At 45.8% G+C, this 144179-nt stretch overlaps 1 protein-coding gene across 2 annotated transcripts; it reads left to right on the top strand.

Annotated features, from left to right (window-relative positions):
• Positions 1-48455: 48455 nt before the first annotated feature.
• Positions 48456-137241, top strand: PODXL (podocalyxin like). 2 transcript variants are annotated; one of them, XM_030215983.1, is made up of 8 exons: positions 48456-48939; positions 103121-103705; positions 105788-106014; positions 111152-111223; positions 123397-123553; positions 128151-128212; positions 130305-130472; positions 133634-137241. In XM_030215983.1, exons 1-8 carry the CDS (start codon positions 48837-48839, stop codon positions 133823-133825), a joined length of 1566 nt encoding a protein of 521 aa, XP_030071843.1. In that variant the 5' UTR covers positions 48456-48836; the 3' UTR covers positions 133826-137241. The 2 variants fall into 2 exon arrangements, with proteins under 2 accessions (XP_030071843.1, XP_030071842.1); XM_030215982.1 differs by having other exon boundaries at positions 133631-137241.
• The last annotated feature ends 6938 nt before the right edge of the window (positions 137242-144179 follow it).

The raw sequence follows: 144179 nt of genomic DNA, 5'->3' as shown, positions 1-144179 counted from the left end.
GCAACATTCCATGTAGAATCTCCAATAGTATCTATTTTATTTTTGTTACATTTGTACCCTGTGCTTTCCCACTCATGGCAGGCTCAATGCGGCTTACATGGGGCAATGGAGGGTTAAGTGACTTGCCCAGAGTCACAAGGAGCTGCCTGTGCCTGAAGTGGGAATCAAACTCAGTTCCTCAGTTCCCCAGGACCAAAGTCCACCACTCTAACCACTAGGCCACTCCTCCACTGTTGCTACTATTTGAGGACGTCAGACTCACAGAAACAGAAGCCTGCGCAGCCTTCTACATGGAATGTTGCTAGTGGAATAGCAACATTCCATGTAGAATCTCCAATAGTACCTATTTTATTTTTGTTACATTTGTACCCTGCGCTTTCCCACTCATGGCAGGCTCATTGCAGCTTACATGGGGCAATGGAGGGTTAAGTGACTTGCCCAGAGTCACAAGGAGCTGCCTGTGCCTGAAGTGGGAATTGAACTCGGTTCCCCAGGACCAAAGTCCACCACCCTAACCACTAGGCCACTCCTCCACAAAACCCTGAATTAAACCCTGAATTAAAATGTAACCAGCCCTTTTTACATCATTAATGATAAGTCCATCCTCTTCAGCGTCAAACGTGAATTAATTCAAAATATATTTGATGGAAAAAGTATGTAGCCGGAGAGATCTGTAATTAAAAGTGTAAACTAAAGAGAAAGAGGGGGAGGGGAAAATATATGTAAAAAAAAATCATTCCTATTCTACTTATTCTTTTGCTTTTTTTCCCCGAGAAAGGTTTTAGATCAATAAATAGATAACTAAGCTTAGATATAATGAAGTATTCCAACATTCAGAATGTCAAGAATTTTGTTTGGTTCTTCTCAAACCATCTGGCTCCTCAATCCTTGTCTTAAAGTGCTGAGGCTTTCCCAGCATTTCAGCCTCCTGCTTATCTTTTGCTAAATTCCTGCTGGTTGACTCGCCGTCAAGTTTCCCTTATAGTGCTCAGCCTCGGTTCATCTGATCATAAATTTTGTTATCTAGAGTAGATGGGGTTTTATGTGGATCATTTCTCTTCAAAGCAATTTAAGAGCGCTTGGGGTCAAACATGCAGCGAGTGTTACCTGCTGAAGGCTACAGGAAAGAAGGAGTAGTTAAGAAATAGGGTCGGCGACCTAACACTGGATATTGTGTGCTGATGTTTACGGAATGGTCAACAGAACAAGAGATGTTGAAATCACTCAACATTCAGGACCTTTCAATGAACAGATGGTTCTCCTCTGGAGCTTGACCTCACTTTCAGTCTAACCTGATCCAGTAACCTCTAACTTTAATTAAAAGCACAATCCTATTGGGATGAGTAAAAACAACCTCCAACAGCCCTCCTGGGTAGGCTGAACGGACCATTTTAGTCTTTTTCTGCTGTCATTTACTATGGGGCCCCTTTACAAAGCAGCGGTAAGCCCGCATTGGGCTAAAATTACCGCCGGGCTACCGCAACAGCCCAGAGGTAGTTCCCTCCCCCAGCACGGGTCATATTGGGTGCTACAAAAATATTTTTATTCTTGTAGTGCCGGTGTGTACCCAGCGGTAATCGGACAGCGCCACCAGGTCAGCACGGGAGCCCTTACTGCTACCTCAATGGGTGGCGGTAAGTACTCTCCCCCAAAATGACCATGAGGGGCGTAATCGAACGGGGCGCCCAAGTTTTCATGAGGGCGTCCTCGCAGGACGGCCCTGTAAAGGGGCGGGGCAACCCGTATTATCAAAACAAGATGGGCATCCATCTTTCGTTTCGATCATACGGTCGGGGATGCCCAAATCATGAATTTTAGGTCGACCTTAGAGATGGTCGTCCTTAGGTCGTTTTTGAGATGGTCGTCCCCGGTTTCCGGCGATAATGGAAACCGAGAATGTCCATCTCAAAAACGACCAAATCCAAGCCATTTGGTCGTGGGAGGAGCCAGCATTCATAGTGCACTGGTCCCCCTGACATGCCAGGACACCAACCGGGCACCCTAGGGGGCACTGCGGGGACTTCAGAAAAAGGTCCCAGGTGCATAGCTCCCTTACCTTGGGTGCTGAGCCCCCCAAACCCCCCCAAACTCACAACTGTACACCACTACCATAGCCCTTAGGGATGAAGGGGGGCACCTACATGTGGGTACAGTGGGTTTCTGGTGGGTTTTAGAAGGCTCACATTTACCACCACAAGTGTAACAGGTAGGTGGGGGGGAATGGGCCTGGATCCGCCTGCCTGAAGTACACTGCACCCACTACAACTGCTCCAGGTACCTGCATAATGCTGCGATGGACCTGAGTATGGCATTTGAGGCTGGCATAGAGGCTGGCAAAAAGTATTTTTAAAGATTTTTTTGAGGGTGGGAGGGGGTTAGTGACCACTGAGGGAGTGAGGGGACATCATCCCTGATTCCCTCCAGTGGTCATCTGGTCAGTTCGGGCATCTTTTTGATGCTTGGTCGTGAAAAAAAATGGACCAAGTAAAGTCGGCCAAGTGTTCGTCAGGGACGCCCTTCTTTTTTCCATTATCGTCCAAGGACACCAATCTCCTAAGCACGCCCCAGTCCCGCCTTCGCTATATTGCCGACACGCCCCTGGGAACTTTGGCCATCCCCACAACGAAAAGCAGTTGAGGGTGCCCAAAATCGGCTTTCAATTATGCTGATTTGGGCGACCTTGTGAGAAGGACGCCTATCTCCTGATTTGTGTCGAAAGATGGGCGCCCTTCTCTTTCAAAAATTCACTTGCCACATGGCCATTTCCTGAAAAAAAGAAAGACCTGCCTTTTACCCACTGCGGTAAAAGGGGTCCTCAGTGCACATCAAATACACGTGTCGACACCAGCACAGACCCCCTTTTGCCACAGCTTTGTAAAAGGGGCTCTATGTTTTTTGTTTGTAAAACTGAAGTGTAGTTCTCTTATTTGGCCAGCAGCTGGTGTTTGCTGTAAAGCTGTTACAGGGAACTGAACATTCTTTTTCTTTAACACAAGCAGGAAGCAAGCAGTAATATACTTTTAAATCTTGTTGACTTGGCTCTGATTGGCCCAGGAGCTCATTTCCTTTAGAGTGTACTGATTTTACCTTCAGTTTCTGCCTTGGAGAAGAGAAACAGAGCTCTTTGCTGAAGCCCTGTAAAAAAAAAAAAAAACAGTTATACTTGATAACTAGTGAACAGCTATATATGACCTGGAATAAACTTCCTGAGCCCCTACGTCTTGCCCCATCCTTGGCCACCTTTAAATCTAGACTGAAAACCCACCTCTTTAACATTGCTTTTGACTCGTAACCACTTGTAACCACTCGCCTCCACCTACCCTCCTCTCTTCCTTCCCGTTCACATTAATTGATTTGATTTGCTTACTTTATTTATTTTTTGTCTATTAGATTGTAAGCTCTTTGAGCAGGGACTGTCTTTCTTCTATGTTTGTACAGCGCTGCGTATGCCTTGTAGCGCTATAAAAATGCTAAATAGTAGTAGTAGTAGTAGTAGTACTTTCTAGGAAGTATGCAGATGTTTAGTTAGTGTTATAATTGATCCATATTTCAGTTACCTGTTATTGTTTGCTAATTGCACTATTTTGGTCCACTGTTCAATTTTTAAAAGACAATAAGCAATATTTAGTTTATTGTCTCTCTGTCTGGACTATCATTCTTAAAAGGTTGCACTCATGGGGGTCTTCGGCCCCTACTATTCACATTCTTAATAAAGCAGAAAGCAGATCTGAAAAAGTAGTCTAATGGTTAGTGCAGTGGACTAGGAACCAAAGAACCCCCATTTCAGCATTTTGTTTTTAAATTGTGAGGCTTCTAGGGACAGAAAAATACTTGCTGTACCTGAATATATAAGACACCTGCAAGCTTAAGTGTACATTGAAGTGGTGTACATTCAGGTACAGTAGGTAGTTTTCTGTTCTTGGAGGACTCACAATTTAAAAATCGTAAAAAGTCCCAATCAGCTGAAGTGGGATCTGAACCTGGATCTGCTGATTCTCAACTCATTGCTCTAACCATCAGACTACCCCCCCCCCCCTCCTGTTCTGTATGGCCATTTGATAACATGGATGTTCTTCTGCTGCACACAGATGTTCATGTCTCCTGTTTTCCCCATTCATAATTTGAACGTTTCAGTTTGCAAAACAGATGTTCATGCTGGACATTTCCATCACATCCATCTGACAAGTATTTGAGAACAGGTTGTATCCTGTTCTAAAATATATGCGAGATGGATGTCCATTCGTGAAGTACTGCGAGATGGATTCCATGTGTGACGTACTGATGGATGTCCATTTGTGACGTACTGTGTGATGGATGTCCATGTGTGACGTACTGATGGATGTTCATGTGTGACGTACTGATGGATGTCCATTTGTGACGTACTGTGTGATGGATGTCCATGTGTGACGTACTGATGGATGTTCATGTGTGACGTACTGATGGATGTCCATTTGTGACGTACCAACTCCATTTGGACGTCCTTTCTAAAATGTCTCTCTAAATGTTATTCTATCATTACATGCTAAAGCAGTGTAGCGCATAATTATTAGGGGTGTGTTGACAGGAGAGGGACATGGGTGGGGCATAGACCATATTAAAGTAACCCAATCTTACCAAATCAGAGCTTGAACCACCATACACAAATTCCTCAGCGAAAGGTATTGTCACAATTGACATATCGTTCATAAGGACCTATGGTCTAACTGTTTTGCATGTCATATTCCATTGGCATTTATCTACAAACAAAAGAGCAGAAAATGGAAAGATGTCTAAAATAATACACAAGAGAGTCATTCATAATTAGATTTAACACTGCAACAAAAATGGCTGCTTTAATATTGTAGAGGCCATCAATCAATGTTACATTAACAACTATTTATAGGAAAGAAATTAAGAAAGCAACAGCTGCCTGAGATCACGCACTAATTAAAACCTCAGTAATTAGAAAATGGATGCTTCTGCCCTGCTTGCTGCTCTGTAAGTGTCCACGGTAGACACCCCATGACCCTGGGAGGACACATGTTAAGAATGAGCTAATACTGAGCCCTTTCTTTAAATCTGGTTTAATCTTAGCAAAAGAAAACAAATCTAGCAGCCAAGCTACGCCTGCAGGAAAACACAGAGAAGAAATACGGCTTTAGAATTGCATTTGAAATGGGGCAGTTTCCAGTTAGGTTCTGACTTGAGGACATCTAAATTCGAGATTATTTTGAAGTTGTATTAGCTTTAAGGTATCCTTGGTAGTCCCTAATATACATTTTTATAGAGGATTCAAAATATATAGCTCATATCACGAGGAATCACATAAGTACATAAGCATCGCCATGCTGGGACAGACCAAGGGTCCATCGAGCCCAGCACCCTGTCACCGACAGCGGCCAAAAGAACAAGCAATTTGTCCCGCCCATCCTAGAAATACTGTATTATTCCCTCATCAATTCAATAACATTCTATGGCTTTTTCCTCCAGGAAGCCGTCCAACCCTTTTTTGAAGTCCGCTAAGTTAACCACCTTAACCGCCTTTTCGGGCAGTGAATTCCAGAGTTCAACTACTCGTTGAGTGAAGAAACATTTCCTCCGATTCGTTTTAAATTTACCACACTGCAGCTTCATCGCATGCCCCCTTGTCCTAGTATTTTTGGAAAGCGTAAACAGACGGTCCACATCGACCCGTTCCATTCCACTCATTATCTTATAGGCCTCTATCATATCTCCCCTCAGCCGCCTTTTCCCCAGGCTGAAGAGCCCCAGCCTCTTCAGCCTATCCTGATAGGGAAGCTGTCCCATCCTCTGTATCATCTTTGTCGCCCTTCTCTGCGCCTTTTCCAATCACAGATAAACTAATGGCTGGAGACACAAAAGAATATACATATATACCTTGACCACTCTACCTCAATGAATAAAACACAGGATGAAAACACATTCAACAGGAAATAATCAGAAATAAACACACCCAGCAGAAGTACATCACATAACCAGCTTATCTCACAAAAAGCTCTTGTTCCAGGTGATCCAAAAAAAAACAGATCCAGAGCTTTGAAAGGTCAGCAAATAAATGCAGGGGAAACGCAAGAAGCAGGTCGCTCTAACTGGCAACAGACGCAAGCTCAAGATGGAGAAACAAATCTCTTTCTTACTTACTACTACTACTTGACATTTCTAGAGCGCTACTAGGGTTACGCAGCGCTGTACAGTTTAACAAAAAAGGACAGTCCCTGCTCAAAGGAGCTTACAATCTAAAGGACGAAATGTCAAGTTGGGGCAGTCAAGATTTCCTGAATAGAGGTGTAGTAGTTAGGTGCCGAAGGCGACATTGAAGAGGTGGGCTTTGAGTAGGGATTTGAAAATGGGCAGGGAGGGGGCCTGGCATATGGGCTCAGGGAGTTTATTCCAAGCATGGGGTGAGGCGAGGAAGAAAGGGCAGAGCCTGGAGTTGGCGGTGGTGGAGGAGAAGGGTACTGAGAGGAGGGATTTGTCTTGAGAGCGGAGGTTGCGGGTAGGAACGTAAGGAGCGATGAGGGTAGAGAGGTAAGGAGGGGCTGCAGATCGAGTGCATTTGTAGGTTAGTAGGAGAAGCTTGAACTGTATGCGGTACCTGATCGGAAGCCAGTGAAGTGATTTGAGGAGAGGGGTGATGTGAGTATATCGGTCCAGGCAGAAGATAAGACGTGCGGCAGAGTTCTGAACAGACTGAAGGGGGGATAGGTGGCAAAGTGGGAGGCCAATGAGGAGTAGGTTGCAGTAGTCAAGGCGAGAAGTAATCAGAGAGTGGATGAGAGTACAAGCATCCCGGAACAAAGTAATTCTTTCCATTTAAGATTCCGATCTTATCCAATTCCGCAACAAGTGAGACCAATAGGGTGGACCGAGTGGGCATTTCATCCATAGAAGGTTCAATGAAATTAGTCAAATCCAAACTAGAAACAGATGAGATTCTACTGTATCCAACCCTTCTTTGACCTCATCTTCTATACAACATTTGGGGACATATGAAACATTTTAAATATGGGAACTGAATCTGTATGAGAATATTAGAACTTGTTAAAATTTCTTTAAAAGAATTTCAGGAGAAAGTTAACGAGTCTTTGTAAAATTCAAAGAACGAAGATTCGTAGAACGTAATATATTTTCCAGTGTTTCAGATGGTGATGAGCCACCCCAGTAGCTTCTATAGCAGAAACTTGTGGGTCCAGTTTAGAAATTAGATCTTCCAAAGATCCCAACCTTTTTTCGTATTCAAAAAGTTTGGCAACTGTCTCTTTGGTACTTTATTAAAGAGTGTCCACAATACTCCGCAAGAAAATGTCAGTACAGGACACCACCCATCAAATATCTACAAGTGATGCACTCCCAGATGCTACAGGATCATATTGACAACTCAGATCCTAAACTCATTTTCAAATTAATTGTATTGGAAGAGGAGCCTAATTGGCAGTCAGATTAGAAGAAGTATCAAAGGACAATTCAACAATGGATCAGAGCAATGGTCCATCTAGACCAACAGTAGCCAATCCAGTTCACAAGTACCTGACAGAATCCCAAAGAGTAGCAAGATTCCATGCTACTGATCCCAGGAATAAGTAGTGGTTTTTCCCATGTCTATCTTAACAGCAGATTGTGGACTTTTCCTCCAGGAACTTGTCCAAACCTTTTTTTAAATCTAGATACGCTAACTGCTGTAACCACATCCTCCAGCAATGAGTTCCAGAGCTTAACTACTTGTTGAGTTAAAAAATGTTTTCTCCTACTCATTTTAAAAGTATTAATATATAACTTCATGGAGTGTCTCCTAGTCTTTGTACTTTTTGAAAGAGTAGACTGTTCATTCACATTTACCTGTTCTACTCCACTCAGAATTTTGTAGACCTCCATCATATCTCTCAGCCCTCTCTTTTTCAAGCTCAGGAGGATCAACGCCCCAAGACATGTTCAGTGTGGACGATGATCCAGAAGTGAAGGAGGTGGTACCTTTTCCTAAATTAAAGGATTTGCTGCAAGAAATAAGAACTGACCTTAATGCGGTCCGGTTCAAAGTTGCTACTTTGGGAGCAGACCTGCGAGGGGAGATTCGAGATCTTGGCAATCAGCTGGAGGAGATGGAAAGTCCATTGGACGAATAGTTGGAGGCGGTGGGCTCTCTGGACCACCAGGTCGATGATATCCACCTAGGCCAACAGCAGCTGGTTGATAAATTGGAAGAGTTAGGTTTGGACCATAGAGCAGGTTTTCATTATGAGATGCTTATCCTTGGGGCCACTCACCTCTACTTTTACTTCCAATGATCTAGTCAGGGTCCTGACTTCACCCTTACAGTAACAGCAACATAGAAGACAAAAAAAAACTAGGCCAACAGCTGCTGACAACCAATTTTTGGCGTTAATTGTCCTTAATTAAGATTTACACATGGATTGTATCGTATAATGATCCACTCGTAAGCCTCACGCATGTAAATTTTGGAGGGCATGGCCAGGGGCATTTCAGGGGCATTCTGGGGATGTTCCAACACTTTACTCGTGTAGATACAGAATTTGGCCAGACCGTGCCTAATTTGGGTACAGCATTAACACCTGCTTTTAGCGGGCGGAATTGTTGGCACCTAAAGTTAGGCGCAATTTATGCCCTATGCGCTATTCTATAAGGGACATGTATCCTTTATAGAATAGTGCTCAGCATGCAAAATTTTAGGGGCTGATTTTTAGACGCCAGTTATAGAACATACATAGTAACATAGTAGATGATGGCAGAAAAAGACCTGCACGGTCCATCCAGTCTGCCCAACAAGATAAACTCATATGTGCTACTTTTTGTGTATACCAATTTACCCCTTAGCATCTCCTAAACAGGAAATGGGAAGAACTACTGGTTATCTTCAGTGTAGGAAAAGCTCTTAAGATATTTAGGGGTCCTTTTACTAAGGTGCACTAAAAAAATGGCCTACAGTAGTGTAAACGCGTGTTTTGGGCACGCGCAGAATTATTTTTTAGTGCACCTCTAAAAAATGCCTTTTTTATTTTGCTGAAAATGGATGTGCGGCAAAATGAAAATTGCCACATGTCCATTTTGGGTCTGAGATCTTACCGCAAGCCATTGACCTAGTGGTAAGGTCTCACGTGGTAACCGGGCGGTAATGGTCTACGCGTGTCAAATTCCACTTGATGCGCATTAGCTGCTGTGGATCAGAAAATAAAAAATATTTTTCAGACGTGCATAGCGAATGAATGCCAAAATTGCCATGCAGTAACTGGGTGGTAACTCCAATTTTTGCGTGCATTGGGCGCACGTAGGCACCTACGCAGCTTAGTAAAAGGGCCCCTTATTTTTAAGAAATGTTACTAATTTGTGGTAATGGGGGGGGGGGGATTTGAAAATGATTGTATAATTTGGTTTAAAATATTGTAATTCCTGATGTTTGTTCAGCTTTTGTCTACCGTTAACCCGCAGTGAACTTTTGGTATTTTGCTGGTTATGACTGTAGTAATACAGTAATAATAATAATACTGTGATATTTTATTGCAGGTGCCAGACGCTAATGGAACTTTAATGCATGACCTGCAAAAAAAAAAAAGAAAAACCCCTATTTTAATGCCGCGTCAAATCTGGATGTAGCACTCAGGAAAGTCCCACATTAGGGAAAGGGAAATGGGACTTGATATACTGCCTTTCTGAGGTTTTTGCAACTACATTCAAAGCACTTTACATATATTCAGGTACTTATTTTGTACCAGGGGCAATGGAGGGTTAAGTGACTTGCTCAGAGTCACAAGGAGCTGCAGTGGGAATCGAACCCAGCTCCCCAGCATCAAAGTCCGCTGCACTAACCACTAGGCTACTCCTCCACTTAGAACGCCCTAAGCCCAGATTTCACCGCATCTTAGTAAAAGACCCCTTCATATGTATATATATATATTTTTTTTGTAGTGAAGTTTGAGGCCCCTTGTAACGTGAGACCTTAAGCTGCTGCTTATCTAGCTTATTTCTAAATCCGACCCTGGTCCTGGTTACAATCAGTACCTGTCCAGGATCGGCTCCATCCGTAGCTCCAAATATCCCTTTAGAATTTCTCCGTGCCTCCGAGGGGTTAACTGCTTGGTAAGGAAGCAGACTTCAGTTTCTCCTGATTTGTTTTCATTCCAGCTAAGAGCCAGGGCGATGTGCTCTTCACTTTAGGTCAGCCATGTGTTTTTCAAAGATTGACTCCTCTCTATTCCCTGCCTACCTGAGCATGGCAACACCTGCCAGCCTGCAATTAAACTGGCTATTTTCTACAATATTATCATTCAAAACACATTTTTTTAACAGCAGCAAGAAAGCAAAGCAAAAACCTGGCTCCATCATCATTTTTCATTTCGTCATTAAGGGGCCCTTTTACTAAGCCGCGTAGGCGTCAAAATGCGCCCGACACGTGTCGATTTTGAGTTACCGCCCGGCTACCACGTGGCCCTTGCGGTAATTTCATTTTTGGCGCAGGTCCGCTACGCATGCTGGAAAATCATTTTTATTTTCTGGTGCGGGGCAGAAACCGCCGGGCGGTAATCATCATTCTACGCGCGTAGACGAATACCGCACGGTTAACACGTGAGGCCTTACTTCTAAGTCGATGACTGACGGTAAGGTCTCCGACCCGAAACGGAAGCGCACCAATTTTTATTTTGCCACACGTCCATTTTCGGCAACAATTTTTAAAAGGCCTTTTCTACGGGCGTGCTAAAAAAATGGATCTGTGCACGCCCAAAACACGTGCATACATTAGCGCAGACCATTTTTCGGTGCACCTTAGTAAACAGGCCCCTAATTTAACACTTACTTGTGAGTTAGCAAACCCGAGGCTGATATTCAAAGGATTCAGCTCGCTAACTTCCCCTTTCCCTTTCAGGGTTTCTAGCTCCTTGTAGAAATTCCTTATCTTGTGACCTTATGCTTCTGCCTTTGTACGTATTTGCTAAATTTAATGTAAAGGAAACCCTCAGTGCTAGGCTGATAAAATATAGGTTGCAGGTGATTAAATCGATGAAGCTCTCTTGAGCAGGGACTGTCCTTCCCCATGTTTTAACTTGTACAGCGCTGCGTAACCCTTGTAGCGCTATAGAAATGCTAAGTAGTAGTAGTAGTGAAGCCCTCCATGCTACTTTTGACCACCTGCTTACCTTAAACTAGGCAGACAGGCGTCCAAGAAAACATGAAAGATTATGCTGTCTTTGAGGTAGCATTAAAATTGGCAAAGCTTTAAGGCATACAAGAAAAAGTCCCCCCCCCCCCCCCCCCCCCCAGGCACAATCATCAAACTGGACATAAAACAGATCAGGGGGAGAGCTTTAAGGCAGACAGATCCTGGAGCAGCTGGATAGACCAGCAACGGCCTGGTCATGGAGGCATCCCATGGGTTTTCTGACAGTCAACTGTCTGACTGTGCCACCTTTTTCTTATCCATATCGATGGGTGTAAAAATCACTTCTTTTCTTAATGTCAATGGTCACTTTCTTTGCTGGCAGCCTCCTGTGTAAGACCAAAGCACAGCCTCTGCCAGAGCTGTTATCAGGTGGAGAAGAATGCCAGACATGATGAAATGCAAAGCAAGCTCGTACCAGGAACCAGAGCTTTCAGGTTACATTCTTTTCATGCACAGAATAACCATCCTCTAAAAGATTTCAGATAATATTTCTAAATTTGAAATAAAGATTCTTGGGTCCAGCTAAAAGAACTGAGTATTTAGAGATACTGTGGGTCTCTGGGAGGGAGTTTTGCCTGAGAAATTGTTCTTTCCTGCTCCAGCTCTTTATTGGGTTTTACTGCAACACAAAAACCAGGAGCTCTTTTCTTCATTTTATCTCATCTTTCCAACACACTTAACCCAATCACTACAGTGCCAGACTCCTTTAAAAACCCTGTAACCAAGGTCCCTAATTCCAGCTGCAAGGTACTGCCTTTTCATGGTGACTTTGGGGGTAATTCTGTAATTTGGCACCTCCAGTTGGGGGCCAATGTTGTGCCCTAACCCTTACATTCTGTATAGGTTGCAATTTTGGGTGTGGACTGCAGATTCACATGTAATCTAATTGGCTAATTAGGTTATAACAATTACTGGCATTAACAGGTGCTAATTGGAAGTCATTAGTAGTTACACGTGAATCTGCCCTACGCCCCTATTTTATAACCTGCATACCTAAATGATCTCGCACGCAGCTCCAAAGAGAACGAGGTCCAGAGAGGGGTATGGATGGGTCTGGGGTCTTCTGAAGATTTAGGAGCACAGTTATAGAATACATGCTTTTCCGTGAAAAACAGACATTATAAGTACACTAGTAAAAGAGGCCCGTTTCAGAGCAAATGAAACGGGCGCTAGCAAGGTGTTCGTCGCCAACACCCCTCTCTCCCTGGCCAACCCCTTCGTTATTCTTCCATTGCTCCGCCCCCAACGTCATGACGTTTGACGCGAGGGCGGGGCCCGGAGCGATTCCCCCCCCCCCCCCCCGCCTCCCTGCCTCCCTCCCTGCCAACCCCTTCGTTGTTCTGCCATTGCTCTACCCTCGAGGGTGGGGCCCGGAGCGATTTCCCACCCCCCCACACCTCCCTGCCTCCCTCCCTGCCAACCCCTTCGTTGTTCTGCCATTGCTCCGCCCTCAAGGGCGGGGCCCGGAGCGATTTTGGTGGCTTCACCACCACGAACTTTCGAACCTTTTTGAAGGAAGTCAGGGCTTGGCTTCACTGACGTCAGTGTCCTCAGAACGTTGAGGGTGAGTTTTATTATAGTAGATAAGTATTGCCATACTGGGAAAGATCAAAGGTCCATCAAGCCCAGCATCCTGTTTCCAACCGTGGCCAATCCAGGCCACAAATACCTGGCAAGATCCCCAAAAAAAGTACAAAACGTTTTACACTGCTTATCCCAGAAATATTTTCCCCAAGTCCAATTTAATAATGGTCTATGGATTTTTCCTTTAGGAAGCCGTCCAAACCTTTTTAAAACTCCACTAAGCTAACCACCTTTACCACATTCTCTGGCAACGAATTCCAGAGTTTAATTGCACGTTGAGTGAAGAAACCCTTTCTGTGATTCGTTTTAAATTTACTACATTGTAGCTTCATCGCATGCCCACAATGTAGGAAAATTTAAAACATTAGTTGGGCACAAAAAATTTACATACCAGCCTTTGGCGCTCATGTTCAAAATTAGACGTGAAATTGCATGCTAAGCTAGTATTCTATAAAGCCAGTTCTGCACAGAAATGTCTTTATTCAATTCACGCATGACTGCATCCTATATATGGCGCTGAAAAAAATGGTGTGGGGGAAAAAAGTATTTAGCGCTATTCTATAACATTAGGTGCGGTTTTTAGAATATGCGTGGCGCCCGGACCCATGACTGAATTTAGGTACAGCCATTTACAGCAACTAAAAACTGGTACAGATGCAGGCACCTAATTTAGGCGCGGATTGGGCGTATTCTATAACATCGTGTGTAGTTTCTAGGAATGCCCATGACCCACGTTAGAATTTATGTGCACCACTTTAGAGAACACGCTTAGAAAGCTGCACCAGTACATTCTAATTAGTGCCAATTAGTGTCATTATTAGCCAACTATTGGCACTGACTGGCTTGTTAAACAATTATTTTACGCGTGCAGTTAGGCCGCAATGCCAAATTTGTGCACGAAACTTTGGTCGCCATGTATAGAATCTAGAGGTTCCAAAAAAAACAGAAGAAACCAGTCTTCGCAAAACACAACAGTAGATAAAACAGCAAAGATGACTAAAAAAAAAAAGAAAAAACGAAAAAATTAAAAAAAGAAGAATCAAGACGACACTAATAATATAAAAACTGAAAAATATTTATTAACCATAAAAACCATAATACAAAAATAGGGTGGTCAGGACTCGACACAGCCATGTTTCGGCCAGAAAGGCCTGCGTCAGGAATCTTCTCGCCATATACAGTCTCTTTCTCTATTTAATATCTGATGATTTTACATTGATATGTAGAAAATCTTATAGATAAACTATATCGAAGCGTCTGTATTACGACTTTCCGGTTATCTCTTCTGAGATCTTGTAGCGGTAAAATTATACTCAAAACAGCATAGACTGGAGAAGCTCTAATTAGTGTCCTTAGATGCGAGACGCTAATTACTGACAATTATACCTTGTCCTGATATCATTATATTATGTTGTTATCCACTTACCCACTTCTTAATCAACATAATTTTCATATGAACCTTAATAGCAATAATTCTGAAATTCCTCTCCGTTAATATGATTGCCATAATATTCCTATGCACCTTATCTGTTATATATACTCTGATTTTCTATTCCATCAATGTGATTGTAGTTGTATTATATTATAAGCCACACTGAGCCTGCAAATAGGTGGGAAAATGTGGGATATAAATGCAGCAAAATAAATAAATAAATAAATAATTAGAGCTTCTATCTCCAATCTATGCTGTTTTGTGTATAATTTTACCACTACAAGATCTCAGAAGAGATAACCGGAAAGTTGTAATACAGACGCTTCGATACAACTTGAACAAGTAAAATGCTTCAAGACATCATGATCCGACACCATTTAAAACTACATTACATTTACATATTAATTATAAATATAATTCAATGAAATAATGTCAAACCTCTGTTTTCAATGGTGTCGGATCATGATGTCTTGAAGCATTTTACTTGTTCAAGTTGTATGAATGTATTTTTTACTATTAGATCAGGATAAATATATATGTAGATATGTCGGTGTTTCATCAGTCTGACCTATGCCTTTCATTTATCAGTCATTTATTTGACAGTTATCACTTTCCATTGTTTGGTGTTTCTCTGTCCACAATATCTGCTCACATAATTATAATATATAAACATTTTTTTACATAATTTATCATTATACATTTACAAATGTGCAATACTATTATGAATGTCCGTATATGTTTGGCTACATATTTTATTAAGGCGGATATATTTTATTTGAAATCTCTTAATATTATGTTTTTAATTTGTCCTGTTTTTTTTGTAGAAAGTTGATTGTGACCCCTGAGGCAGGCGCTTTGGCGCTGAAACACGGACCGTGTCGGGTCCTTGATATTGATATGAATATTCTGAATAAACTGGCTTTTGATATTATCTCCCTATTGGTTTGCGCATTTGTCAGCCTCTACTTTTGCTGTTTTGCTTTGGCTTGTGTATTGTGCAGTACCTAAGGATTTATACAGAGGTTTGACAGATGAGCACGGTACAAATCATTCCACTGCTCACTGGTGAAATATTTAGGTCAAGAGAAAGCAACAGGTTTGTTTGCTGCGAGTTTTATATGTCTAATGCACAGGAGTTCCCCTCTCTCTCTCTCTCTTTCTCTATATCTCCCTCCCCCCTCCCCCACTGCAACCCTACATCTTTGCCCTACTGACACTACTTCACTTGCTAATTCTCTTCTCTGGGCTTCTCATGCTGAGTCTTAGTGGAGCCTGTTACAAGACGACCCTGCTGTTCCTGGGTGTTTTGTTGACTGCATTCCATAGAAAATGCAGCCCCCGGACACCTGGCAAGCATGAGTACATTGAAGGGTCTCCCACACGGCTGTCCTTGGCATCTCAAGGTTTTACTGCAAACATTTACCTTATAAAGTCATGTGGTTGCCGTGTTAGCCCGCTTGAATGCGCGGGAATAAAAGTAAACAAAAAACAGGAAAATATAAAGTGATACCTTTTGGATGGACTGACTTAATGCATGTCTTGACTGGAGTATAGCTACTACATAGGCATCAATAACTGGTGGCAAGTGCCACGCCAAAAAAAATGGTTTGCCACCCCCAATTCAAGCAATAAAGGAGAGTGAAGCTGCGGCGTGTTGCCAGATGGAAAAAATTTTCCCCGCCCAAAACCAGCCCCAAACCGGCCCAAAAATCGCTCAAAATCATTTGCATACGAATGACATCATTAATAAATATTAATGATGTCAATTTGCATATGAATGACATCATTAGTAAATATTAATGAGATCAGTTGCATACAAATGACGTCATTGAGCCTGCCTCCGTGGGGCTTCTATTGGCCGCGGCTGCGGGAAACAGCCAACCCGCGGCCGGCCAAAAAAAAAAAGCCCCCCAAAATCCCGCAACCCGCACGTGGCGTAAAAAAGCCGCAGCAGGTTGTGGAAAGGAGCCCAATTGGGCAGGAAACCCACAGCCCTGGCAACACTGCGTTCCGTCTCACATGCACTGCTGCACGTTCTTCCAGTTCTGGTCCCACCCCTCTAAACAGGAAGTGAGTTCGGTGGGGGAGGGGACATGTTTGTGCAGCGCTGCGTACGCCTTGTAGCGCTATAGAAATGCTAAATAGTAGTAGTAGTAGTAGTAGAGACGACAGAGTGTGCAGTAGCGTTCGTGAGACGGAAGGCCCCACTGCTTCTCTGTCCTTTGTTGCTGCTGCTGCGGCACAGCCAGAAAGCAGCCACAAGCAGAAAAGGCAGTGGAGAGAAGAGAGGTGCTATATGTTGGGAGGGGGGCAGGAGAGGAAAGTGGAGATGTTGAATCGGGGGAGGGAAGAAGCAGATATACTTTTCACGAGGAAAGGGTGGGGTAAACTGGACAAGACCAAGGCAGTAGAGTAAGACAAGGGAGATGATGGGGAAGGAAGATACTGGCTTAGGGAGGCAGAAAGAGAAATGATATGTTGGATGGAGGGGGTAGAAAGAGGGATGCTGGACTCTGTGGGGAGCAGAAAGTGAGATGATGGAGTGGGCAGTAGAAAGATAGACAAGATGCTGAACATGAGAAGGGGAAAGAGGGAGACCTAAACGCTGGACACAAGTTGGGAGGGGGAAAGAGAGAGGAGTTGCAAGATCAGGGAAGGATGGACAGAAAGAGAATATGTTTGCTCAAGGGGGAGAAGGCAAAATGGTAGACATGGAGAGAGTAAAGTGACAAGGGAGATACTGCATTGGGATGGGGATTAGAGGGGGGTACCGGAATAGGATGGGGGAAGATGCTGGCTTAGATGAGGGTAAGAGAGAGGAGATGCTGGATTGAGTAGGAGGAAAAAGAGACATGGGGGTATAAGAACATAAAAAGGAATGCTGGATATGAGATGAGTAGGAATACAGAAGGGAGACACTGGACATGGGGGAGCCAGAAGACGAAGGGGAGATGCTGGACATTGGAGGGGGGGAAAGGACCGGAAGCTGGACATTGAGGAAAATAAGGAGAAAGGGGAGAGCTTGACAGAGGGAGATTTTGAACATAGGTTGGCGGGCAAGAAATAGGGTGATGGAAAAATGTTAGATGGAGGTAGAAAGAGAGAGAAGCTGGATGGGGGGGGGAGGCAGGAGATGTAAGCAAAGGAGGAAAGAGAAAGGGGGTGCTATACAGAGGGGAAGGAGATACTGGATAGAGGGGAAGAGAGAGGGAGGGAGGGAAGTGTTAACAAAAAACTGGGGAATCATAGGATAAGGAATGGGAGGGCTGGGGTGAGGGAGATGGAAAGCTGTAGATAGATGCAGAAAAAGAGAAAGATTGAAGACTGGATAGTAAGAATGAATTAAATTTGAGCAGATTGAGAAAAAGAAAAATAAAAGGAAGAAAGTTGAAAAGAAAAGAACTGATTTGTAGAGCCTGAGCTCTTTCATTAAAACTTGGGGTCCTTGGGTCAATTTTAGCAGACAATGGAAAAGGTGCCGGTACTCAATACCCCCAAGTACCCCCTCAAAAAAAGCCCTGGGGGTTGGGGACCCATGCCATCAAAATCAGGGGCCCGTAGGAAATTTGGGGGGGGGGGGGGGCCCAGGCCACCATAGCTACGCCACTGGTTAGCACCTAAGCCAAAGCCAGCTTTCTTGTGGGTGTTCCAGGGGCAGAGTCAGCACTTAACTGGTTAAGTGCCAATAATCAATGTCAGTTCCCGGACATGGCCTGGCATTGGATATCTGGGCAGAAAGCCGAAGGCAGACAAAAAAAACACTGACTGCCATTGGCTGAATATCTACCCCTAAGTACACTTCCATCTAGTACTTTTCCCTGATCCAACTCTTGGAGAAACTAATCAGATTCGTCCGACAAGAGCTTCCTCTAAATGCTTTAGATCCTGTAATCAACTGAATTCCAGAAACTGAACCAACTTCTGTTTTTAGCAACAATTCCATGAATATACTCATCACCAGAACAGTAGCGTACTAAGGGTGGGTTGGTGGGGGGCGGTCTGCCCTGGGTGCAGGCAGCAAGGGGGTGCATGGAGCAGTCGCACAGCTGTCGGCTCTGCCGGTCCCCTGCCCTCCTCGACGTTACTTCCTGTTCCAAGGCAGAGGACGGCCAGAACTGACAGCCATGTGACTGCTCCATGCACCCCCTTGCTAGGAGGAAAGGTGGTGGGGGTGATGCACTTTGATGCACCTCAGGGGGGGTAATGCTCCTCGGGGGGGGTTGGAAGTGTGATGCAGTGGCGTACCAAGGGGGGGTGGTGGGGGGCGGTCTGCCCCGGGTGCACGCCGCTGGGGGGGTGCCGCGCGCCTGTCGGCTCTTCGTTTTCATGCTCCCTTTTCCCCGGAACAGGTTACTTCCTTCCGGGGCAGAGGGAGCATGAAAATGAAGAGCCGGCAGGCGCGCGGCACCCCCCCCCCCAGCGGCGTGCACCCGGGGGGGGTTCTTTCGCCGGGGGATCAGGGGTTCTTTCGCTGGGGGGGGCTTCACGCTGTTCCCGGGGGGGGGGGGAGTGCTGCACCAAGGGGGTGGGGCGCATCGGCGATCCACCCCATGTGTCAGCCCCCCTAGGAACGCCACTGGTTTGATGCACTTTGGGGGGTAGGGGGGTGATGCACCTCGGAGGGGGGGGTGCAGCAGCAACCTGCCCCAGGTGGCAAGCAAGCTAGGTATGCCACTGCACCAGGGTCAGACGGTTCCATCTTTCCAGATGAAACAGAGGCAGAAGAGGGTGGCATAATCGGTCCTTCTGAACCTCAGCCCCAGAACGCACCAGCACAGAGTTTCCTGGGTACTGAGTGGACTTCACTGCACACCAGCTACAGAAAACTTTGCAGCACTAGGGAAAAGGCCTCGAATGACCTGTGCCTCATTTTTCACTCTTTATTTTACAGGACTTGATGTTCTTTTTAATTTATGTTCCTCTGATTCACTGAAATCGTTCCACCACGTACCAGTTCCCTTGATAAGTTGAAATCAATTAGCGAGGTATCAGGTCCCTGGTATGCAGGTAGCTTTCATCCTCCCTGACACTGCATTCTTCCACTTGAAACAAAAGTCATAAATTTATGCTGAGAATTTGAATTTAGAAGCATCTTAACAGATAACTCTCACTACTTTCATTAGAATCTGTTAAAAAAAAAAACCATCTACAGCGTTCAGTGTCCATGTCGAAAGTGCTTTTAACTAGAGTTTATTCAGTATGATAGAGTTGAAACCAATGTGGTCATAAACCATTTGACTGAGTCCAGCACAGTAAGAAAGTCCTTATAGAATTTATTTATTTATTGCATTTGTATCCCACAATATCCCACCTCTTTGCAGGCTCAATGTGGCTTACAATGTATCGTTCTTGGTGGTAATAGATTAAAACGTAATCACTTATTGTTACATAGAGATGTGGAATAACATATTAGAAGTTTAAAGCAAGCAGATATTATAAAAATAGTTCTGAGTAAAGGCGAGGGAGATGTATACATTTCTATTTGTTATTCTGTGTGGTATGCCTTTTTAAAAAGATGGGTCTTCAGTGATGTTCGAAAGTTTGTTAGTTCGTAGATCCCTCTCAGGTTGTGCGGCAGTGCGTTCCGTAGCTTGGCACTCAAGTAGGTGAAGTTTGCTGCATGCGCAAGTTTGTATTTTAAACCTTTGCAGCTTGGGAGATGAAGATTGAGGAATGTGCGGGCTGATCTGTTGGCGTTCCTTGTCAGTAAGTCTATCAGGTCTGACATATAGGCTGGGGCATCTCCATGGATGATTTTATGATTCAAGATTCAGATAAATTGGCATGACAATTTTTAAATGTGTTGCCAAAATAACACATAGCTGCCCTTTCACCGAAGGGTGTTAAGAAAGGGATTGTAAGTAAGACCAAGAATATTCTAATGCCTCTGTATGGCTCCATGGTGCGACCTTATCTTGAATGTTGCATTCGATTCTGGACGGCGTATCTCAAAAAAGATACAGCGGAATTCAAAAATGCTCAAAGAACAGTTCCTTATGTGGAACTTCGCTTTCAAAAAAGTACAAAGACCAAGGGACTCTCAATTAAACTACATGGAAATACTTTGGAGGAAATATTTTATCAGTCAAAGAATAGTTAAGCTCTGGAACTCTTTGCCGGAGGATGTGGTAACGGCGGTTAGTGTTTCTCGGTTTAAACAAGGTTGGGACAAGTTCCTGGAGGAAATGTTCATAGTCTGTTATTGAGATGGGCATGGGAAGCAACTGCTTGCCCCGGGATTGGTAGCATGAAATGCTTTCCACTATTTGGGATTCCGGAATCTTGCTATTCTTTGGGATTCTGCATGGATTATTGGTACTAATTGGGATTCTGCCAGGTACTTGTGACCTGGATTGGCCACTGTTGGAAGCAGGATACTGGGCTAGATGGACCATTGCTAGTGTAGGCGCGTGTTTTGGACCCGCGCAGGTACATTTTCTGCGCGCCTGTAAAAAAGGCCTTTCTTGGCTGAAAATGGACGTGCAGCATTTTGGGTCTGAGACCTTACTGCCACCCATTGACTTAGAGGTAAGGTCTCACGTGTTAACTGGGCGGTAATCGTCGGCACACGTACACTGCCGATTACCGTCCGGTTAGCACCATGCGTTAGAAAATAAAAAATATTTTTTGATGGACATATCGGACGCGCGTAAAAAATGGAATTACCGCCTGAGCTACACGGTAGCCAGGCGGAAGTTCCAAATTGACACACTTTGGATGCGCGTAGGTGTCTAAGTGACTTAGTAAAAGGGTCCCCAAGCATTATAATAAAATTAATTGCCCCCACCCCTGTCAGTGGCATGATTGGCATCTCTTCCTCACCCGCTACCCTATAAATTGCTTAGACAGCAGTGGCGGTACAGCAATGTCTACCCACTGCCTGCTGCCTGCTCTAGAGGCTCCATCTGACCTACCCCGCCAGGGCCATATAAGGGCATTGTTCCCTTATATGGCAATCTGGCCCCACCCTGTGCATCCCAGGATGCACTGCGTGGGGCAGGGTGCTGCCATTCTAAAGATGACAGTGCCAGAGGCAGGGGCAAGTGGGCATTGCTCCTGCCTCATTTAGAGATATAGGGTCAGGGGGGACCTGAGGGAGGGGTCAGGTGGGTGGGTCCCCACTAGACACCAGGGACTATTGTTTTTTGGGAAGGCAGAGGGAGGGATGCCACTAGACACAAGGCAATATTTTTAAGTTGGGAGGGAGGAGGCCAGTTGGTCAGTACTTTTGGTGGGGGGAAGAGAAGGAGGGGGCCAGTCATTCCTGCCAGGCTGGTTCAGTCATGTCAGGAGGGGAGAGCATAAGACACCAGGGACATTTGTTTTTAGTAAGTCTGGGGGAGCCTTTATTGTCGGGGTGGGGGAGAGCGATGCTGAAACTATGCTTTTTGCTTGTATGTTTTAAATGTCAGTAAATACCAAGGTAGTTTCTTAAAGGAAAGAAGAGATCATATACAGTGGGGGAAATAAGTATTTGATCCCTTGCTGATTTTGTAAGTTTGCCCACTGACAAAGACATGAGCAGCCCATAATTGAAGGGTAGGTTATTGGTAACAGTGAGAGATAGCACATCACAAATTAAATCCGGAAAATCACATTGTGGAAAGTATATGAATTTATTTGCATTCTGCAGAGGGAAATAAGTATTTGATCCCTCTGGCAAACAAGACCTAATACTTGGTGGCAAAACCCTTGTTGGCAAGCACAGCGGTCAGACGTCTTCTGTAGTTGATGATGAGGTTTGCACACATGTCAGGAGGAATTTTGGTCCACTCCTCTTTGCAGATCATCTCTAAATCATTAAGAGTTCTGGGCTGTCGCTTGGCAACTCGCAGCTTCAGCTCCCTCCATAAGTTTTCAATGGGATTAAGGTCTGGTGACTGGCTAGGCCACTCCATGACCCTAATGTGCTTCTTCCTGAGCCACTCCTTTGTTGCCTTGGCTGTATGTTTTGGGTCATTGTCGTGCTGGAAGACCCAGCCACGACCCATTTTTAAGGCCCTGGCGGAGGGAAGGAGGTTGTCACTCAGAATTGTACGGTACATGGCCCCATCCATTCTCCCATTGATGCGGTGAAGTAGTCCTGTGCCCTTAGCAGAGAAACACCCCCAAAACATAACATTTCCACCTCCATGCTTGACAGTGGGGACGGTGTTCTTTGGGTCATAGGCAGCATTTCTCTTCCTCCAAACACAGCGAGTTGAGTTCATGCCAAAGAGCTCAATTTTTGTCTCATCTGACCACAGCACCTTCTCCCAATCACTCTCGGCATCATCCAGGTGTTCACTGGCAAACTTCAGACGGGCCGTCACATGTGCCTTCCGGAGCAGGGGGACCTTGCGGGCACTGCAGGATTGCAATCCGTTATGTCGTAATGTGTTACCAATGGTTTTCGTGGTGATAGTGGTCCCAGCTGCCTTGAGATCATTGACAAGTTCCCCCCTTGTAGTTGTAGGCTGATTTCTAACCTTCCTCATGATCAAGGATACCCCACGAGGTGAGATTTTGCGTGGAGCCCCAGATCTTTGTCGATTGACAGTCATTTTGTACTCCTTCCATTTTCTTACTATGGCACCAACAGTTGTCTCCTTCTCGCCCAGCGTCTTACTGATGGTTTTGTAGCCCATTCCAGCCTTGTGCAGGTGTATGATCTTGTCCCTGACATCCTTAGACAGCTCCTTGCTCTTGGCCATTTTGTAGAGGTTAGAGTCTGACTGATTCACTGAGTCTGTGAACAGGTGTCTTTCATACAGGTGACCATTGCCGACAGCTGTCTGTCATGCAGGTAACGAGTTGATTTGGAGCATCTACCTGGTCTGTAGGGGCCAGCTCTCTTACTGGTTGGTGGGGGATCAAATACTTATTTCCCTCTGCAGAATGCAAATAAATTCATATACTTTCCACAATGTGATTTTCCGGATTTAATTTGTGATGTGCTATCTCTCACTGTTACCAATAACCTACCCTTCAATTATGGGCTGCTCATGTCTTTGTCAGTGGGCAAACTTACAAAATCAGCAAGGGATCAAATACTTATTTCCCCCACTGTACATAAATCCAAAAACACTCATCTTTAAACTCGCAATCTGAGTATCGCTTGAAGGGTTTTCTTTTTATGCCCATGTTTTAACCACCCTTTAAATCCAGTTATCAAACAAGCAAAAGCAGGTTGGTTTCTGAGGCTTTTCCCCCTTCATGTTAATTGTACTACACTGCTTTATAAATGCTGTTTCTTAAGTGATACTAAAATTACTAGTTTAAAGAAGACTGTTTTTGGACTTACCCTACTTGTCAGTCCCTGAGCCGCCACCACTCACGTACTGACAGCTAGGATGACATTTTTCATTGAGCTGCGGTTTACTGCTGCGATTTTAACACGGCAGTAATTTGCATGCTCATTGAATACTGCATCCTGCTCAATCCCACCGCTTAACTTCCTAATGCTCGACGTTTACGGTGTGCATATCATTTGCATAATATGAGCGTGGAGCATTAGGGAGTTATTCTCGGGCGCTGGTTTGGCGGTATTTTCCAGCGCTGTTCCGAACAGTGCTGGAGTTTTTGATCATCTGTTCCTAAGGAAGAAAATTACCAATGTGGGTTACTATTTTAGCACAGGTAGCCCACATTCATAACTTTCCCCCCTAATTTGGTAAAAATCACTGCTGTTAAAAATGGTAATATACACAATGGAGTGACAGTAGCCCAAAAGAGCAAATCAATTTTTGATAAGGGGACGTCTAGCTAGCCCCTTAATTCGTGACAGTTTGTAATCATTGATAACCCCCAACCTCTGATAGTGCACACAACTTGCTTAACACTCATGTGTATATCACTTAAAATGTCTTCAGGTGTCTCAAGTGTACCACATATTTTTTTAAATTCTTTTTTCTTTGTTTTTTTCGTCCGTGCGCTATCGTTAAAAAGTCTCTAACATGAGCTTAACCCAGTGCAGGAAAAATTTCCAATTTATCAGAAAGACTTGACTTATCTGTATACTGCTTCCATCCTTCACATACAAAAAGATCCATCATTTACAGCCAAGCCACAAGATACCACCGTATCTGCTCTGACCCAGGGGACAGAGACAGACACCTTAAAACCCTGACTGAATCCTTCAAACAGAAGGGCTACAACCCCAAAATAATCTCCAAGAATATTGCCTCCTCCCTCAAAACACCCAGGGAGAATCTGCTACAGTACAAAAAGAAAAAATCCACAGACAGAATCCCGCTTGTAGTGACATACAATCCAGAGCTGGAAAAACTGAGGAAAATCATAAGAGATCTACAACCTATACTCCAGGAGGATGAATTACTGAAAGAGATATTCCCATCCCCACCAGTACTGGCCTTCCGACAGCCACCCAATTTAAAACACAAGCTAATCAGAAGTAAACTTCCATCACAGACTGAAAAGGAACAGAAGGGCACACTTCCCTGTAATTTATCCAGTTGCAAACTATGCCAAAATATTTCACAGGACCCCACAGTCATCCACAAAGGAAAGATATTCAACATAAAGGGATCTTTCACTTGCTCATCTTCCAATGTGGTATATATCATTCAGTGTAAAAAATGTAACGAAGGATGCTATATTGGAGAAACAGGCCAGATGCTTAAGACAAGATTCAATTTACATAGACATCACATGAACAATACAGCCAGTAGGGCCCCCACCTCGGTGGGACAGCACTTCACAGAACCAGGACACTGTACCAGTGATTTCACAGTGAGAATACTGAAAGGTAACTTTAAAATCATACAAGAACGTAAGACCTTTGAAGTCAGAATGATTGAATATTTTAACACCCAACAGAAAGGACTTAACAAGGATCTGGGGTTCCTAGCCCATTATAAACCATAAAGCTGTATGTCTCTGTTGATCACCCCACCCCTCACCTATCCACACCCATCCTGTTAGAATATCAATGATATGCTTTGATGTCCCCATGCATACTTCCTACCCACCCCCCTCCTCCCACCCTGTCAGACTGTCATAGTAATGCTTGAATGTTTTCACTTATATACACTGTCAGCTAGCACATTTGCTTATTTCCGATCTGACGAAGAAGGGCAACCTTCGAAAGCTAATCAAGAAATGTATTAAGTTATGTCCAATATAAAAGGTATCATCTTATTTTCTTTTCCATGTTTTATTTTGTTTGATTTCTATTGATAACCTGTATACTGCTGAAAGCCACCGATTTCTTAATTCTTGTCTGATCATACTATGGCAACAGGTATCACGCTCTTCATAGAGATCTCTTGCCCGTATCTGATCAATTCACTGGTATACGTCTAAGAGTAGAGTGGAGTGTTGCCATTGTTATTGTGGTTTTGATTGCTAAAAAGGGTAAAGCAGTTGTCTCCTAGAATAACCCAACAAAAATAAATAAAAGGGAAAAAGCAACCTAATGCTGGCATGGCTGGAATTCCCAAGTGAAAAGTCGCAGTGGTTGACTTTTTCTCATACAGGGCTGGGAACAGAAGAGAATATGGGATGCAACTACAGCAGTCAGGGTGGACAAGTGGCAATAACCAATGCTTTTTCTCTTGCACTGTACTCACTAATTATATATAAATGTAAGACACTAATTAGAATGCGGCAGGAGACCTGCAGGAGATTTCAATAGGGGAAGAATGAGAAATCTACAGCTGGGGAAAAGATAATAATCAAATCTTTTGTACCAGTGCAGTGAAGAAAGGGTTTGTTGGCCACCCCCTCCCCATTCCTAACCACAGACCCTTCCCCCCCCTATCTTTACAGGCTGGAGGCCAGCAGCACACGTCACTGTTCTGGTTGTGTTTTCTCAGTAGCAAAGTGAAGGGGAACTTCAGAAATTCTTGTGATACCCGGGGGGGGGGGCATGGGTGAGGAGGGGGGGTTGTGCCGTTGCTGGAATAGCCCCCAGAGGAGTGAATTCATGAAACCATGGGGGCAAAACAGACAGAAAGCCTCCTGGGCTAGTGAAGAGTAATATTTTAGCCAGCTGAGAAATGCTACAGAATTAGTCAAAATAATGATCCCTGATGTTGGTAGAGGGAGTGTATTTTGTTTAAAAAAAAAAAAAAAAAAGCCTCTCCAAGAATATTTCCTTGTTCAAGGAGCAGGATTTCTTTTACAGCTGAGAAACCAGAGAAACTGAGACTCCAGAATCGAGCCACTGGGTTCCAGTCCTGTCCTGCCACTCGCTCTCCTCAAGGAGTGGAGGAGTAGCCTAGTGGTTAGGGTGGTGGACTTTGGTCCTGGGGAACTGAGTTGGATTCCCACTTCAGGCACAGGCAGCTCCTTGTGACTCTGGGCAAGTCACTTAACCCTCCATTGCCTGCCGCATTGAGCCTGCCATGAGTGGGAAAGCGCAGGGTACAAATGTAACAAAAATAAAATAGATACTATTGGAGATTCTACATGGAATGTTGCTATTCCACTAGCAACATTCCATGTAGAAGGCTGCGCAGGCTTCTGTTTCTGTGAGTCTGACGCCCTGCACGTACGTGCAGGACGTCAGACTCACAGAAGCAGAAGCCTGCGCGGCCACATTGGTGATCTGCAAGGGCCGACTTCTACATGGAATGTTGCTAGTGGAATAGTGGCCTAGTGGTTGGGGTGGTGGACTCTGGTCCTGGGGAACTGAGGAACTGAGTTTGATTCCCACTTCAGGCACAGGCAGCTCCTTGTGACTCTGGGCAAGTCACTAAACCCTCCATTGCCCCATGTAAGCCGCATTGAGTCTGCCATGAGTGGGAAAGCGCAGGGTACAAATGTAACAACAACAAAAAAGACACTGGGAAAGTGACCCTACATCCTTTGGGGTCAATATTTAGCCTGGTTTAAGCAGGAAAGAGAAGCTTCCACCCACTTAAACTACACTGAGTGGACCAGCTGCTGATATTCAGTGGCCCTTAACTGGACGGTTCAGCTAAATATTGACTCAGACCCCACAATCAAAATCCGGCCAGTGCCAGGAGGACCTGCCACTTATGTAGCGTGACTCATATTTAATGCCTGAATAGCAGCTAAGCAGCCAGACAGGAAAAACTCAAAAAGCTGTCAGATCTTTTGCCACTTATCTGAGTGCATAACGTCTGGGTCATCAACCTGGGATCCTCTCCCTCCTTTCTGGTCATACTCTTCTTTTCTGATCCCCCCCCCCCCTCCCTTCACACTCTGTTCCCCAACCCCAGTTACAATGCCCTCTTCTAATCCTCCAGATCTATCCTCTGAGTCCCAACACCCCATCCGCTGGTTCCAATCCCTCTGGCTCTATGATCTGATCCCTCCTTTACTATCCCCTAATCCCCACTCTGTCCTCCAACCCTCTAACCTTCCCCATCCCTCTGGCTACCCCTGAAAATTACTTGGAGGTGATCCTTGGTGTCTGGAGGGCTAAAGCATTCCCCTTTCTGCTCCTGCTCTGTCAGCTCTGCATTTCAAAATGGTGACATTGACCCCTACTGATTGTCTCGTGGTACTAATCCAAAAGTACAAAGTCTTGGGGACACTCTAGAAAGTTACATGGAAATACTGTTAAAACAAATAGGAGAAATATTTTTTCACTCAACGAATAGTTAAGCTCTGGAACTCTTTTCCAGAGGACGTGGTAACAGTGGTTAGCGTATCTGGGTTAAAAAAAAGGTTTGGACAAATTACTGGAGGAAAAGTCCATAGTCTGCTATTGAGACAGACATGGGAAGCAACTGCTTGCCCTGGGATTTGTAGTATGGAATGTTGATACTCTGAGATTCTGCATGGAATCTTGTCACTCTTCAGGATTCCAGAATCTTGTTATTCTTTGAGGTTCTACATGGAATGTTGCTACTCTTTGAGATTCTGCATGGAATCTTGTCACTTTAGGATTCCAGAATCTTGCTATTCTTTTTTTTTTGTTACATTTGTACCCCGCGCTTTCCCACTCATGGCAGGCTCTATGCGGCAGGCAATGGAGGGTTAAGTGACTTGCCCAGAGTCACAAGGAGCTGCCTGTGCCGGGAATCAAACTCAGTTCCCCAGGACCAAAGTCCACCACCCTAACCACTAGGCCACTCCTCCACTTTGGGGTGCTACATGGAATGTTGTCATGATTTAGGTTTCTGCCAGGTACTTGTGACCTGGCTTGGCCACTATTTGGAAAACAGGATACTGGGCTAGATGGACCATTGGTCTGACCCAGTATGGCTACTCTTATGTTCCATATAAGGGCAACTAGGTAAATTGAAACTGTGGGTCTGTAGATGCAATGCATTGTTATAGGACTGACCAGTGCGCTTTTTCTAGCAAAATAGGTGCTGGTACTCAAATGCCTGGCCACCCTTCAGGGGTGGGGTAATCACTGAGGGACCTACCCCACAATAGCCAGGACCCCTGCAACCAGTCACAAAATGTATGACAAGGTAGAATTGGTGTGTAGAGGTTGATCTCTTTCATTAAAACTTGGGGTCCATGGGTCAATTTTAACAGGCAATGAAAAAGGTGCCGGTACTCAGTACCCCCGAGTACCCCCTCAAAAAAAAAAGCCCTGGGACTGACTGACATGAATCTTGTGCATTTTACTGCTCTCTAAATAACTAGTTTTCAAGACATAGTCTTTGGTAATCAACCTTGAAACATACAGATTTGGGAGGTAATTTTAGAAGCCTTATACACAATTTGAATGTATAAATAGTGACGTTTAAACATTTAAAATTCCCTATACTTGTAAGCAACAATTTTAGAAAAGCTTCTACTTATTCATGTACAACAACAACAACAACAAACATTTCTAAAGTGCTACTAGGGTTACGCAGCGCTGTACAATTCAAACATAGAAGGACAGTCCCTGCTCAAAGAGCTTACAATCTAAAAGACAAGAGAGCAATCTAAAGTCAAGTGAACAATCTAGAGGACGAGTGAACAGTTAATCTGATAAGTACATAAGTACATAAGTAATGCCATACTGGGAAAAGACCAAGGGTCCATCGAGCCCAGCATCCTGTCCACGACAGCGGCCAATCCAAGCCAAGGGCACCTGGAGAGCTTCCCAAACGTACAAACATTCTATACATGTTATTCCTGGAATTTTGGATTTTTCCAAGTTTGTTTAGTAGCGGTTTATGGACTTGCCCTTTAGGAAACCGTCCAACCCCTTTTTAAACTCTGCTAAGCTAACCGCCTTCACCACTTTCTCCGGCAACGAATTCCAGAGTTTAATTACACGTTGGGTGAAGAAAAATTTTCTCCGATTTGTTTTAAATTTACTACACTGTAGTTTCATCGCATGCCCCCTAGTCCTAGTTTTTTTGGAAAGCGTGAACAGACGCTTCACATCCACCTGTTCCACTCCACTCATTATTTTATATACCTCTATCATGTCTCCCCTCAGCCGTCTCTTCTCCAAGCTGTATAGCCCTAGCCTCCTTAGCCTTTCTTCATAGGGAAGTCGTCCCATCCCCGCTATCATTTTAGTCGCCCTTCGCTGCACCTTTTCCAATTCTACTATATCTTTCTTGAGATGCGGCGACCAGAATTGAACACAATACTCAAGGTGCGGTCGCACCATGGAGCGATACAACGGCATTATAACATCCTCACACCTGTTTTCCATACCTTTCCTAATAATACCCAACATTCTATTCGCTTTCTTAGCCACAGCAGCACACTGAGCAGAAGTTTTCAGTGTGTTATCGACGACGACACCCAGATCCCTTTCTTGGTCCGTAACTCCTAACGTGGAACCTTGCATGACGTAGCTATAATTCGGGTTCTTTTTTCCCACATGCATCACCTTGCATTTGCTCACATAGGGTGGATAGATTGGGGCATTCTATATATCTCGAGCGGTTAGGCGCCGAAGGCAGCATTGAAGAGGTGAGTTTTAAGCAGATTTGAAGATGGGTAAGGAGGGGGCATGGCGTATGGGTAAAGGAAGATTGTTCCAGGCATAGGGTGAGGCAAGGCAGAATGAGCGGAGCCTGGAGTTGGCAGTAGTGGAGAAGGGTACTGAGAGAAGGGCTTTGTCCTGTGAGCGGAGGTTGCGGGCGGGAACATAGGGGGAGATGAGGGTGGAGAGGTAGTGAGGAGCCGCAGACCGGGTGCATTTGTAGGTAAGGAGGAGGAGCTTGAATTGTATGCGATATCTGATCGGAAGCCAATGAAGTGATTTGAGGAGAGGGGTGATATGAGTATATCGGTTTTGGCGGAATATACATCATGTACATCCGCAGTACATTCAAGTCAGAAAAATATGTGGGGTATTTCTGATTTCCCACCAAAGCATGAAGACTTACTCTGGTTCTCATGCACATGTGCCAGATAACTGCTCATGTGGACTGAGGCTTTGAAAGCACAATTCAAGGGACGATTGTGCTTAACTCTCTAAAGAGATCTGAAAAATTCAAACCTTAGCATTCTGAAGCTCAGCTCCCTGATTGGCTCCCCTTGAACCAGGGGCGTAGCTACGTACAGATTAAGCCCTGGACCCCTCTACAATTGACCCCCCCCCCACAGCCGCAGACTCCCCCCCCCCCCACCGCCGCCCTCCCCCCACTCCGCCACCGCATCAGGTACATTGTTTGCTGGTGGGGATCCCCAACCCCCTCTAGCCGGAGTCTTCTTCAACGCAGGTCGACTCCAGCGCCTTCGTTGTGTGATAATCTGTTTCTGACGCCTTACGTCCTGCACGGGGCTACACACAGGACTTGCATGGTGCAGGATGTCAGGAGTTCATGCCAGAGTCGACCGGTGCTGAAGAAGACTCTTCAGCTGGCGGGGGTTGGGGACCCCAGCCCGCAAACAAGGAACCTGGCGGTGACAGGGGAGGGTTTTTGCGGCGGCGGGGAAGGTCCAAAGTGGCGGGGGGAGGCAGCTAAACAGTGCCCCCACCTCGGGCTCTGGCCCCCCTCCCGCCAAGGTCTGGCTACGCCCCTGCCTTGAACATTCACAGGGCCGGCTTATCCATTAGCCAACTAGGCGATCACCCAGGACAGCTGCTTCTAGAGGGTGGCAAAGAGCAGCTGTTGTATGAGCAAAATAATAGGTCTGGACAGTCACATTAACTGAAAGAACCTTCAGCAAGTACTTTCAGAACAGGGAAAGTGGGCATTTTTAAATAGCACATTTAACCTCTTGCCCTCATTATGGGCTGTTTATGTTTGTTTAGCAGGCAACTTTGTACTTTTGGCTCCCCTGTTACTGACACATCAAACTAAGGTTTACTTTGGCTGCTATACATTTAGGGTGCTAAGTAGCCCAGTATTTGCAACGCACAGGGACTCCTGAGGCAGGCCTTCGTGGCCGAAACACACTTCGCGTCGAGTCCATTATACTTTGAATAAAGCTTCTGATGTGAACTCTTTTGAGTCCATTGGGCGTTTTGTTTTTGCATCATCCTGGTTGTCACCTCCGCTGTGTTTGTTTGCTCTGGTTTTCCTTTGTTCTTCTATGTCTGTCGAGTCCTTTTAGTAAGCCACGGTAAAAAGTGGCCTGCAGTAGTGGGAGCGCATCCTTTGGGCGCATGCTGGCCAATTTTTTATACCGCATCTAGGAAAAAAAAGGCCTTTTTTTTTTTAAGGAGCTGGAAAACAGACATGCACGAAAGTTGAAACCAGCGCACGTCCATTTTCAGCCTGAGTCCTTATCACCACCCACTGACTTAGCAATAAGGTCTCACGCGCTACCCATGCAATAAGCATGCGGCGCACGCTAGCCGCTGTTTACAACTGGGTAAGGGGCCCGTGGTAGAAAATAGAACATTATTTTCTAGTGCGGGATTTGGCGCACTCCAAATTTAGAATTACTGCCCAGTTCATGTGCTAGCCGGGCAATAGTGCCGATTTGATGCATGCTGTATGCGCGTAGACCTTCCCGCGCCTTTGTAAAAGGGTCCCTATGTGTGTGTGTATGTACACTGCAGACCCGTATATCTTATATTCTATATAGCGTGACTGAAATATGCGTGCACAAATTCAGGCATATTCTGGATTTGTGTGCACAATTTAATCATTTAACAAATCGATTAGCGCCAATAATTGCCACTTAAGCAATTATTGACACTAACTGGCATTAATTAGAATTTATGCGCACAACTTGTTAAGCGTATTCTATAAAGTGGTACACGTAAATTCTGATGCACACTGCCAGAAGGGGGTCATGGCCAAGGGCGTGCAATGGGCGAGCCACGGGCATTCCAAAAATCTACACACAGGGTTATAGAATACATCCGTTCCGAGTCTAACTTAGAAATACTTACACGGTTCAAGGCTCACTCGCTGAGGTTTACGTGGTCAGGGCGTAAATACCGGCATCTATCACAATCCTGTCCTCTAAAATGTAGAAGGTTTGCAGAGCCACGTTTCATAGTTTGCACAACTGAAATGATGTGGCAGGCACATTAAGGAGAGAAGGGATTAATCGGAAGCCTTGTAAAATTCAGAAAAGAAGATTACAGGCGATGCATGGTGCCGCGGAAATGAATATTTTGTTCTGTTACAACAGCTTAACAAGAATTGTTTCACAGGAAATTAAACCTTGCAATTAGCCTCTAGACTTAACAATTTTATATGCCATGGCTTTACTTGGGTCAAAATGTCATGCCGCACTCAGATTTTCAAAGCCATTTCCACAGCTTAGAAATGGGCTTTAATAAAATTGCCTCTCTGACATGTGAGCGAACTTATGCGTATGCATTTTCCCCACTGCTATTCCACTAGCAACATTCCATGTAGAAGGCTGCGCAGGCTTCTGTTTCTGTGTGTCTGACGTCCTGCACGTACGTGCAGGACGTCAGACTCACAGAAGCAGAAGCAGAAGCCTGCGCGGCCACATTGGTGATCTGCAAGGGCCGACTTCTACATGGAATGTTACTAGTGGAATAGCAACATTCCATGTAGAATCTCAAATAGTAGCAACAGTGGAGGAGTGGCCTAGTGGTTAGGGTGGTGGACTTTGGTCCTGGGGAACTGAGTTTGATTCCCACTTCAGGCACAGGCAGCTCCTTGTGACTCTGGGCAAGTCACTTAACCCTCCATTGCCCCAGGTACAAATAAGTACCTGTATACAATATGTAAGCCACATTGAGCCTGCCATGAGTGGGAAAGCATGGGGTATGGATGTAACAAAAAAAACCACCTGAATTTTAGGTTTACCAGCATATTATCTGACACCAGGCATGAGTCCCTCAGAAACATTAATGCAGCATCTGGATTTTGAGCTCCATAAATGCAGACGTGACTGAAAATGAGGAGCTTCGAAGAATAAACAGGAATGAGATGTTGGAGACCTAAAACGGCAACCACTTGACCTTTCAAACCGCTACGTTGTGAGAACTATTAAGGGTTTTTTGTAGGTCTACGGCTTTATGTTGATTTCCTTAGTGTGTACCTAGAGGCAGAGCAATGTCGTAGATGCAAGGCCTTCTACCCCAAACACACAGAACAAAGAAAATGACGGCAAATAAAGACCACATGGCCTTCCCAGTCTGCCTATCCATATCATCTACTATCCTTTCTTCTCCCTTAGAGATCCTACGCACTTGTCCCATGCTTTCTTTTCAGGCGCAATCTTCATCTCCACCACCACTGGAAGGTCATTCCATGCATCCACCGCTCTATCCATAAAGAAGCATTTCCTTAGATTACTCCTGAGTCTATCACCTTCATCCTAGGCTCCCTCATTCCAGTGGCGTAGCCAGACTGCCAATTTGGGGTGGGCCTGAACCCAAAGTGGGTGGGCACAGAATTTTCTCTCTACCCCCCTCCCCCAGCAAAATTTAGTCACACTAATCAGGTGCATTTGTCACACAGGGGTCAAATGCTGCTTTTCAGTGCATCAGGTTTCAGAAAATTATTTATTTACTAGCCTAACACCCTTTTCAATGAGCTTTCAGAGGCCAAAACCTCCTGCCTCAGGTCAGTATAATGCTGTTATGGTATCCTCTCCTGACCTAAGGAAGGAAGTATTGGTCTCTGAAACTTCATTAACACAGGTACCATATTACTTTAACCTAAATTAAAAATAAAATTATTTTCTTTACCTTTCTTGTATGGCCATTTACTTTTTCTCATTGTGTTGCTCCCAGTCTCTAGATTCTGCTTTCCTTCGTTTTCGCTTAACTCTTCTGCCAGGGTTTCCTGGGCATTTGTCATTTTTCTCTCCTTTTTCTTTGCTTTCTTCAATATTTTTCTGCCTCTCTCTGTGTCCAGACTTAATTCATTCTTACTATCCATTCTTTAATTTCCTTCATCTACTTATGGCTTTTCATCTTTTTCTCACCCTTGTTCTCCACATGCCCCTTCCTCCAGTCTTTCTCTTCTCCGCTTTTCCATCCAGCAGCTCTCCTCTTCCTCTCCCCATCCTTCCAATGTCTCCCCTCTTTCTCTCCCCATCCTTCCAATGTCTCCCCTCTTTCTCCCTACCCTTCCATCCAGCGTCTTCCCTCTTTCTCTCCCCATCCTTCCAATGTCTCCCCTCTTTCTCCCTACCCTTCCATCCAGCGTCTTCCCTCTTTCTCTCCCCATCCTTCCACACATCTACCCTCTCTCCTGATCCTTCCATCTAATGTCTGTCTCCCCCTCCTTCTATCCAGTGTCTCTCTCTCACTCTCTACCATTTTCTGTTCAGTGTCCCTTCTCTCTCCACATCCTTCCAATCTCTCCCCTTTCTCTCTGCATCCATTCATCCATCTCTCCCTTTCTCTCCCCATCCTTCCATCGTGTCTTTCTCTCCTCATCCTTCCATCTGTTTTCCCTCTTTCTCTCCCCATCCTTCCATCCGTCTACCCCCCCTCTCCCGATTCTTCCATCCAGTGTCTCTCTCTCTATCCCCTTCTTTCCATCCAGGCCCACCCACCCAACACAGACCTGCCAAGTCTCCCATGAAGCACGTGGCGCCAGCTCCCATTTCCGGCCACTGCTGCTTCTCCTGTTGAGCAGCAGCGGCCGCTACAAAAACAAAAGAGGTAATTTAAACAAGCAAAAATGTTTTTAAAAAGCAAGCGCGGCACCGCAGGCAGCCATCAGGCATTGGCCGTCGGCTCTGCAGCCGCTCCTCTCGCCTCTCACATCACTGCCCCTGGAGTAAGACCCCGGAGGAGCGCAGCAACGTGAGAGGCGAGAGGAGCGGCTGCAGAGCCGACAGCCAATGTCTGATGGCTGCCTGCGGTGCCGCGCTTGCTTTTTAAAAAACATTTTTGCTTGTTTAAATTACCTCTTTTGTTTTTGCAGCGGCCGCTGCTGCTCAACAGGAGAAGCAGCAGTGGCCGGAAATGAGAGCTGGTGTCGCGTGTTTCGCAGGAGACTTGGCAGGTCTGGTGGGCGGGCCTGGAGGGAAAATGGCTGGGCCTGGGCCCGTGCACGCCCGCCTGTGGCCACGCCCCTGCCTCACTCCAAAGCTTCCTCTCAATTGGAAGAGACTCGCCTCCTGTGCATTTATGCCATGGAGGTATTTAGATTGTAAGCTCGTTGAGCAGGGACTGTCCTTCTATGTTAAATTGTACAGCGCTACGTAACCCTAGTAGCGCTTTAAAAATGTTAAGTAGTAGTAGTATTTAATCATCTTTATCATATCTCTCTTTTCTTGCCTTTCTTCCAAAGTATGCATTTTGAGATCTTAAAGTCTGTCCCCATATGCATTAAGACAAAGACCACTGACCATTTCAGTAGCCACCCTCTGGACCAACTCCAGGGCTGTCTCCATCCTGTTTATTTCTTTTTGTAGGTGTGGTCACCAGAGACTTACACTTCCCGCTGAAGAATAAACAAATAACCTTCTCGTGGAAGTGATGTGGGAACTGCGGTCTAAGCAGCGTTACACCAAGGGCTTACGTGGACACCATCCCAATAAACCTGCAAGGTGCAGACTTCAAATGACCAGCCCCATTCAACGGCTGAAAGCGTTTTGTGATGACAGCGAGATGTGGGAACTGGAGAGTGAAATCATGGAAGAATGTGCGGAAAGTTTGTAGCCCTCCATCCCTAAAACAAACTGCACATTCTTCTGGGCGGCTGCTGAAATGAAACAATGATCCATTTGGTCAGGAGTTTAGGCGCTGCCATGGCAACTTCAAGCTATCTCAGGCGAGTCCTGGCTGAAGGGGTGCAGAGCAGCTTCAGCAAAAAAGAGGGGGAGGGGGGGGCTTGCCTTGCCTTTGTTCTCATTCATTTTTTTATGAAGAGAAGACGGAGGGGTCCAAGGATGAGAAAGGAGTGCTTTTCAAACTCCTTTTAGGACCAGAGCTTTGTAGGAAATGGGCGTATGGTGTGTGGAGCGTTTTCCAGCTCGCGCTGAAGTATTTCCTCCGTGTGCTATTAATAAGGCCTGAGATAAGCTGAAAGCAAAGTCACAACTATACTTTGAAACCACTTTCAATCACATTTAAAGACACTGGAGAGAGATAAGAAGTTCCATGCAGGAGCAGAGCCTATTTCTGGGACATCTGTGCATAGGAATAAACAGGAATGAGATGCTGGAGACCTAAAACTGCAACCACTTGACCTTTCAAACTGCTACCTTGTGAGAACTATTAATGGTTTTTTTTGTAGAAATACATCCGAATCAACACGAACGTACCTAAATCTGCGCTACCCAAGCTGCAAAGGACTTAAATACAAAACAACTTACGCGTCTAGTTTTTCCTACATAAGCTCACAACTGTGGAACACATTACCAAAAGCCTAAACTTCCGGAAATCGCTAAAAACCAACCTGTTTAAAAAGGCATACCCTACCGATCCAACTTAAATGCCTGATCTCTGCAACACAACCAAACTAAAGCACGTAATGACCATAACACAACTCTTCCGTTCTCCGATTCCCTAATGTGGCTGTGCCAGATGAACTTGATCTTACCACAACATCACCCTGTATTTGTTCACACCAGAGCCTGCAAAGGCCTCTCCGGTACTATGTAAGCCACATTGACCCTACAAATAGGTGGGAAAATGTGGAATACAAATGTGTGTGGTCAGTGGAGGAGTAGCCTAGTGGTTACTGCAGCGGACTTTGATCCTGGGGAACTGGGTTCAATTCCCACTGCAGTTCCTTGTGACTGTGGACAAGTCACTTAACCCTCATATGTAAACCACTTTGAATGTAGTTGCAAAATACCACAGAAAGGCGGTATATCAAGTCCCATTTCCTTTTCCCTAACAAATAAATAAAATAATACATGGATCCCAAAAAACAACCATGCCCTTGGACTCCAGACATGTCCTAGAATTGTGGTGTGGTGTGGATAGGACTTTGCACATAGAAGACTTTTTATTCGGTATGGGGGATGGGGAGGGGGAGACACTGGCACAGAAACACGCAAGCATGATGCTCCCTACAAAAGGGACATGAGGCCTGTAATCCTTCAGCACAGCCAGCATCATTTATAGTCTCATTTTGCATAGGATGTTGGGGTAGGAAATGAGATGTCCTGGTCAGGATGTTCACAATTTTGCCAGTACTTTTAGGCACCGTTTATAGAAGAGCGCTTAGTGTCGGGATCCGCAACTACTTTTAGGCGCGAACATTTACAACAGATGAACCCAGGAATAAATCCTCATGCCTAAATTAGGTATGGATCACCCTAGTTCTATAACAACATGCATAAATTGCAGGAACGCCCCTGATTGGCCCATAACCCTGCCATGACCACACCCCCTTTCTGGATCCGTGCGTAAATGTACGCGTGTAGATTTTAATGCCAATTATCACTGATAATGGAATGTTAGGGCCCGATTATTGGCATTAATTAGCTTGTTAGTCAATTAAATTCAATATGCAAATTAGGCATATCTCCAAAGTTTTTTGCGTGCAACTTAAAGCATCGTCTATAGAATCTGAGGCATAAGGATTTTGTGTTGTGGGTGGGAGTAGGGTAGATTTATTTACAAAACAACAAAGTTTTCAATTGCTTCTTAATTAAAGTTAAAGAAGAAATATGTCGCATCACTGGAGGGAGAGCGTTCCACAAGCAAGGGCTAGCGTCATTAAGGGAGTCTTTTGCTAAGGCACACTGGCATTTTTAGCACGCTCTAAAAATAGGCCTGCGCTAAATGCTAGAGACGCCAATGTATTCCTATAAGTATCTTTAGTGTTTACCGCGTGTCTATATTTAGCGCACGTTAAAAATGCCAACGCCTAAGTAAAAGACCCCCTAAGTGCTAGAAGGATAAGCGCAAGCCCTGGCCAAAGGAAGCACTTTTCAGAGCCTTATGCACGCCTTGGAGGAGATGCAAAAGCTTTAAGCAGTACAGTGCCCCAGGGATCTGTACTGGTACCGGTTCTATTTAACATCTCTGTTAATGATCTGGAAATGGGAACGATGAATGAGGCGATTAAATGTGCACACGACGCAAAATTATTCAAAGTTGTTAAAACGCATGCAGTTTGTGGAAAATTTGCAGGAAGAACTTAGAAAGTTGGAAGGCCAGACATCCAAATGGCAGATGAAATTTTATGTGGACAAGTGCAAAGTGATGCACTTTGGGAAGAAAAATCCAAATCATAGTTATTTGATGCTAGGTTCCACCCTAGAGATCTTGGACAAGACACTTATCCCTCCATTGCCTCAGGTACAAACTTAGATTGTGAGCCCTCCTGGGAGGTCAGACTCACAGAAACAGAAGCCTGCGCGGCTGCATTGCTGATCTGCAAGGGCAGGCTTCTACATGGAATGTTGCTGGTGGAGGAGTAGCCTAGTGGTTAGTGCAGTGGACTTTGATCCTGGGGAACTGAGTTCGATTCCCACTGCAGCTCCTTGTGACTCTGGGCAAGTCACTTAACCCTCCATTGCTTCAGGTACAAACTTAGATTGTGAGCCTTCCTGGGACAGAGAAATATCCAGAGTACCTGAATGTAACTCACCTTGAGCTACTACTGAAAAAGGTGTGAGCAAACTCTAAATAAATAAAGATTCTAGAATTCTAAAGAATAACAAGATTCCATGCAGAATTTCAAAGTGTAGCAACATTCCATGTAGAACCCCAAAGAGTAACAAGATTCTTTGGGGTGGAGGAGTGGCCTAGTGGTTAGAGCACTGGTCTTGCAATCCAGAGGTGGCCATTCAAATCCCACTGCTGCTCCTTGTGATCTTGGGCAAGTCACTTAACCCTCCATTGCTTCAGGTACAAACTTAGATTGTGAGCCCTCCTGGGACAGAGAAATATCCAGACTACCTGAATGTAACTCACCTTGAGCTACTACTGAAAAAGGTGTGAGCAAAATCTAAATAAATATTTGACATTCAACATGGAATGCTGCTATTATTGGAGATTCAACATGGAATGTTGCTATTATTGGTGATTATACATGGAATGTTGTTACTATTTGAAATTCTGCTGCTACTATTGGAGATTCTAGATGAAATGTTAATGTTGCTATTCCACTAGTAACATTCCATGTAGAAGCCTGCCCTTGCAGATTAGCAACACAGCCGCACAGGCTTCTGTTTCTGTGAGTCTGTACGTGCAGGACGTCAGACTCACAGAAACAGAAGCCTGCGTGGCCACATTGGTGATCTGCAAGGGCTGACTTCTACATGGAATGTTGCTAGTGGAGGAGTGGCCTAGTGGTTAGAGCACCGGTCTTGCAATCCAGAGGTGGCCGGGTCAAATCCCACTGCTGCTCCTTTTGATCTTGGGCAAGTCACTTAACCCTCCATTGCCTCAGGTACAAACTTAGATTGTGAGCCCTCCTGGGACAAAGAAATATCCAGACTACCTGAATGTAACTCACCTTGAGCTACTACTGAAGAAGGTGTGAGCAAACTCTAAATAAATAAATAGGAGTCGGCACTCAAGAAAAAGACCTGGGTGTCATCGTGGACAATACGCTGAAATCTTCTGCCCAGTGTGTGGCGGCAGCCAAAGAAAGCAAACAGAATACTAGAAATTATTAGGAAAGGGATAGAAAACAAGACAAAGAATATTCTAATGCCTCTGTATCGCTCCGTGGTGCAACCTCACCTTGAGTATTGTGTGCAAGGTCGCGTGTCTTTAAAAAAAACATAGCAGAATTTTAAAAGGTTCAAAGAAGTGTGACCAAAATGATAAAGGGGATGGAACTCCTCCGATACGAGGAAAGGCTTAAGAGGTTAATACTCTTCAGCCTGGAAAAGAGACGGCTGAGGGGGGATATGATTGAGGTCTACAAAATACTGAGTGGTGTAGAATGGGTAAATGTAAATCGATTTTTTTTTCATCTTTCAAAAAGTACAAAGACTACAGGACACTCAAGGAAGTTACATGGTGCTACTTTTAAAATGAACAAGGAAATATTTTTTCAGTCAACGAATAGTTAAGCTCTGGAACTCGTTGCCAGAGGATGTGGTATCAACGGTTAGTATAGCTGAGTTTTATGTTTCAAATGATTTTTATTAAAGTTACAACAATAAACGTAGCTTGTACATTATCAAGAAACTCTCTATTCGCTGTTTACACACATTAGTTTCTACTGCTGCTCATCATCATCTTTCCGATTTTTCCCCTCCCCCCAAATTCCTAACTCTAACTCTTCAGAACATCTTCTCAAATTGTTACATTCGCAACCAGTAAATTACATGTTTAGCAGGTAGCTTCGTGCTACAGGGATTAAGGTGTTCCACATGGGCGTCCATCTCTGTGCAAATTTCCGTTTTTTTCGGTTGGGGCTGCCTGTTTGTCTCTAGACGTTCGTAGCGCATTATTTCGAGCATTCCTCCCCACCAGTACTGGGCCCTAGGACCTCCTGGAGACAACCATGCTGATAGAATGGCCTTGTTGGCCATTATGATGGTCCTCAATGCAAATTCCCTCATTCCCGGCGGTATTGGAGTTTGAATCCTTAACTGTCCAAACAGGAGCCCTGGTTCAGGTCTCCACCAAGCTCGCCATAGTCCTGATAACCACTTTAACAAGGTGCTCCGGAATTTCTGGGTCGTTGGACAGTTCCAAAGCATATGGCCCAGATCAGCTCCTTCTGCCCCGCACTTTGGGCAGGCTCCATCCGGTGACAATCCCATATGAAAGGCTCTTCTTGGTGATACATGTGTTCTAGACACCACTTTATATGGGAGTTCCCAATGCCCTGCAAAGGCGGTACATCTTTTCATACCCAAAATGTGATCTTTAATTGTCTCTGGGGTTATTTGAACTCCCAACTCTGAGCTCCAAGCCTCCGCTAGGCGGACAAAGTCTAATTCTGGGCATGTATCTCTGATGTATCTGTGATGGAATGCCAAGGGCACTTTCTTCTGCGCTCGAAAGGAGAATGCCTCAGCCATCTCTTCCTGCACATCCTCTGTCAAGGAGTCCCAAGGTAAGCTTTGGACATAGTGCTGTAACTGGTAATAGCGGAAAATATCTGATGAGACCAACTTGTATTGTTTTTTCAATTCTGCAAATGGTTTTATCCGCCCCTCCTCCGAGACCACTTGTACCAGAAGTTTTAGACCGTTTGCTTCCCATCTACGGAATGCCTTGTGCAGCAAGCCTGGTTGGAAATCTGAGTTACCCGGGAGAGGCGAGTATGGGGTTACCTTAGCGGTGAAACGGTGCAAGCGGCACAACCATCTCCACAGCGCCTGAGCTGAGCTGTAAATTCCCGTATCTGTCAAGTCTGTTGCCATCTCAGTTCGCGGTGTATGTAGTACATATCTGAGTTTTATGTGGACAAGTTCCTGGAGGAAAAGTCCATAGTCTGCAATTGAGATAGTCATGGGGAAAGCCACTACTTGTCCCTGGGATCAGTAGCGTGAAATGCATCTATTTCAATGCGAGATCAGTCTGCGACAAGGCACCTTTAACAGCAAACTATCTCAGATCCTCTCCAGGCATAATCTTCACAACAGAAACATGGATCTCTGACCAGAGTTCACCCCACATTCTGACTATTTGCCCACCGGGGTTCAAAGCTGTGAACTGCCCAAGACAAAATAAGAAAGGGGGGAGGGCTTTCCCTCTTATACAGGGAACTCATCCATTTCCTGGACTACTTCGGCGATGACAGCATAGAATTGTTGTCATATAAACTTCAGTCGTGGTCAACAACTGGCTTCCTGGGCCTATTGCTAATCTATAGACCACCCAAGTCTTGGCAAAAAGCACAAGAAACCCTATTCGAAAAGATCTCTCACCTAACCACGTGTAACACTGAAATCCTAATTCTAGGCGACCTTACTCTTCACCTGGAAGACCACTCAAAGCCAAACATACTACAATTTAAAGAATACCTGTCTATGACAGCGAAAAGGCTCTTTCACAGGATCTCACAGAAGTCATCCAGTCTGGACATCTGTCCCTCTTACCTGCTGTCAGGCATACCACAGGACACATTGATCTGGCTCTCCAAATGTATTAATACCAATCTCCAACAAGGCCTCATTAACAGACATCTCCATTACTCCACTGCCGAAATCTATAGCCACAAACCCAACTAAAGCCAAGAACTATCGCCCAGTACCTAGCAACCCCTGGATGGCAAAACTGCTGGAACTCACTGTTGAAGATCAACTCCACAAACACATTAAAACTTTCAACATCCTACACATGTCACAACACGGATTCAGGCCAAACCACAGTACAGAATCAATGCTCCTTGTACTCACCACCAAGATCAGGCTTTGGCTGAGTCAAGGAACACCATCGGTACTCCTTCAATTTGATATTTCGTCTGCCTTCGATACAGTGGACCACCCCACTCTAATATCCAAGCTCTCTGACATAGGAATTACCAGAGTAGTGTTGAGCTGGTTTAAAAAAATTCCTAAAAAAACAGATCCTATAGCGTCAAGAAGCAATCAGAAAGCTCACTGAGATAGAACCCAGGCTGTGGGGTGCCCCAGGGCTCACCACTCTCCCCAGCTTTATTCAATAGGTAATTTACCCCTGGAGTCCGATATCACCCTATTGTCATACGTGGATGACATTTTTCTACGCTACCCAGCGAAGGAAACCTTGGACACCCTCAAAAATAAAATCAAACACTGCATCACATATATTGGCAACTGGGCCTCCAGCCACTCCCTGAGCTTGAACAGGGAAAAGACAAGGTTAACCCGGTTCAGAGACAACATGCCTAACTGCCCCATAGCTCTTGCCACTGGTGAAATCTTACAAATCAACAGAGTCACAAAAGTCCTAGGGATCACCCTTGATTCTGCTCTCACCTTCAAAAACCAGATAGTGACCCTGAGCTAAACGTTTTTCCTAAAGCTCAGACAACTACGGGCAATCAGATCCTCCCTACGGAAAGAGAACGTCAGAGTTCTTGCACAATCGACATTCCTTCCTCAACTAGATTACTGCAACTCCCTATATGCCCAAATTAACAAGAAACTGATAACCTGCCTTCAGCTTCACCAGAACACCATCACCAGACTGATTCTCGGGCTTGGTCGCTACGACAGAATTTCCCCCTTGCTGAAGGAATTACACCGGCTACCAATTAGCCATCAAATCAGCTTCAAAACGCTTTGCCTGACCTACAACGCTCTCTTTTGATCAAACGCCAAAGGCCTGACGGATTTACTAGAAATCCCTTCCTCCTTGAGGAACCTTTGCTACTACTGAACACTATCATTGGCATGCCCTTCCACTAGAAAAGCAAAACTACAATCCATTTTTGAGAAACCATTCCCTTTTCATGGAGTACGCCAATGGAATGTGCTTCCACTCGCCGTGAAATCACAACCTTCCTACACAATTCAGGAAACAGCTCAAGACTTACTTATTTGATAGCTAATCTTCACCAGACCAATGCCTTAGCCCACCGCACCCTACCACACCCTCCTGTCAACCTCCCTGTAATCCCTACCCCGCACTCACAGTGATTCCATAATTACGTAATTTTCTAAACCGCTGTGAATCCTAACTGAACTACGATCAGTATATAAGAGCCAGATGAGATTAGATTAGCATAAATCTTACTACTATTTCGTACTCTGTCAAGTACTTGTGACCTGAATTGGCCACTGTTAGAAGCAGGATGCAGGGCTAGATGGACCATTGGTCTGACCCAGTATGGCCGTGCTTATGTTCTTAAGTAGATAACATAAAATAATGTAAAAAAAAAAAAAAAACAGACCAGCTTTCATCTATCAAACATATAAACGGCAAGTGGCCATACTCACTTGCAAATGTGCAGTACAGACTTCCCTCTCTGTCCCGCCCTCGCGTCAAGATGTCATGACGTCAGAGGGCGGAACAGAGAGGGACATGGAGTCAAATTGTCGGCCGCTGCCGCCTGGAAAGGAACATTGCGCGAAACAACCTCCACCTCCCCCCCCCATCCCCGCCGCCGCTCCCTTCCCCCTTCGTATCGGGCCCCCTGCACTGACCTGACAGCGCCTCTCACCTCCGTGTGGAAGCGCTGCAGGCAGCAGCAGAGCGATCTACTGCTGCCTGTAGCGCTTTCACACGGAGGTGAGAGGCGCTGTCAGGTCAGTGCAGGGGGCCCAATACGGAGGGGGGCGGGAGCAGCGGCGATGAGGGTAGCTGGACATGGGGGGGGCAGGGGGAGAGGCCATGGTTGCTGGACTTGGGGTGAGAGCAGGGCATAGAGGAGGGTTGCTGGACATGGGGGGAGGGGGGAGGCCAAGGGAAAGAGGAGGGTCGCTGGACATGGGGGGGGAGGATCGTTGGATGGGGTGAGGCCAGGGGAGAGAGGAGGTCTGGAATACTCGCCCGTTTTTACGGGCTTAACGGCTAGTTGAAAAATAAATTATATATGCTGATAGAAAAAAACACATAAAAGTACCACTTCAAATAAATAATTAAATGATGGATTAATCTGTTTTTAAAAAATCTCTCATATATAATTTATTTTTCTATAGATGAGAGTTGGTCTGTTCTTTTTTTAGCATTATTTTTCTTATCTACTTATTATAATTAATTATTAACATATTTTCATGTTTAGTGACAGTTTTTATCATTGAGGCCCCTGACGCAGCCCCGAGTAGGGCTAAACTGGGCTATAAGTTATTTTTGTTACTTTTATGTGTGGTGAATAAATTGGACATTTTGGATTATATCTTTGTGATCTGCGCTTTTTCTGCTCTGTGATGGCTATTGCGTATCACCTGCCAGTTGGTTTCTTTAATGGCATAGCTGTGCATTTGTGTACACATATGCAGGTCCGGTGTATATGACAGTATTCTGTTCATTGGCACCTAAATGTTGTCACCCGTACTTTAGAATTACCTAATTATGCAATGTGAAAAGCTATAATTTGGAAGCGAAGCTAACGTACATAGAGTGAGTGAAGTTTATGGTAAAAACAGAAACCAACAAAGAGTGGAGAAACTGGATCCGTTACGTGGATTAAAAATAGAAGAACAGCAAAAAAAGTAGCGAGATCAACACGATACCGTGGGTACGAGCAATAAAATGTTTTATTAAATGAAAATTAAAAAAAAAACTCGACAGGGAACCGTGTTTCAGCGAAAAACGCCTGCTTCAGGAGTCTTGTTTCTTGAGTAAACCAATGAATGGAACAACGTAAATGAGGTAGTCAAATCAAGCCTTTAAAAAGCCTAATGACAGATGAATGCGCTTCCCTTTTGTAGCATAATTTCTTTGTTGTCCCTTATTGTTGTTATATATGGAAAACTAATAAAATATTTTGAAAAAAAAAACAATCATTCAAAACCAGTGGCGTAGCTATGTGGGGCCTGGGGGGCTGGGCCCCCGTAGATTTGGCCCTGGACCCCCCCTCCCACCATGCAGGGCGTCAGACTTCATTCTTGGCTTCTTTCTGTGAGTCTGACGTCCTGCACGTACAACGTGCAGGACGTCAGAAACAGAAGGAAGCCTTTTGCAAGAAGAAGAGGACCTCGGCTGGCAGGGGTTGGGGTCCCCCGCCAGCAAAGGTAGGCGACGGCGGGTTGGCGGCAGGAGTCAAGAGAGTCGCGGCGGGAGGGGGTCGAGAGGGTCGGCAGCGGGGGGGGCAAAGTCGGCAATGGCGGGGGGGGGGGTCGGTGGCACTGGGGGGCGCTAAAATGTGCCTCCTCACCTCGGGCTCTGGATCTCCTCTCCCGCCGAAGTCTGGCTACGCCCTTGTTCAAAACTGGAGCTGAAAACAGCCGCAGTGTCACTAATCTAGCAGGGTGTCGAGTCGTTTAAAATTTTCATTTAATAAAGCATTTTATCACTCGTACCCACGGTGTCTTGGGAATGCTGTGTTGATCTCGCTGCTTTTTTGCTGTTCTTAAAGTTTATGGTAACCATATCAACCTCTAATAACAGGAAAGTTTCCATTTCCTGTCGTAGGCATGTTGCAGGGTGGCCAGAGGGCTGTGGGTCACCAAGGACAGCCTAAATCCGGCCTTGGAGTTTTTTTTTTTAACCTCCATCAAAGACCTGCAAGTGGGATTTACCTAAGAATAGTATTATCACCTCATCACATATGTCCCGGGTGGGAAGCTTCATCTATCCCTGATGACCTGGGGGCCTTTTGGTAACTAGAGGGTCTTTTTACTAAGCTGCAACAAAAGGTGTCACGCGGCAGTGTGAGCGCATGTTTTGGCCGCGCACGCCGGGCCAGTTTTTACCGCGTCCTAGAAAAAAAGGCCTTTTTTAAGGGGCCGGAAAATGGACGCGCGGCAAAATAAAAACCAGCGTGCGCCCATTTCCTGCCTGAGATCTTACCACCACCCATTGACTTAGCAGTAAGGTCTCACATGCTACCCAGGCGGTAGGCGTGCAGCATGCATTCACTACTGTTTACCGCCGGATAAGCGCCGCCTGGTAGAAAATAGAAACTATTTTCTACTGTGTGTTTTCGATGCTTGCCAAATTCAGAATTACTGCCCAGGGAACAAGGTAGCCAGGTGCCATGTGCATTTGCGTGTCGTGTCACTTTATTGCACACTAGAAATATTAGTATGCACTACACAAAATAATAGTGTAGTAAATTTAAAACGAATCAGAGAAATGTTTTCTTCACTCAACATGTAATTAAACTCTGGAATTCGTTGCCAGAGAATGTAGTAAGCTTAGCGGGGTTTTAAAAAGGTTTGGATAATTTCCTAAAAGAAAAGGTCATAAGCTATTATTAAGATGGATTTGGGGAAAAGCCACTGCTTACTTCTAGGATAAGCAGCATAAAATGTATTGTACTGTTTTGGGATCTTACCAGGTACTTGTAACCTGGATTTGCCACTGTTGGAAACAGGATTCTGGGCTTGATAGGCATTCACTCTGTCCCAGTATTGCAATACTTATGTAAGTTAGGTGCGCAGCTGGCCTTATTCCATAACATACACGTGCAACTTTCCACGCTAGGTGCCAAGTTGGCCTTGCAAGTTTATAGGATCTGGGGGCTACTGCTTTACAGAGAATGTCCTGTAGAGGACTTACTGCCCTAACGACCAGGTCTGATAGAAACCTCGCAAAATTTCAGTTCAGAAAAAGATAAGCGTAGCAATTGTGATTAACCAGTTGAAGTAACGTTTAGATATGCATATAACAGAAAAGACAGATCAGAAAAGTTAGTGAGGAATTCTAGTTAATAAAAACGTTAAAGCCTGGGACACCAGGTTTGTGTGGTTTCTTTCTTTTTTTTTTAATTAATGATGAAGAAAGAGACCTACTCAGTCGGTGCTATTTTTTGTACATCCCTGTCAAGTGTGACCAAAGGAACCAAAAAAATGCACTAACTTTATGTAGTGGAATGGTCCAGTTCTCCAAACTGGGTTATAAAGTATCACATACCATGTAAAATGAGTTTATCTTGTTGGGCAGACTGGATGGACCCTACAGGTCTGGATCTGCCGTCATTTACTATGTTACTATGTTACTCTTTGGGGTTCTACATGGAATGTTGCTACTAATTGGGATTCCAGAATCTTGTAACTCTTTAGGATTCCAGAATCTTCAGAACTTTTAGTACAAGAACAGTGCTGGGCAGACTTCTACAGTCTGTTCCCTGAGAAAGGCAAGGACAAATCAAACTCAGGTATACATATGGTATGTGATACTTTATGTAAAATGAGTTTATTTTGTTGGGCAGACTGGATGGACCGTACAGGTCTTGATCTGCCGTCATTTACTATGTTGTTACTATGTTACTACATTCAAGCCAAGGCAATGCATTGCCCTCGGAATATCAGTTCAGTGCATGTGCAGAACTTGGCATTCGCTGAGAGCCGATTCTTTCCCAGGAACTCTCTCTCTCCCGGTCTGATATCCTGCGCTTGTCTTGAATAGCTCTGCAGAAGGAGGAGTTTCCTCTCGCATTGTGCGGGCAGAGCCCACCCAGGGCTCCCATTGGATTGGGTAAAACTCGCAGGAAGGCAGAATGGACAGCTATTGTCCACTGCCTTTACCCGGGGCGGCTGCTGGACCACAGAACCGAGTGAGGCAGCAACAGCAGCAGCCAGTGCACGAGAGCAGGCAGCAGCCCCGTCATCAGTGCACCGCAGCAGGCAGCAGCCATAGCTGGTGCACAGGAGCAGGCAGCAGCCAGTGCACGGGAGCAGGCAACACCATCACATGGGACCAGGCAGCGGCGTCACTCACTGCACGGCAGCAGCAAGGGAGCAGGCGGCACCTTCAGCATCAGCCACAGCAGGGGAGTAGGCAGCTGAGGCTGAGGCAGCGCAGGCTGCGGCACTGAGCAAAGGCAGGAAACAGCCTGAGAAAAGGCGAAGCACAAGGAGGAGCGACGATCACAGGTTTTAGTCCCCGAAGGGCCAGCCAGGGGCACAGTCTCCCCGCCTATGCCCCCGCTTTTCGGGATCTGCCCCAGGCACCGCAAGATGCGCTTTCCCTTCCACGTCTCCGTGTCCATCGGCGTCTACTTCTCCTTTCTCTGGTTTCTGGGTAAGTTACATCTCTTCTTACATCTGTTACTCCCCAAGGGGAGGGCTGGGGGCAGCTTCAGAAAATTCACTAAAAATAGTGCGGGGGGGGGGGGGAGTCAGTACTGACCTGGTAAAGACCCGATGGCACATGTGGAAGTAGCAGGGCTACTGATCCCCGGCTGGTGGCAAATTGTTAATCACCGAAACCAACTGGCAGGCTGCCATGGATTTGGGGGCTGCACGATAGGGCCAGTCCAGGGTTTGGCATTATCCTCCCCCCCCCCCCCCCCCCCCAGGATAATAGAAAGCCCCCTAGGCCTCTAAAAATGGTTATCATCAAGGGACTGAGGCACCTGTTAACCCAGCGCTTTAGAGAAAAGTGTTAGAAACTGCCACAGTCCCGTCGCTGAGAACCTACAAATTCATTTCTACTCGGGGGGGGGGGGGGGGTGATATTGCAGAATTTGCACTGTGGGTGTAGGGGGAGGGGCGCATCAGTTTGCTGCTTTGAAAGGGAGGTACTGTGGTGTAATAGTGGCAATCTGGTCTCAAAAATATAGAGCCCCCCCCCCCCTTCACCCCCGGGAACTTTCTCCCTATGCGTTTACAGTTAATCCGTTTACTCAACCTCTGAAGTAATTCCTGTGACTTGAGCCGGAGGAATCGCTTAACTACAAAAGCTGATACGGTTTGTTCTGTAAAACGGTTATCTTAACTTGGTGCAATTTTTGTTCCTTTGTGATGGGGGATGAGGCGGGGGGGGGGGGGGGGGGGGGAGGCGATTCCACTTTGCATTGGTATAGGCAGCTCCTCCCCATCCAGTTCAGACTTGGGCAACTGGGGGGGCAACTCCCTAGAGACTGATGCACCTTGATAACCCTCCAGAATATTAAGCTGCCAAATGACCCAGTTCCAAAAGGAGCCAGTCCTGGATTTCTAACCGCCCATCTTGATGCATTATGGGACCCACAGCCCTGATTTGAATGAGCTGAGTTGGGGAATTCAAATACCGCAATGGCCGAAAAGTCTCTATCCTGCAACTGAGTAACTTGGCAGGCTCTGTATTAGTATAGATTAAGCGTTGAAACCAGGTAATTTTGGTTATGGGGGGGGGGGGGAGGATGACAGATCCGTGGGGCTGACCTTAGTGATCAGATTCGCAAAGGATTGCTCTTGAATGTGTGTAGCACCCAGGGGCGTAGCCAGAAAACAGATTTTGGCTTGGCCTGGGACAAGGCCCCCCCACCCGAGGTCGCCCACCCGCCACCGGGCCCTCTCTCCACCCCGGGCCCTCTGCACTGACCTTAAGCACCTCACCTTCGAAAGCGCAGCAAGCAGCGGCAGATGACCACTCCTTCCTTCTGTGTCCCGCCCTCGCAGAAGTTACGTCACGCGAGGGCGGGACATGGAAGGAAGGAGTGGTCTGCCGCTGCATGCTGCGCTTTCGAAGGTGAGACGCTTAAATTCAATGCCAGGCAGCGATGGCAGGCAGGCCGGACTGCGGCGGCAGCGCCGGGCCCCCCCCCGGAGGCCCGGTGAATTTTGTCCCCCCTGTCCCCCCCTTTCGGTGGCCCTGGTCTGTTGTGCTCTTTGGTAGCAGCTGAGTGGCAGATGGGAAGGGGGGAGGAGATAAGAGCACTTCTTTTACTAAGCTGCGTATGCGTGCCATTTCTGAGTTACCGCCTGGCTACTGCATGGCACTGGGCGGTAATTTCATTTTTGCCATGCGTCAGAAAATATTTTTGTTTTCTGGCGAGCGTACGGTAATCGGCATTTGGGCGAGAGTAGACCATTACCGCCCGGTTAACGCGTGAGTCTTTACCGCTAAGTCAGTGGCTGGCGGTAAAGTCTCAGACCCAAAATGGACACCACGTGCCAATTTTCATTTTGCCGAACGTCCATTCTCAGCCCCCCAAAAAGGGCATTTTTTTACAGGTGCGCTGAAAAATGATTCTGCGCGCACCCAAAGCACACACCTAAACTACAGCAGCCCATTTTTCAGCGCGCCTTTGTAAAAGGACCCCTTAGGGCAGTTAAAGCACACAAACCCCGACATTGAAGGCTGCAAACAGGTCATAAGTACATAAGTATTGCCATACTGGGAAAGACCAAAGATCCATCGAGCCCAGCATCCTGTTTCCAACAGTGGTCAAGATCCCAAAAATGTACAAAACATTCTGTACTGCTTATCCCAGAAATAGTGGATTTCCCCCAAGTCCATTCAGTAACGGTCTATGGACTTTTCCTTTAGGAAGCCAGCCAAACTTTTTTTAAACTCCGCTAAGCTAACCGCCTTTACCACATTCTCTGGCAACGAATTCCAGAGTTTAATTACACGTTGATTGAAGAAAAATATTCTCCGATTCGTTTTAAATTTACTACATTGTAGCTTCATCGCATGCCCCCTAGTCCTGGTATTTTTGGAAAGCGTGAACAGACGCTTCACATCTACCCGTCAAGTTTGTTTTTTTTTTTTTTTAATCCCTAGATGACCAAGTTAAAGAAATAAGCCTGCTTCTCAGACCAATTGCCCACAAATAAAAATATGGCTGATGAATATTTATGCTGGGGAATGGGAGGGGGCAGGTCTACTTTTTTTGGAGCTACTTTTTGGGATGTGCCAGGTATTTCCTAGTGACCTGGACTGGCCACAGTAAAAAAAAAACAAAAAAAACAAGCTGCTGCATTGAGCCTGCCATGAGTGGGAAAGCGCAGGGTACAAATGTAACAAAAATAAAACAGATACTATTGGAGATTCTACATGGAATGTTGCTACTATTGGAGATTCTACACGGAATGTTGCTATTCCACTAGCAACATTCCATGTAGAAGGCTGCGCAGGCTTCTGTTTCTGTGAGTCAGACTCACAGAAGCAGAAGCCTGCGCGGCCACATTGGTGATCTGCAAGGGCCAACTTCTACATGGAATGTTGCTAGTGGAATAGCAACATTGCATGTAGAATCTCAAATAGTAGCAACAGTGGAGGAGTGGCTTAGTAGTTAGGGTGGTGGACTTTGGTCCTGGGGAACTGAGGAACTGAGTTCGATTCCCACTTCAGGCACAGGCAGCTCTTTGTGACTCTGGGCAAGTCACTAAACCCTCCATTGCCCCATGTAAGCCGCATTGAGCCTGCCATGAGTGGGAAAGCGCAGGGTACAAATGTAACAAAAATAAAACAGATACTATTGGAGATTCTACATGGAATGTTGCTACTATTGGAGATTCTACATGGAATGTTGCTATTCCACTCCATGTAGAAGGCTGCGCAGGCTTCTGTTTCTGTGAGTCAGACTCACAGAAGCAGAAGCCTGCGCGGCCACATTGGGGATCTGCAAGGGCCGACTTCTACATGGAATGTTGCTAGTGGAATAAGAACATTCCATGTAGAATCTCAAATAGTAACAACAGTGGAGGAGTGGCCTAGTGGTTAGGTTGGTAGACTTTGGTCCTGGGGAACTGCGTTCGATTCCCACTTCAGGCACAGGCAGCTCCTTGTGACTCTGGACAAGTCACTTAACCCTCCATTGCCCCATGTAAGCCGCATTGAGCCTGCCATGAGTGGGAAAGCGCAGGGTACAAATGTAACAAAAAAAAAAAAACTGAAGGAGCCAAACAAAATAGAAATGACCCCTCCATAGATACAATGAAGGCATTTGCTCAGTTTTGGGTGTACTCAGCCCCCACCCCCCCAGTGGCACCCACAGAGCTGGCTCTTAGGGGTTGCTGGACTTGCTTAATCCTGGTGTGACTCAGCCCGGCACTTCTTAAGTCTGTCACCTCAGCAAGGTGGCAGGATCAGTCTTTCCTGTGCCAGCACAAGACTGTATAGAATCACCCGAGTTGGATTATCCCTTTGAGCCTCGGAAGGGCAGAAACAAGTCACAGAAAAGGCAGGGGCTGCTAAATATCTTCCTCCGGATTCTATGTAGGACTCGCAAAATTGGGCGTGGAAATTTGGGCACAGATCCAAGATCTGCATGCAAACTAATTAGGCATTAAGAATTAGTAAGTGGAGTTAAATACTTGGGACTTCTTTTACAAAGCTACGCTACCGATTCTCGGTGCGGCAGATGAGAGGAAGCCCATTCAGTTCCTCTGGGCTTCCTCTCATTTGCCATACGGGAATCGCTAGCGTGGCTTTGTAAAAGAAGTCCTTAATTGGCAGAAATTAGGAGTTGCTTTGGATCTGCTTCGGGCCCAATTCTATGACAGCGTGACCAAATTGTATAGTGCGCAACCAGAAAAGGGGTGTCGGCATGGGTGGGTCAGGGACATTCCCAGGATGTAGCACGGAAAAAAAGAAGCCATAGATCTCAAAAAAAAAAAAAAAAACTCCAAGAGGTGCAAAGTGTACAAAATGTTCAATTTATTCACCACTAAAAAACTAAATACATAGATAATTAAAGATTTTAATTATCTATGTATTTATTTTTTTGTTATTTTTTATTTATGTGTGTGTTTTTATTATTATTTTATTAGTTTTATTATTTATTTATTTATTTATTTTTAGTGGTGAATAAATTGAACATTGTGTGCATCTTGGAGATTTTTTTTTTAGATCTACTGCTTTTTTTCCGTGCTGAATCTTGTAGATCGATTGCCAATTTGATTTTTGGGTTTTTTTTGGACATTCCCGGGATTTAGCTGTAATGTTATAAAATAAGGTCATGTATGTACCCAACTGCCATTAGTTGTTCACCAGGAGTTCCATTAGGTTTTTGCAGGCATATGGACAGCACCCAAAGTTAGGAGCAAGATCCGCACTAAGGGACTCTTTTACTAAGCTGCGGTAAAAGGAGCTCTGCACTGGCGGCAGTGGCCATTTTTACCACAGCGGGTAAAAAGGCCAAAAAAGAAATGGCCATGGGGTAAGATTGCGCTTACCACGTGGCCATGCGGGAGAGCAGTTACTGCCACCCATTGATGTGGCGGTTAGGGCTTCCGCGCTAATGCTGCGCTGCACAGTTTAACACTGGGTAACTGCGGTGGTAAAAAAAAATAGGGACTCATTTTCCCTAGTGCCAGAAATGGCATGTGCTGGGGGTGGAGCTACCGCTGGCCCCCGCGTTGGGCAGGCAGTAGGTCCAGATTGCTTTCGGTAATCATTTAGGGCCTTGTGTGTTCACCTAATCACTTAGTGCCCCTTTTACAAAGGTGCACTAGCATTTTTACTGTGCCCTAACCGTGTAGATGCCCATAGGAATATTATCAGGCTTATTTTCACAAGAGAAGGACGTCCATCTTTCGACACAAATCGGAAGATGGTCGCCCAAATCGGCATAATCGAAAGCTGATTTTGGGCGTCCCCAACTGCTTTCTGTCGCGGGGATGACCAAAGTTCCTTGGCGCGTGTCGGAGGCGAGGTGAAGGCGGGACTTGGTCGTGCCTAACACATGGGCGTCCTCGACCCATTATCGAAAAAAGAAGGGCGTCCATGACGAGCACTTGGACGACTTTACTTGGTCTTTTTTTTGTTATGACCAAGCCACAAAAAGGTGCCTGAACTGACCAGATGACCTCCGGAGGAAATCGGGGATGACCTCCCCTTACTCCCCGAGTGGTCACTAACCCCCTCCCACCCTCAAAAAAATTCTTTAAAAATATTTTTTTGCCAGCCTCGAATGTCATACTCAGGTCCATCGCAGCAGTATTCAGGTCCCTGGAGCAGTTTTAGTGGGTGCAATGCACTTCAGACAGGCAGACCCAGACCCACCCCCCCTACCTGTTACACTTATGGTGGTAAATGTAAGCCCTCCAAAACCCACCACAAACCCACTGTCAGTGGCGTACCAAGGGGAGGGCGGTGGGGGCGGTCCACCCCGGGTGCACGCCGCTGGGGGGGTGCCGTGGCGTGCGCCTGTCGCCGAGTTTGCAGGTGTTCACTGCTCCCTCTGCCCCAGAACAGGTTACTTCCTGTTCCAGGGCAGAGGGAGCAGTGAACAACACATGCGAACTCGGAGCCGACAGGGCGACAGGCGCGCGCCGTGGCACCCCCCCACGGCGTGCACCCAGGGGGGGCGCATCGGCGATCCGCCCTGGGTGTCAGCCAGCGTTGGAACGCCACTGCCCACTGTACCCACATCTAGATGCCCCCCTTCACCCATAAGGGCTATGGTAGTGGTGTACAGTTGGGGGTAGTGGGTTTTGGGGGGCTCAAATTTTGGGGTGCTTAAATTTTGTGTGCAGAGCATGTATTTTATAACGGCATTTAAGTGCATAATTGCTCTTAAACTATCATAAGTTGGCATTTACATGCCAACATTTAGACGCAACCACAGCATATAAATGGACCATTTTGGACTCTCTTACCTTTCCCCTTTTCCCCTCTTTCTTTCTATCCTCTCTGACTTCCACAATATATTGTAATTGTATAACTACTGAACTGGCGATAGCCTTTTCGGTTTATTGTAAGCCACATTGAGCCTGCAGACATGTGGGAAAATGTGGGGTATGAATGTGATAAATAAATAAATACCAGGAATGTCCAACCTTGGCCCTCGCCAGGTCGGGTTTTCAGGATTTCCAGAATGATTATGCTTGAGATCCATTTGCATACAATGGAGGCAGTGCCTGCAGCAGATGGATCTCATGCATATTCATTGGGGAAATCCTGTAAACCTGACTGGATTGTGGCCCTCGAGGACCGAGGTTGGGCACCCCTGATTTATACCATGTCTACCGCAGGAGTAAATGCGGCACCTTGCGCATGTTAACTGAGACTTATACGGTCTGTGCCAGAGCCGGTGGTGGGAGGCAGGGATAGTGCTGGGCAGACTTATACGGTCTGTGCCAGAGCTGGTGGTGGGAGGCGGGACTAGTGCTGGGCAGACTTATGCGGTCTGTGCCGGAGCTGGTGGTTGGGCGGCGGGGATAGTGCTGGGCAGACTTATACGGTCTGTGCCAGAGCCGGTGGTGGGAGGCAGGGATAGTGCTGGGCAGACATAGGGTCTGTGCCAGAGCTGGTGGTTGGGAGGCGGGGATAGGGCTGGCCAGACTTATACGGTCTGTGCACTGAAGAGGACAGTACAAATAAAAAAGTAGCACATATGAATTTATCTTCTTGGGCAGACTGGATGGACCGTGCAGTCTTTTTCTGCCGTCATCTACTATGTTTACTAACGTGTGCGCTAGAATAGTCAGAACACCCATGACCCACCCCGTTGCCCATCGCACACGAATGCCCCCCTGTGCAGTTGCATGCCAGACAATTTACGTCTCCACTCAACGCGTGTAACTGCCAATTATTGTCAGTCAATGCTAGTTAAGGCCAATTATTCATAGCTATTGCCAGTTAAGTAATGCATGTGAAACTATTTTTCATCGCTCACAATTCTATGCAGAACTATATGTGTGTCATTTATAGATTTATTTATTTCTTGGGATTTATTAACCGTCTTTATGAAGAGATTCACCCAAGTTAGAGGGTTTGTGTCGGGCAATCTTTACGTATTCAGGGGCGAGAGGAGTCTAACCTGATAGATCAGATGTATTAAGTGGACTCCAGTCACTTCTCAGTGAAAGGGATTCCAGGGACCTCCGAGCCGGGTGCGCTGACCTGTCAGGACCTGTTATCCCTTTATCTGACCCCTGTGCTCTGGAACGTGTTAGTAGAGGAGTTATCGGTGATCTGCTTTTATCCCAAGCTGCATGAAATAAACCAGGTAAAAGAACAAACGGGTTTACCTTGTGCATCCTGTCAACTCTGTCGGGCTATATATGGTCCCAGACATCTGCAGCGCATTGGTTCACTGAATAGTGAGTGGAGAATTACCAGTAACCATTTCTGCCATTAAGAAAACATAAGTACTGGTTTGGGCTGTTTCTCCAAACGGGTTAGTTTTGCACATACCGTGACAATAATGATCCTCGCTCACAAACCATTTTATACTGCTTATCCCAGAAACAGTAGTTTAATTCTACGTCCATTTAATTTCAATATATTCTATCTTCCCATGGCAGATTTGTCTCTTAAATTACTGCTAATGCTCGGCTGAGGGGAGACATGATAGAGGTATCTAATATAATAAAACTCACCCTCAACGTTCTGAGGACACTGACGTCACTTCCGTAATGAAGGGTTCGTGGTGGTGAAGCCGCCGAAAGCACCATGTCGCTGGGCCCCGCCCTCGCATCAAACGTGATGACGTTGAGGGCGGAGCAATGGCATCAGTGGCTTCACAACCAAGAAGCTGATGAAGTTGCGTTCATGAGGTGCGGACCTATGGCGTCAGTGGCTTTAGAACGATGAACCAGTGGGTAGGGAGGGGAGGGGGTGTTGGGGAGGAAAACCTTGCTAGCACCCATTTCATTTGATCCAGAAACGGGCCTTTTTTGCTAGTATAAAATAATGAGTGGAGTGGAACAGGTGGATGTGAAGCGTCTGTTCACGCTTTCCAAAAATACTAGGACTAGGGGGCATGCGATGAAACTACAGTGTAGTAAATTTAAAACAAATCGGAGAAAATCTTTCTTCACCCAACGCGTAATTAAACTCGGGAATTCGTTGCCGGAGAACGTGGTGAAGGCGGTTAGCTTAGCAGAGTTTAAAAAGGGGTTAGACGGTTTCCTAAAGGACAAGTCCATAAACCGCTACTAAATGGACTTGGGAAAAATCCACAATTCCAGGAATAACACATGTGTAGAATGTTTGTACGTTTGGGAAGCTCGTTGGCCGCTGTCGTAGACAGGATGCTGGGCTCGATGGACCCTTGGTCTTTTCCCAGTGTGACATTACTTATGTACTTATTGTACCAAAAAGCCGGAGTTCCCAAGATGCAAGATTCAGGTGGGTGTAGAAGGTCCTTTTATGCAAATCAGTGGTGCCCAATGCATGTGGCATTATTTCTGTAGCTTCCTGCCACTTTTTCTCGGGCTCTGATGTCACTGGGTACGTCAGGGTTTTCTCTTTCTCCGTGCGTTGCACAGGTTAGTCGCTTGGCACTAACATTTTCCACAATGAATTTTGTTCCATTCTTCAGTTTTTCTTCTTTACCCCTATCTCCAGTTTTCTTGCATCGAGCTTTTTGTTGATGAAATGTTCTTCATTCTCTGCAGTTCTGTCAGGGTCATGATCTCAGTGCTTTTTCTGATAGCATTATGCTGAGGGTTTTATGCAGTTTCTAGTAGATTAGCTGTGTTAGCTTATTGTGCCTTGATATCAGCATGTCGTCGCAGCCAGTGATGAGATGTGTAAGCATCAGGGCTGTCGTAAGAGCTGGGCAAGCAGGAAACTGCCTGCAATGTCAAACTAGGAGAGTATGGGCACAGGGGGGTTGCCCAGCGGTAATCAGGCAGCGCCACTGGCCACATGGTAAGAGCATTCTTGTTAATGCTATATTATCAAGTTCTTATAACCTGCCAATTCTCCTCAAAGGAATTCAAGGCGAGATAACAACAAGAGCAACAGAAACGTACATCAGGATGTTGACAAAAATTCAATAAAACAAAAAAATTAAACAACAAAACTAGTAAGAGAACAAATATGTTTTTTAACGTCTTCCTATTAGCAAATAAATTCCTTAAAGAATAAATCTGCACTGGTAGACTGTTCCAAAGATGAACAGTGTAAAACTGGAAAGAAGTGGAAAACATTGCTTTAAATCTAACCAATCCTGCTGACGGAAATACCAGCAATAGATTATTGCATGAACGAGATATAATATTTTTGGTGTAAAATCATAATTTGGTTTGTAAAATCCTAAAAATACATGAAAAATCAAGAGGTCAAACACCATATAAGGATTTAAAGACCAAACGTAGCACCTTAAAGTCAATTCTAGACTGGACCGGCAGCCAATGCAATTTCGCCAACCAAAGGAGATACCTTCTCATATTTAGAACTACAAAATAAAATCAGTCTGGCAGCAGAAATTTGAATGTAGGAGTGGCCTAGTGGTTAGGGTGGTGGACTTTGGTCCTGGGGAACTGAGTTCGATTCCCACTTCAGGCACAGGCAGCTCCTTGTGACTCTGGGCAAGTCACTTAACCCTCCATTGCCCCATGTAAGCCTGAGCCTGCCATGAGTGGGAAAGCGTGGGGTACAAATGTAATAAAAATTAGTTTGTTTAGGAATAAGTGTTAATACAATCTTTCCTATGTTACTAGAAACCCATCCATTAACCATAAGTGCATAAATAATGCCACACTGGGAAAAGACCGAGAGTCCATTGAGCACAGCATCCTGTCCACGACAGCGGCCAATCCAGGTCAAGGGCACCTGGCAAGCTTCCCAAACGTACAAACATTCTATACATGTTATTCCCGGAATTGTGGATTTTTCCCAAGTCCAGTTAGTAGCGGTTTATGGACTTGTCCTTTAGGAAACCGTCTAACCCCCTTTTAAACTCTGCCAAGCTAACCGCCTTCACCACGTTCTCCGGCAACAAATTCCAGAGTTTAATTACGCGTTGGGTGAAGAAAGATTTTCTCCGATTTGTTTTAAATTTACTACACTGTAGTTTCATCGCATGCCCCCTAGTCCTAATATTTTTGGAAAGCGTGAACAGACGCTTCACATCCACCTTTTCCATTCCACTCATTATTTTATATACCTCTATCATGTCTCCCCTCAGCCGTCTCTTCTCCAAGCTGAAAAGCCCTAGCCTCCTTAGTCTTTCTTATAGTATTTACAAAAAAAAGTTAACTGATTTACCAGTTCCTGAGATGGATCTTTCAACAGGAAAGCAGGTGATCAACTGTAAGATAATGAGTGGAATGGAACGGGTCGAAGTGGAGCGTCTGTTTACGCTTTCCAAAAATACTAGGACAAGGGGGCATGCGATGAAGCTGCAGTGTGGTCAATTTAAAACGAATCGGAGGAAATGTTTCTTCACTCAACACGTAGTTAAACTCTGGAATTCGCTGCCGGAAAAGGTGGTTAAGGCGGTTAACTTAGCGGACTTCAAAAAAGGGTTGGACGGCTTCCTGGAGGAAAAAGCCATAGAATGTTATTGAATGGACGAGGGAATAATACAGTATTTCTAGGATGGGCGGGACAAATTGCTTGTTCTTTTGGCCGCTGTCGGTGATAGGGTGCTGGGCTCCATGGACCCTTTGGTCTGTCCCAGCATGGCGATACTTATGTACTTAGGTAACATCAAAAGGGCAATTAGAGCAAAAATCCTATTGATTCAAGGAGTCAATTTAGAAGCAGGTACTAATTGAAAAGAGGCCTGTCATTTATCTACTGGTACAACATCTGTGGCAAAAAACGACCCCACCTGCTTCACAGGACCCTTTTTACCGCAGCTTAATAAAAGGACCCCGACATTGTCAAAGCCTCAACTGCTTAGGCTGACCCAAGTCACTGCAGGTCAAAGATGCCTTTCATATCCCAGGACTTCTATCCCTATATCAACCCTCTAAACTCAGGATACATGACAGACCTTATAGATCTACCAACAAGAAACAGAGTCGGATCATCAAGATCATACCTAAACTTGCACTACCCAACTTACGCATCCGGCTTCTCCTACATTTTTATTTATTTTATTTTTGTTACATTTGTACCCCACGCTTTCCCACTCATGGCAGGCTCAATGCAGCAGGTAATGGAGGGTTAAGTGACTTGCCCAGAGTCACAAGGAGCTGCCTGTGCTGGGAATTGAACTCAGTTCCTCAGGACCAAAGTCCACCACCCTAACCACTAGGCCACTCCTCCACATAAGCGCAGAACTATGGAATGGCCTCCCAAAAGCCCTGAAAACAATCCACGACCACCTGAACTTCAGGAAAACACTAAAAACCAACCTCTTCAAAAAGGCCTACCCAACGACCCCACGTAAACCTCTTCACCCAGCAATACAGCATGACTTTGACCGAATTGGACAACACGCAATCTTCATCCCTCCCGACCCTCCACATATACCTCATACGAACACTATACAACCTTGTATTTGTTATCAACCAACTGGGCAAACACCTTTACGGTACTATGTTAGCCACGTTGAGCCTGCAAATAGGTGGGAAGATGTGGGATACAAATGCAACAAATACATAAATAAATAAACGTGCAAATTGAGCAAACGTGAAAACTAGCCCAAAACTGAATTCAAACTTGTACATAGTTGAAAACAAACTCCCAATGGTATCATTTTAGGATGCCTAACCTGAAACATTTTTATTTATTTACGTATACAATTTATATTCTGCGCTATCTATGATTCTGTGGAGTACAAAATCATATCCTATATAATAAAACGCACCTCCAACATACTGAAGCTGACTGCATGGCTGAGGCATTCCTGCTCTCTGTATCCATCTCCTGAATTGACATCACGTACTTCCGGGTTCGTCACAAGCAGAAGTGACCAACCACACGAGGTTTCTCGGCTTCAGAATGTTGGAGGTGCATTCTATTAAATAGGATTGGTCAGTTCCTTGAAGCACAGCCAGAGCTCAGCGTCCTGCACAGTAACACTCAGACACCAGAGAGAGAGAGAAGGGGGGGCCCGACACCAGAGAAAGGGAGAGGGGGCCTGACACCAGAGAGGAGGGGGGAGGTATCTCTGTCACACACACATTCTCTCTCACACACACTATCTCTCACAGTCAATGTCTTTCTCTCTCTCACTCTCACACATTCTATGTCTCACACTGTATCACATTCACTCTCTATGTGTCACACAGTCACCCACACACTCTCTTGGTCTCATACACTCTGTCTCGCAGAGAGTCTGTGTCTCACACACACTCTCTCTCTCTCGCACTGTGTCTCACATACGCACTTGCACACACTCTCATTCTCACACACACACTCTCTCTCTCACAGACACACTCGCACCCAGACTCACTCTCTCTCACACACACACACTCACACATTCACTCTCTCTCACACACACAGTCACTCTCACATACACTCTCTCAAACATACACACTCCGAGGAAAACCTTGCTAGCGCCTGTTTCATTTGTGTCAGAAACAGGCCGTTTTTACTAGTACATAAATATAACTATAAAACACAATTGCACACAAATGTAATCCTGCTTTACAAATTCTTATCAAAACCAGCTTTAGGAGAAAAACTTTGCCTACAGAAGTAAACCCATTATGTATCAACACAATTATCCCCAAAGCCTGCTGAAACAGAGTTGTTTTTAGGCTTTTTTAAAACTTATTTCTCCTCTCCTGTGTCCATCTGGAAATGGAGAAAAATTAACTCTTTATCACTTTGATGACATATCGACCCCCACCCCCCTTCCTACTCGTACCACCGCTGTAATACAAGTCACTCATATGTTCAGATTATGTCCTAGTCTGCTCTGACCTGCTCATTTTGGCCTGATGGAGGCAGCGTAGCTCCTAAAGGCTGGTCAAGAAATGAATTAAGATAGTTCAAGAAAAAGGTATTGCCTTTTTTTTAATTGTTTGTTTATTAGTCTTTATTTCCGTGTATTGAATTGAAAAGAATAAGCAGCACAAATGTGCCCTGTTTCAGGGTCCACCCCTTTCTTCCTTTTCATCTCTCTCCACATAACATACTGACATTTATCAGTAATTTATCAACGAAACCACTGGACATAATCTGAGTTAAATCACTGAATACATTCAAAAGAAAATTGAATAAGGATTTAAGGAAAGGGATTGGCGAGCTTGATAAAGTTAAATTCCAAGGGAAAGTGCTGATGCAGGCTACCTCCCATGCGTAGGATTGAGAAATAAAGGCAATTCAATGTCCTCTGGATCTCTATAACACATACCAGAAGTGCATCATGCTGCACAGACATAGAAGCTGACTCTGTGGGTCCTTGAGCACCCCCAATATTGAGAAAATTCCTTGTATGTGTCCAGCAGTGGCGTAGCTAGGGGGAGCGGTCGCTCCCCTAAACAGATATTTTGAAAAAATGGCGCCTATGTGCCACATGCAAAATCTTTCTCTCCCCCCCCCCCCCCCCCCGCACGAGTCTTGCATCTTTTCTCCTGTCTCTTCTCCTGCCCGCAACGTGTGGTCGTTTGAAGTCTTCTCTCTCCAGCACTAGCGATTGACACAGTCAGCTGTTTGCCAGCATCGAGGCCTCTCCCCAGGCGCGTCCCACCTCTGCGGAAAACAGGAAGTTGCTTAGAGTAGGCGGGATGTGCCTGAGGAGAGGCCCCGACGCTGGCGAACAGCTGACTGTGAATTGCCAGTGCAGGAGGGAAAAGGCTTCAGGGAAGTAAAAATAACCATGCAGATGGGAGAGAGCGGGCTGAAGAGAGGGAGGTGGGGGGTGGAGAAGGGAGAAAAAGCTTAATAGACAGGAGTGGAAGTGAGCCATCTAGTCCACTGTAAGCTTGGAAGCCAGTTTGGTTGATTTGTTTCCACTCCCCCGCGCCAGGGCCGCCGAGAGGGGGGACAGGGGGGACAAAAGTCCCGGTGCCCGGGCCTCCAGGGGGGCCCTGCGCTGCCGCCGCCTGGCCCACCCTCCGTCACTCCCGAAACTAACCTTAAGCCTCCTTTCACTTCGCAGCAAGCAGCAGCAGGTCAGGCCACTCCTTCCTTCCATGTCCCGCCCTCGCCTGATGTAACGTCCGCGAGGGCGGGGCACGGAAGGAAGGAGGAGAGGTCTGCCCTGCCACTGCTTGCTGCGAAGTGAAAGGAGGCTTAAGGTTAGTTCCGAGGGCCCGGCCCAATAATGGGTGGAGGGGGGCCCGGCGACCTTGGGTGGGTGGGCGGCGGGGGGACCCAGCGATCAGGTGGGCGGCGATCTCGGGTGGGCGGTGACCTCGGGTGGGGGGAGCCCAGGGGCAGCCTTGTCCCGGGCCCGGCTCCGGCCCTCGGCGGCCCTGCCCCGCGCAGCCGTCATTGCCATTCACGCGAAACAAAGCAAGCCAAACGTATGAGCAGCTGTGTGTCCATGTTGTCGTTCTTTATTGTTGGTCCATCTGTCTGTAACAAGTCTAAAGTTGTTTCAGTTGGATAGGCAGTGCCTTAAAAGCTGGAGGAGAAATGTAGATGTAGTAACAATTGAATATCACTAAAACAGCTTCAAAAATTATTGTAGCTGGTAGAAACCGCAATTATAAACTCTATAGTTTGATTTTTCTTCACTGTGCTTCTATACAATACAGATGTCCAGATTACAGTGAGGATATCCTGTTTTCTGATGTGTTTATCATCTTAACTGTTGTTGTAATCTGCCATGGGAAGATAGAATATATTGAAATTAAATGGAAGTAGAATTAAACTACTGTTTCTGGGATAAGCAGTATAAAATGTTTTGTACATTTTTGGGATCTTGCCGGGTATTTGTGACCTGGATTGGCCACTGTTGGAAACAGGATGCTGAGCTTGACGGACCTTCAGTCTGTCCCAGTATGGCATTACTTATGTTCTTGGGATTCTAAATGGAATGTTGCTACTCTTTTGGGTTCCACATGGAATCTTGTTACTCTTTAGGATTCTAGAATCTTGCTATTCTTTGCAGTTCTACATGGAATGTTGCTACTCTTTGAGTTTCTGCCAGGTACTTGTAACCTGGATTAGCCACTGTTGGAAACAGGATGCTGGGCTTGATAGACCTTCAGTCTGTCCCAGTATGGCAACACTTTTGTACATATGTGCTTGGGATTCTGCATGGAATGTTGCACCACTTTGAAATTCTGCATGGAACCTTGCTATTCTTTAGAATTCTAGAATCTTGCTACTCATTGGGGTTCTACATGGAATGTTGCTACTATTTGGGTTTCTGCCAGGTAGTTGTGACCTGGATTGGCCACTGTTGGAAACAGGATGCTGGGCTCGATGGACCTTTGGTCTTTCCCAGTATGGCAATACTTATGTACTAAACTCTCCTTTCATTGGGGCACATGAAATCACATTTTCATCTGTTTTGTAGTTTACGTTTTAGGTACACAAAATGGATTTTTCTGTTTTAAACACGTTTCAGGGGCAAGTGGTTATATAAGTCAAAATAAAAATAAACATTTTGTTTCATGCAGATCTCTTTTGCTTAAACATAAATGGGTTATAAATCCCTAATGCAGCCCATTGGTTTTCTAATATTTTGTTCTTGTGATGACTTACACTGTGTCAAAACTAAAAACTCTTTAATTGGTCGATAATAAAAGGAATACTAGCCATCCTAAAAAGTTGTTTTGTGGCTGTACATGAGGAATTGTGGTATTGAATAAATAACATAATAACATAGTAACATGGTAGATGACGGCAGAAAAAGACCTGCATGGTCCATCCAGTCTGCCCAACAAGACAACTCATATGTGCTACTTTGTGTGTATACCCTACTTTGATTTGTACCTGTCCTCTTCAAAGCTCAAATCGTATAAGTCTGCCCAGCACTATCTCCGCCTCCCACCACCGGCTCTGGCACAGACAGTATAAGTCTAAATAAAGTGTATGTTTGTGTCCCTAGTCAAGAAATTCAGTTAACCGTTTAACATTAATGGAATGTAACCACAGAGAGAGGCAATTTTTAAAGGTCGTTTGAATTTGCAGGATCAAGAGTGAGTGATGAGTCTAGCAATATCCCAAAATTCCTGACCTGTGATTTTAGGGGGAGTTCATATTTCCCAAAAGGTATTTTGAAGTTGGGTATTTGTCCGCTTGTGTTTTATTTGGGTTCAGGCAAAGTTTGCTGTCGTTTGCCCATTCTTGAGTTGTGGTTACGCGGGCAGACACTTTACTCAGAGCAGTGGGTAGATCTGGTTCAATGGGCACAAGTAGAGTTGCATATCAGCAGCAACCAAGCTAGAGAAAGAGCATGCACCCCTAGTGCACCTCCGCAGCTCCTCAGTACCTTTCCGCTCTCATCTCTCCCTACACTCCTCCCCGTGAACTCTCCTGTCGTCCCCCTTCTCCCCCACTGCTAACTCCCAGCTCCATTCCTTCTATCTCGCTGCTCCCTATGCCTGGAATAGACTCCCTGAGCCAGTACGTCAGGCTCAGTCTCTGGCTGTCTTCAAGTCTAGGCTTAAAGCCCACCTCTTTGCTACTGCTTTCGACTCCTAACCATGACTCTCTTACTCAACACCCTCATTTATCTCCCCTACCACTGCAATTTCCCCACCCCTGGCTGTCTGTTCGTCTGTCCAATTTAGATTGTAAGCTCTGTTGAGCAGGGACTGTCTTTTCATGTTCATTTGTACAGCGCTGCGTAAGTCTAGTAGCGCTATAGAAATGTTTAATAGTAGTAGTAGTAGTATGAGCCAAGTATAGGACAGTCAAGCCATTGTGACATCACTGATGAGGTTGGCTCTTAGGCATTGGTGGACTGAGGCATTATGACATCACAATGTCAGCTCTGGTTAAATCACCGCAGCTCCTCAGTACCTTTCCGCTCTCATCTCTCCCTACACTCCTCCCCGTGAACTCCGTTCGCTGGGTAAATGTCTCATGTCGTCCCCCTTCTCCCCCACCGCTAACTCCCGGCTCCGTTCCTTCTATCTCGCTGCTCCCTATGCCTAAAATAGACTCCCTGAGCCAGTACGTCAGGCTCAGTCTCTGGCTGTCTTCAAGTCTAGGCTTAAAGCCCACCTCTTTGCTACTGCTTTCGACTCCTAACCATGACTCTCTTACTCAACACCCTCATTTATCACCCCTACCACTGCAATTTCCCCACCCCTGGCTGTCTGTTCGTCTGTCCAATTTAGATTGTAAGCTCTGTTGAGCAGGGACTGTCTTTTCATGTTCATTTGTACAGCGCTGCGTAAGTCTAGTAGCGCTATAGAAATGTTTAATAGTAGTAGTAGAAAAGGGCTGAAAAACCAGTGCTGATGAGGAAAGCCAACATGTGTCAGTTTTTACTGTAGTTTCTGGTTTCATCCTGCGGAATTCCTCTCAGGCACTGAGCTGAACACACAGGCAACCCTTTCACGGAGCTTTGCCCAGAAAGAAATCAAGACAGGTTTACAACATGGCTGCCAGCCAAAGCACAACGGTCTACAACAGTGCGATATCAGGGAAACCCAATGGCATCTCACTGGCATATGAGGGGCTGGGCGTGAAAGAACAGCTTGATAATAACAATCTTGGGGGGGGGTGAAAGAAGAGGGAAGCAGTATCTTTACTCTGATTTCTAAATGCCAAGGCGCAGATGAGTTTACCGATACATCTGTGTCTGAATAGCAACAACTTGGGTGAAAATGAAAGAATGATTTTGAAATACAAGTGCAATAGGATGCCACATGAATGAAAATAACACTTCTTTTCTGTTCCATTTGAATCTATTTATTTATTTATTGCACTTGTATCCCACATTTTCCCACCTATTTGCAGGCTCAGTGTGGCTTACAAAGACCTGTTATGGCATCGCCATACCAGGATGAAGAATACAATTGGTGTTACAAAGAAGTCAAGGAAGACAAGAAGGTTGGTCAAGCAGTTGTAGAGAGATAATTCTAGATAGTTGGATAGGTGTTGTGTTATGGTTAGTTATGGGTTCTCGTGGTAGGCTTTGTCAAAGAGGTAAGTCTTCAGAGATTTGCGGAAGTTAATTAATTCGTTGATCTACACGTTTCTGACCACCGTAACACATCCATCTGCCGTTTTTGGTCATGACACCTCTCCCGGTCACAAGACTCTATCCCAACATGCCTTTATTGCAGTGTGTTTTTTCTAGCAAAAAAGGTGCCGGTACTCAAATGCCAGACCACCCTTCAGGGGTGGGTAATCACTGGGGGACCCACCCCACAATAGCCAGGCCCCCTGCAACCAGTCACAGAATCTACGAAAAGGCAGAATTGGTGTGTAGAGGCTGAGCTCTTTCATTAAAACTTGGGGACCATGGGTCAATTTTAGCAGACAATGGAAAAGGTGCCGGTACTCAGTACCCCCAAGAACCCCCTCAAAAAAAGCCCTGCTTTATTGTGTCACAAGACTTCCTTTGTACCTACATAGATTACAAGGCAAGAAATCCATTACCAATGATGATATTCTGTTCATTTATTTATTTGGTACATTTGTATCCCACATTTTCCCACCTATTTGCAGGCTCGATGTGGACCTGTTATCGAAAAAGAGGAGTTCTGTTTATCGGCATATCTCACAAGTTGCGTTTATCGTTTGCCAATAACTTCAAATTCTCAGACTGCAATCTTTAATATTGTCAAGGACTGACTATTGTAATGTAGTCTTTACAGGCTGTGCCAAGGCTTCATTATAAAACCGTCAGATCGATCTAATCTTCGGGTAAATTTGATTCAAAAACGCCTTATATGACAAAGTTGCACTGGCTTCCTGTTGAAACACAAATGGGGTTATGGTTTTTTAAATACTTTATGGTACATAAGCACATAAGCACCGCTACGCTGGTAAAAGACCCAAGGTCCACCAAGCCCAGCACTCCTTCTCCGACAGCGGCCAATCCAGGCCCCAAGAACCTGGCAAAAACCCAAACTTTAATAACGATCAATGGACTTTTCCTTCAGGAATCTATCCAGACCCCCTTTAAACTCAGCAAGGTCAGCTGCCGTCACTACCTTCTCCGGCAATGAGTTCCAGCGTCTAACTACGCGCTGAGTAAAGAAAAACTTTCTCCAATTTGTTTTAAACCTACCACATTCTAATTTCATCTTGTGTCCCTAGTTCTATTATTGTTAGAAAGCATAAGCAAACGCTTCACATCTGTCCGCTCTACCCCACTCATTATTTTCTAAACCTCTATCATATCACCCCTCAGCCGCCTTTTCTCCAGGCTAAAGAGTCCTAGCCGTCTTAACCTCTCCTCATAGGGTAGTCGTCCCATCCCTTTTATCATTTTTGTCGCCCTTCTCTGCACCTTCTCCAATTCCTTTATATCTTTTTTGAGATGAGGCGACCAGAACTGAACACAATACTCCAGGTGCGGTCGCTCCATGGAGCGATATAATGGCATTATAACATCCTCATGCTTGTTTTCCATCCCTTTTCTAATAATACTCAACATTCTGTTCGCCTTCTTAGCCGCAGCAGCACATTGAGCTGAAGATTTCAAAGTCCTATCCACGATGACTCCCAGATCCCTTTCTTGGTCCGTAACTCCTAAAGCGGAACCTTGCATGACACAGCTGTAACAGCTCCATCTTATTTCGGAGAGACATTTAACATCTTTCTATGTGGTAAATCTGAACGATTACGCGATCAGGTTCTTAAGTCATCCTTCTGTGTGTAACGTTAAAGTAGGTTAGATTTTTGTCCATATCTATTTCATGTCAAGCAGTTACATTATGGAATTCTCTTCCTCTTGAACTCCGAGTAATTAGAGATTTCTCAAAGTTTCGGAAGTTTTGAAGATTTTTTTTTTTTTGCGAAGAAAATTTATCTGTTCTGATTCTTCCTGAGAATTTTTTTTCTAAAGGTTTGTCAAATGTATTGTTGATTAATATTGATCTATTATGAATATGATGTGAACTTCTGAACGGTTGGTTATGTTATGGTTACCTACAGTGAACCATCGTATGGTATTTGCAGGCTATGAGAGTTGTGTAAGGTGATGCAATAAAAATAAAGCACCAAATCCAATAAACATTAACTAAGACAAAAACAAAAAACTATACCAATTCTACAAGTTTTCTAAAATAATATAATTTATTTATTTGTTGCATTTGTATCCCACATTTTCCCACCTATTTGCAGGCTCAATGTGGCTCACATTATGCCGTAATGGCGATCGCCATTTCCGGATTAAGAAATACAGAGTGGTATTGCATTAGAGTGCATAAACGGTAGAGTAGATTACAAAGTGACGTTACATTGAAGTTCCTTAATGATAGAGTAGATTATAGAGTATTTTACACAAACAACTATAGTAAGTTCATTTCTAGCATGTGAAATAAAGTGCTAGTGCGTAATGCAAAGTGTTCATACTTGATAACGTAGGTTAATCAGTCTAGTGTGGAGACGTTGGTTTTGTCTAGTTCAGGTAGAGTTTAGTTGTCTAGTATTTAGGATAGATCGTTGTGGTGTGCCTTTTTGAACAGGTTGGTTTTTAGTGATTTTCGGAAGATTGTTAGATCATTCATTGCTTTTATGGCATTTGGTAGTGCGTTACACAGTTGCGCGCTTATGTAGGAGAAGCTGGATGCATATGTTGATTTATATTTAAGTCCTTTACAGCTGGGGTAGTGGAGATTCAAGAATGTGCGTGCTAATCTTTTTGTGTTCCTAGTTGGCAGGTCTAGGAGGTCTGACATATAGATCGGGGCCTCACCGTGAACGATTTTGTGGACCAGGGTGCAAACTTTGAACGCAATTCGTTCTTTTAGTGGAAGCCAGTGTAGTCTTTCTCCTAGGGGTTTGGCGCTTTCGTATTTCGATTTTCCATATATGAGTCTGGCTGCTGTGTTTTGGGCCGTTTGGAGTTTCTTAATGATTTGCTCTTTGCATCCTGCATAGATGGCATTGCAATAGTCAAGGTGGCTTAGCACCATTGATTGTACCAGGCTGCGGAATATTTCCCTCGGGAAGACAGGTTTTGCTCGCTTGAGTTTCCACATTGAGTGGAACATTTTCTTTGCTGTATTTTTCGCATGGTTTTCTAGTGTAAGGTTTCGGTCAATAGTAACTCCGAGAGTTTTCAAGCTGTCCGACACAGGGAGGGTGTAGTCTGGGGTGTTTATGGTGATGGGTTTGTTCATGTTATATTGTGATGAGAGGATGAGACGTTGTGTTTTTTTTTCTGCGTTAAGCTTTAGTTGGAATGCATCCGCCCATGAATTCATTATTTGGAGGCTGTATTTGATTTTATTTGTGGTTTCGGTTAGATCATGTCTGACCGGGATGTAGATTGTGACATCGTCTGCGTAGATATAAGGATTGAGTCTTTATTGTATGGTATGATCAGTTCACCAGTGTGATGATTACCTATATTATAAAAAACTAGTAAAAAAGGCCCGTTTCTGAAGGCAAGGAAACGGGCCCTAGGCAGGCAATTCCCCCCCCCCCCCCCCATGCTACGGCCCCCTCGCCCCCCCCCTTCGGTGAACCTGTCACCCACCCCCCTGGACCACCGAAAACCGCCCTCCCGCCACCATTGTGTACTACCTGTGCTGAAGGGGGACCCAAACCCCCGTCAGCCGAAGTGTTGTTGTGCCCTTCGCGTTCCTTCCTCATCTTCTCTGGAAGTTCCTCTGCGTGCGTTGCGTCTGACGTCGCGAAGGGCACAACAACACTTCAGCTGACGGGGGTTTGGGTCCCCCGTCAGCACAGGTAGTACACAACGGTGGCGGGAGGGCGGTTTTCGGCGGTCCGGGGGGGGCGACAGGTTCGGGGGGGGGTCGAGGGGGCCGTAGCTCGGGGGATGACAGATGATTCCGAGGCAGGAGGAGGAGTGCTCCTCCCCTTGCCTTGGAATCAGCTGTCATGACGTCAGTGATGTCAGTGCGTGTCTGCCTAGCAGACCACCTCCAGCCTAGGGAGCCACGGTCCCAGGCACAGAATGTTGGAGGTGAGAATTATTATATAGGATTGAAAACTGGATTGGGAACCATCATTACACATCAAGTGTTCTATATATACCACTAAATGGACTACAAGCAACCCTCCCTCCCCCAAAAGTCAGTGAGCTTATGCTGCAGAACTAAACCCAAAGATCCTAATGACCTGCAATAACCAAGGGACCAGTGATTTCTTTTTCCTGCACACTACAGTAAACAGCAGTTTGCTAGGGTCTGATGTATTCTAATTCACTGTTTTATTTCAGTGGGAATTTTTCCCTGGCAAACATTGCAGGAAATTCTGACCCTTGGACGGAAGATGTGCTATTTTGGAGCTGAACAAGCAGATGAACTTTCGGGCTGTTGTGCTTTATTTTGTCTTAAATAATAATCTCTAGAGCCTTCGTTTCAAGTTATTCTCCCTCCTCCCCCTCCCCCCAAATCCATTTTACTTTTCCTTTTTTAACTCAGCAGCTTTCCTTCTTGTTTCCTTTATTTTTTTTTCCAACCCAATAGAATGTTGGAAAGAAATTATACACGCGGGGTCAAAAATATCTGTCCACTGGGGGTCAAAAGTAACTCTCTGAAAAGTTAATGGAACAGGGCTAATTTGGCATGGGGGAAACCCAGAAAAATGGGTAAATTAAGTTTGAAAATGAGCCAGACCAGACCAGGTGTTCCTGTCACGGCCATTGAGGGCTTGTTACATGAGGCCTCAATGCCGTGGAGTATAACCCTGGCACATCAAATCACCTGAAGTCTCTATTATTTTTATGAAGTCTCTTTTATTGAATAAATCACAGATAATTTACTCACAGATAGATGTTCAGAAATGCTGCTTTAGGATACAGAGACTTCTTAATCTGGAGGCTGTAGGAGGTGAAGATCTGAGGAGAGGTAATTGTATTGCAGGGGGGAGAAAGGTAGTTGAACAGGTAGAAACAGTCCAAAGCTGGGTGACTAGAATGTGCACTATCTCATTTGGAAGGAGATATTCTCAGGGTAAAAAACCAGGTTATTTACAGGGAGTTCTCAGCAGGACAGAGCTGTCTGGAGCAAGATGGTGTTAGCTCCATGTCCCTGGCTAAAATGGTGAAAGAAGCCGCTCGTGGCTGAAAGGACAAAGAAGTGGTGGGGCTTCACACAGGGAGGAGCAAATAGAGACCAATGGGGACAGAGCCTGCCATTGGTTAGCAAGGGGTGGTCCTAGAGATAGGAGGGAAAGGTCATACCTGGCTGACCTCCCAGGACAGAGATAGTGAGAATGACCAGGAAATGATAGCAGGAAGACGAAAGAGCCAAGCTTGGCAGAGAGAGAGAGAGAGGAGGTCTGGGCAGCCTCACAACCAGTGGTAACAATTCTTGCACAACCAAGCAAGTGTGGTTGCACTGCCTGTGAACTATGTTACCCACAGTGCCTTGCTCATATATCTTTACAATGAGAGACTGCAGCAGTGAAGTCCTTAGAAATGAGAATAACAGTAAAGGCATTACACACATTTTAGGATCACGTTATGAACTAGTGCAAGGCTGTCGGGAGACAGAACAGTTCCAGAGAAATAAAGTGGTCCATTCACGAACAGGCTGTTGCAGAATGCATTATGAGGCTGTTAACGCTCTTTGGGCATAATGTTTTTTTTCCGATTGCATTGATATATTGTGAGGGGCATTGTTAGAGTTCTGAGTGTCCGTCCAAATAATGAGGCCTTGCACCATCATTGGCTCTGAACCAAGGAGACAGGAGAACTCCATGGACAGCAGACTGAACCACCGCCAGACCGAACCGGATACTGGATCTCCAGCTGAAGAACTACAGATCAGAAGGCAGGGACAGCGGAGTGATGCATGGGGGGTCACAGGAACTAGCGGCAGGAGACAAACTCTGGAGCGAACTGTGGAAGACTGGAACTCAGCAACTGACCAGCACTCACAGGCAATGAAGGTGAGGACCGAGGGCAGGGAACTCCAGGAAATTCCTGCCCGATCCAGAAATGGAGCTACTCCAGGGACCCAGCAGGACTTCCCTGTCACAGTCCTCAAAGCTGCATCTTCGTCGCAAGCATGGGCCCTAGGGGGACCCATGTGGTGCCCCAAAAGCCAGTCTGTGAGGGACGCCATCAGACCGCAATCCCCTCTGGTACATAAAATTTAAACGTACCCTAAATGACCACTGGAAGGATTAAGGCATGCCCCCCCCCCCATTACTCCCCCAGTAGTAACTGACCCCCCGCCCACTCCCAAAGATGTGAAAGAAACAGTACATACCAGCTTCTTTGACTTAGCCATCTCTTCAATCAGTCCAAAATTCTGCTGCGCGACTCATTTTCCGCCAGAGTTGCTATGCTCACATTAGCCCCCTCCTTAAGTCACTTCACTGGCTCCCTATCCATTTCCGCATTCAATTCAAACTTCTCTTACTGAACTATAAGTGCATTCACTCTACCGCTCCCCAGTACCTCTGCACTCTTGTCTCTCCCTATGCCCCCCCACCTCGGGTACTCCGGTCTGTGGATAAATCTCTCTTGTCTGTCCCCTTCTCCTCTAGCCCCATTCAAGCAGTGGCAGCTGACTGGACACTATTCAGTTTATTGGTACTCTGAACTGGTGACAACAGCTAGAGCTGGTTGTCAAACATTTGAAATGACTGTGACATTCCCACAGATGCCAAGTTACCCAGTTCCAAGCTGGAGATTTTGGGACCGTCCTGGATTTCTGACCACCCCATCCTGGTTCATTATTGGGGCTTGCAGCACTGATTTCTCCGCTCCCTGGGTAAATCTCTCTTATCTGCACCCTTCTCCTCCACTGCTAACTCCAGACTCAGTTCCTTTTATCTTGCCACACCATATGCCTGGAATAGACTTCCTGAGCCAGTATGTCAAGCATCATCTCTGGCCATCTTCAAATCTAAGCTAAAAACCCACCTTTTTGATGCTGCTTTTAACTTCTAACCCTCACTCGCCCGTTCAGAACCCTCACCTTATCATCCTCACTTCAACTGTCTCTTATCCCTTATATGTCCTGTCTGTCCTAATTAGATTGTAAGCTCTGTCGAGCAGGGACTGTATCTCCATGTTCAAGTGTAAAGCGCTGCGTACGTCCAGTAGCGCTATAGAAATGATAAGTAGTAGTAGTAGTAGTAGTGATTTCAATGAGCAGGATCAGATGCTACAAATCTCGCACTTCCTTGGGATATAGGTTCAAAACCAGGACTGGCCAAAAAGTCTCCAGCTAGGAACTGGGCAACTTGGCATCTCTGCATTCCTCTGTAGTCTAGGTTAAGTACATAAGTATTGCCACACTGGGACAAACCAAAGGTCCATCAAGCCCACGTCCTGTTTCCAAGAGTGGCCAATCCAGGTCACAAATACCTGGCAAGATCCCAAAAAAGTACAAAACATTTTATGCTGCTTATCCCAGAAATAAGCAGTGGATTTTCCCCATTTTAATAATGGTCTATGGACTTTTCCTTTAGGAAGCCATCCAAACCTTTTTTTTAAACCCCGCTAAGCTAACTGCTTTTACCACATTCTCTGGCAATGAATTCCAGAGTTTCCTTACACAATAGTGAAGAAATATTTTCTTCGATTCATTTTAAATTTACTACTTTGTAACTTCATTGCTAAATTGTATTGGAAGAACAATTCTGTGATGTATAAACAAGATGTACAGGTAGACGAAGTGAACAGTAACAGGTAAAAGCAGTGCGAGGAGCCTTCTCAAAGGCTCTAGGGTCAAGCATTGTTCTAACAAACAGACGTCAAAATATGTTCAGTTTGCCAAGTTTTTGTTCAGGAAAAGGTGGAGATGTTAAGATCCTCTTTCCTGGATATATGTATGAGCAATTTATGACTTCCGGTCTGACTGGGCTGGATTCTAGCTATGAAGAGACAGTTGATGGCCAAGACAGCAGCTGTCACATCTCAGATGGTTGTCTGGATGACTTTTGCTAAGCTGACTGTTAAGGATGTAACCAACTTGTCTACAGAATATAGTAAAGGAACTGTGACCTGGACTCTGTCCAGCAGATTTTCTTATCCAACCATCCAATTTAATACCAATTTGATTCCAGGGCCGCCAAGAGACAGAGCCGAGACTGGGGCAGGGCAGCCGCAGCTGCCGCTGTCCCCCCCCCCCCCTTGGGTCACAGCTGCCACCGCCCCAACCGCCCACTTGGGCCGCAACTGTTGCCGTCCCCCTCCCCACACTCAGACCTCTGCCACCCATGCCCCCTACCATCCTGGGTCTGCTTTTCCCTCTGTCTTTTCACTCTCTTGTTCCTTTGTGCCGAGATTGGGTTAACACAATCATCCAGATCCTGACTCTCAGAAGCAGGGGAGAGACAGAGCCTGGGCCCCTGGGAATCTTCCCTCCCCCCCACCCTCTTGGCGGCCCTGTTTGATTTACCAGTTTTGTTGATGGTATTTTAGAAAAATGTGCGTGTCCAATTTTTATTAAACAGGATACCTTAACACCTATTTTAAAGAGAAAGGGAAGGTGAGTTGAAAGATATGATATTTTCATGAGAGTACAAACTGGCTTGGGGGAAAGTGCGATATGAAGAGGGGAGAGTATGGTGTGGACCAACTGCATAGGTTGAGGTAGAAAGAGAAACTGAAAGACCGGTAGAATTTAGAGTAATTCCCTACCTTTGGATTCGGTCACATAAGTCTTTCCCTTGTCCACATTATTCCATATACAGCGCCTAAAAAATCTGAAAGATAAAGATTTCTGCATGTTTTCTATAAGCGGCACCTAGATTTAGGTGCGGTATACAGAATATGCTTAGGCAGACCTAGTGCCTCAAACAACGCACATCCATTTTGGCCAATGAAAACACAGCCTAAATCCCTCAATGATAATAGACTAGTGATCCCGCCACCCTCAAGGGCTAGATGGTAGTCCACACATATTTCAGCTTGTTTTCTTTTTATGCCCCGCACTGCGGAACTCCCTTCCAAAATCAATCAGGGAAGAACAATCATTCACTCATTTCCGCATATCTCTAAAAACTTTTTTTTTTTAAACTGCTTTTGAAATATGATCTTTTCTGTTGATAAAGAAAACCACACAGGTATGACACAAATTGCTTTACGCAATAAGGAGGGCTATAATTTAGATAATTATGTATGACTGATGAAAATGACTGTCGTTATTATCTCTTGTATGGATGCTTCGTTTGTGCTATCCTATCAGAAAATGGATTTATGTACTTTATTATTTGTTCAGCGTTGGGAGTCACGGACCGAGAAAGGGATCTAGGTGTCGTCGTTGATGATACGTTGACAACTTCTGCGCAATGTGCTGCTGCGGCTAGGAAAGCAAATAGAATGTTGGGTATCATTAGGAAAGGGATGGAAAACAAAAATAAGGATATTATTCTGCCTTTGTATCGCTCCATGGTGCGACCGCACCTCGAGTATTGTGTTCAATTCTGGTCGCCGCACCTCAAAAAAGACATAGTGGAATTGGAAAAGGTGCAGAGAAGGGCGACAAAGATGATACAGGGGATGGGACGGCTTCCCTATCAGGATAGGCTGAAGAGGCTGGGGCTCTTCAGCTTGGAGAAAAGGCGGCTGAGGGGAGATATGATAGAGGTCTATAAGATAATGAGTGGAATGGAACGGGTCGATGTGGAGCATCTGTTAACGCTTTCCAAAAATACTAGGACAAGGGGGCATGCGATGAAGCTGCAGTGTGGTAAATTTACAACGAATCGGAGGAAATGTTTCTTCACTCAACGCGTAGTTAAACTCTGAAATTCGCTGCTGGAAAAGGTGGTTAAGGCGGTTAACTTAGCGGACTTCAAAAAAGGGTTGGATGGCTTCCTGGAGGAAAAAGCCATAGAATGTTATTGAATGGACGAGGGAATACAGTATTTCTATGATGGACGGGACAAGTTGCTTGTTCTTTTGGCCGCTGTCGGTGACAGGGTGCTGAGCTCGATGGACCCTTGGTCTGTCCCAGCATGGCGATGCTTATGTACTTATTGTATATTTTTAGATGTGTAAACCGTTCTGATTTGCAATGCAATAAGTGACGGTATAGTAAACAAATAAATAAATGATTTATATGCTCTGAGCCATATTCTATAACTGCATGTGTGCAGGTCTTTATCTGCCGTCATTTACTATGTAACTGTGTTCATGGATGAAAGGGAAGGGGCTGTCTTTGAGCAGCTGGATTTCTCAGCAGTGTTTAATTAATCTCCTATTATTGTTGTTGAACAGATTGGGTAATCTGAGGACTGAGGATGAGAACATATGAATGCATAGGCGCCCGGTATAAGAGGCTTGGAGAGGCTAAGCCTCCCCCCTGCTGCAGCAGAATGGATCAGCTGTGGAGTCCAGCTGCTCTGTGGGGATTAAATTGTTGATTTACCTCCATCCTCACAGCAGGAGCTGCAGTGAAAGCCCTCTAGCAGTTGTAGAAATTGGTTTGTGGTTTGTTTACCTTACTGCTGGGAAAGCAGGGGGGGTTGGCTGGAGGTGACCTGGGTTGCCAGGGAGATATTTAACGAGGATGACTTCCTGACCTGCACTGAGGACAGATAGCAGCAGAACGGATAGTGGGCCAGCATGATCAGAAAAAGTCACCAGACAACAAAGGTAGAAAAGATCATTTTATTTTCATTATAGTGTTTGGAATATGTCCACTTTGAGAATCAGGTGTTCAACATTAAAAGTTTATATTTATTTACTTATTTATGGCATTTTATCCCACATTAAACATGAATTAGGGTGTTTTGTGGCTCTACATGAGAATTGTGATGATATGATCCCTTGTTTCATATTGTTGACGGTCTGCATTTTCCGTATGGGTGGTATATTGGTGTATTAGGTCTGCCCAGTGTAATATTTATGGTACAGTAAGGTTCTGAGTGTGTTTTTGGACAAAGTTGTGCATAGTGTTTTGCAGTTGAGCGATTGTGGTTAGAATATGCTTTGAACAACCACTTTATTCTTTGACATATGATACATATCTAATATCTAAATTTAATAAAAGGTATTAACTGTGACTTTTATTTTTATTTATTTATTTTTTCTGCATGTTATCAGACAATTATGGATTTAAGCTCCACCCCTGGCCCCAAACACCCCTTTAGCCTCCCCAAACAGTTGGACCACCAACCGCCTATGTATGAATGTTTTCCTATTTTTTGACGCACACATCACAGATGAGGTGTAGGGCTTAGTTACCAGACCTAGACCTGATGTTGGTATGTGAGTTCTTATTTATTTAATGGGATTCTTTGTTTTGTTTTGGGTTTCATTTATTTAATTTATGATTGATTGATTGGTTTTTTTTGTGGGCATTATTAAATAGCTTGAGGAGAATTCTATAACGGCGCTTATATGTAAACACTGATTCTAAAAAAGGAAAACAGACACCGGAGGCTGGGAGGGGGTCAGTGACCACTGGGGGAGTAAGTGCGTCCAATACATGCATTTACACCAGTGCAGGCCACTTTTCGGTGCACCTTAGTACAAGACCCCTAAACCTCTACCAAGTTAATCAAGGAATGGCCTAGTGGTTAGAGCAACGGCCTTGCAATCCAGAGGTGGCCAGTTCAAATTCCGCCGCTGCTCCTTGTGATCTTGGGCAAGTCACTTAACCCTCCATTGCCTCAGGTACAAACTTAGATTGTGAGCCCTCCTGGAACAGAGAAATATCCAGAGTACCTGAATGTAACTCACCTTGAGCTACTATTGAAAAAGGTGTGAGCAAAATCTAAATAAATAAATATTCCATGTAGAACCCCAAAGAATAGCAAGATTCTAGAATCCTAAAGAGTAACAAGATTCCATGCAGAATCTCAGAGTAGAAACATTCCATGTAGAACCCCAAAAATAAGAGTGGAGGAGTGGCCTAGTGGTTAGAGCACTGGTCTTGCAATCCAGAGGTGGCCGGTTCAAATCCCACTGCTGCTCCTTGTGATCTTGGGCAAGTCACTTAACCGTCCATTGCCTCAGGTACAAACAGATCGTGAGCCCTCCTGGGACAGAGAAATATCCAGAGTACCTGAATGTAACTCACTCACCTTGAGCTACTACTGAAAAAGGTGTGAGCAAAATCTAACTAAATAAAGATTCTAGAATTCTAAAGAATAACAAGATTCCATGCAAAATTTCAAAATGTAGCAACATTCCATGTAGAACCTCAAAGAATAACAAGATTCTTTGGGGTGGAGGAGTGGCCTAGTGGTTAGAGCACAGGTCTTGCAATCCAGAGGTGGCCGGTTCAAATCCCACTGCTGCTCCTTGTGATCTTGGGCAAGTCACTTAACCCTCCATTGCCTCAGGTACAAACTTAGATTGTGAGCCCTCCTGGGACAGAGAAATATCCAGAGTACCTGAATGTAACTCACCTTGAGCTACCACTGAAGAAGGTGTGAGCAAAATCTAAATACATAAATGAGCAGTGTTTCTGTAGACCCAGGGTTTCTAATACCAGCTTTCAGCGTAAAGATGGTCAGCAAAATAAATTAATTGCCAAGTACAGTTCTGATCTCAGAAGCATTCATGAGACCAAGCGGGGTCAACTGTCATGCTTTCAAGATGGGGTGGGGGTGGGGGGCTACAGCCTGGCTGGCTTCTGAGGTCCTGCTGCCTGATTCGCAAAGGATTAAAGAAATGCCCCTCTCCCGGGGTGAGGCTCTGTTTATTCACAGTGGGGGAGGCACAGACTCTAGTTTGTAAATGTCCACATCCAGATACAATTGAATGATCTCAGCCAAAGGGACGGGAGTCAATGGATTCATTTCCTGGATGTGTTGTAAAAATAATCTTTCTGACAAGATTTAGGAGGGGGGAGAGGAGGCAGGGGAAGGGAGGCGTACTGGGTGGAGAGGGGATTTGTGTTGGGTGTTGGGGGCACACAATTGTAATACACAAGTGTTTTTAAAAAAATATATATATATATATATATGGATTAAGGAACGTTGCTTAAAATAAAGAAACAATGACAGAATGGCCGGATATCAGAGTTGGGTCCCTGCCCGTGAGGTGTCTGCTGCTTCCAACGTTTGGCTTCAGCTGCACAGCACAATGGAAGAAATGACCTCTGAAGTTAAAATCCGAACCAGCCTTCTCTGCAGCGTGTGTGACCTGATGAGCAGTGCAGTCATTTTCGGCAGCAGAAACGGAACAGAGCGTCCCATGAGCTGATACGTTGTAAGAAAATCTAGTTCCCAGAGTGGGGAACCACATTACAGCCTAAAGGAGGGATACTGTTCAAAAATGATACTGTAAAGGAATCCTGGAAATAGCGTCTGTTTCTGAACAACAGTCCTTTTTAAAAAAAAAAATTATTTGAAAAGTTGTGGCAACTCTTAGCTTTTAAATGTACGGCGGGTGTGAAATTTCTGCACTGGCATTGCTGCAATTTCCTATATGGAAGTTATCAATAGAAATCAAACAAAATAAAACATGGAAAAGAAAATAAGATGATACCTTTTTTATTGGACATAACTTAATACATTTCTTGATTAGCTTTCGAAGGTTGCCCTTCTTCGTCAGATTGGAATTAAGCAAATGTGCTAGCTGACAGTGTATATAAGTGAAAACATTCAAGCATTACTATGACAGTAAAATAGATACTATTGGAGATTCTACATGGAATGTTGCTACTATTGGAGATTCTACATGGAATGTTGCTATTTCACTAGCAACATTCCATGTAGAAGGCTGCGCAGGCTTCTGTTTCTGTGAGTCTGACGTCCTGCACGTACGTGCAGGACGTCAGACTCACAGAAGCAGAAGCCTGCGCGGCCACATTGGTGATCTACAAGGGCCGACTTCTACATGGAATGTTGCTAGTGGAATAGCAACATTCCATGTAGAATCTATAGAAATCAAACAAAATAAAACATGGAAAAGAAAATAAGATGATACCTTTTTTATTGGACATAACTTAATACATTTCTTGATTAGCTTTCGAAGGTTGCCCTTCTTCTACATGGAATCTTGCTACTCTTTGAGATTCTACATGGAATCTTGCTAGTCTTTGAGATTCTACTTGGAATGTTGCTACTCTTTGGGGTTCTACATGGAATCTTGCTACTCTTTGGGATTCTACATGGAATGTTGCTGCTCTTTGGGGTTCTACATGTTAAATAGAGAGGTGTGGTAGCCGTGTTAGTCCACTCTTAAGGTTATCAATAGAAATCAAACAAAATAATACATGGAAAAGAAAATAAGATGATACCTTTTTTATTGGACATAACTTAATACATTTCTTGATTAGCTTTCGAAGGTTGCCCTTCTTCGTCAGATGGAAGTGAAATGCGACAGTGGCAGCCCCACTTCCCACAATCACAGCCCCCTAACCAAATCGGTTATGAGTCAAGACATACCAAAGAGGTAAAGATTGAGTTTTCAAACACAGTTTCCAAAGTAACAAACTTCTAGGGTAAGTGATTACAAGGTTCGCTTAAAATAACAACAACTAAGAATGCAGGTTGAGAAAGCCATCGGGAGGGCTGGACCATAGCTCAGAGGGTTTAAGGGCTGCACAGTTTTCTGTGAAAGGCCCTCCAGTTGATTCCTGGATCAGGATCTTTGCTCCCAGAGGTCAGATGAGGATACTACATAAACAAAATGTCATAGTAACATAGTAGATGATGGCAGAAAAAGACCTGCATGGTCCATCCAGTCTGCCCAACAAGATAAACTCATATGTGCTACTTTTTGTGTATACCCTACCTTGATTTGTATCTGTCCTTTTCAGGGCACAGACCGTGTAAGTCTGCCCAGCACTAGCCCCGCCTCCCGACCACCAGCCCCGCCTCCCACCACTGGCTCTGGCACAGACCGTATAAGTCTGCCCAGCACTATCCCCGCCTCCCAACCACCAGCCCCGCCTCCCACCACCGGTTCTGGCACAGACTGTATAAGTCTGCCCAGCACTAGCCCCGCCTCCCAACCACCAGCCCCGCCTCCCACCACCGGTTCTGGCACAGACCGTATAAGTCTGCCCAGCACTAGCCCCGCCTCCCGACCACCAGCCCCGCCTCCCACCACTGGCTCTGGCACAGACCGTATAAGTCTGCCCAGCACTATCCCCGCCTCCCAACCACCAGCCCCGCCTCCCACCACCGGTTCTGGCACAGACCGTATAAGTCTGCCCAGCACTATCCCCGCCTCCCACCACCGGCTCTGGCACAGACCGTATAAGTCTGCCCAGCACTATCCCCGCCTCCCACCACCGGCTCTGGCACAGACCGTATAAGTCTGCCCAGCACTATCCCCACCTCCCAACCACCAGCCCCGCCTCCCAACCACCGGCTCTGGCACAGACCGTATAAGTCTGCCCAGCACTATCCCCGCCTCCCAACCACCAGCCCCGCCTCCCACCACCGGCTCTGGCACAGACCGTATAAGTCTGCCCAGCACTATCCCCACCTCCCAACCACCAGCCCCGCCTCCCAACCACCGGCTCTGGCACAGACCGTATAATTCTGCCCAGCATTATCCCCGCCTCCCAACCACTAGTCCCGCCTCCCACCACCGGCTCTGGCACAGACCGTATAAGTCTGCCCAGCACTATCCCTGCCTCCCAACCACCACTCCCACCTCCCACCACCGGCTCTGGCACAGACCATATAAGTCTGCCCAGCACTATCCCCGCCTCCCAACCACCAGCCCCGCCTCCCACCACCGGCTCTGCCACCCAATCTCGGCTAAGCTCCTGAGGTAGTCCCTGGGATGGGGGGGGGAGGAGGATGAGATGTGGTTAATATATGGGAGTGATACCCAATGCATTTTTTCTAGCAAAAAAGGTGTCGATACTCAAATGCTAGGCCACCCTTCAGGGTTGGGGTGATCACTGAGGGACCCACCCCACAATAGCCAGGTCCCCTGTAACCAGTCACAGATCCTATGACAGGGCAGAATTGGTGTGTAGAGCCTGAGCACTTTCATTTTAAAACTTGGGGTCCATGGGTCAATTTTAGCAGACAATGGAAAAGGTGCCGGTACTCAGTGCCCCTAAGTATGCCCTCAGAAAAAGCCTTGGTAATACCTACAGGTCAGAATCAGGGTCCTGGGCTGTAAGGTTCTGACAGGAGCCAGGCTATACAGCCTCTGGCCCTGGATGGTCACTGAGGGAGTGGGGAAGAGATACCCCTGGGTAGCAGAGATGAAGGTCCATGACATCAGATCCCATCCTGGTTGCAATTTAGTTTCATTTGATATGTGTAGCCCACTTTTTCAAGGACAGACAAGTAGAAGACAACCAGCACAACATGAAAGGAAAGGGAAATGGGACTTGATATACCGCCTTTCTGTGGTTTTTGCAACTACATTCAGGTACTTATTTTGTACCAGGGGCAATGGAGGGTTAAGTGACTTGCCCAGAGTCACAAGGAGCTGCAGTGGGAATCGAACTCAGTTCCCCAGGATCAAAGTCCACTGCACTAACCACTAGGCTACTCCTCCACTCATTCCACCAATAAGAGCCAACCTCATCAGTGATATCACAATGGCTTGATTCCTGATACTTGGCTCACTTCTGATATTGTGATGTCATAAGAGAAAGGGGGAAAGGGAAATGGGACTTGATATACCGCCTTTCTGAGGTTTTTGCAACTGCATTCAAAGCGGTTTACATATATTCAGGTACTTATTTTGTACCATGGGCAATGGAGGGTTAACTGACTTGCCCAGAGTCACAAGGAGCTGCAGTGGGAATCGAACTCAAGAAACAGTCTCTAGTGTACTTAGGGTGGGGTGGTGGGGAGAGGTCTGCCCCAGGAGCCAGCACCAAGGAGGTGTGTAGAGCAGGCATGCTGTTGTTGGCTCTGCCAGCCCCCTGCCCCAGAACAGGAAGTTGACATCAGAGGGAGGCGGGGGAGCGGCAGAGCCAACAGCAGCATGCCTGCTCTACACACCCCCTTGCTTGGCGGAGGGGGTGTGCACTGCCTGGAGGAGAGGGTGCACAAACTGCCGGAGGGTGTGTGCTGCGCCCCAGGTGTCATATAAGCTAGGTACACCGCTGGAAACAGTTAAAAGACAGCATAAAATAGAACAGGACAAAGACATTCAACATCCTCAGAAAAGCAAAGATCTGGGTGGTGTTGTAGACAACACACTGAAATCTTCTGCCCAGTGTGTGCTGGCAGCCAAGAAAGCAATCAGGATGAATTAGGAAAGGGATGTTAAATAAGACTGAGAATACTATAATACCTCTGTATTGCTCCATGGTGCTTCCTTGCCTTGAGTATTGTGTTCAATTCTGGTGGCTGTATCTCAAATAAAGATATAATGGAATTAGAAAAAGTTCAAAGAGCGACCAAAATGATAAAGGGGATGGAACTCCTCCTCATATGAGGAAAGGCTACAGAGGTTAGGGCTCTTCAGCTTGGAAAAGAGATTTATTTGTTACATTGGTATCCCATATTTTCCCACCTATTTGCAGGCTCAATGTGCCTTACATAGTACCGTAAAGGCGTTCGCCAATTCCGATATGAACAAATACAGTAATGTTGTGGTAGAATAAGGTTCGTGTGTACAGACACATTAGGGAATCGTAGAGAGGATGAGTTATTATATGTCCATTACGAGCTTTGGTTTCGTTGTGTTGCAGGGTACAGGCACTTAAGTTGGGTCGGTAGGGTATGCCTTTTTGAACAGGTTAGTTTTTAATGATTTCTGGAAGTTTAGGTGATCATAAGTTGATGGCTGGAGGGGGGAGGGGGAATAAGATTGAGCTCTACAAAATCCTAAGTGGTTTACAGTAGAATGAGTATAAGAAAATGTGTGGTGGGGGGGCAGTAGAGAACTCGGTGACTGGGGGGATGGAGACTTCTGTGACTGAGGGAGGTGATGGTGGAGAGACCTTTGTGGCTGGGGGAGGTGGGGACCTGTCTGGCCGGGGGAGGGAGTGAAGACCTGTGTGGCCGGGGGAGCGGAGATCTGTATGGCTTGGGGGGGGGGGGTGGAGGGCTATGTGGCTGGGAAATCCGGACAAACGGGCAGGCTGGCAAAACCCACCTGGTTGCCCGGCCATGTTCTCAAAAAGAGGACATGTGCGGGTAAAACCGGACATATGGTAACCCTACCTAATGGTCAGGCCGCCCCTGCCGAGCTTGCCCCCCTGGTGCCACCCCAAATATTTCTGTCTAGAGACACCACATGTTTCCCTAGCTCATCTCATCACCTGACTGTTGAAGTCTAACCCTGCCAAATTCAGATGTGCTCAGGAAGCCGCCCTTCAAATCTTCAAGGGTCCAACGTCTTCACTTAGAAAACATGCATAAACTGAGTTCAGAAGGACCAGAATGAGTAATGGGCAATGCACATAACCATTAACAGGAAGTGAACAGCCCAGTTACATACAGCAACAGGAAACTTGCTGCTCACAGATGTACACCACAATGCGAGATCTTGATTACTTCTCAAGCAGCTTATTGTGGATGGCAATGAATTCTACACAATGCTAGAGGACCCATGGGACAACTGCTTAAGGGTGATGGAAAGTGAGACTATCAATTTCTTAGCTCGAAACATTTGCAGTCCTGGTACTGCTGAAACACGGGCAATGCTGAATGGTCACATCTCTTCTGCAGCGGATGACAAAAGACAGGGAGGGTAGTTTTAGGAAAAGACCCTAATTTGTATGGCTGCCACTGGCTGGTATGTGCGTAAGTTGCAACAGTTTCTAAGGGTCAGTGTGCACATGTTCCATCAGAAAAATATCTCACGGAAAGTGCACGCCTGACCCACCTGTACACCTGCTATTTATTATACATAAATCTGCCAGGTGATCTTACATGCACTGATGCATATTCTAACCCTCCCCAATCCTATGCCTGGAAATACCTCCATTCGAGACAGATAGATCTATGCACCTACAGCAGTGGCGTAGCCAAGGGTGGGCTTGGGTGGGCCCAGGCCCACCCAGTACCAGCATAGCTATAATGTGGCTGGCAGGGATCCCCAAGCCCCACAAGCCGAAAACTCCCAACAACTGTCCCTCCTGCATACCTTGTAAATAGCAGATCTTCGCCTGAAGTGAGCAGTGACTGATGCATACTGCTCACACCGGCCCCATAGCCTTCGCTCTGATGTATTCTTGCCTAGGCGGAAACAGGAAGTTGCATCAGAGGGAAGGGTATGGAGCCAACATCAGCACTGTTGCTGCCCGTTGCTAGTGAAAATCTGCTGTTTAAAAGGTATGCGGGAGAGGGCGGATATTTGAGAGACCATATGGCATGCAGGTGAGAGAAGGAGAGACCACATCATCTGTGAGATGAGGCGGGGTTCTCCTGCCCACCCATCTTGGACCCAGGCCCACCCAAAATTGGGCGTCTGGCTACGCCCCTGACCTACAGGCTGAACATCAGGGGCGTCACTATGGGTCAAGCTCCTTCGAGCAGGGACTGGCCTTTTTTGTTAAACTGTACACCGCTGCGTTAACCCTAGTAGCGCTCTAGAAATGTTAAGTAGTAGTTGTCAGGGCCCCTCTACTTTTGCATCAGCCCCCTCCCCAGCAGCTGGGTGCATTATTAGTGTAGCTGGGGGGGGGAGGGGCTGCCAGCTGAAAAAACTCATGTTGCCAGGATCAAAGCCTGCTGCACTAACCATTAAGCCACTCCTCCTCTGTTTTGGACGTCTTTTCTTTGAAAATGGACCAAAAAAAAAAAAAAGGATGTCCAAATCACAAAGACGTCTAAATCACACGACATCCATAGTATTTTTGAACACAAAAAATAGAAAGATAGACGTTCATCTTTTTTGAAAATGATCTGCTTTCCTGTTCGGAATTTGGACGTCTTTGTAAAACATCCAAATTCTGATTTAGACGTTTCTTTCGAAAATGCCCCTTTAAATGTCTGTACTTCAGGGGCATCACCACACTTCAAAAGAACACTGTGAACCATAGTATTCTGACGGGAGGTCTTCCCTCTTGCCATGGAGGATACCACCAACCACAATGCTCCAAAGGTATTGTGGCGTCTCCCCCCCCCCCCCCTCCCCCAGTCATGGAGCCAGTAGCGTAGCCAGGGTTTAATTTTTAGATGGGCCTGGAGGTGGACTGGGTGGGCACAGGCCTCGCATTCTGGTCACTTTTACTGACCTGAAGCGCCGTTCTCCCTCCAGCACCGGCGATTCCCATAGCCAGCCTTCTGCCAGCGCGCGTCGTCGGAGCCTCTTCTCAGGCGCGTCCTGCCTACTCTACAACTTCCTGTTTTCTGCAAAGGTGGGACGCAGGAAGTTGCAGAGTAGGCGGGACGTGCCTGAGAAGAGGCCCCGACGACGCGCGCTGGCAGAAGGCTGGCTATGAGAATCTCCGGTGCTGCTGGAGGGAGAACGGCGCTTCAGGGCAGTAAAAGTGAGCAGACCACGCGGACGGGGAGAGCGGGCAGAAGAGGCTGGGCAGGCCTGGGGCAAAAGTGGCAGGGTCTGGGCTCGTCCAGGCCCACCCGTGGCTACGCCCCTGCGTGGAGCATGCCATTCCCAGATCTTCCATAAGTGCTAGAGCCAGCAGTGAGGGGGGGGGGGGGGTGTCAATTTATTCATCCTTCAGAATTATGTTGTAAATACAAGACGCACTCTTTTCCACATCCTCGTGCTTAATTAATGAAGGGCTCTAACAACCGACGTCAAATGTATAGAAAAGCTTTATTCCATCTTGTGGGAGGTAAACAAAGAGCTATATTACTTGTCCGTGTGTATTTTAATCAAAGCGAGTTTTTCTGTCTTGGAGCTCTGACAGAGATGAAGTTGGTCTTGTGAGCAAAAAAAACCACATCTTGACCTGTGATTTGTAGCATCGCTAATCTGTCCTGTGTTTCAAGGAAAGAAATCAACCTGGTAAAACCTGTCAGGCTTAACACTACAGTCAGGTGCAAATGACAGGCACCTGACTCATGGTTTCCTGCTCAGTTTCACTCAAACACCAGGTGGACTCCGATAAGACTGGACTGTTAGCAAAGGACCAAAGATAACACCAGGCATTCTTTACGTCCTGGATTGTATTTCTCTTATCACCCCAGTTCACATGGAGAGGCGATGCTAGTTGTACTTGTTGGGTTTTGTTAGACACCAGGCCACCTCGGCATTTTTATTTCTTCATAATTTTTTTTTCTCAAAACAGGTTGATGGATACGGGCTGGTGAAAACCAGCTTGAAAATGCAAATGCATTTTAGGAGCGGTAACAGTCCCTGTTTTAGGAAGGAAGGAATAAAGATGGATGGATGGATGGACAGTTGGACATTCTAAGTCCAGAAAGATTCAAGCTCTTTCCTTCTTTTTGATTTCATTCAACCTAGGTGGCATGCCTTAGCAAACCTCCCTGCGTCAATTACTCACACTGATAATAAAACATAACGTGGATGTGAAGCGTCTGTTCACGCTTTCCAAAAATACTAGGACTAGGGGGCATGCGATGAAACTACAGTGTAGTAAATTTAAAACAAATCGGAGAACGTTTTTCTTCACCCAACGCGTAATTAAACTCTGGAATTCGTTGCCGGAGAATGTGGTGAAGGCGGTTAGCTTAACAGAGTTTTAAAAGGGGTTAGACGGTTTCCTAAAGAACAAGTCCATAAACCGCTACTAAATGGACTTGGGAAAAATCCACAATTCCAGGAATAACATGTATAGAATGTTTGTATGTTTGGGAAGCTCACCAGGTGCCCTTGGCCTGGATTGGCCGCTGTCGTGGACAGGATGCTGGGCTTGATGGACCTTTGGTCTTTTCCCAGTGTGGCATTACTTATGTACAGAGAAAAGTTACATATCCTTTACTGTGATCTCTTAATATTTATTTAGATTTTGCTTGCACCTTTTTCAGTAGTAGCTCAAGGTGATCGATAGTTTTTTCACAAGATTTTCATGGTGGTAGAAAAAGGGTAGGACACATTGCGCCCGATAATTAGCGCTATTTAACTGGTCAGAATGGATGCTGATCGGTTCAGTAGCGCTTAACCGGCTGTCCACCCATATTCAGCAGGGAATAACCGGCTATCCTCCGCTGAATATCCACGGTTAATGGCTGGTGGATAACCGGTTATATATCATGTGATATAACCAGCTATCCGTCTATTTTTAAACCGGGTTAGGCGGTCATCTTTGGCCAGTTTAAAGATAACCAACTATGTCTGAATATCGACATAGCCAGTTGTCTTTGAACCGTCCCCCCCAAAAAAACCCTAGATAATCAATGCCGGTCACCGGAAACAGTCAGGCATTGAATATCCGGGTTCAGCGTGGACCAACGGGAGACAGCCTAGCTACCTACAGCGGTCTGAATATTGGGGCCATGATCAATAGTGGAGTTTTCATTAGTCATCGGGTGGGCAGAATTGGTTAGGATTAGGGATTTGGCTTTATCCTTATTCAGTTTAATTTTATATTTGCGCATTAAGACACTGCTTATATGGACACTCTCATTAACTTGCCGCCCAGGAACTCCCGCAAGTCAGCTCGGTCGTACCTCAATCTCGACTACCCAGCTTTTAGTGGCCTCAAATATAAGACCGTCTACGCTTCCTCTTTCTCTTATCTCAGCACTCAATTGTGGAACGGGCCTGCCTCAAGTGGTCAAATTCACTCCTGATCACCCGACCTTCAAGAAGCGACTCAAGACCTTCCTTTTTGGTAGAGCATACGCCGTGAGCCCGCCTGGTGCCACATCCTTCTGAACCACGGCTCTCTTAGCGACCAGTTGTCACCTTCTCCTCTCTCCCTTTCCCTCCCCAGTTATTTCTCTTTCCTTCCTACGACTTTGAATACTGTATTCTGAATTATTGTTTGCTTAATAAACTATTGTACGCCACATTGAGCCTGCCCGTGGGCGGGAATATTGTGGGATATAAATGCCATAAATAAATAAGAAACTGAATGCAGGTTAATGAATGCGCAGCCCTAAAACATACAGGTTGACCAGGGGTGCTTTAAAATCTTGTGCAAAGAACTGAAGATTGGGAGCAGTGAACACAATCGGATGTTAGGGATACTCTATATATCTGCAGCATCCCGAGGAAACGTTTTGCGGCTTTAAGGCGCTTGTGACTCGCTTTCCTCAGCATCTGGGATCATCCTAAACTATTTCCTCAGCTTCTCCTCAGGAGCAGGCTTTGAGTTCTCTTCCACCATTTTGAACAGAAGGTTCCCTACCGCCCAGGCTGGACAGGGCGTGCTCACACAGTTTCCGAAGTTATTATTCTCGGCTTCCTCCTCCACTATTAATAGATCTGAATCAATCTAACTTGCCTCAGAGAGACTGTGTAAAGGTGTAGAGAAATGGCATGTGGCCAAGGTAGGAAGGATTAATAACCAATAGAGGCCACTGGAGCCTGACATGAAGGCAAAGCTTCCTGGGGAAAGAAGGAAGACGGAGGTTCTTTGACATCGTCATTTGACCTGACATTGTTTCTTCATTACTTAGAACCTGTTTTTTTTTTTTAATTCCCTGTGTCGGGGGAGCTGGAAAAGTATCTGATTATCTCTAAATTGGCACAGCTGTCACACCGAGAAAATAAAACAGAGCCTCCACAATTTCACACAGATTTTTCCCTTTGGCACACAGCTGCTAACTGTAGTCTGCCTCAAGTGACCCCCCCGGATTCATTCATGTTATTTTTTCCTCTCATCTGGGGTTTTCTCCTGTTTAGCTGAAAGTGAGATTAAGAAACCCAGATGTGGCTGTACACATCATTCGTGGCCTGGAGTTAGCAGCCTTGCTGACAGATCAGACAACAGGGATACTCCAGTCCAGTTCCCAGGTCAGATCGCCTGTTGCATGGGCTGCCTTCTCAAAAGTGCTCTTTGCACAACAAATAGTGGTTTTGTGTGTTTCCAGATGTTTTGTGCTAATTTTGTATGTGAAGGGCACTTTTACAAAGTCGCTTCTTTCCGGGGAGGAGGCAAAAACCACTGAGGGGGTTAAGAGGGAGACCACGCCAAATCCCTCCAGTGGACCACTGCGCAAAAGGAGAACCTTTGTGTCAGGGTAACTCCCGATGTCGAGGTCGCTGGAAATAAGCACGCATTCCCCACTGCCCAAAATACACCCAGACCATGTGCATAAGTATTACCACACTGGGACAGACCAAAGGTCCAAGCCCAGCATCTTATTTCCAACAGTGGCCAATCCAGGTCACAAGTACCTGGCAAGATCCCAAAACAGTACAATACATTTTATGCTGCTTATTCTAGAAATAAGCAGTGGATTTTCCCCAAGTCCATTTTAATAATGGTCTATGGACTTTTCCTTTAGGTCCAGACCTTTTTTAAACCCCGCTAAGCTAACCGCATTTACCACATTCTCTGGCAACGAATTCCAGAGTTGAATTACACGTTGAGTGAAGAAACATTTTCTCCGATTCGTATTAAATTTACTACTTTGTAGCTTCATCGCATGCCCCTTAGTCCTAGTATTTTTGGAAAGAGTAAACAAACGCTTCACGACTACCCATTCAACTCCACTCATTATTTTATAGACCTCTATCATATCTCCCCTCAGCCGCCTATTCTCCAAGCTGAAGAGCCCTAGACGCTTCAGCCTTTCCTCATAGGGAAGTCGTCCCATCCCCTTTATCATTTTCGTTGCCCTTCTCTGCAAGTTACATGTATTTGTGATTTGGACACGTATATCTCAGCTTTCTGAAATCAGGATTTAGATGTGCATGTGATATACACATTTAAATGGTGGTTACAAAAGTACTATATTTGTGACTTATTGCATAAATAAAAATAACCAAGATGTACAATATCTGATGATGTCGTACTTCCAAATCCCGCATGTTCCAGTATCTAAAAAGAATTCCTTTGGGAGAGTTTGCTTCAGTAAAGTAAAACACTGTTCACTCGCTCCGTTTTCACGCTGCCTCTGATCTGCTGCAGCCTGTGGATCCCCAGGAATGTTCATACATGGAAGAAGATAAGAGTTTATATCTTAGGTCTACCATGGTTTGACCCTGCTATCTCATGGTTGAAAGAGTCTAGTGCCACCCTAGTCCTGAGCACCGAATGCCAAAACAACCTAAACCTACACTACCCAAATTGCAAAGGACTGAAATACAAAACAACTTACGCAGCCGGCTTCTCCTACATAAGCGCACAACTATGGAATGGCCTCCCAAAAGCTGTGAAAACAATCCATGACCACCTTAGCTTCCGAAAATCACTCAAGACCATCCTGTTCGAAAAGGCATACCCTACTGACCCAACTTAAGTGCTTGAATCCAGCAACACAACGAAGCCAAAGTCCATAACGAACACTATATCTCTTCTTCTCTACGATTCTCCTAACGTAAACCTCTTTAATAATAACATCACTTGGTATCTGTTTTATCATTAAAGGCGACTAACGCCTCACGGTACTATGTAAGCCACACTGAGCCTGCAAATAGGTGGGAAAATATGGGGTACAAACGTAACAAATAAAAAAGCAAAAGCCATCAATGAACCAGGGCAGGCCGAAAAACATCCTGGTTTTTTTGACTGCTTTTGTCCGGTGTTCCATTTCAAGGATATCTCATCTGCAGACTGTACTGAGAAAACCAGAGCCACAGAATCCCAAGCCCCGATGCTCAGAACGTAACGCCAGTGTTAGAGCCGATTAGCGCTGGATTAGAGGCAGGGTTATTCTGCGCAGGAAACAGTGTGCGCTAGGGTTGCCAACTAGATCCAGATTCACCCGACTGGGCTTACCCCAATGCCTGCAGGGACTTGTAGACCTGCATTGCTTATGGAATCCAACGGGGGGGGGGGGGGGGGGGGAAGAATGAACCGCAATTCCCTGCATGCAATGGGGTAAGCCCAGTACTAGATCAACCCTACCAGGTGAATCTGGATCTAGTTGGCAACCCTAGCGTGCCAAAGATGACCGCAAATTGCATTTAAATGTACTCAAACAGATGTTAATGAGGAGATGGGAAGGCGGTAGAACTAGAGGGCATGAGATGAGATTGAAGGGGGGCAGACTCAAGAAAAATGTCAGGAAGTATTTTTTCACGGAGAGAGTGGTGGATGCTTGGAATGCCCTCCCGCAGGAGGTGGTGGAGAGGAAAACGGTAATGGAATTCAAACATGCGTGGGATAAACATAAAGGAATCCTGTTCAGAAGGAATGGATCCTCAGGAGCTTAGCCGAGATTGGGTGGCAGAGCCGGTGATGGGAGGCGGGGATAGTGCTGGGCAGACTTATATGGTCTGTGCCAGAGCCGGTGGTGGGAGGCGAGACTGGTGGTTGGGAGGCGGGAATAGTGCTGGGCAGACTTGTACGGTCTGTGCCAGAGCCAGTGGTGGGAGGTGGGGCTAATGGTTGGGAGGCGGGGATAGTGCTGAGCAGACTTATACGGTCTGTGTCGGGGCTGGTGGTTGGGAGGCGGGGAAAATGCTGGGCAGAATTAAAAGTTCTGTGCCAGAGCCGGTGGTGGGAGGCGGGGCTGGTAGTTGGGAGGCGGGGATAGTGCTGGGCAGACTTATATGGTCTTTTTCTGCCGTCATCTACTATGTTACTATGTTACTATTTGCTATTCCCTCCCAGTGCTGGCTGAACAGCACCCAAGCAAACCCTACTCGTAACACTGCCAGCTCAGAGCTGGTGTTGGGAGAATTGAAGAGAGGATCTCTTATGATTTTCTGTTTAAAATCTGCCAGTTTTGATGTGTTTTGAAAACAAAAGGAAGTCTATGCAAACTCTCAGCGCTGGTCCTGAGAAACAAATGTGCGCGAGTCCGAGCAAATCCGAAAGCGAAAGTACACATTGGCACCTGTTTTCTGCACTTAAATGCAAGTCTATGGAAGCGAAAAAGCGAGGACAAGTGTGGAGGAAATCCAAAAAACTTTATCAAATAACGACCCGACACGGCCGTGTTTCGGCATCAAAGCCTGCATCAGGGGTCATTTGATGTCATTTCTGTGCATTGCCGTCGAGGCACTCCATAGTTGACTTCTTCATTCCTGAGTTTGAGGGAAGTCCCCCAAATACATTTTCTTTTGGTTTTTAATCAAGTGACAACCGAAGATTTGTTTGACCCCTGATGCAGGCTTTGATGCCGAAACACGGGCGTGTCGGGTCGTTATTTGATTATCAATAAAGTTTCTTGGATTTCCTCCACACTTGTCTCCTCGCTTTTTCGCTTCCAATGTCTTTGATTTGCGCGAGGATTTTCCTCCCCGCTTTTTGTTGCTTAAATGCAAGTCTTTCAAGTCAAAATAAAAAATTGAAAAGCTTATATTTAAAGGTGTAGAATGGCGCCAACGTGCACTTCACTTCAGGGTTTTCTGTGAAACTCCTGTGCGCATACGCCAGGCACGTTCCTCGCCTTACTTTCGGGCTCACAGCACACATATGATTTGCATGTCATTAGCGTTGAGTATTGTGGGGCTAAGTTTTTGCACTGTTCCCACGCTATGGGGTGGGTGCTGTTCGCTTTGGCGCCAGAGTTCTGAGCATTGAGGTCCGAGACTGTTAAGGGGCTCATTTTTTTTAATGTGCAAAAAAATGTCATTAGGTGGCAGAAGTTGCAATTTTCAACTCCCTGATATTAAACATTGTGCTCTAAATTTTGCCCATATTTCAAGAAGGCATGTTTTGGGCAGGACATGGGCGGTACCAAAAGACAGACATTTTTCTGCAATAATGGAACAAAATTAAAACGTCTAGGGCCAAAATTAAACGTTTTTGGCTAGACCTGTTTCAATCATGATTAAGTGACCGAAATGGGCCCTAAATGACCACTGGAGGGGTTAAGGCATAACCACCCTTACTCCCCCAGTGGTCACTGACCCCCCTCTCAGCCCCCTAAGATATGACAGTGACAGTACATACCAGTCTCTAGGACGGCTTCAGATATAATGGCCATTCCTATTAGAGCAGCAAGCAGGTTCCAGGACCAGCCTAGTGGACTGTTGAAAAGGGGACCCAGGTCCATACCCCATTCTAATAGGTACACTTGAGGTGGAACATGTGAACCCTCCAAAACATACCAAAAGCCTACTGCACCTACATAGGGTGGTGGATATGTGGAATGCCCTCCCGCGGGAGGTGGTGGAGATGAAAACGGTAATGGAATTCAAACATGCGTGGGATAAACACAAAGGAATCCAGTATAGAAGGAATGGATCCATGGAATCTTAGTGGAGATTGGGTGGCAACGCCGGTAATTGGGAAGCAAAACCAGTGCTGGGCAGACTTCTATGGTCTATGCCTTGATCATAACTGAATAGATAGGGATGGGATGGAGTGTAAATTTTAAGGGGCTTCGACGATAGCTTCAGAACTTTTAGTACAAGAACAGTGCTGGGCAGACTTCTACGGTCTGTGCCCTGAGAATGGCAAGGAGAAATCAAACTGGGGTATATATATATAAAGTATAGCATATCAAGTAAAATGAGTTTATCTTGTTGGGCAGACTGGATGGACTGTACAGGTCTTTATCTGCCGTCATTTACTATGTTACTATATAGGTGACACCTGCAAGCATAAGGGCTCTTGTAGTGATGTACAGTAGGTTTTGGTGGGTTTTGGAGGGCTCATTATACAATATAAGGGGGAAATGGTGAGATGTGTACCTGGGACCTTTTATGTGAAGTCCACTGCAAGCGCCCCCTAGGGTGTCCCACTTCTCTGCTAGGATGTTTGTGTGGCCAGTTTACTAAGAATGCTCCCCTCCCCCCATCCCCCAAATACATCCCAATGACTTGTTTTTCTGCATTTTTCCCTTGCATTTTTTTTTTCAAAAATGGTCCTAAAAGATAGACTCATTGAGCACAAAAACGTCTAACAGACGGCCATTTTAGAAACCAAACATTGGACGTTTTCCTGGTTTGAACATGACCGTGTTCACTAATGGATTTTTGGACGTTTTTCGCAAAACGTCCAAAAATCTGATTTAGACTTGTGTCGAAAATGCCATTCTAAGTCTTTGGAATTAAATTCAGGAAGAGTTCAAGGAGTCCTTCAGCCTTGGTTTTATGGGGTGTCTAGTCTTCTTTCAGCATTTGACAAACACAAGCTCTGCTTCTGTTTTTCAAAAACAAAGAAAGCCCTGTGGGCCAATATGGAGTGGAGGAGTGGCCTAGTGGTTAGGGTGGTGGACTTTGGTCCTGGGGAACTGAGGAACTGAGTTTGATTCCCAGCACAGGCAGCTCCTTGCCCCATGTAAGCCGCATTGAGCCTGCCATGAGTGGGAAAGCGCAGGGTACAAATATAACAAAAATAAAATAGATACTATTGGAGATTCTACATGGAATGTTGCTACTATTGGAGATTCTACATGGAATGTTGCTATTCCACTAGCAATATTCCATGTAGAAGGCTGCGCAGGCTTCTGTTTCTGTGAGTCTGACGTCCTGCACGTACATGCAGGACGTCAGACTCACAGAAGCAGAAGCCTGCGCAGCCACATTGGTGATCTGCAAGGGCTGACTTCTAGTGGAATAGCAACATTCCATGTAGAATCTCAAATAGTAGCAACAGTGGAGGAGTTGCCTAGTGGTTAGGGTGGTGGACTTTGGTCCTGAGGAACTGAGTTCAATTCCCACTTCAGGCACAGGCAGCTCCTTGTGACTCTGGGCAAGTCACTTAACCCTCCATTGCCCCACGTAAGCCGCATTGAGCCTGCCATGAGTGGGAAAGCGCAGGGTACAAATGTAACAAAATAAATAAATAAATATGGAACTCTTAAACCAAAAATATATTGTAAATGTCTTCAGGGTTATAAATAGCCCCTCTACCGTAGCGTGAATGAAACAAAAGGAAGTGACTTTTGGCCTTCATTCAGGTTCTTATCACAACACTGCAGACACCCTTCTCCACCCCCCTCTCAGATTCATCACACCTGACAAGACACTTCTTGTGGGTTACAGAGTCCTGGAACTGAAGAAAAGGCTGGGGTCTACATTCTCTCTCCGATACCCATTAAGAGAGAAGAATGATGCTGGCAGTTTTCACATCACCCACTCCCCAGGACCCTCTTCCCCTAAGAGATCTCAAGTATTGGACAGGAGGAGGAGGAGGCATCACACAATTATTTTGCGGGTCAGAAAGCCAGAGTTTGCACATTTTTTGGTTCTCATTATGTCGGGGGAAGGAGGCTAGCAGGGGTGTGATGGATGAAATGAAACTGGGTTTCCTTTCTTTTGACAGCACAGCAGGGAGGGTTCATTGTTATGGGACAGTGAGAGGAGGACATTTAGAAGATGGCACAAGAAACAGGAAGACAGGAGTCAAATAGAAAGCAAAAACCTTCTATACCCCCACGATGCCATACGGACTTGGGATTTTGCCCAGGGGTGTTGGCGATGGGGGCATCATATTTATTAAACTTTCCTGTTATATGTCACGTAAACATTTAATGGTGGTGATTTATTTCTTGAACCTAAGCCACTGTTGGAATTTTTGGTGGATCGGGAGGGTGGTCCAGCTGTGAGGGTAGTTCCCTTTGGTTAGCACGTAATCTGGCTGTCAGTGTATAGGATTTCTCCGCCTTGTTTTGGGGGCTTTATTTCTTTTTCTATATTTATATTTCCTGCTTGACCCCAGCAATATTGTGGACTAATGAATGAATTTTTTTCCTCTATTAATTGGACTTTCTGTATCTGTCTTTTTCTGATTTCTTAGTTGTAAGCTTGAATGTTACGTTGACATTCTAAAATAGAAATTTTGTAAAAAACAAAAAACTTTCATTGTAAAACACTATACAAAATAAACTTTAAGAGCATAATTCTGTAAAGAAAACTAGGCACCTATTTTCCTTCGTATAATATTACTATAGCAGGGCAAGTAAAGTGTTAAACCATAAAGCTTGTGCAAATGCTCACAGAGCAAATTCTCTTGTTTCTCAAAAATGCCTAATTCTCAAAAGTTAGGAGGAAAAGACCTCAAGCCACAACTCTGAGCTTATAGCTTCCTGCATGTGTGACTGGTCAAATAAGTCATCATTGGTCTGTAAAAACCTCCTATTCACAGTTGCTAAGTAGACGAACATTTCTAAAACTTTAATTCACAATAAGTTTCTACCAACAACCGGATAGAGTAAAAATTGCTACTTAGCTTCAGTGGCGTTCCGACCCTAGCTGACACCCGGTGCGGATCGCCGATGCGCCCCCCAGGTGCAGCGCGACCCCCCCCCCAGTGAAATGACACCTCTCCCCCCCCCCCAGTGAAATGACACCCCCCGGGTGCACGCCGCTGGGGGGGGTGCCGCGGCACGCGCCTGTTGCCCTGTCTCAGTCTGATTTCGCAATTCGCATGTGTTCACTGCTCCCTCTGAGTCTGCCCCGGAATCGGACTGAGACAGGGCAACAGGCGCGCGCCGCGGCACCCCCCCCCAGCGGCGTGCACCCGGGGTGGACCACCCCCACCGCCCCCCCCCTTGGTACGCCACTGCTTAGCTTATCTGGTCTAATGCTAGCAATAATCATCTACTAATTGGATGAATGGTTGACAACTAAGCAAGCCACAGCAATTTGGACGTGGTTGATCTGTGACATTAATAGATTCGGTATATGAACATTAGTTTGCTGTGTTCTGCTCATGTGTATTAATTTATTTATTTGTTGCATTTGTATCCCACCTTATCCCACCTCTTTGCAGGCTCAAAGTGGCTTACGATACATCGTGAGTAGTGGAAGAATGTTAGTAATATAGACATTTGTATAGATATCTGTGTACTATTATTATTATTTGTTGCATTTGTGCCCCGCACTTTCCCACACGATTCAACTTCAGGGGTGAACACCTCTCGTTTTGACATAATTACCCAGAATTTCATACGATGTATCTTATTTCGATCTGAGCTGTAATATAGCACATGTATATATGTATTGTGCTTTTGAGAACGCTGGCAGTGCGATGATGGTTCAGTTACTTCTGTAATGACTGAAGTGTGACCTGAACACTTCTTAATATTCACAATCAGGGGTGTAGCCAGACACCCAATTTTGGGTGGGCCTGGGCCCAAGATGGGTGGGCAGAAGAACTCCGCCCTGTCCCACAAGTGATTTGGTCTCTCCCTGTCTCTCGCCTGCATGCCATATACTACTACTACTACTTAACACTTCTAAAGCGCTACTAGGGTTACGCAGCGCTGTACAAATTAACAAAGAAGGACAGTCCCTGCTCAAAGGAGCTTACAATCTAAAGGACGAAATGTCAAGTTGGGGCAGTCTAGATTTCCTGAGTAGAGGTGTAGTGGTTAGGTGCCGAAGGCGACATTGAAGAGATGGGCTTTGAGTAGGGATTTGGGCAGGGAGGGGGCCTGGCGTATGGGCTCAGGGAGTTTGTTCCAAGCATGGGGTGAGGCGAGGCAGAAAGGGCGGAGCCTAGAGTTGGCGGTGGTGGAGAAGGGTACTGAAAGGAGGGATTTGTCTTGAGAGCGGAGGTTACGGGTAGGAACGTAAGGGGAGATGAGGGTAGAGAGGTAAGGAGGGGCTGCAGATCGAGTGCATTTGTAGGCTAGTAGGAGAAGTCTCTCAAACATCCCCCTCACCCCATACCTTTTAAATAGCAGATTTTCACTGGCAGTGAGCAGCAAATAATACACACTGCTCATGTTGGCTCCACAGCCTTCCCGCTGATGCAACTTCCTGTTTCTGCATAGGCAGGAATACATCAGAGGGAAGGCTGGTATGCAGGAAGGACAAGAATTTTTGGCTGGTGGGGCTTGGGAATCCCTGCCAGACACTTCATAGGTGTGCTGCTACTGGGTGGGCCTGAGCCCAAAGTAGGTGGGCCTGGGTCCACCCTTGGCTACGCCACTGTTCACAATTATATTTAAACATCTCACATTTTCCTTAAATAAATTATTTTGACGTAATTGTTATTTAAATACCTTAATATAAGTAGTAAAGTAACGAGTAACAGGGTTTGCCATAAAATAAGTGTAAAATGTGACTTTATCCCCTGGCCTTCCAGTATTGTAGACCCCAGTTAATCTCCTCCTTCAGGGGTCCTTTTGCTAAGCAGCGGGTAAAAAGCCCCCTAAAAAGAAATGACCATGCGGTAAGAGTACTCTTACCATGTGGCCATGCGGGGGGAACACTTGCCACCACCCCGATAAGGGCTCCTGTGGTAACCCAGCGGTAATCAGGTAGCCTGTGGTGATGACTGATTACCGCCAGGTTAGCACCGCGCTATTAAATTTAAAATATTTTCCAGTGCGCAGGAACTACCACCGGCGCCCGCATTGGGCCAGCAGTAGTTCCAGGATAGCGTGCAGTAAACCGACGCTTTATAAAAGAGTCCCTCAGCATGATGAATTCTTCAATTTTATTACTGTTTTTGCCTACCTCACCTTCACTGGAGAATAGTTTGGGAACCCCTGATCTAAACCATTTTGGTGAAGAAATATTTCTTTGCCTCCTGATATTCAGGATCGGTGCCTGGCCTGTTAAATGCGGGATAACCGGCTATCCGCCAATTTTTAAAGTCAGGGTTTCGGCACTTAACTGGCCAAGTGCTGACTCCACCCCCAGAATGCCTCCAAAGCAGGGGCGTAGCTACTACGGGGCCACGGGGGCCTGGGCCCCTGTTGATTTGGCCCTGGACCCCCCTGCCGACGACCCTCTCAACCCCCCCTCCCGCCGTCAACCCGCCATTGCCGTCGGCTACCTTTACTGGCGGAGGACCCCAACCCCCGCCAGCCGAAGTCTTCTTCCTTCGTTTTGTTTCTGAGTCTGACGTCCTGACGTCAGACTCACAGAAACAGAACGAAGCCCTGCAGATCGCAAGGCTTCATTCTGTTTCTGTGAGTCTGACGTGCTGCACTTTGTACCTGCAGGACGTCAGACTCAGAAACAAAACGAGGGAAGAAGACTTCGGCAGGCAGGGGTTGGGGTCCCCCGCCAGCAAAGGTAGGCGACGGCGGGCGGGGGAGGGGTCGAGAGGGTCGTCGGCAGGGGGGGTCAAAGTTGTTGGTGGTGGTGTTGGCAGTGGCGGCGGCGGGGGGTCGGCAGTACTGGGGGAGGGCTAAAATGTGCCCCCTCACCTCGGGCTCTTGACCCCCCTCCCGCCGAAGTCTGGCTACGCCCCTGCTCCAAAGTGGCCGGTTCTGACATATGCACTTTGACTATCGACCCAGTAGGTTCCAGAATTTGTCACAGTTCTCCAAAGTGAACGGGTTGCGTCTACATTACTACACCGGCAGCCGTTAGCATGGTTCTGCAAACAGGGGTGAAAGTTTGGAGCATAAATCCTTTGAATATCAAGCCTACTGTTTCTTCATCTGGGTCTGTGCTTTGCCTTTATTCACTTTTACATTTCTTTGGAATTTGTGATTTCCCAGTGGCAAGTAGACCTGTGGGTGTATACAAGTGTAGTCTCTTGAACTGGCCTTTTAACTCCAGTATATAATGGGCTTCCCCTCCACACTAGGATCCTCTTCAGCCCACAGACGCACTGGGATTTTCCCAAGTAGTACCTTACATAGGCACCGACTCCGTGGGTGCGCTGGGTGCTCAAGCACCCCCAATATTGCACCCACCGGAAGTTCATTCCCTCCCTCCCTCCCTCCCTCCCTCCTCCTCCTCCCTTTGAGTTCCAGGCCCCCTCCCTCCAAATTTTAAAAGTCATCTGTTTTACCTTGTCGGGGTTAAGGCGGCAGCAGCGGTAAAAAGCATGCAGGCTCTGCTCGGTGCTTAGTTCAGTTTAACCTTCGCTCTCTCTCAGCTCTGGTCCCGCCCTCATTTCGTGTTTCCGCAAGGGCGGGGCCAGAGCTCAGAGAGAGCGAAGGGAAAACTGAACTAAGCACCGAGCCTGCATGCTTTTTACCGCTGCTGCCGCCCTAACCCCAATGAGGTAAGATAGATGACTTTTAAAATTTGGAGGGAGGGGGCCTGGAACTTGAAGGGAGGGAGGAAGGGAGGAATGATGACCCTGGAACTGGGTGGGAGGGAGGGAGGGGGGACCCTGGAACGGAGGGAGGGGGGAGGACCCTGGAACTGGGAGGGGGAGGACCCTGGGAGGGGGAGGGGGAGGACCCTGGGAGGGGGAGGGGGGAGGACCCTGGAACTCGGAGGGAGGGGAGAGGGAAAGGAGAGAGAGAGAGGGGAGGGAGGGGGCCTGGAACTGGGAGGAAGGTGGAGGGGGGACAGGTTAGAGGGAGGGGAATGAGGGGGGGTCAAGGGGGAGGGAGACAGGGGGAATGCACCACCTGTAAAAAAAAAAAAAATTCAGCACCCCCAATCATTTTGAACAGTTGGCTCCTATGGTCCCTTATTGTTTAGGAGAATCCCAAATTTGGGGCTCTTAGCTCTCCTTTGTATGGAGAGGTGGCCTGCGGGGAATGCAGAGATATAAGGGGCCATGCACAGAGATTCATTGCAGGGTCTTATTTGTATAAGTCAGTAGGGGCTGAAAAGCAGGGTAGCAACGCAAGGCCACTCAATGGTAGGTTTGGCCCAACCTGTAGACAAAACTAAAGTCTCCGTCAAGCAGAGGGAGGTGGGTCAAACCTCTTTCTTCACACATGCACATTAGGCAGGACCCAAATGAAGACACAAGCTGGAAGCCAAAAGGAAGACCCTGCACCTCAGACAGTCCAATCAGAATCCACACAGGAAACTGTGCCTGCCACCTAGGGGTTTATAAAAGGACAGGCAGAAGCATTCCCGCAATCTCCGAAGGGGATTCTGTAGCAGAACAGTGTACACTTCCCCACTTCTGTAAGATGGTATGGTCCTGCTGCGGGGAGCTTACTGGGCTAGTGGGAGTACCAAAGGATCCTTACATTTGCATGAGCAGTCTGCAATGTATGTACATGAATCTCAGGCATAATCACTGGGGGAGGTCCTGAAAACCTAAGTGGTGGAGAGGGCAGGGAGGTCAAGGTCAGTTTGGACACCACTAGAATTGAGCATTTGTCAGATATCTCTACTACTCACTGCTTCTTGTCCTTTTAGGATGTCCCCATTTGTCAATGTCGCAGTTGGATCCAAGTATGACTGTGGCACCTACTTCCATAAGCACCGTGAAAAATGCAAATGAAGTTACAACCCAAGTGCCGAAAAGCTCTGCATCAGCCTCACAGCTCACAACAACTTCAGAGAAAAATAGCATAGCAAGTGCTTCAGTGCCACCTGTTTCATCCTCCTCTCAACAAACATTGGCCACAACCCAAGTTCTTCCCAGCTCATCGCCAGAGTCAGCGACGGGCACTAAGAGCAGCCCAGCAAGCAGCCAAGTCACTTCACCGACTTCACCTACACCAACCTCAGGGGCTCCCAAACTGACTCACACTGCAAGCAGCTCAGTGGCTTCCAGTTATCCCAGTCCCCCCAAGTCTTCTCAGGGTACCAGTCCCTCTCCTAATAATGTCACATCTCCGGTAACAGATGGGATGACTACAGGACCCACTGATAAAACCTTGACGTCACCAAAAGCTTCAGTCTCAAAAAATACCACCCTCATTCCCAGCATCTCTGTTGGCCAAACTGGGGGTACCACCCCACCACTGACCAAGTCAACAGTGATGTCTTCGGCTCCTGGTAAGTAGGTGCTAATCAGTTTTTGTCATTACTACGGTTAATAATCCCATTTGTTTCAGTTTTTCAGATGATTTTTGTTTCATTTAACTCACCGTGCAAGACCATTTCCTACCTAGGTATAGTGAGAATACAAGTGTCTTAGATTCCAAATCAAGTTGTAGGTTGTAGTCGCAAGCTGAGGACTGTTACTGCCGTAGCCAGGCGAGACGTGACCAGGATTAAGAAGAGAAACTTTTTCCTTAGGTAAATGTGAAAGAGTAAGAGAGACTCAGACCAAAAATCAACAAGAACGGTGTCCTTTCTTATCTCTCTATATAAAATCTCTAGATATAAAAGGCACCACCAACGTTCTAAATGAAGCCTCCAGCCGGAAGTGTGAAGCGGTAGAGATATCCGGTTTCCCCATGAGTGTCTGCCCCACCCTCGCTCTCTCTGTAACACAAACAGTGAAGGAAAACACAGCACAGCACGAAATCGTGCTCTCTGTAACAGTGAAGGACTCGGAGGAGGGAGGGGAGAGAGGGCAGATGCCCTCACTCTCTCTGTAACACAAACAAACAGCAGGAAACTTAACACTGAAGGACTCAGAGGGGGGAGGGGACAGACAGCACAGGGGACAGACAGCACAGGGGAAGGGAGAAAGGGCAGAGGGCAGGGACACACACACTCCCACATGCACACTCTGAAGAAAACCTTGCTAGCCCCCATTTCATTTGCTTCAGAAACGGGGCTTTTTTTACTAATCTTACAATATTTCTGAAATGTGTTGTTTTCCAATTTGCTTTCACTTTTATTCTCCCTCCCAGATGCATGAACTAGGCAACTCAAGCTCCATCAACGGCCAATAGCTGGTGGAAAAAAACCTGCCCCGAGCCTGAACCATGCACTACTGCATATCTACCAGCAGGGGTCGTTATGACAGTGGCAGTCACCCTCTTTATTAAACTTTAATTTGTATTGTATTTTCAGTTCAAGATACAGTACATACATGATACCAGATAAGGAGGTTAGCTGCTTATCTTTTATTAGAGGTCAGTTCGATGATGGCCAGAATTTCATGGTGCGTATTCCGCTGCCTCAGGGAATTTCAGGCCGTAAATATTAGCCCAGCTTTATTACTTCAGCTGGCCTTCGTCAAGTGGGCCTCCGATGAAAGAAAAGCAGCTAATGCTGGGCAAACACCTCTGGGTTGATTTTCACGTCTGTCAGTTATGGGCAGTGCTTTTTGCTCATGTTTATCCCAGCACGATTTTCTTTTTGTGGAATCTCTTGCTTCCTGAAGCTCTGGGAAAGTGACTCCTTGGTCAAAATCTGGGTTGTCTCAGACCTCACTGGCAATTTGCACTTTTAGGCCAAAAACTTACATCTACACTCCCTAGTGAAGAGTTCTTCTCGGGTCAAGTTGAGACCGTCGGTTTAGCCCACGTCTAAATTTCTATTCTCGCTCATGGTTGGAATATTCAAGCAGCTTATCGAGCCTGTCACAGTGACCCCACAGCCACTCAAGTTTTCAGGAGAGTCACAATGAATATTCATGGGATAAATTTGCATGTGATGGATTGCCAATATATTCAGATTCATCTCATGCATATTTATGAAATGAATCGCTTCTGGGTCAGAAAAGGAAAGCCCTGCCATTATGCCTTAAATTTTAAAGCACCTCAGTACATCCTAAATCAATTTAAGAATTAAACCGGTGGGCTCTCTATACAGCACATGTTCCAGCTAGATTACTGACAGTACAGTTTAAATCAACGTCATTCAACCTCTTAACTATTGTGCATTGAAAATGGCTTTCAGGACATAAGGGGGAGTTATCAACCTGAGCTAACATTGAGATGGATTATTTTACCACTAACTCATGCTATTTTAGCCAAGACCCCATTTTATACAATGAAACCTAGTTAGTAATAACCCAGGTTAACAGTAAAATAACCCATCTTAACGGTAGTCTACTTTGATAACTCCCCCGCCCCTTAATGTTTTTTCTGTCATGATTTTCCACACAACGTGAAATGAATTATTTTCCATTCCATGAAAGTGGAAACAATAACACTTCTCCTTCTAAACTTTGTCTGTCAGATGGGAACACAGTAACACCATCCCTTGTAATTAACACAACAGCCACACCGCCTCAAAACACCACAAGAACCAGAGAATCTGCTGCTTCTGTGAAAACTGTAGAAACTAGTCCAACAGCAACGCCCAACGCAACCAGCATCAGCACCACCATCTCCGAGAAACCTGGCTCTCCAGGGACAAGTCCTGCAGCAGTTGAACCCGTCTCCAGCCCCACATCTTCGATCAAGGTAAAGTCCGCAGTGAGAAATGTCTCATAATCCCTGGTGTTCTCGGGTACCTATCTACTGTAACCAGGACTTCCAGTTGTCATCACATTATCAAGGACCGGCTGAAATGGCTCTAGTCTCAACCCTGTTGCGTTGTGGATTGGTCCTTCTGATTTCCTAAAGAAAAGAAATGGTATTTAATCACCTGAATTGGCCAGATATGGTGAGGCTATTATCGCTTGCGTTATTGGAGGAAATAGCCTCTGTATTCCCGATTCAGAACGGGATGGATTCATCATTGGCTAAAAGAACTCTCAGGTGTCTTCAGGCACCAAAAACATGCATAAATCTGGTCGCTCTACTGAAATGACAAATGGTGTAAACAGTAACACCTGCAACCAACCTTGATTTTGTCCCCATTCCATGCATTCTGTTATTCTTTTCTTTAGTACAAATGGTTGGATATGGCCAGAGTATTTGAAAGAAATGGGATTTAATCACCTGAATTGGCCAGATATGGTGAGGCTATTATCGCTTGCGTTATTGGAGGAAATAGCCTCTGTATTCCCGATTCAGAACGGGATGGATTCATCATTGGCTAAAAGAACTCTCAGGTGTCTTCAGGCACCAAAAACATGCATAAATCTGGTCGCTCTACTGAAATGACAAATGGTGTAAACAGTAACACCTGCAACCAACCTTGATTTTGTCCCCATTCCATGCATTCTGTTATTCTTTTCTTTAGTACAAATGGTTGGATATGGCCAGAGTATTTGAAAGAAATGGGATTTAATCACCTGAATTGGCCAGATATGGTGAGGCTATTATCGCTTGCGTTATTGGAGGAAATAGCCTCTGTATTCCCGATTCAGAACGGGATGGATTCATCATTGGCTAAAAAACCTCCATTAATGTCATATACTATCAGATACAACTTTAATGACTATGTCAAAAGTACAAACACTTATCTTAGTGCCATAGTTGCATTATGGTTTCACTTTTGTATGCCCGACGGGGTCCCTAAATATGTTCTGAATCGGGAATACAGAGGCTTTTTCCTCCGATAACGCAAGCGACAATAGCCTCACCATATCTGGCCAATTCAGGTGATTAAATCCCATTTCTTTCAAATACTCTGGCCATATCCAACCATTTGTACTAAAGAAAAGAATAACAGAATGCATGGAATGGGGTCAAAATCAAGGTTGGTTGCAGGTGTTACTGTTTACACCATTTGTCATTTCAGTAGAGCGACCAGATTTATGCACGTTTTTGGTGCCTGAAGACACCTGAGAGTTCTTACTACGCAATGGTAGTTATCTTTGTCTTCCAAATACAAAGACTCAGTGGCGTACCAAGGGGGGGCGGTCCACCCCGGGTGCATGCCGTGCACCTGTCGGCCGAGTCCGCTCGTTCCCTCCCTGCTGCTCCCTCTGCGCGGAACAGGTTACTTCCTGTTCCGGGGCAGAGGGAGCAGCAGGGAATGAGTGGACTCGGAGCCGACAGGCGCGCGGCACCCCCCCCCCCCCAGCAGGTATAAATGCACCGGGGGGGCCGCGCTGCACCCGGCATCGGCGATCCGTCCCAGGTGTCAGCCAGCCTAGGTACGCCACTGCAAAGACTTTCAGCTGAACTCCGCAACTAGACAAAGCATTCTCCACAAAGACATGTTAGGACATTCAACCCCGAATTTTTTCATATCAGCAATTTAAGGGTGTCGGGGTATGCATCCACACTGTTGGGTTTCAGCTGTTAGCTTGCAGCCATAGTTGGACTTCCCAGGGAGACATTCCAGAGGGGGGACATGAGTGGACAGTGTTGGATGCCTGAGGAGGGGCTAAATGTGAAGCTTGGGTCCCAAAGTTCAGGAAACACAGTTTATGTAGTCACTAATCATCACTATAAGCATTTTTCATGATCGTAGTTAATCTGATTTTTTATGATCAGAAATTCTTTGTACTGTTTGAAGCTGAAGGAAAACGCTCCTTTTGGCTGTCTTAAACCAATGAGAGGTAAATCTGCTGAACAGCCTTGCCATGTCCCTGAACACGCAAAGTTAGAACTTGCTAATTTGTTCAAACAAAGCAGGCATTATACAGTATCACAGTTAAACTTCAAGGATACATTCTGATGAAAATACAGCCTTCCATCCAGTAAAATGTTCAGAGTCGCTGCACAGAGAGATTCGGAGTCACCAACTAAACATTTAGCCCAGATTATAAATAGAAATCAAACAAAAGAAAATATGGTGATACCTTTTTTATTGGACATAACCAGGGGCGTATCTGCGTGGGGCCACAGGGGCCTGGGCCCCCGCAGATTTCGCCTTGGACCCCCCTACCACCGATCCTCTCCACCTCCCCCTCCCGCCCGCCCGCCACCAACCCGTCGCCGATCTTTGCTGGCGGGGGACCCCAAGCCCCCGCCAGCCGAAGTCCTCTCTTCCGTGCAGGACGTCAGACTCAGAATTTGGAACTCAGTCTGATGTCCTGCGCGTACGTGCAGGACGTCAGACTCGGAAGAACAGGAAGCATTGCAACTTGCAGCGGCGCAGCCTGCATGGAAGAGAGGACCTCGGCTGGCGGGGGGGTTGGGGTCCCCCGCCAGCAAAGGTAAGTGACAGCAGCGGGGGGGGGTTGGCGGCGGCGGCGGGAGGGGATGGAGAGTGTCATTGGTGGCGAGGGGGGGGGGTCTGGCAGTGGCGGGGGGGGGTCCGGAAATGGCGGGGGGGATCAGTGGCACCGGGGGGGGCTAAAATGTGCCCCCTCCCTCTGGCTCTGGCCCCCCCTACCGCCAGAGTCCAGATACGCCCCTGGACATAACTGACGAAGAAGGGCAACCTTCGAAAGCTAATCAAGAAATGTATTAAGTTATGTCCAATAAAAAAGGTATCATCTTATTTTCTTTTCCATGCTTTATTTTGTTTGATTTCTATGGATTACCTTTAAAAGTGGACTAACACGGCTACCATACCTCTCTGCCCAGATTATATAAATCATGCCCAAATGTGCGTACAATTCTGAGATCTGTGTGCAATTAAATAAGTGAACAAGCCGTTAACAATCAATATTTGATGTTTGTTGCTTCTAATTTAGATTTGCTTGCAGATCCGGCTGCAAGTGATTCTATGCTGGATCCACCCCCAAATCCTCTCACATGCAACCCAAAAGGGGGATGTGGCCATGGGAGGGGCATTCCAAAGAATTACATGCGATGTAAAATTCGGTGGGGGGGGGGGGTGTGCAGGGCCGGTCTTAGCAATTGCGGGACCCTGTGCAGACCAGTTCGGTGGGGTCCCCCAGCTCTTTGCCTAGCCCCGCCCCTGGGTAAAGGGGGGATGGGGTCACTACCGCTTACCACCAGAGCTCAATGATGTTAGCTGGGAAGAGGAGGAGGATGAAGAAGAGCCCAGAGCTGAGCACAGGAGGGATGATGTCCCGCTGCCCCGGCCTCCCTCCCTGAGAGCCGAGTACTGAGCAGCCAGAGCCACGAGGCGGAAGCAGGGCCTCCAAACTTCCAGGCCGCCGGCACTGGTAGCGATATAAGCGCTGCCTTCAGCCTGCTCTGGAAGCCTTCTCTGTACAGCCATTTCCTGTTCCCGCATAGGTAGGACGCTGTACAAAGAAGGGTTTAGGGGGCAGACTGAAGACGTGCATGCATTGCTGATTCACTGCCTGCAGCGGGCAAGCAGGTGGGGGGTAGAGACAGGAAGGAGAATACCACTCCGGTCGGGGAGGAGGACTGCTGCTCATGGCAGCATCTCTTCGTGATCAGCACCTGGACGCACCACCCCCACCGTCCCACCCTTAGTATTCCACTTCACCAGCACCAGTGTGCTTTGCAATAAAGTAGGTTTGGGGAGAGCTGCGGGGCCCCTGGGAGTGCAAGGCCCTGTGCAGTCACCCCTGCCTAAGACCGGCCCGAGTTGAACTCCAGGATTTACACCAAGTTTCAGCTGGTGTAAGTCCTCGCACCCAAAGTTGAGCATGGATTTAGAAACAAGCATTTATGCCAACCCTCAGGAGTGCCGCGGCACATCGCTCCCTATCTTCCCCTCCCGCAGGTCAAGCATCTGCTGCTTCCTGCTTCTTCCCCTGCCACCGCTTACATTTTCGGGCCAGCCGCGATTCACACAGGCACTTTGGGGACTTCCCTGTGCCATGTCTGGCCCTCGCAACAGGAAGTTGCGGCAGACTGGGAAGGCCCCGGAGTGCCTGTGTGAATTGCGGATGGCTCGAAAATGTAAGCTGCAAGCACTGCAGCGGCAGTGGGGGAAGGAGAAGGAAGCAGCAGCGATCCTGGACCTGCAGGAAGGAAGGTAGGAGCGATGCTGGATTTAGGGAAGGGCAGAGGTGTGCTGGTGTGAGAGAAGGGGGCTGCAGGGAGGCAGAGCTATACTGGTGTGAGAGAAGGGGGCTGCATGGAAAGGGAGACCCATGTGGCCAGGGGGGGGGTGCGGAGACCCATGTGGCTGGGGAGGGGGGGGGTGCTGCGAACCGAAAAAGTTTGGGAACACCTGCCATAGCCTTTTAAGTATTGACTGTTGCATTTAATCAGCTAAGGGGCCTTTTTATTAAGCTGCCGTAAAAGGTGCCATGTGCTAAGGCCCTTTGTACCACAGTGGGTAAAAAGGCAGGGAAAAAAATGGCCAATGCGGTAAGATTACACTTAGGGTTCCTGTACTAACCTGGCAGTAACTGGGCAGCGATTACCGCTGAGTAACTGCTTCGGTGAAAAATAGGGACCTATTTCCCTAGGGCTGGGAATGCGGCACACTGGGGGGTGGATTTCCTGCCGGTGCCTGTATTGGGTCGGTGGTAGTTCCGGCTTACCGCTGCTTAGTAAAAGGACCCCAAAGTTTTCCTCGCCTCCATTTACTGGGAAATTCAGTGCTTGAGCCCAGACATGGCCTAGCACTGAATTTCAGGGAATTACGCCAACAGCGATCAGGCAAAAGACTGAGCACTGCCAGCTGACTTTTGAGCCCTGTGGTTTTTCCGCTTATTTCACTTGAACGCACATCTGTAGTGAAAACTGGAGCTTCTGTTTAATTTAAGCCCTGGGCTTGTAGAGTTGTTTCATGTGATATTACTACCTCACCTTATCTTCTGATTCTAGTGACCAAGGGTTTCACTTATCTTCATCTCTCCCCTTGCAGGTCACCTGTGTACCTCACAACCTGTCTGACCCTTCAGTGATAATTCTCGTTCAAGTGCATCCCAGACCTTGTGTAAGTACTTAAAAAAAAACTTGAGAAAATTATATTTGTTCATAAACTTTCAATTTCCTCAGATATTATTTCTGTGTCGTAAACCTAAATGCATTACTTAATCAAAAATTAAACTCCACCAGAAGATCTCAGGGGTTTCACACAGGACCAATCCATTTTCAAAACCTCTTTCACACCATCGGTCAGAAAAATCTGCCTTAAATGTCCAAATTCTCTCAAAAATTCACTTTTGTTTGTTAAAATACAAAAAATAAACTTATTGTAATACACCAGTTCTTGAAACTTCAATCAGGAAGAATTTGGAAAAGAAAACAGTGTGGCCACATTTCGATGTAAAGCTGCATCAGGGTAAAACGCAAACGATCTTTCTTTGTTCACCACAGCAAGCTGTTTACTTCAATTACAAACTTACAACCTTCGTTAAAAAATGTTCAATACCAAAAAAAATGTTCAAAAGAATTTTTGACAGAGTGGTTCACTGTTACGTCCAGTGCAACTTAAGCCTACATCATCTTCAAATGATGTCAGATGCCGTCAGCACATATTTAATCTTTAACCCAGCATCGATCAGTTTATAGTAATTAATTCATTTAAGGAATTTATTCACAAATGAGAACTTTAACAAAGCGCACTGCACGCTAATCTGCAGCTACCGCCAGCCCAACGCGGGCATCGGTGGTATTTCCAGCCCCAGCGCTCTCCATTTCCCATGCTAGGGAAAATCAGCCGTATTTTTTAGCGCAGCGCTAAACCGGCAGTAATTGGGCTGTGCTGCGCGCTATCCGGTTACCACTGGGTGGCGGTAAATGCTCCCCCGCCGCATGGCCACGGAGTAAGAGCAATCTTACCCCATGGCTATTTTCAGCTTTTTTTTTCCCTGCTGCGGTAAAAAGAGCCACAGCGCGTGGCAAAAAATGGCCCCCGCCACTAGTACAGGGCCGTTTTTCCCGCAGCTTAGTAAAAGGACCCCTGAATTTTCAATGAAATCAGTGTCACTCTATAACATTGTTGTAATGGTGGAGGGGAGGAGTGGCCTAGTGGTTAGAGCACTGGTCTTGCAATTCAAAGGTGGCCGGTTCCAACCCCACTGCTGCTCCTTGTGATCTTGAGCAAGTCACTTAACCTTCCATTGCCTCAGGTACAAACTTAGATTGTGAGCCCTCCTGGGACAGAGAAATATCCAGAGTACCTGAATGTAACTCACCTTGAGCTACTACGGTGTGAGCAAAATCTAAATAAATAAATATTTAAGATTCTACATAATTTCAACCTAATTCAGCCCCTCAAAATAAATTGATTACAGTTTGTAACAAATTACTACTCTACCTATGAAAAGTTATTCCGTTATTATACGTCCTCTGTGTACATCCGTCTGCTCCTCTAATCTCCTTGTTTCAGACACCGTAAAAAAAAGAAAGAAAGCACCACCAGGACCTGACACAAGAAAGAAGCTACAGGCTAGGGAGGGTGGGAAATGTTCGGGGTGGGAATTGTCCCCTTAAGTGAGAATTGTCCCGGTGGGAACTGTCTGGCTGGGAACTCACCTGATACCTCTGTAATGAAGTGCACTGAACTTCTAACATGCACAGTTCAAAGGGGCATGGTTATGGGCAGGGAAATGGGCGTTCTGAAATTTACGCACCTAGTTATAGAATATGGCCCAGTGCGCCTAAATCTATACACCGGGATTTAGGTCACATTTTCGTTGGCGTAAATGGATACGCTTAGTGGTAGGTGCTGATATATCAACTAAGCGTATTCTAGAATCGGTACCTAAATCTAGGCGCCAGTGGCGTAGCCACAGGTGGGCTTGGGTGGGCCAGGGCCCACCCACTTTGGACTCAGGCCCACCCAAAATTGTGACGTTCTTGCTGTGACTGGTGGGGATCCCCAAACCTTGCCAGCTGAAGATTTTTTTTCTCCTTGGGCAGCCAGCGCGCTTCCAAATGTCAGCTAACAGCACTTGCCTTGAGCTGACGCTGAGACCGGCCCCTCTGCACATGCTCAGTTTTTGCACATACAAAAGCACGGAGCAAGCACGGCCTGCTGGCAGCAGCATCAGTTTGAGGCAATTGTTGCCGTTTGGAAGAGTGTTGGCTCCTCGAGAAGGAGGAGAAAGTCTTCAGCTGGCAGGGTTTGGGGATCCGCACCAGCTCAAGTATTTAATATTTGGGGGTTTGTGGGCAGGGAGGGGTGGAGGGAGGAGCAAACCAGAGGGGGATGGGGGGGGTGAATTCTATGCCCACCCACCTTGGGCTCAGGCCCACCCAAAATTGTCCATCTGGCTATGCCCCTGCTAGGCGCCAATTATAGAATACGCTTAGTCGGCACAGATTTCAGCGCTGATTTTTATTTAGGCGTCATATATAGAATCTCCCCCATATTGCCAGTGTACACTTGTAAAATGTGGGCTTATTCTGGGGCAGAGTTTGGGCGCAGCACAGGGAGATTCACGATTTATTTGCCTATTTTATAAACATTTACAACTGCTGCTGAGCAGGTGAAAATGTCCACGACTTCGTCGTAACCACGTTTACAAAGACATGTAGTTGCCTTTCTGTCTTTATACAGTGGCTACAGTTAGGTACCCGCTTGTCCTTTCATTCTGGGCAAAATCCCTCTCCACGTGTGAGCGGAGTTTTAAAAAGGTTTGGACGGCTTCCTAAAGGAAAAGTCCACAGACCGTTATTAAATGGACTTGGGGAAAATCCGCTATTTCTGGGATAAGCAGTATAAAATGTTTTGTACATTTTTGGGATCTTGCCGGGTATTTGTGACCTGAATTGGCCACGGTTGGAAACAGGATGCTGGGCTCGATGGACCTTTGGTCTGTCCCAGTATGGCAATACTTATATACTTAGGATTCTGAATGGAGTCTTGCTACTCTTTAGGGTTCTAAATGGAATGTTGCTATACACTTTGAAATTCTGCATGGAATCTTGTTATTCTTTAGAATTCTAGAATCTTGCTACTCTTTGGGGTTCTACATGGAATGTTGCTATTGTTTGGGATGTTGCCGGGTATTTGTGACCTGAATTTGCCACTGTTGGAAACAGGATGCTGGGCTCGATGGACCTTTGGTCTTTCCCAGTATGGCAATACTTACATACGTACTTATTACTACTACTACTACTACTTGACATTTCTAAAGCGCTACTAGGGTTACGCAGCGCTGTACAATTTAACATAGAAGGACAGTCCCTGCTCAAAGGAGCTTACAACCTTATATGGGGAGCTATTTTAATAAGTGTACCGATCCCTAATGTTGACTAGAGAGATGTGATTGGAACTGTGCATCTGACAGGTGTTGCAAAATAAAAAAAGAAGTTTTATTTAAAAGAAATGATATAATAGGCAGGTGGGAAAATGTGGGATACAAATGCAACAAATAAATAAATAAATCTGAAAAAAATATTATCCAGTGCTGCCATCTTCTGGCAAACTGCATTCATCTCAGCCAACATGATCTGCTCTAAAGTGCACAGAGGTCCTTTTACTAAGGCGCGCTGAAAAATGGCCTGCGCTAGTGTAGGCGCGTGTTTTGGGCGCGCACAGATCCATTTTTCAGCGCGCCTCTAAAAAATGCTTTTTTTTTACATTTTTGCCGGAAAATGGACGTGCGGCAAAATTAAAATCGGCACGCGTCCATTTTGGGTCTGAGACCTTACCGCCAGCCATTGACTTAGCAGTAAGGTCTCTCGCGCCAACTGTGTGGTAATCTACGCACATCAAGTCGGAGTCACTGCCCAATTTTTGCCGCACGCCAGCTACGTGTCAAAAATGAAATGACCTTACATGCCACGTGGTAGCCGGGTGGTAACTCAGAATTCATGCACGTTGGGTGCGCATAGGCACTTAATGCGGCTTAGTAAAAGGGCCCCCAGTTTATTTATTTTGGATTGTCAGTTGTAGTTCAAGGTGAGTTGCTGCGTGCGTCTGGTAGCGCTATATAAATGCTATTAGTAGTAGTAGGTACACTAGGAATTTCCCTGTCCCTGAAGCACTCACAGTCTGGAGGATTAAGTGACTCCCCCCCCCCCCCCCCCCCCCCAAGATCAGAAGGAGTAGCAACAGCAGCATTTGAACCTGGCTTCCCTGGTTGTCACCCTGGTGCTCTCTTACCACTAGGTTTAATCCCTCCACTCCAGGGCCGCCAAGAGACTGGGCCGGGCCCGGGGCAAGGCTGCCCCTGCCGAGGTCGTCGTCATCCCCCTCCGTCCACCACCGGGCTGGGTCCCCCTGAATTCAAATCATAGCGCCTCACTTCGACCTCACTCCGTGTGAAAGAAGCGCAGCAGCAGCTGTCTGCAGATCGCCTCCCTTCGGGCCTTCCCTCCCTGTGTCCCGCCCTCGCACAAGTTACGTCAGACGAGGGTGGGACACAGGGAGGGAAGGCCCGTGGAATTTTGTCCCCCCATGCCCCCCCCTCTCGGCGGCCCTGTTCCACTCCATACCATCAAAGGTATGATTTTTGCCATCCAGCAGATTGGGTCAGTGCTAACCATGCAGGGGCCTGCAACAGAAAGAGGACCCCAAAGCCCACCTGCTGGCTTTATCTCCTTCAGATTTACGTAGGCATGGTGTCCCTTGTGGCCTGGAGGCCCAGTGCAGTTGTCCTGTTTGCACCCTTCCCTAAAACTGGCCCTGACAGCAGAGGTCTTTGGAATAGAACCAGGGAACACAAGATGAAATTAGAATGTGGTAGGTTTAAAACAAATCGGAGAAAGTTTTTCTTTACTCAGTACGTAGTTAGACTCTGGAACTCATTGCCGGAGAAGGTAGTGATGGCAACTGGCCTTGCTGAGTTTAAAGGGGGTCTGGACAGATTACTGAAGGAAAAGTCCATTGATCATTATTAAATTTGGGGTTTTTGCCAGGTTCTTGGGGCCTAGATTGGCCGCTGTCGGAGACAGAGTGCTGGGCTTGATGGACCTTTGGTCTTTTCCCAGCGTGGCAGTGCTTATGTGCTTATGTAGATCCTTTCCATTCTAAGCCGGGAAGGACAAGGTCAAGTAGTAAAGCAGTCGGAGTTTCTGTACTGTGTCCTGCTCAGAATCCATCGAATCACGAAGAAGTGCAACCCATGCAGAGTGCCAGATTCAACTCTGGCCACCTTGATTGGCAGAGTGGACGGACCATGCGGGTCTTTATCTTTCGATATTTGCTATGTTACTGCTTACCCTGGGATTTGTAGTATGGAATGTTTCTACTCTTTGAGATTCTGCGTGGAATCTTGTCACTCTTTAGGATTCCAGAATCTTGCTATTCTTTGGGGTTCTACATGGAACGTTGCTACTCTTTGAGATTCCGCATGGAATCTTGTCACTCTTTAGGATTCCAGAATCTTGCTATTCTTTGGGGTTCTACATGGAATGTTGCTACTCTTTGAGATTCTGGAATCTTGTCACTCTTTAGGATTCCAGAATCTTGCTATTCTTTGGAGTTCTACATGGAACGTTGCTACTCTTTGAGATTCCGCATGGAATCTTGTCACTCTTTAGGATTCCAGAATCTTGCTATTCTTTGGGGTTCTACATGGAATGTTGCTACTCTTTGAGATTCTGGAATCTTGTCACTCTTTAGGATTCCAGAATCTTGCTATTCTTTGGGGTTCTACATGGAATGTTGTCATGATTTAGGTTTCTGCCAGGTACTTGTGACCTGGCTTGGCCAGTGTTTGGATAACAGGATACTGGGCTAGATGGACCATTGGTCTGACCCAGTATGGCTACTCAGTATGTACTGTGTAATGGATCAAGTGCCATATTTGACACAAAGCATTCCTGTAACTGTGTAAATCTCTTTACACTGGAATGGGAATGCATTGTCCCATGGATTTTATGGGCAGAGGGACATCCTTGTAGAGGAACAGTATACCCACTTGGTGTGGAGATCCCCACGGGCAAGGACACCATTGCTTTGCCTGGAAGTAGAGCTCCCTGAAGAAAGTGAAGACCCCCCCTGCCAAACACAACACACCAGAGGCCTGTAAAAATGGAGGGTAAAGGCCCTGTGAATGGAGTTTCACAACATTCCTCAACCTTCAACATTCTGGTTCCCAGTGAAAAGAACAAGTTAATGCATTCGTGCTCCTCACTCTCAGTCCTTCCTCCTATCGTGTTGTAAGCACACCTTGAGACCATGAGGCTCAGCGTGTATCCATTTACCCACTGGTATCAGTCCAGTCCAATTTACTTTCTTCCCATAGTCTTCTTTTCTGAAGGATGAGTTCCTTATTGCAGTGGCCATTTTGTTCTGGTTGATCTTATAAACTGAGAGAATTTTATCTTGGAAAAAAAATAATAAACGCCCTTTGAAAATAATGGAGAATAATCTGTTACATGGTTGGGAGGCGGGGAATAGTGCTGGGCAGACTTATACGGTCTGTGCCAGAGCCGGTGGTGGGAGGCGGGGCTGGTGGTTGGGAGGCGGGGATAGTGCTGGGCAGACTTATACGGTCTGTGCCAGAGCCGGTGGTGGGAGGCGGGGATAGTGCTGGGCAGACTTACACGGTCTGTGCCAGAGCCGGTGGTTGGGAGGCGGGGATAGTGCTGGCCAGACTTATACAGTCTGTGCCCTGAAAAAGGCAGGTACAAATCAAGGTAAGATATACACATGAGTTTATCTTGTTGGGCAGACTGGATGGACCGTGCGGGTCTTTTTCTGCCGTCATCTACTATGTTACTATGTTTTATGTATTTGCTGCATCCCATGTAGCATGTGCTCTGTTTTCGTCACTTAAAACTCCTCTTAAACAAGTTTTCCAACACAGGAGTGCTCTGTTCACAGATAATTACATAGACCGTGTTTTACTGAATATTTTTAGGCTCAAGCAATCCAAGATGCCAGTACTTAAAAGGGAAGGGATTCATTTTTCAGAGCGCACTATCAGAACTGCACACAAAACTCAAGACGCATTTGCATCAGGAACCTGCTGTATAGAGAGGCATAATGATCTGCTAGTTTGACCACTCACAATGTCAACACAATGTCAACACAAAGCACATTAAAACATCTTAACAGACTTCAAAGTGGACAAGTGGAGGTGGAACATGTAGACAGATAAGATAGGGTAACAGGAGTTAGATAACAAATGTACGGAAAAATTATACATGGTTTCATTGGCCAACAGTGGAGGAGTGGCCTAGTGGTTAGGGTGGTGGACTCTGGTCCTGAGGAACTGAGTTCAATTCCCACTTCTGGCAGCTCCTTGTGACTCTGGGCAAGTCACTCAACCCTCCATTGCCCCATGTAAGCCGCATTGAGCCTGTCATGAGTGGGAAAGCGTGGGGTACAAATGTAACAAAAAATAAAAAATTCATGCACCCCAAACAGATAAGTTTTCAAATATTTACAAGGAAAGAGCAGGTTCTTCTAATTTGAATTGGCAAATTATTCCAGACTTTAGCTTCTAAATAACACAGAGAGTGCCCCCCCCCCCCCCCAAGGTCTTTATTTTAGAAGGATCCAAATGCAGCTTTTTCGTGTGTAGAGGGTCAGATACGTGTAAAGCTATGTTAGAAAACTGCCATTTATAGGTGAGGATTGAAATGGGAAGGGTTGGGGGGGGGAGGGTAAGCCAATTACACAGACGTATTCCCCATTATACAAGGGTGTGGATTTCTTTATAAAGTATCTGGTACTTTTAAAGCCTTTGCCACATCCAGCCTCCTGTCCGCAACCAATCACAATACCTGGACATTTTTACTTCCCCTTTTAGGCCATCATAGCACCTAATGTTTAGCTCTGTTTCTTGGAAAATACAGCACAATTCCAGCGTTGATGTGTTCCAGGATACTATGATGAAAAAATATTATCTTCCTGACGCCTGAAACATGAAAGCCCTCAAAATAACGATGGTAATGTTTTGTCATAGTGTTTGCATAACCTTGCAATCCTGGGGAGGGTTTATGTTTAAAGCGAATCATCTGTTTCTGAGATCAGGTCCCTAGAGAGCTGTCCTGTTCCTGTCCAGGAGAGCTGCCACTTTCAGATAACTGGGGGGGAAAGGGATGAGCAATAACAGCAGCCCAGAGGATTTGTTTGGTGATAAGAGAGACCTACTTTTAACTTCGCTGTCTCTCTGGCTTAGCTGTAGAGCTGGGGAAAAACAGGCAGTCCTCTTGGTACCAGGATAGAGGGGTAGGGGGAGATAACAGACACCTGCTTTTCCACCAGCTCTGGACAGCACTGATAACACACACAAGCCAGCATGACAGCCAGCATTCCCAAGGAAACACCCAGTGCATCACAGAGCAGATAAGACAAATTCAAGGGCTGTAAAGTTTTGGTTGATGCAGTGCCACACATGTAGCTTTGAACAGAAATAGAGTGTGAACTGAAATGTGCCGGATCCTTCTCTTTTTGGGGGGGGGGGGGGGTGGGCAGGGAAGAACAAGACCACTAAATCTTTCCAAACCTCCCATGATCTCTGCTTTTCCACCTCTTTATTTTCTACTGCATGCATGTCTGGGTTTCTAATCACTCACCTAAGGGCAACCTCAATGGAAGGGGTTCTGCCTCTTTTGTTCCCCACTAAAAAAAAAACAACCCAGGAAAGGTAAATAGTGCCAAGGATCAAAAGCAAAAACCATTCCCAAAGAACGGTGTGTAAGGAATACTAATTAGTCTACTTTTGTGGTGCTTTTTTTTTTAAATATTTATATCCATATGTATGAGAAGGGAGAGGAATTCAGCGTTAAATACCAAGCCTGTGGTCAAGAGCTAGCAAATATGAAAATCGCCCCTTTTTCAGGCCAATCATAACCACTCCCCTAATGGTGAATAGTGATTAAACAGTGTCTCAAAAAAAAAAACAACCTACTATCCCTTATATATTAAATGTCTACCAGATATGAAACGGTCACTTAGACAAACAAATTCAAACAAAAAGCCAAGTCTGGTATAAATTTCCTCAATTCTCTGACCAGTTCTTTGGCCAACAGTGCAAGAAATCACTTAGAAGAATTCCGTCAGCTAGCGGGGGACCCCCAGCCCCTGCCAGCCAAGCCGAGGTCCTTTCATTTCTTTCAGAACTTCCAGTAAAGCTGGCGCCGAAAGTTTCTTCTGAGTCTGACGTCGCTGCACGTTGTACGTGCAGGACGTCAGACTCAGAAACAGAATGAGCTTCATTCTGTTTCTGAGTCTGACGTCCTGCACGTACAACGTGCAGCGACGTCAGACTCAGAAGAAACTTTCGGCGCCAGCTTTAGTGGAAGAAATGAAAGGACCTCAGCTTGGCTGGCGGGGGTTGGGGGTCCCCCGCCAGCTGACGGAATTCTTTTACAGGCAGCCGGCAGCGGCAGGAGGACGCGGACCTCGGCTGGCGGGGGTTGGGGTCCCCCGCCAGCGAAGGTAGGCGACAGCAACGGCGGGGGGAGATTGGCAATGGCAGCGGCTGGGGGGAGGGGGATCGGCAATGGCGGCGGCGGCGGCGGGGGGGGGGCTATAATGTGCCCCCTCACTCTGGCCCTGGCCCCCCCTACCGCCGCAGTTCAGATACGCCCCTGGCTTAGAGTGAAGAAAAGGATACTGCCCTTGTACATGAGTACATCACCCAGAAGGAGGTCATTCTTGTTGACTCTACTAATCCTTTTCAACCAGTGTTGGTAACTGAATACACGATTTTAGAAGAGAGGAGGCCTGTTTTGGGCATCGACGTTCCAAAATCAGTCGGTAACTGAATAAATAATATCTTAGAAGAGAGGAGACCAAAGAAGTTTTCGTTTAAGTAAAATTTCAACAGCGTATGTTCATACACTAGATCATCCGAGGTTGCTCAAGACCCCTGAGGAAGGCCTTAGGGCCGAAACACGGCCGTGTCGGGTCATTTTTTTATACAATAGTGTTTTTGGTATCCTCATTTGGTTTTTCCTCACTTTTTTTTTTGTTTCACATCTCACGGTATCGTGAGGGTTTTTACCTCCCCTTTTTTTGTGTAATTGTCTCCTCTCACCATTAGAGGAGTTGGCCACAAGGGGATGACTTGTGTCTGATGCGCGTACCTATTCGTCCCTGTGTACAACTGATCCAAGCGTAGTCCTGAATTGTGGACAGAGTCCACAATTGTGGACAGAGTCGAGAGGTAGGGGCTGGCACTCTACACTCCTTCTTCCTTTGTAGACTCCTCAAGTCACGCCTTTTCTCCTTGGTAGATCTATGGAGTCTGTTCTCTCAGGTCAGATTCTCTGAGTCTCTACTGGGACCTGTAGGGAGGCAGACCCTAGTCGCAATGGGCCCTTTTTATCCCATCACAGGAACCTTGCCTTGAGCCTCAGCACCTCCAAAGAGGGCTAGATAAGGAAGGGCAAAATCCTTCCGTCTTGAGAGGACTTGTAGCGGAGTCTCCACAAAGCTCACTCTACGTGTACTATGAGGAAGATTCCAGAATCCTGTTTCTAGTGTGCTGAGTAATAATGTGATTTAATGGAGGTGTTCTGACGTATATTAAAATTTGGTGGGAGTTCTCAGACTAAATTAGGGAGGGAACTATTTAAGACCCTCAATACTGGGGCTGGGAGGAGACATTTTGAGTGTAGTGTTGAGATGTCTGCTCATCACTGGGACTGTGTTGGAGGGAGCAGAGGAACTCTCAGATAGCTGCCAGAAGCAGGAAGGGAAGCTGCATCACTAGATGGATGGTTTGGTTGAGAAAAGATGAGAGCATCCTCCCCCTCAAACACATACACTGAAGAGGCCTTAACAAAAGAAGACGAAGTGAAGAGGTACAGACCTGGGAAGGGTCTGGATAAAAAGCCCAGTGATCATTGCCAGTTTAAAGTTGCAGTACCTGGAGAATCCAACTGTTGGATTTTAGAATGAGAGTGGGATCAACTGAGCACATCCCATCTAGTCTTTCTGGGAAGTGCAGCCTTCGTGTGTGGGACCAAACTCTGGTACGTTTCTCCACCCAGCTAAGAGTGTTGTGAGAAGAAGTGTTTTGAGAGGTGAAGTAACTTTTCTTTAATTGTGTATCTTCCAAAAGAAGATATTTTTTGAGAGATTTAAGGATTGTCCCTATCAAGCTCCAGCAGCATTAATACTTCAGATTCTTGTCTCAACTTGCTAAGCGTTTGGGAAAGGGTTTCTATGAGGGCATATTGCATGAGAAACCATTAGAGATTGGGTGCGTTGGAGGACTCATGAAGGAAGAAGAGGGTTGTCCACCCAGAAGAAGAAACCAGTAGGAGACTAGGAAAAGGGACTTACCTGGTACTGCTGAAGCAATAATTGGCGCTGTATCTGACTTTGTGTGTATTTTTAATTTCCTTTATGATTTTAGGGTGTTTCTTTCCTGTATAATTTAGATTGTAAACCACTTTGAGCATCTCCTTGTCTAGCAGTAGACCAAGTACCTTGTAAACAATAAACTTCTACCATAGTCCATAGGTCTGCTATTGAGGTAGACATGGGAGAGACACTGCTTGGCCTGGAATGTTGCTACACTTTGGGATTCAGTCAGGTACTTGTAACCTGGATTGGTCACTGATGGAAGCAAGATACAGGGCCAGGTGGATCATTGGTCTACCCAGTATCAGTGGCGTTCCTAGGGTGGCTGATACCCGGGGCGGATTGCCGATGCGCCCCCCCCCCCCCGGGTGCAGCATGTCACCCCCACCCTCGGTGAAAGGACACCTCCCCCCCCCCCCCCGGCGAAAGGACACCCCCCCCGGGTGCATTTTTACCTACTGGGGGGGGGGGGTGCCGCGCGTCTGTCGGCTTCGCTCGTTCCCTGCTCCCCTCTGCCCCGGAACAGGAAGTAGGGAATGAGCGGAGCCGACAGGCGCGCTGCACCCCCCCAGTGGCGTGCGTCCGGGGCGGACCACCCCCACCGCCCCCCCCTTGGTACGCCACTGCCCAGTATGTTCATTTTTGCCTTTTTCTTGTTACATTGTAAATGCCTCTTTTGGGGAATGCACCTTAAAAAAAAAAAAAAAAGAGGTGTTTTTATAAAATGTATCCTTTAGCGTGGACTTAAGGATTTTTGGAGCACTTGAATTGGTTTTAAGGGTCAAAAAGGGCCTTAGGACATTTGCCATCCCCACCCCACCCCCATCCTATTAGAACCCCTAAATTTACGGTCCTTACAGGTAATTTTGTGTGTATCTCCCAAGACTACCCTCACTCCGCCAAAACAGGGGTTGTATTTAATCTGTGTCCTGGTCTTTTTCCAGAAATTTTCAATGCAGCCAATCGAGAAAGGTTTGGCAGAGATGCTGTGCCAAAAAGTGAAGTCTACGTTCAACCCGAGCAGAGACCAGTGCACTGTGCGTCTGGGCTACAGCGAGGACCCTGCCACAAAACTGGGCATCCTGGGAGTATCTGTGGAAAGTAAGTACCATCAGCACCCACCTCTCCCCCAGGAGAACTGCGGAGCAAGAAAACATTACACTGAGGTAGTAGAGGGTTCCAGAACTGCAGTGTATGGCTAAACGGCAATGCAGACACGACTGGAAAACCTATGTAAGCATCTATGTGCGCCCAACGTGCGCCAAAATGGAGTTACCACATGGCTACCGCGTGGCTCTTGTGGTAATTTCATTTTTGCCGTGCAGCGGAAGAATAATTTTAATTTTCTGCCACGCATTACCGTGTGAGACTTTACCGCTAGATCAATGGCTGGCGGTAAGGTCTCAGACCCAAAATGGACACGCAGCAATTTTCATTTTGCCGCATGTCCATTTTCGGCAAAATTTTTAAAAGGCGTTTTTTTTTTTTTTACAGGTGCGCCGAAAAATGATTCTACGCGTGACCAAAACCCGCGCCAACACTACCGCAGGCCATTTTTCAGCGCACCTTAGTAAAAGGACCCCTAAACATGGTGGATCACATCATTTTGGGAGAGCTGTGACAGCAGGAGTCAGACTCCTGTGACCCTCCGCTCCCTTAGCTGAAATTTAAAAAAAAAAAGTTTGTGAGGTTTATGTTCTACTCAATATCGACTGCGTTCCAAAACTTTGGACAGTTGTGTGATAACCCTAGAACTCGAATATTTAGCCCAAAAATGAGATAAACAAAATGACATAAGGGGGGGGGGGGAGGGGGGAACACCAAAACCAAAAAAAAAGCGTGAGCATAAACTTTTCTCTGATCACTGAGTTGCGTAAGATTAATCACAAACCATTATTCTTCATGGGCAAGCAAACTAAGGGGTCCGTTTTCAAAGCAGCGGTAAGCCCAACGCAGGCTCACTTCCTGCTAAAAAGTTAGTACCGCCGGGCTACAGCAGCAGCCCAGCGGTAGTTCCCATCCCCAGTGCACCATCATATCTAGCGGTACAAAAATAAATAAATATTTATTTTTGTAGCGCCGGTGTGTACCCGGCAGTAATCAGGCAGTGTCACATGCTGCTCGGTTACCACCAGGTTAGTGAGGGAGCTCCTACCGCCACCTCAATGGGTGGTGATAAGAGCTCCCCCCCCCCCCCCCCCAAAATATGGCCATGTGGCAAGTGCTTCACTTACCACACGGCCATTTCTTAATAAAAAAAAAAAAAAAGGAAAACCTACCTTTTAGCTTCTGGGGTAAAAGGGGGCCTCGGCACACGCCAGCGAAGCCCACTTTTGCCACAGCTTGGTAAAAAGAACCCTAAGTCTGTTCCTCATATGGTCAGTGTCGAGTGGAGTAGCTAAGATTGAATGGGCCCAGGGCAAAAAAAAAAAATTAAGACGGGCCCCTGTAACACCTTCTTGTCTAAAAATAGTGAGGACTAGAGGCAGTGAATGCACTTAATTGATCTAATTTTCATTTGCCTCCAAATTAATGCACATAAATTTATAATTTATTTGGATTCTACAGGTTCTAATGCATGCTTATATATATATAGGCGTGAATGTGAAAGAAAGAAACAAAAAACATGGCCAAAGTTTAATGTAGAGCAGAGGGGGAGTAGGGGACGGTGGGCTCTTTCCAATCAGTGAAGGAGACGTGTAGATGACAAAAAGACTTTATTGGATAACATCAAAGGTGACTCGACACAGCTGCTGCCTCGGGAGTCTTAGGATGTGATGTTAGATCGTAACGTTGAGTACAGAAAAAAGAAATATTTGACACGGTGGGATTACAATCTAGAAGAAAGGAAACAAACTTTCACGGACTGTGGAAACGGTCTCTGTGAAGCATCGAGAGTTTACTACTACTACTACTACTACTATTTAGCATTTCTATAGCGCTACAAGGCGTACGCAGCGCTGCACAAACATAGAAGAAAGACAGTCCCTGCTCAAAGAGCTATGTAATAAAAGTGAGCCAAGTATAGGACAATCAAGCCATTGTGACATCACTGATGAGGTTCCTCTTAGGCATTGGTGGAATGAAGCATTATGACATCACAATATCAGCTCTGGCTAAATCACTGCTATATGTAATAAAAGTGAGCCAAGTATAGGACAATCAAGCCATTGTGACATCACTGATGAGGTTGGCTCTTATTGGTGGCCTGAGGCATTATGACATCACAATATCATCTCTGATTACAAGAGACTACTACTACTACTATTTAGCATTTCTATAGCGCTACAAGGCGTACGCAGCACTGCACAAACATAGAAGAAAGACAGTCCCTGCTCAAAGAGCTTACAATCTAATAGACAAAAAATAAAGTAATCAAATCAATTAATGTGAACGGGAAGGAAGAGAGGAGGGTAGGTGGAGGCGAGTGGTTACAAGTGATTACGAGTCAAAAGCAATGTTAAAGAGGTGGGCTTTCAGTCTAGATTTAAAGGTGGCCAAGGATGAGGCAAGACGTAGGGGCTCAGGAAGTTTATTCCAGGCGTAGGGTGCAGCGAGACAGAAGGCGCGAAGTCTGGAGTTGGCAGTAGTGGAGAAGGGAACAGATAAGAAGGATTTATCCATGGAGCGGAGTGCACGGGAAGGGGTGTAGGGAAGGACGAGTGTGGAGAGATACTGGGGAGCAGCAGAGTGAATACATTTATAGGTTAGTAGAAGAAGTTTGAACAGGATGCGAAAACGGATAGGGAGCCAGTGAAGGGTCTTGAGGAGAGGGGTAGTATGAGTAAAGCGACCCTGGCGGAAGACGAGACGGGCAGCAGTTTAAAACTGAACCAAAAAAAAAGGAATAAAATATTTTTTTTCCATGCACATCCCTAAAAGGGAATCCCAAGGGACATATGTGCTAAATTTAAATGTATTGTTAAGGAAGTGCTTTCCCCATTTATTTCACGCTCTCTTGTAATTTCTACTGGGGCCCATTTTTTTTGTTTAGTTCAATCTTTTTGCTGGCCTAGGGCCCTGTTTACTAAGCTGCGTCTTTAACGCGCAGGAACCCTGTATGTGCCTGCAATATCCCTATAGGCGCCTGCATGGTTAGCATGAGCGCAAATTGTAGGCGTGTTAAAAATGCTATTGTGCTTAGTAAACACTTAAAGACTCATGGATTGAGGTCAGATGGAAGCAGTAACATGAAAATACCCTAAACATTGGGAGAAAACAGCATCTGGGGCAGCTGCAGTCTTAAGGTACACTCTTTTCTTAAAATGGTGGTTGATATATATCAATTCTCCTTGAAACATTTCCAGACCCAAAAAGCTATGATGATACAAATTAAGCAGCATCCTTTCTTTTCTTTCAGGGTCATTTGCTAACAGTGAATGCTAACACCGTTTAATGCCCATTTATTAAGATTTAACGCCTTTTTGAAGAAATTCACCCAAGAATATGTCGAACACAAGTGACAATTACATAAATTAAAATGAGCGAGTGAAAGAGAAAAAAGTAGGCCAGGGAAGGAGTAAGACAGGAGAGCTGGGGGTGAGAAGAGGTGATGGAAAGTTGATAAGTGAAATATGGGTAAAGGACTGAAGAGTGAATTTGAATGGGCAGGTAGAAGAGAGAGAGTGGGAATGTGTCAAGAGAAGATAGAGGTATATAAAATAATGAGTGGAGTGGAACAGGTGGATGTGAAGCGTCTGTTCACGCTTTCCAAAAATACTAGGACTAGGGGGCATGCGATGAAACTACAGTGTAGTAAATTTAAAACAAATCAGAGAAAATGTTTCTTCACTCAACGCGTAATTAAACTCTGGAATTCGTTGCCCGAGAACGTGATGAAGGCGGTTAGCTTGGCAGAGTTTAAAAGGGGGTTAGACGGTTTCCTAAAGGACAAGTCCATAAACCACTACTAAATGGACTTGGGAAAAATCCACAATTCCAGGAATAACAAGTATAGAATGTTTGTACATTTGGGAAGCTCACCAGGTGCCCTTGGCCTGGATTGGCCGCTGTCGTGGACAGCTCCGTGCAATAGTGGAATTTGCAGCTGTTTGCAATTTTAAAAAAATGGGTTACCATTTACTCCTGCCTATTTCAAAGCAGGGGCGTAGCCAGACAGCAGATTTTGGGTGGACCTAGTCAAGAAGTGGGTGGGCACCAAGTGTTCTCTCCCCCCCCCAATGTGATGAGGCCAGTATCAGCAGCTTGGGAAGCTTAGACTGCTGAAGTGGAGAGCAGTGTTCTCAGCACCATCAGGGGGAGGTCTTCAGCTGGCAAAGCTTGGGATCCCCACTAAATGGGTGGGCCTGAGCCCTAAGTGGATGGGCCCCAGCTCACCTGTGGCTACGCCACTGTTTCAAAGGCGAGTTCCAGTCAGGTGCTTTTCCAATTTGCCATTTCCAATCCAGCTTCATGAATGCGACCAAAGCCCTTTACCAGCGACCTAAAGTATAGATCCTACAGTATAGATCTTGTAAAGGGCTGTGGTGGACATAATGAGATACGCGATCTCTGTACGGTAAAATTTGTGGCGTTAAACGAAAACCAGATGTTTTACTTTGTAATTCTTTCCTTTTGCTTATTACTATACTGTATCACTATTGGCTTGCCTATATATTTCTCTTTTAAGAAATGTTGCATTTGAAATAAACAAATATAAGTTAAGACTGAATCCCTTTTTTTCTCTTTTTCTGTTAAGCTAATTCGGTGGCTGATGAACTGTACGAAACACTGGATGGCAAAAGAGACAAGTTAAGAGAGGTAAACTGTGTGGTGGAGACAAGCTTGGGACAGACATTTGGGATCTCTTAGAGTATATAGACAGACTGGATAGGGCGTATGGCCTATATCTACTGTCATAGTAACAAAGTAAGTGATGACAGATAAAGACCTGTACGGTCCATCCAGTCCGCCCAACAAGATAAATTCATTTTACTTGATATGTGATACTTTATATATATACCCAAGTTTGATTTGTCCCAGCCTTTCTCAGGGCACAGACCGTAGAAGTCTGCCCAGCACTTTTCTTGTACTAAAAGTTCTGAAGCTAAACGTCGAAGCCCCTTAAAATTTACACTCCAGCCCATCCCTATCTATTCAGTTACGAAGGGCGTAGACGTAGACCGTAGAAGTCTGCCCAGCAATGTTCTGGTACTAAAAGTTCTGAACATTCTGGAATCCTAAAGTTACAAGATTCTGAAATCCCAATTAGTAGCAACATTCCATGTAGAACCCCAAAGAGTAACATAGCAACATAGTAAATGACGGCAGATAAAGGACCTGTACGGTCCATTCAGTCTGCCCAACAAGATAAACTCATTTACTTGGTATGTGATACTTTATATATATATACCCAAGTTTGATTTGTCCCAGCCTTTCTCAGGGCACAGACCGTAGAAGTCTGCCCAGCACTTTTCTTGTACTAAAAGTTCTGAAGCTAAACGTCGAAGCCCCTTAAAATTTACACTCCAGCCCATCCCTATCTATTCAGTTACGAAGGGCGTAGACGTAGACCGTAGAAGTCTGCCCAGCACTGTTCTTGTACTAAAATTTCTGAAAATTCTGGAATCCTAAAGAGTTACAAGATTCCGGAATCCCAATTAGTAGCAACATTCCATGTAGAACCCCAAAGAGTAACATAGTAACATATAGTAACATAGTAAATGACAGCAGATAAAGACCTGAACGGTCCATCCAGTCTGCTCAACAAGATAAACTCATTTACATGGTATGTGATACTTTATACCCGAGTTTGATTTGTCCTTGCCATTCTCAGGGCACAGACCGTAGAGTCTGGCCAGCACTGTTCTTGTACTAAGTTCTGAAGCTAACGTCGAAGCCCCTTAAAATTTACACTCCAGCCCATCCCTATCTATTCAGTCATGATCAGGGCACAACTGTAGAAGTCTGCCCAGCACCGGTTTCGCTTCCCAGATACCAGCGTCGCCATCCAATCTCCACTAAGATTCCGTGGATCCATTCCTTCTGTCATTTTCTCTATTTCTGTGACAGAACTAACACATGATTCATTTAATTTAAAGTGAAATTATATTACACTTTTACTGATACAGTGATGTAAGACAGGACGAGATCTTAGCACCGTTGCAGATCAAGTCAGGACTCAGAAATGGGTTTTAAAGGGCCTTGGAGAACATATGTTCATAAGGCTTTCACAGATACCAGTGAATGAATTATCAAGAATCTGATCATCCATCTGGATATAGAAATAGACTGACAAAACACAGAGAGTCTACCGTGTGCCCTGACTTCAGAGCATTCATTTCAAAGCGAGCCGTCAGCTATGCCTATCAGCCACTTAGCTTCTGGTTTCCTACTACAGCATTCTGGTTGCTGATCTGATGCTATTATACGGTCTGTGCCAGAGCCGGTGGTGGAAGGCGGGACTGGTGGTTGGGAGGCGGGGATAGTGCTGGGCAGACTTATACGGTCTGTGCTAGAGCCGGTGGTGGGAGGCGGGGATAGTGCTGGGCAGACTTATACGGTCTGTGCCAGAACCGGTGGTGGGAGGCGGGGCTGGTGGTTGGGAGGCGGGGATAGTGCTGGGCAGACTTATACGGTCTGTGCCAGAACCGGTGGTGGGAGGCGGGGCTGGTGGTTGGGAGGCGGGGATAGTGCTGGGCAGACTTATACGGTCTGTGCCCTGAAGAGGACAGGCACAAATCAAGGTAAGGTCTACACAAAAAGTAGCACATATGAGTTTATCTTCTTGGGCAGACTGGATGGACCATGCAGGTCTTTTTCTGCCGTCATCTACTATGTTACTATGTTATATTGAGAAAGATACATTTGCTTTTGCTGACTTATAACCTTTCTTAATCTGTTTCGTCTCCAGTTTGGCTTTTCCGCTGTTAACCACACAAGCAGCAAAAACATCGGTGGTAACGAGGACTGGCTCAGCATGCCCCTGATTATAACCATCGTCTGCATGGCAGTCTCGCTGCTGCTTATCGCTGCTATTTACGGCTGCTGGCATCAGCGGCAGTCCACCAGAAAGGACCAGGTAAGGGAATTGGTGAGCACCGCCCTATGACAGAATCCCGAGGAAAGAGAGCATGCACTGACCAGTTGCGTAGCTACGTGGGGCTGGGCCCTGGACCCCCCTGCCGACAGCCCTCTTGCCCCCCCTTCCGCCACCAACCCTCCCCCGCCATCGCCTACCTTTGCTGGTGGGGGACCCCCAAACCCCGCCAGCCGAGGTCCTCTTCTTCTGGCGCAAGGCTTCATTCTGTTTCTGTGAGTCTGACGCCCTGCACGTACAACGTGCAGGACGTCAGACTCACAGAAACAGAACGAAGCCTTGCGCCGGAAGAAGAGGACTTCGACTGGCGGGGGTTGGGCTCCCCTGCCAGCAAAGGTAGGTGAGGGTGGTGGTTCGGGAGGGTTGGCAGCGCTGGGGGGGGGGGCTAAAATGTGCCCCCTCACCTCGGGCTCTGGACCCCCCCCCCTCCTGCCGAAGTCTAGTTACGCCCCTGGCACTGACATGGAAGCAGAGGAACAGCTAACCAGGGGTGGACTGACCATTCAGGCAACCGGGCAGTTCCCGAGGGCCCAGAGGCTCTAGGGGGCCCAGAGGTTCTGCCTGGATGCCCGGCGCACCGCTGGTGATCTAGTGGCCTCTGTGGGGGAGAACATGTTCTTTCCTGCCCGACCCACTGATCTACCACTATTCTCCCCCCCTTCTGGCACCACTGTATTTAAAACATGGCGGCTGAGACTCCCTGCGGAAGGTAAGGGCTGGGCAGAGGCCCAAATGTGGGGGAGGGGGGGGCAGCAGCAGCCTGAATGTGGCAGTGGCCCAATTAGGGGGCATGGCACAGCTGCACAGGGAGGGGGGGTCATTTGGTAGGTGGTCCTGCCCCAGCGCTGAATATACAGAATATTTTTTTCAGCCATATCAGCTGGTGTTTAAAAAAAAAAAAAAAAAAAAACAACCAGCAACCCCCCCCCCCCCCCTTAAAAAGAATAAATGAAAAGGAACAGAAATATTGGGTTTAGTCCCACCACCCTCTCTTGTAATGAAAAAAACCTCAAATATCCCCTCATCCTCCTCTTACCACATCCGCTATGTTTCACGGGGCAGGAACAATCCCCCGTCACTCCTGCCTCACCAGTTCAGTGCTGCATAATGGTATCAGCTATTTCACATTACACTGTACAACTAGATGACTCCCTTCAGGCTGGCAGACCAGCACCATTATTTGTACAGCATGAACCAAAATGGATGCAACCTGAGCGCTGTAGAATGAGTAGAAGTGAATCGATTTTTTCACGTTTTCAAAAAGTACAAAGACTAGGGAACACTCAATGAAGTTACATGGAAATACTTTAAAAACAAATAGGAAGAAATATTTTTTCACTCAGCAAATAGTTAAGCTCTGGAACTCTTTGCCAGAGGATGTGGTAACAGCAATTAGTGTATCTGGGTTTTAAAAAAAAGGTTTGGACAAGTTCCTGGAGGAAAAGTCCATAGTCTACTATTGAGACAGACATAGGGGAGACACTGCTTGCCTTGGGATTTGTAGTATGGAGTGTTTTGCCATGACTTGGGTTTCTGCCAGGTACTTGTGACCTGGATTGGCCACTGAGCTAGATGGACCATTGGTCTGGCCTAGTATGGCTAGTCTTTTGTTCTTATTTTGTATCACTGAACTGGTGAGGCAGGAGCAATTGAGATGGCCTTTGCCCATGAAGAATGGTGACTAGAAAAGGCTGGGGATGGAGGACATCCAGGGACTGAAGGAGATGGTGAGAGGGCCCAGACGGGATTCTTTTGAGATGGAATGGGGCCAAATTGTAAACCAAAGTGAAAATTGTCTTTTGTTTCATTTAAGTAATGAAATGAGATAGGAAATTTTGTTTTCAAAGAAAGCACATTCGTGGTATATTATGACGAAATGCTAGGTATTTCAATTTAAACTCTTAAAGCTCTTCCGTCTGCTTCCTCATGATCAGAACAGCTTCACAAATGACCTCACCTGGAAAAGGATGTGGCTGATTCATGCAGTGCTTTCAGCTTCTTTAGTGGCATTATAACCAGTGTAGACTAATCAGATCCCATTGGTGGGTAAAGTCATTTGAGACTCCCTTGGTAGCCCAGCCACTCCCATGAGTTTATAAGGGAAGGACCTTAAAGGAAAACAAAATTATAACATATGAAGAGCTAGATTTACTATAATGGGGTACCATGTTAACCCACACTTATACCATCAACTTGTATGATTGGTAAATACACCCCATTACGTAAGATAGTACCTGTGGTAAATAATGTTCATTAATACGTGTTTCGGTGCTACCGCACCTGCGTTAGGGGTCACACCAATGGCAAAGGAGGCTTCAACAGACTAATTTCAAAAGGATGATGATTTCCAAAATTGTGTGTGATGTGTTCCTCCAAATACAATGCAGAGCTCACACACATCAACAGTGTAAGTTTCAATGAAATCTTTTTCTTCACACACATCAACAGTGTAAATCTCACACAATTTTGGAAATCATCATCCTTTTGAAATTAGTCTGTTGAAGCCTCCTTTGTCATTGGTGTGACCCCTGACGCAGGTGCGGTAGCACCGAAACACGGCCCGTGTCGGGTCTTCCTTCAATCAAAGTTCACTATTAAAAGGTTTTTTGATGAAAGAACGTTGTTCCCTTTTGTTTTTAAAGGCCCTTTGTGCTTTTTTTTTTTGCTGGGGCTTTTCCTGTACTTGGTTCCCTCTCTCTGTTACATTAATACGTGTTAACAGTGGTAACGCAGTAGCACCTTTTAGTAAATCTAGCCGTAAAGGATATTTGACTTTTAGTTTTGGCTGTGTTCATCTTTTGAATTGTACAGTGCCCAGATTCGACTTTCTCTTTAATTGGTTTTACCACAAATGGTGATCGTTGTCCAAGAGGAAGGTGAAGATATTACCTGTTTGTCGCCTCTAGGTTCACGTAAACACTTTGGTGTTCAAACGTCTGGCCCTGACTAGAGGTGGGGGGGGGGGGGGGGGGTTCAGGATCAAACACTGCAATCACCAACAGCTACAATGACCATCTTGAAGCTTGAGTTTAAGATGCCAGTCGGTACTCTGTTGAAAAACAAAATGGGTTTCTCGGGAAATAGTTCCCTACAGCCTTGGCTTGGTTTATCTTCTAAGTATCCTTTCAAATCTCTTACAGCAGCGTCTCACAGAAGAGCTCCAGACTATGGAGAATGGTTACCATGACAACCCTACATTGGATGTGATGGAGACCTCCCCGGAAATGCAGGAGAAGAAGACGGGCCTAAACGGAGAGCTGGGGGACAGCTGGATCGTCCCCATGGACCACCTCAGCAAAGAGGACATGGAAGAAGAGGAAGATACACACTTGTAAGCCTCTGTACAATAACTAAAGAGGAAACCAGACTGCCTTCAGAAATACCACCGTATGCAGCGCTTTCTCCGTAAAACACAGCACCAGAAGCAGTGTCTGCTCGGCAGGCAGGGACAGCAAGTATGACCCTGTGTTTTATTTGTGGCCTACAACACTGAACTTTCTAGTATCTCTGCAATCTCTTCCAGCCCGCGGTAGAGGTTTATGTCCTTCTGTCAATGCCTTCACAGTGCCTATGTTTGCATCCAGATAAAGGTGAGGCCAAAGTGTGTAGTATCCTGAGTGCCCAAGGGACTCTTACAAAGTCCAAATAGTGTGTAGTATGAATGCAGAGGGGCCTAGTGCAGTACTGAAGAGTGGAAGCCCTTTCAATATCCAAGAGGAGATGCCCGATGCAGTATTGAAGCGATAGAACATTTCCAGTATCAACAGAAAAGAGTCTGGTTGCAGAATCACAGGGAAAGGCCCTGGCGCAGTACTGAAGAAGTGTAGGGGTCCTTGCATTGTACAAGGGCAGGGGCCTGGTACAGTATTCAAGGGGAGGGGTTTGGTGTAGTGCTGCAAAGGAGAGGTCATCATCTTAAATATATCTTTTAGAACTTGCTTTATTCTTTCAGTTCTACCTACAGCTATAAGTATTTCACAGTCAGCCATAATTAAGCAACATATCAATAGAGAGCTACAAAAGATGGTGGACATGATCCTGGGTGAATGTTATTTGGTGTGAATTATTAGTAGACTTTGGAGGTGATTAAAACTTAAAATATGTCATGGAAGGTTATGAAATAACATTATACCCAGGTGGGCAGGCTTCAAATATGCCCTCAGTTACCCCTCTTCTCTTGACTCACCCCATTCTGCCCCCACTCTGTGGTCAAAATCATCAGAATGATAGGAAGAAAGTTGGTGGACCGATCCAGGGACGCAACAAAAAGAGGTAGAGGGAGTGGCAAAATGGTCTGATGAACAATAGATCTATGACTGTAAATTAGAAATATAAACTAGACTCTTTCCCCGATTTGAGGCTGGAACTGCTTTAGTGATTCATTGCCATTTTTTAGTTTGATTTTGAAACATCAACCAAAGTGAAGGACTAGCTGACCCTGTTTGAAGGAACTGAACCCCAGCTTGCTCTGTAGGTGAATGATGGCAGCCCCTACTCTCCCATGCAACCCAGGCATAAGAGATGAAACCTGATGGGCTAAGCTTCCATTGCAGTTGTCTCTCTTATTTGCTGTGCTCTCCCAACGTAGGCAGCCTGATAATACTCATGGCATGTGAAGGAATGCAGGACAGTGAATCATTTGTATGATATCGCCTACGTTGGCCATCCTCAAGTTCATGATATTTAGAACAAGAAGTTCTAAAGAAATCGCATGTGCCATAGCAGCATCACCACATCTCTGAAGCCCCCCCCCCCCTGCATACTACCTTCACTTTTCTTCTCTTTTATGAGTCTTCCATCCCTTGTTGTATATAGCACCCTGTCAGTAAAGAGCAATATAGATTACTTCTACTGTTTTGTCCATTTGTAGAGTACTCCTCCATGATAGTAATAGACTATACTAAAGACCGTACGGGAAGGTCATGAGATGTGCTCAGGGACCTGTTCTGCTTACCCAGCTCAGAACATCAGCAGGCAGTGGAAGGGTCATCAGCTATACTCAGGGCAACTTGTACTTGCCAAGCCCAGGGCATTAGCAGATCGAGACGCTCATGCCAGTTTAGGTCCAGTTGTGCGCACAGAGCTCAGGACTTCAACAGGCAATGAGGGATACTCAGGGCCAGCTGGGCTTTGCCAAGCTCAGAACATCACCATATAACGGACAAGCCTATATCAGGAGTGAGGGACACACGAAAAGAGATCAGAATTAACATGGAAGTCACTGAATCCACGCTTTGTCTTGGAAGTCCAGCAACTTTGCACAGACGTTGTGCACTTTTAATAACTATATGTTGGCCTTTCCATCTTAGTCACACATGTGGAAATTCCTTAGTATGGAATAAGGAACGCAGTTACTGTGCTTCCAAAATCAGCTCAGGAGTTGATAAAAGACACAACAGAAGAGTCCACGTTTTTTATGTAGAGTTTCAGAAATATTTTTTTTTTTGCTGTCAGATATAATTAAGAATATTTGCTTTATACTCTGCAACCCTTTCCTTTCCTAGTCATATCCTAAAGAACAGACTTTGAAAAATAGCCAAACCAGTATATTCTGAGGAATGAAAAATAATTAGTACTCTCCATATGGAAATATCTTAGTCCACTTTATGTATCTGTGCACTAAATTAATGTAAGACCTTTTTTTTTGTTTTGTTTTGTTATGTTTTGCTAATCACAAGTAAATACTGTAATGTGTATAGTGGGTTGGGTGTGAACCTGCCCATCCATCAAGCTGTAACCTGCTGAAGTGATGAAAATGTTTGTAAATGAAAAGGAAAAAAAAAAATATATATATATATATATTATATCCTCAAGCCTTCTAGGAATACAGTGGTGACATTTCACCAGGCTTGTTTTGAAAGATTTAGGGGCTCATTTTCAAAGCACGTAGACATCCACAGTACTATCGTAAACTATGGTACTTTGTGGGTCTAAGGGGCCACCCCGCGGTAGCAGCAGCGGCTGTTTTTGCCGCGCACTGAGGCCCTTTTTAACCACAGTGGGTAAAAAAAAAATGCTGAAAATAGCCAAGGCCATGCGGTAAAATTATGCTTTACCATGTGGAGAGAGCACTTACCACAAATCCATTGAGATGGTGGTAAGGGCTGCCACCCTAACCCGGCAGTAACCAGGTAGCACGTGGTGCTGCCCGATTACCGCCGGGTATCCGACGTGCAAAAAAAAAAATTGAGCCCTATTTTCCCCAGCACGGGAAATAGTGCGCGCTGGGGCTAGAACCACTGCCCATGCCCATGTTGGGCCGGCGGTACCTCCAAATTGGCATGCGGTAAGCCTGCGTTGTAAAGGGGCCCCTAAGTGCTTTGAAAACGAGCCTCTTAATATATCCTAGGATGTGAATTAGCTCTGCCTGTGGGTTTCTTTCCCTTGTATTGTCCTTTCCTTAAAGTTCCCTTCCCTAAATGCATAGAAACTCTCCTGAGCATGTTTGAGGTCTCCTGGTAAATTCAGCAACACTATAACTGTGTGAACCATAGAACTGTACCTTTCGTTAGTTGCAAATCATCCACCAAGTTCTCTAGATGGCTCCTAAAGTTAGACATATCAAATAGAAATGAAGAATATGATCACTGAAAAAAGTTTCCACTCAAAGTCTATAAATAGTGATCAATCCAGATAAACTTGTCTGTTCAGGGAATCTTCACCATTCAAATCACTCTTAAATTTATATATATACTAGTAAAAAAGGCCCGTTTCTGACACAAATGAAACAGGCGCTAGCAAGGTTTTCCTCGGAGTGTGTATGTTTGAAAGAGTGTGTGTGAGAGTGACTGTGCGAGAGAGAGAGAGTGAATGTGCGAGTGTGTGTGTGAGAGAGAGTGAGTCTGGGTGCGAGTGTGTCTGTGAGAGAGAGAGAGTGTGTGTGTGAGAATGAGAGTGTGTGCAAGTGCGTAGGTGAGACACAGTGCAAGAGAGAGAGAGTGTGTGTTTCACACAGATACAGTGTGTGTGAGAGTGTGTGTGAGACACAGACTCTCTGTGAGATTGAGTGTATGAGACCAAGAGAGTGTGTGCGTGACTGTGTGACACAGAGAGTGAATGTGATACAGTGTGAGACATAGAGTGTGTGAGAGACAGTGTGTGAGAGAGAGAAAGACATTGACTGTGTGAGAGAGAGAGAGAGAGAGAGAGAGAGAGTGTGTGTGTGACAGAGATACCTCCCCCCCTCTCTCTCTGGTGTCTGAGCGTTACTGTGCAGGACGCTGAGCTCTGGCTGTGCTTCAAGGAACTGACCAATCCTATTTAATAGAATGCACCTCCAACATTCTGAAGCCGAGAAACCTCGTGTGGTTGGTCACTTCTGCTTGTGATGAACCCGGAAGTACGTGATGTCAATTCAGGAGATGGATACAGAGAGCAGGAATGCCTCAGCCATGCAGTCAGCTTCAGAACGTTGGAGGTGCGTTTTATTATATAGGATATCAGTTCATGGAAGGAAAATAGCCTCAGTTATTGCCAAGACCTCAATGGCATTCATGGGAACTGCACATTATAGTGTTTGATGTGAACAGTGAGTAGTTTTGAGTGGACTGATTTTATTCTTGTTTTCTAGAGAATGAGACGGATTGAGGACTTCCCCGACGAAGCAGTAGTGAAACGGGCTACCGTTGGGATTGTCCAATTAAAAGAGAAGTCTTTGTCTCATGCTCAATGATTTGAATATAAGGGTTTTCAATTGGATCTGTTCAGGAAATGAGAATTTTATATACAAATCATTTTGAAGAAAAGAAAAAAATATATGATCAATAAGGAGGTTTTTGAGCCGATGATTACAGCTGAGCAGAGAACGCTATAATATACAGTTCCCATGAATGCCATTGAGGTCTCCATAACACAATTTATGATTATCTATTCAAAAGGCAGGATTGTGCCACATCGAATAGCTTGTTGACATGTGTCTCTGGAGCTCAACACTGTAAGAGAAAGGAAGCCAGTGTTGGTCAGAAAACAGAGAAGTCACACGATCATATCTATGGACAAAATAAAGAAGCACAATTCAGGAGTTCTGTATTAGAAGTAAACGAAATATCATTTAAAGCCATTATACAGAGCATTCCAAGACTCCAACTGATAAAACATGCATGTGTATTAACAGTTTAAGGTCTTTGGTTTCAAGGAATGACCCACCTCAGTGAATCTGACACAGGGAGAGAAAAAGAGGCTCTTATAACAGAGGTAATCTTTCTATCAATTGTGAGTAAGAGTCTAAATGAAAACCTAGGTTGGTGATGGAATCTCATCATGAAATGGGAAAGCCCTGAGTGGATGGAGTTGGACTTGTTCCTGATTTTTGAGCTTTGTATTCTGTTTCAGACGTTCGTTTTAATAACATTTTTTAATGCATGCCAATCAAAATACACTTTAATTCATACGTTAATATGCATTAAACTAATCTTGCACACTCAAAATTTAAGGCATGCCAATGAACCAAATGCATGCTAACAAATATACATCCCTACAGACCAAAGGTTAGGGCAAGCATGGCCAAGGGAACAAGAAAGAGACTGAATAGAATGGGTGCTAGTACAAACCCTTACAGAACAGCACATAAGAGCGAGTAGACCCTAGAGAAAGCGGAGCAAGAGTGCAACATAAAGGTCTGATCGCTGAGAAAGGAGAATAAACTAATCAAATACAGTGCTGTCCAGATTCAGTTCAGAGAGGCAGGAGAATAATAGGGTGGTGCTCAACACAGCTGAGAGCAGTGGTAAAGTCCAATGACATATTGTCAGCAATTTTCCCAAATGGATGCAGAATTGACTTAACACAGCTACTAGAGTAGACCGTTAAGACATGATGGAAAAACAATTATCTGGAATGGAGAGCAAGTATTTTTTCAAGGAAGATGTAGAAATACCTGAAAATGACATTTTTTTCATGGATTTTGGCAATAAATATGAATACAATATTCATTTGATGTGTTTGTATCCATAGTGTGTGGGAACAGGACTAATTTGTACAGTTTACTTAACTTTGAAAACGTTACCTGTTTGCGATCCTTATGGGTTGGAGTCGACACCCTCTGTTCTAGGGAGGTCAGCAATGCAAGAGTCACCCACAGTGCAAACAGCCTCAGAAAGATGGTATTCAGAACTGTGACAAAAGTTAGATTTTTAACATGCTTTATTTTTGCAGAGCGATGTCTATTTCTTAATGGTTTATGTTACAGGGACAGGAGTCTGGTACACTGGAATCCAATGGGAAACTGGATTATAGCGATACTGTAATATGAATTCATAAACTTTCCTATAGATTATATTTTGAAAACACTGTATGCTGTCAATAAACTTTTCCTTTTGTGTATTTATATTGGTTTTCTTTTAATTGTCTTGGAGAAACAACTTGCCATACTTTCTCTTGCACGTTATAAAGATGTTGGTTTAATAGCAACAATAATACAAACTAGTAGACGTTTGAAACGCAAGACTGTGGACATCGTTGCCATAGAAAAGATAAAGGTACAATGACAGTAGAACCGATGAAAAGCAGTTGAAAAAGTTAACAAAATACTGTTGATTTAGAAATTAAAATGGAAAGATTTTGGAGATAAAAAATTGATGATAACACCGACTGCGATTTACAACACTCAGGGCAATACTGTGGACTCCCAAAATACTTAGAAATTTTACAATTAAAGGACATATCCCCAGATTGGTACATGCAATTTAACTGATTAACAATCCCTTAACCATCAATAATTGGGTGCTAACCACCAATTATTGAAGTTAATTGGCACTCATTAAAATTTGTGCAGACAATTGGCTGTGCTCTATTCTGTAAGGCATGGTGCCTAACTGTACTAGCATGTAACACAAAAGGGGCATGGTCAGAGGCACGTCAAGGGTGTTGTGAAAAGTTATGGAATCAGCTCATCTAACCTGGGTGCCAGCATTTACACCAGGTTTCAGCAGGCGTAAGGTAGGCATGGGAAACAGAGCTAAGGGCATACACCCTATACAGAATCACGCTTAGTGGTGATTTTTTTTCCAGCGCTGAAGTTTGCAAAAATTGACGGGGTTATGGAAGTTCTATAAATGGTGCTCAAAAAGAACTACCTACTACTCTACCCTATCTCTGACTGCCAGCCCCTTGGGTTGGACCCAAATTAATGGTTAAATGAAGTCAACACTATCATAATAATAATGATGACTCATAGGCTTGGTGTCACTTCCTTTGAAATCTGGACCAATGGTGGGTGGGGTGTGAAAAAAAGAAGCTGGACCAGTGGTGGATGGGGGAGGAGCAAAGCTGGACCTCTGGTTGGTTGGTAGGTAAAGAAGGAATAAAAGCTGGATGAATGGTAGGTAGGGGGAAAGAAGGAGAAAAGCTGGAACAATGGAGGGTGGAGAAAATGGAAAAAAAGTTGAACCAGTGTTTGATATGGTGGTGGTGGGGGGAGGCGAACAGCTGGACCAATGGGTGAGGTGAGGGAGGTGAAGGAAAAGGAGAAATATTGGACCACTGATTGGGGGAAGGAGACATGCTGGAAAAGGAGATGAGAGCATAATGGGGACAAGGGGAGGGAAGAGGCAGAGGAATTCTAGATATGAAGTGGGAGTGGGGAGATGCTATTGGGAGCAAAGGACAAGAATGGGGGAAAGGGAGGAGATGGCGTGGAGAGAAAGGGGGGAGATGCTGACTATGAGGGTAAGGAGAAGAAAGTGATAGAGAGGGGAATGCTGACTATGGGAAAAGTAGAGACAAAAAAAAGGAGAAGCTGCACAGTTGGGGTAGGGAATGAAGAGGGGACAGGGAAATGATAGGCTACAAATGTTGTAGGGGGGAGAGGGAAGATGTTTGACTATAAGAGTATGGGGGTGGGGAGAGAGAGAGAAAAGATGAGATGCTGAGCTACAAAGGTGGAGGGCAGTGAAATGCTGAACAATACGTGGAAGAGGCTATGAGGGATTGACAAAGAGAGAGGACAGTGGTGGGTACAGAGGGTAAAAATGTGGTAAAGGGGGTTGTGAGAAGCAAATAGAATGGGAAAGGAATGGGATCAGAAATGGGAGAACTAGGGACAGAGGAGACAGAAAGTTGGTAGATATGTGAAAAGTAAAAAGGAGGAATTGGATAACTGGAGGGTGAGAAAGAGGGTGAAATTTGAATGGACAGAAAGACAGCAAAGAAAGGGAGGAAAGTGCTAAAAGGCAAAGATAAATATGTCAGAGACATATGTGCGGAATAGAAGAAGACAGGAGGAGTGAGGAGAAAGGACAAGGAGAAAGATGGCAGATGACAGGCAGGAAAGCAGAAGAGAGAAACTCACAGGGACCGACAATGATTGAAAAAATTAAATGCCCAGACAAAAAAGGTAGGAAAAAAAGTGTTTTTATTCTAAATTTATGAACCGAAATATGTTAGTTTTGGGAAATGTACATTGCAAATATCTTTGTAGTTTGTTCAATACAAGAGTATATGAATTTGTTTTTATTTTTCCAGTGTTAAGTGCTGAATTTTGACTTCTTGAGGTTACCAGTTCAATTTTTGTTTTCATATTTCTATTTCGTGATCTCTATTTGATGACGGTCTATCACTGTGTTTTGCCTGCGACCAAGGTGTGGTATGTTGTTTGCATTTAGTTTGTGTCGATACCTATAGAAATCCCACTTCTTCTGTTTGACCAGTAGTAGGTGTATTGGTGTTCTACAGACCAGTGTAATATTTGTAGCGTTGCCTATTCAGAGGTAGGGTTGATACTATTTGAATCTTAAAATTTGTGCTACTGTTGTATGTCAGATTTGCTACATGCATGGTGAGTTGGAATTTTTTTCAGGTTTTGTGTATTTCACAGCGTGCATGGTAGTGGAGAGATTTATGTTGCTGTTACTCAGATGACATGAGAATCAGAATATTTTTTGTTTGGCAACTTCCAAGGACAAATGTCCTACCTGTTGTTGAGAAGAGGTTGGATTTTTGTGGATATAGAGCATGGTTACATTTAACTCATAAAGCGAATGCTACATACCTGTAGAAGGTATTCTCCGAGGACAGCAGGCTGATTGTTCTCACTGATGGGTGACGTCCACGGCAGCCCCTCCAATCGGAAACTTCACTAGCAAAGTCCTTTGCTAGCCCTCGCGCGCCCGCGCGCACCGCGCATGCGCGGCCGTCTTCCCGCCCGAAACCGGCTCGAGCCGGCCAGTCCAGTATGTAGCAAGACAATACACTTCAAGGGAAGACACAACTCCAAAGGGGAGGCGGGCGGGTTGGTGAGAACAATCAGCCTGCTGTCCTCGGAGAATACCTTCTACAGGTATGTAGCATTCGCTTTCTCCGAGGACAAGCAGGCTGCTTGTTCTCACTGATGGGGTATCCCTAGCCCCCAGGCTCACTCAAAACAACAACCATGGTCAATTGGGCCTCGCAACGGCGAGGACATAACAGAGATTGACCTAAAAAATTTACCAACTAACTGGGAGTGTAGCCTGGAACAGAACAAACAGGGCCCTCGGGGGGTGGAGTTGGATCCTAAAGCCCAAACAGGTTCTGAAGAACTGACTGCCCGAACCGACTGTCGCGTCGGGTATCCTGCTGCAGGCAGTAATGGGATGTGAATGTGTGGACAGAAGCCCACGTCGCAGCTTTGCAAATTTCTTCAATGGAGGCTGACTTCAAGTGGGCTACCGACGCAGCCATGGCTCTAACATTATGAGCCGTGACATGACCCTCAAGAGCCAGCCCCGCCTGGGCGTAAGTGAAGGAATGCAATCTGCTAGCCAATTGGATATGGTGCGTTTCCCTACAGCCACTCCCCTCCTATTGGGATCAAAAGAACAAACAATTGGGCGGACTGTCTGTGGGGCTGTGTCCGCTCCAGGTAGAAGGCCAATGCTCTCTTGCAGTCCAATGTGTGCAGCTGACGTTCAGCAGGGCAGGAATGAGGACGGGGAAAGAATGTTGGCAAGACAATTGACTGGTTCAGATGGAACTCCGACACGACCTTTGGCAGGAACTTAGGGTGAGTGCGGAGGACTACTCTGTTGTGATGAAATTTAGTGTAAGGGGCCTGGGCTACCAGGGCCTGAAGCTCACTGACTCTACGAGCCGAAGTAACTGCCACCAAGAAAATGACCTTCCAGGTCAAGTACTTCGGATGGCATGAATCCAGTGGCTCAAAAGGAGGTTTCATCAGCTGGGTGAGAACGACATTGAGATCCCATGACACTGTAGGAGGCTTGACAGGGGGCTTTGACAAAAGCAAACCTCTCATAAAGCGAACAACTAAAGGCTGTCCTGAGATCGGCTTACCTTCCACTTGGTAATGGTATGCACTGATTGCACTAAGGTGAACTCTTACGGAGTTGGTCTTCAGACCAGACTCAGACAAGTGCAGAAGGTATTCAAGCAGGGTCTGTGTAGGACAAGAGCGAGGATCTAGGGCCTTGCTGTCACACCAGACGGCAAACCTCCTCCAATGAAAGAAGTAACTTCTCTTGGTGGAGTCTTTCCTGGAAGCAAGCAAGATGCGGGAGACACCCTCTGGCAGACCCAAAGAGGCAAAGTCTACGCCCTCAACATCCAGGCCGTGAGAGCCAGGGACTGGAGGTTGGGATGCAGAAGAGCCCCTTCGTCCTGCGTGATGAGGGTCGGAAAACACTCCAATCTCCACGGTTCTTCGGAGGATAACTCCAGAAGAAGGGGGAACCAGATCTGACGCGGCCAAAAAGG

The sequence above is a fragment of the Microcaecilia unicolor genome, chromosome 10 (genome assembly GCF_901765095.1).
Source record: "Microcaecilia unicolor chromosome 10, aMicUni1.1, whole genome shotgun sequence".
Classification (NCBI taxonomy): Eukaryota; Metazoa; Chordata; class Amphibia; order Gymnophiona; family Siphonopidae; genus Microcaecilia; species Microcaecilia unicolor.
The sequence above is the reverse complement of the archived record's forward strand: the minus strand, read 5'-3'. Positions and strand labels throughout refer to the sequence as shown.

Coding starts and splice junctions, on each gene's coding strand:
- PODXL (XM_030215982.1), top strand. CDS start 48,837: ATGCCCCCGCTTTTCGGGATCTGCCCCAGGCACCGCAAGATGCGCTTT. Junction 123,554..128,150: donor CCTGGGAGTATCTGTGGAAA/GTAAGTACCATC, acceptor TTTTCTGTTAAG/CTAATTCGGTGGCTGATGAA. Junction 130,473..133,630: donor AGTCCACCAGAAAGGACCAG/GTAAGGGAATTG, acceptor AATCTCTTACAG/CAGCGTCTCACAGAAGAGCT.